Raw genomic sequence first — 121896 nt, forward strand, 5'->3', positions numbered from 1 at the left:
CTAGTGCCAGTGTTCTACACACATTCTGAATAAAGTTCCTGTATGCTGCAGCCATGATGACAATTCATAAATCCTAGATTCTAATGCCAGAAGTGACGGCTTTCATCATCTTATCTCTTACATAGCCCAGGCCAATAGGCTTCAGCCAATATTATTTACTGATATGTCCTTGAAGCAAGGTTCCCCTTTCCAGTTGGGCTTCAGCTGGCTGGAAAAGCTTGTGGAAGGATTTTTGAAGCCTTTCCACTGCTGTCAGAGGAGTTGAATTGATTTTCTGTTCAGTTCTAAGAAAAAGATATCTGGCTAAATCCCTTTCCAGGTCGCTGAATGTCTCTGTTCCCACTCCCGCCTCACTTCTGCGGAGGCTCCAGCTGGATCCACAGAACTGTATATGTTAGTTTAGAAATATGAACCAGTTCCCTTAATCCCTGCTGCCCACAGGAGTTCTCAGAGGGTCTGAAGTTAGTTTAAGATGCCAGCAGGACATCTGAAGATGTGGCTTTAAGAAGGCACTCTTGTAGGAAGGGAACCTTTTTTTTTTTAACCACTATTGCATTAAAAAGGGAAACGTGAGAGATAATATAGCTTAGCTTGCATCTTCAGTTTCTCAGGCAAGTGAATGGGAGCTTCATCCCCTATGACCCTGCCTGCATCATCAGCCTAAGCCTCCTGCAGGGGACAACCCAAAGTGTTTGGGAAAGTTGTTTTTGTGTTTATAGAATGATGTGATACAGTACTTGCAGCAACCAAAAAGTCCACGAAGCATCCAGACTGTGGTCAAGAAAAGTCTCCATGCTGAGTGTAAGTTCAGCAGACGGTACTTTCACCAGCCTTTTCACCAAGAAGAGGACTGATTCAAATGAACAAAAAGAGTAATGTTGCAATGGCTCCAAGATGCCCTACATGGAGATATTAGCCAAAAATACCACACTAGAGAAAAGCACCCACCCAAGATGGTGGTTTTCAGTGGCATGTCTCCAATGGCGTAGTGTGGAGGCTACAGAAACTTGGGGCCATCCAATAAGCTGAGTGTTGTATGACAGAGGACAAACAACAGGAAATCCTTTTTCGCACAGTACATTCTTTAAATTTGATTTCATAAGGGATTGTGATGGTCACCAACTTGGATAGTAGTCAAATTTGGGGAGGACTAGCCACAATAGCTAAGTTCTGTCTCCACTTCAGAGGCAGTAAGCTTCTCAATACCAGCTGCTAGGCCCCATGCGCCGAGGGAGCACAGTTGCACCGAGATCATGCTTGCAGACTTCCTGTAAGTGTCTGGTCACCACTGGGAGAACAAAATGCTGGACTAGGTGAGTCTTTGGTCTGATGCAATGACTCTCTTTCTGCGATTTTCGAGGTGCGACATATTTCTGGTGAAGCCTTCTTCTACTGAGCAGCAAGGGGAGAAACAACATTACTTTATTTGCCTCACCTTGTTTGAAAGTGCAAAGAGCGAAACCAGGGCAATCGACTACCGTGAAGGGAAAGTGCTGTTCACAGCTCGCCCTGGGCAGCTTGTCTCTGCGTCCGTGTGCCGCCTCATCCTCCCATCCTTGTCTGCCTCGCTCACCCTTTCAAACAGCTTTCTTTGTTCTCTCCACCTCAAAAAGTCACTCCCATTCAGAGCAAATATTTCTCTAATCCCTAATGAGATCCTCCGCAGCCCCCACTCTTTTATTGGGGAGCCATCGCAGCAAGCCAAGCAAACATTACCTCAGGGACCCTTTGAATTAGGACTGGGGTGTGAATAGGTCCCATGCATTCCCCCCAGCTCCTGCCCTTTCCTATAGCAACCCTGTGGGGAGCGAGTGTGCCACACAGACCCTCCGTTGTACGACGGACCTTGTCACCTGTCTCTGTTGGGGGGGGGGAGGAGCAAGCCATTGCTTCGCTGTCTCCCGGGGACAGAGCTAATTGCTCTGGGCAGGCAGAACAGAGGAATACCATGGAGTTCGGTCTCCCAACTTTCCCTGGGTGGTGTGGAGTTCAAGGACACAGGGCATACTTGCCTGAATTTGGTTTCCTTAACGATTTGCATTTATTTGGAAATATGCAAGTTGAGCATAGGAGGATGTGGCCAAGCATGCTATCAGCAAATAAACTGTCCCCCATCAGATCTGTGGAATGAGGCATCCCTGCAACTGCAGATGCAGAGAGTGATGTTGTGCTCAAGTCCTACTTACAGGCATCTGGTTGGTCCCTGTAAGAGCAAAATGCTGGACCAGATGGGCCTTTGGTCAGACCCAGCCGTGTTCTTCTTATGTTCTTATGCTTTCAGTTTGCCGAAGCCAAAAACTCAACTCAGCCTCCTCTCCAACTAACTTTAAAACGGCCGTCCCTTTGTTCCTTTTCACAAAAAAGGGCTAGATTACATCATCCTTAGCTAGAGTGTGGGGGAGAAAGTTATCACCCCATCCAGAACAGAACAGTTCAGGGCCTTCCAGCTGTTTTCTACAATCTCCACAATTTTCCAGCATCTCCCTTACAAAAATAAAAAAAGGTATTGTTAGATCTGGCCAAAAGCTCTGACCAATTTTAAGCATCCCCTCTGGCGCCACTAACTCCCTCCTCTCCAAACCCCAAACTCTTGATCCAGCATCACTTCAAGGCAAACCCAACAATCAGATGGCAAACCCATAACAATATAGTTAATGCTTACAATCGTTAGTGTTAATAATATTTCTAAGAGGTTCAACTAAGGGTTCCTGTGTGGGACAAAGTATATAGCTCTGGGGTCTGTGGAAGGTCTGCTTCAGAGGGCAGGAAGAAGTTGAGGTCTGATAGGAAGAAGGAGAGACTTGGAGGGAAAGGCACCCATTCCTTCCTTCTCCAGTGTGGTGTAGTGGTTAAGAGTGGTAGACTCGTAATCTGGGGAACCGGGTTCACATATCTGCTCCTCCACATGCAGCTGCTGGGTGACCTTGGGCTAGTCACACTTCTCTGAAGTCTCTCAGCCCCACTCACCTCACAGAGTGTTTGTTGTGGGGGAGGAAGGGAAAGGAGAATGTTAGCCGCTTTGAGACTCCTTCGGGTAGTGATAAAGCGGGATATCAAATCCAAACTCTTCTTCTTCTCCTGCAATAGAAGCTGGCCAATAGGTCCTTCCTTTTCACAGCTTCTCTTCTCTCACACCTGCCTCTGCTTCCTGTCTGCCCCCCTGCCCCCAGGGGGCTCTGAGTCTCTCAACCTGACTGCAGCAATCTAGGGATGTCTCAACCCAACTCAACCCAGGCCCTAATTCCCCTGATTAAGCCCAATTTGGCTTTGGATGTTGCCAAATCTGCTGCACAGCCCTACTGATTTCTGTGTACTTCTTTTCCCTTCTTTGGGTGCAACTGTGGGCCAAAATAAATCTTAATTGCATGGCTAGAAATGCCATTTGAGGTGGGGGTGGTGTTTTTAAAAAAATGATATTAAGGATGCTTTTCATTAGGAGCAGAGCACACAGGGAAGGGAGGTTTAACTCTTCCCTACAGTCCCTATGACACAACAGGGGCATTTTTCTAATGCTAGGTGCCATAAGGGGAGTGGTTTTTATTAGGATCATTGCTGGGAAAGGAAGAGTTAAACCTCCACACATTGTAGCCCTGATGAAAACTTCTGAAAGCTTTGTTTTGTTTGTTAACCATGCAATTAAAGTAACATCTAGTTTGGCTCTCAAGAGATGGAAGAGATCCTATTGGTTATAGGGACTTGATGTGGATAGCTTTTTCATTGACAGGTCCTGACCCCATATGCATCTGAAGGAGCTTCTAATTGCTGCAACGTCACTGGAGGATAGCCATATGCCGCTGTCGCGTTTCCTGAGATTCTGTTTCTCAGAAAGCAACAAAATTCAGTAAGCTAATGTTACAGTGTACCCTGGCACAAACGTTATAAAAGGGGGGTATGCTACAGCTCTAGGGTCCTGAAATATGGAGCTCACTGTGGTTTCGAAAAACACATTCCTTGCAATACAAGTTATTTGGCAACTACACAGAAACAGAAAAGCTTTCACTGGAAGGACTTGCCAAAAGGTCTCTGAAACCTAAGGGCTTCTCCAGACAATGTATTTGTTAAGGATTCATCTTGATTCTCTAACGTGGTAGGATTGTAGCGGGTCTTTATTGAGCATTTATTCTGATTTGTTTGTGTGGAGGTTGTACGACGAGGAGTCTGCATTTATCCTGGTTTGCTTGTGGTATGTTTATATGTCTTTCTGTTCAGCACTGGATCATTCCACATTTTTCAAGGCATTTCTCCATCACTTTCCTAACTGCAAAAAGGCAGTGTCTTTCTCTTTTTTTAAGGATTTGTTGCACCAAGGCGACTGAGTGCTTTAATCTACTTTAATTGTGCCAAACCTTTCCCAGTATGCACTTGAGTCCCTCCTACAAAATACTGATAGTCTGGAGGCACCCTGAGTACAGGCATTGTAGAGACCCAGGCAGGATTCCAAATGCCTTTTGGACGGCATTGCAAATTGTGAATTGAAGAAGCTTTTAGGCAAGCAGATTTCTGAGGAAAGGGTAAATGGGATGATTATACCCGATGCCTGCGCTAATCAGCATGCAGGTAATGAAGTGGATAAGCACAAGCTTCTCAAACTGAAATTATTGCTATTAAAATTTATATCCTCCCCTTCCTCTCAAAAAAGTAGATGCAAAGAGCAATATTGTATCAAGGAGCACAAAGACCATGTTAGAAGTTGATCACTGAATTATTCTGGTACAAGGAAAATCGCATAAGAACATTTATAAGACAAATGGTACTGTAACCCAGGATTAATTGTGACTGCAGTGAATTCTGGTTATATCTTTGGAAGCATATGAGGGCATGGGGTATTAATCTTTAGCCTTGTGTGCCAAAATAAGTACAGAAAGTATTTGAATAGTGGACTCTTTCTGCAATTTATAATTCTCTGCTGAGATTTCTGCCTCATTTCTTTGGCATTTGTTAGGCCTGATGAAAGCTGCTTCTCAGTTTGGGAAGGCTTCTTGATGTTAACATCTCTAACTGAGGATTCCCCTTCCAAGACAAACCGTGTCTCTCAAATATTAACTTAGTCATGACATAGCCATCCAAACTGTGGTTCTTCAGCATGTCAAAGGCCTGCTAGAGGGGTTTCCTTCCTAAGCTAGCAGGAGATCACTGTCTGCGGATGTGGGCTATAGAGATACGTAAATGTTAGCATGGCAGCAAGACACAGAATGGGAACGAGAAGGTAGATCTTGTCATGACAGAGGGTCCACCATGGGCCCTTAAATTGAGAAAGAACTTCACACAAATCTCTATAGAGGTGGGATCTACACACATATAAAAACACAGTGAAAATGCTTTTTTAAAAAATGTTTTGAAAAATACATTGAATTTTGCATAGCTCACTGTCGCCATCCAATATCATATTTGTATATTGCACTTTGCAACACATTTAAAACATCTTATTTGCAGCTGTGTAGATGAGTCCAGGGTGACTGGTAGTGTTGGGTTTCTTAAAGCTGTTCTTGGTAGATTCCAGTAATGGCTGGCAAGGTGGCCCAAGTGGGGCAGCATTGCTCTCCTAGCTTCCCAACACAGTGGGTCACTGACACTTACCAGGAAGGGAGGGGAGAGCAGCACTCTATGGTGCAGCAGGAGCCTCAGCTTGGCTCTGCCGCCATGCATGGCACTGCACCAAGTTCCCTGTGCCTCACCCTTCCCTCCTGGTAAGCACAACGCCATCTCATCTAGTAGATTCTCAGAAAACAAAATGCAGATAGAAGAACTTCCAGTGGCCAGCAATACACTTGTTGGAAACTGGTCTTCAGTCAGTGCCCCTTGTCACTCCCCCATGTTGAATAATTATGCAAAATAACCACATTGCCTAACTTATTCAAGTCAAGGAACTTACATTACTGTGGTGCAAAAACTTAGTGCATAATGTGTTCCACTTCTCAGGTGCCCAATTTATTCAATTATGGATAGAACAGAGAGTGTGCTTGTTTGTATTGCTCCCATGTCCACTCCCAACAGATTTAGCTCTAAAACAATCTCATCCAACAATATGCTTGCCAGGTAAAGTTTGACTGCTCCAGTTTAGACAATTCGTCCATTTTGCCAGGAATGGATTTTTGTCTGTAACAGGACTCTGAACTCAGTTCTGGTACTAAAACTAATTCCTGAGCTAAGCATTAATTCTAAAAGTATGTGTTCTTTCTATCTGTTTCACACCTGTCTCCACTTGGTAGAACTTGGAATTCTAGTTTTAACACACACACACACACACACACACACACACACACACACAATGTAGGTGCCACAAGCTTAAAGTTTGCCTGTGACTGTTTTAAGATTTGCTTTCATAGTAACACAGATTAGTTACACCCGTTGAACTATCTTGCTGATCTGTATTCTCAACTGGAGTTCTTGAAAAGTCATTAAAGGACAGCTATTGCTGAACTTCTCTAAAAAAAGGTGTGTGCCTGAAGTGGCTGTGAATATGAAACTTGAAGGTTAAAGTCAGGGATAAGGAACCTGTTGCTGGACATCAACTCCCATCAGATGTAGCCAGCATGGCCAGTGGTTAGGGATGACAGGAGTTGGAAATACAATAGCAACTGGAGAACCACAGCCAGGTTTCCCATCTTGTCATGGACTGGGTGGATGCAGAGGAGTGTGGGGAGGCACCAGCTGGGGAACCCCAAAGGGAAGAAGGCTCAGAGCCAGGAGACTGGTGGTAGGATGATGATGAGTGGAGGGAGGGGGGAGAGGGAGCAGACTGGGAGGAGGTGTCATAATCTAAAGAGGTAACTGGGTTTAGTGAGCAGGAAGAGGCTGTGGCAGAGAGCAGTTCAGAATCAAAGGCAGAAGCAGAGGCAGGACAGAAGAGGGACCAAGAGGTAGAGATGAGGCAAGCTGCTGAAGAAGCCAGGGGGTCTCCCCATCCTGCTGTGACTAACTTATCCCCACCCCGCCCCCGGACTCCCAGAACTCACAGAGGTATGAAGAGGGCAGAGCAGAGACAGACGTCTCAGATTGCTTGGGAAGGACCCAGGGGAGGAGGGGCCTTAGAGTGCTGTGGGAAGGCTGTGGGACCTTCAGTCCTCACACCTGCCTCACTGGGGAAAGATCTGCTGGGGGAAGTTGTTGTGCTCACCAGGCCTGAGCTGTTTTGTTTCTTTGAATTAAGAGTTAACTTCTCTGACACCTTGTGAGTTATTGCTGACCTGCAACACCCACCCTGACACATCTCCGGTTTAAGGATGGATCTTAAACCTGATCTTTTGCAATCAACGTAGGATCTGCTGTCATAATTAGGCTAGCTGAGAACTACCTGCCCGTTTGAGACCAGAAATATGAAGGCAGGAATGTCATCCTTCACTCTCAGTTGTCATCGATACATGAACTTGTTTGACCTATAAGAGGCAGATCCCATACCAAAAACTGCATTCTTTCCCATCAATCCAAGAGGAGCCAGGGGCCAGAGATTTCTCTGCCCAGCAACCAGCCGTATAATTTGCAGTTAGGCTCTAAGCCAAGATGGCTGACTCTGCATGTCTACCAGGCAGCAGTTTACAATGCCCATTTTCACTGAATAACTTGGAAAACATGCTCCTAATCTCCTTTATAGTCAGGGTAAAAGGGGGAAAGGAAGTGAGAATATAATTCGGAGAGTGACTGTTCTGCCTATCCATGTCACTAAGCATGGGCCATAGTAGGACTTCTTTCATCACCAAACTCACTGGTGTTTGGTTAGAGGCAGCTAAGTTCTTCACTTGCTTTCATCCTTCCACTGCCCCAATATGCAGCCTGAGAGCACTCAGACCTGGAATGAGGCTCTGGTAAACTTCCCTGTTTTTAACACCCGTTAGCTCAGGTGTCAACTCTGAAGTCCCCTAGAAACCTTGTGCAGCTGCAAACAGAAGGGGGGGTAGCGAAGACAATATTTTTCAATTCCCCACTCCCTTGTTTACAGCAGCATTCTGTGAACAGAGTTCAGCTCACAGATCTCTGTATTCGACCCTTAGAAAATAGCAAACTTTCCACTGTTTGTTTTCTAAATCTTTGAACAGTACACCAAATTCAGGGCTAAAACTATAGTCCTCCCTTCCTTTCCATTGTGCCCAGAGGAAGGACACGAGTATTATTTGGGAATTGGTATCTTAAGCGTTCCCTGCAATGTATCTATTTTGATGTTAATAAATACTATTTAAAATTCTTTTTCGTGTGTTGCTATTGAGGAAAAGATAGAAGAATACACTGTGTTGTTAAATTAAATGAAACTCCCTGTAGGAGAACAATAAGGGCACCTTTGTTAAAAGGCCCCCTTTCCCTGTGGCTACCTGCGCCAAGGTGAGTTCCAAGCAACACACCTCTTGAAGAAGAAGACAGCCTGTTATTGTGTGGTGGTTTGAAACCCAGTCATTTCAAATACCGTAGCTTCCTGACCATTATTACCTGTATCTGTGAAGCAAAGCAACCCCATCTCTCCCTTAAGACCAGTTCCCTTTTTTTGTTAACATCCAGAGATTTCTGTTTTTGCCAAGAGGTCCATCGTTACAAGTGTCTTGGGAACAGAGAGATCACTTAGTCCTCCTCCAGGGATTTTATTCTCCAATCTCTGCCCTCAGTTCACTCCCACCATTGGCCAAAGTGGGGAATTTCCAAACAACTTCCACCCCAGAAGGATGAGTCCTGCGATCTGTCAGCCAAGTCTCATTTTAACCTTTTTGGCCTTGATGAGATCCAGGCCTTAATTTGAAGTGCTTTATATCCAGTAATTCAAGAGCACTGGGTATTCTAGTAGAAATAATGAATCTGTCTGTCCTTTTTCCCTATAGGCCTTTCCCTTTCCAGCTTAGTTTCTCTTTTAAATTACTGAAAATATCTTTTCTGGTTGCTTTTTCTTTCAACTTACTAGCAAAGCCAAGAAGGCAACTGACCCAAGATGCCAAAGTGATCCAGTACTAGTCCGTACCCTCCAACATTTCTCTGATAAAAACAGGGGTGTCCCATTCCATAATGATAATTTTTCTATTTATACCCCACACATCTTATTGGGTTGCCCCAGCACTCTGGGAAGCTTCCAACATATATAAAAACATAATAAAATATTAAACTTTTTTTTTGAAAAAAACTTCCCTATACAGAATTGTATTCAGGTGGCTCTGGGGTTGGATAACTCCATACCCTCCAACATTTCTCCAATGAAAATAAGGACATCCTAAGGAAAAGCGGGACATTCCGGGATCAAATCAGAAACCGGGACGGCTTCTCCAAATCAGGGACGTCCCGGGAAAATAGGGACACTTGGAGGGTCTGCTAGTCAAAAGCAGGCCATGATAAAATTATTGTGAGGTCCTTTTTTGGACATGAAATCCATACAATCCTATTTTACTCAGAAGCAGAAAGTTCTCTGTTTACCATGGCAGGTTTGAAGTATATGATTGGATGGAAGCAGGCAAAGAGGGTCGGCCTATATGTTGGTCTGTGAGACTACAAACTGAACAATATGGTTTGTGGATCAGAGAAATGCAGGGCCCCAGAATGTGCCTTTGCAGCAGGCCCCCCCCCCTTCTTTAATCCAGCCTGGCTGGTGTCCTGACCCTAACCCCCTCTCCTGAGAAGTGGTTCTCCATTCCCCTCTGTCCTTTTGCAGATCTGAGTGGTCTTGGAATTCACTCAGAATGACAGAGAAGAGGAAATGAATTCCCAGACCCCTCAGACTACACAAAGCCTTAGAAGCTAATGAGGAAACTTTATTAAAAAATAATAATGTTGATAAAAAGAAACACTTGGAGCCTGTTCAAACTGTGTGCGTGACGCAGCCGCAGGAGACCCTTTCAAAAGCAAATGAGAATAAGCCTCATCTGAAGTCCGCCTCACAACGCCTCAGGCAGCAGGTCACATTAACCACGACTGCTAGTGTTGAGAGCCAGGTCCAAATCATTTCTCAACAAAGCCAGCCGCAAGCTTCTCATCCCCATAGCCTGTAAAGTGCGCGCACACACACACACCCCACTGCCAACAGCCTTCTTTCTCATCAGGACTGGTTCTTCCCTAGATGAAAACGAAAGTTTCACAGCATTTGGCCATGTTTCTTCCCAGCAATCCTCTTCAAGGAAATTCCCTGATGCTATAATTAGGGTTTCCCCTTATCCTCTTGCACCATCCTGCATAGATAGGGAGGGAATCTCATAAATCTTATTTCAGTCACAGTTTACAAAAGCAGATACTCTTCCCTAGAGTCACACTGATGAGTGCATGGCTGGTTCAAAGGGATTCGAGTCTGTGCCACTCTTTAAACCTCCCATGGCCCTCCAGGTGTTATTGGAATACAGCTGCCAGTATGACCATAGGCTATGATGGCTGAGGCTGACTGGAGCTGGGGGTCCAACAGTACCTGGAGGGCTATAGGTACCCCATCCCTGCCATCTCATGTCCTCATCATGCCATACTCCCTGTACCTTTTGTCCTGACCCACAGTTCCTTCATCTGCACTCTTGTATACGCTGCATGTGAGAGCAAAATTGAGTATGTTTTCTCTGGACTTTCTACCCATCTCACCTGCCTAGTTTTAAATGTAGCAGGCAAGTGGCCTTCTCGTTGTCATATCACCTCACTCAAGAATTTTCTGAGATTCTCTGCTCCACACGTGAATGCTTGCTGGCATTCCCTTTGTGTACAGAGATAATGAAATCTTATTCGGCAATAAATCTGTTAAGTCTTTAAAGGTACCGCAGGACTCCTTGCTGTTTTTGCTTCAAGAAACTAACACGACTGCCTCTCTGGAAATGGATACGGCCCTGTTATTAAAGAAAGACCGTGTGCCTCATGCAATGGGAACTACGTACACACCCCTAAGGTAATAAGAACTGTGACTACATTTGATCTTCTGGCATCCTGCCAAAAGTAAGAAAAATAAAACAAAATTCCAGCTGAGTTCCCTGGTATTGAGAGTTTATTGATCTTCTAATGAAATGCCTGTCACCATGATGCAGGGAGGAAAGATCTGTATATCGTAGAGACCCCAAACAAGTGCAATACATCTCTATGTACTTTACACATAGAAATGCGCTGCATCCATGCCCCTGTGAGGTCTTTGTCAACAAAGACTGCAGCCTGAGTCCCAATCATCTCCCTGAGTGTTGCCCTTTATTTTATATTCCATATACATGAATTGCTCCCTATATTGTCTGGGTGCCTCTGTGAATATGCAGAGCAAAACGTCTGGCTTCTCTGTCTGGCTGCTTTGTTTACCATGTCTAGTCCCACTAACACTATGCTGTCTTACCTTCACGAAGCAAATGTGTCATTCCACACACACACACCAGGGTAAAATGCACCTGCAATCAATCTGTGCTGCCACTTTGGTCCATTGCAAAGTCTAGGGGAAGACATTTGCACTAATGCATGTTCAACCACGCTTTAGGTTTCTAGACGTCATACTAGAACAATTATGTAACTGCCCCCTCCCTCCCCGCTTGACTTTTTCAAAATGAAAAGGGCTGACCTACTTCATGGGCTTGGAGAATCTTTTGGGAACTTTCAGTTTGTTGGTTTCTGCCTTGTGGGAGTTCCACAGTATCCCTATATATTATGTCACATATGTGAAAAGAGCATAAATCCCAGGAGTGGAAAACAAACAGCCCCAGGGTGCACCAGGAAGCGGGACTGCTGTAGCTAGGGATGGGCCAATTTGGCCATTTTTGTTTAACTCGGTTTCTTATTTTCCTATCTTAAATGCAGTTCTCCATATTTCCACTTCAATTTGCAATTAAGAAAAGTCCACCTGAAAATTCATCAGCATATTATTCTGAATTTCTCTGAATAGACACACTATTGCATCCAATTTTGCCCAATACACACATTTTTGCAAAGCAGTTTCTCCTTATATAATTCATTTTTGTATGCCATTTCACTGTTTTTATGCATACTTCGCTGTATACATTTTTCTACACATTTCTTGAATGGAGAAGTGAATTGCAAAATTCAGAGAAAGGTGACTTCTGAAGGATGGTTGTGTTTTGGTTTGCATCTTGTTTCTGAAAAGGCATATTAGGTAGATTCGTCTTTTAATGAGAACTGAATTTCTCAATGACTAGGGGGGAAAACAGTGCAAGCAAGCAAATGAATTGGAGCCCAATGCCTCAGGCTCTGACAGTATGATAATATTCCATGCCACAACTGAATCACATAAAGGAGAATAGCACCATTTCTCGCATATATGTAAAGCAGGATAGAGAACCCCACCCACCAAAAGTCAACTCCCTCCATATGTACTGCCACACATTTGTTTAATTGTTCCCCAAAGCTGCTAAAACTAGCATGGGAGAAGAATTTCAGATTATTCTGAGGCTTTCTCAACTGAGGCTCGTTTTAAGTATCACTTGAATCTAGTGCTGGGTTAAAAGAGATGAGCGATCTTGTGCCGACTCTCTACCTTATACTTTCTGAATTGTTCAATTTCCCCTGTCTGTGTCAGCCTGAGGTACAGCAGCAACTGCTCTTCCACCACCCATTCCCTCAAGTCAAGATGCATAAAACTGGCCAAGTTCTATGGGCAAAGTTCCACAAATACCTCTCTCCCTCCTAAAACTGTAACAAACTTAACCATTTGCTGTCCTTTCATGGCACCTGAAATCAGTCGCCTGAGATCAAGCTGCCTCACTCTGTTGAACAGTAGGGCCGTCCATGGTGCCTGTGCAGAGGCCACACGCCGGCAGGATGGCAGCTTCCGAGTGTCCTGCTAATCCCACCAAGATTCTGTTGCAACATGAAAAGGTACCATTGTTCCACTTCTCCTGCTCGGCAGGCAACTAGTGCTCTAAATTTTGACACAGCTAGGGACGTGGCTATTGAGCCTCTTGTCATGTAAATGGTGGCATTGTTCTCTACTGTCATCTCGGCCAGACAGAACAGGGAACTCTCCCCTGAGGTAATCACCCAAAGGCGTGGTGAGTACCCACACTAACTGAGAAAGGCATTGTGCCATATACCTGTCACAATGGTTCGTTCCCTCTGGAAAGGATGAAAACCCTCTATTCTTCAGTCTTCCTACAGTAATGTTTTTCGCCCAAGCTTTCCAATTCTTGCTACTTCCACTGACAGAAGTTCTAGTGAACATATAAGTGACCAGCGCTGAAACTCTACAAGGTGCAAATTTGCATTTTATTCATAATAAGGTATAGAGCACAGAAAAGGGTTCTCTGTCCTCCCCAAATATTACACTATGAAACTATATCAGATGGAGAGTTTTATTATAGGTTTTGTATTGTTGTCTTTCAATCATAGCAGAAACTGGGGTTAGAATCATTGATAGCTATTTTTTTTTCATAAAATGTATATGCCACTTGACTGTAAAAAATAAAATAAAATAAATCATTTGTAAAGAAAAGGTTAAAACAAGTATTTAAAACCTCAAAAATATTTAAAATCGACAATAAACTAAAACCCAGATTAAAACACATGTCAACATTCCAAATGTCTACTAAAATGTTTTTAGTAGGTGCCAACAAAAACGTACAGTGAAAGCATCTTTCTGGTGTCAATAGGCAGGGAGTTCCAAAGAACAAAAATATCATTTTCTTATATATGGTTTTAGTATATTGTAAATCACTTCAAAATGCCACATGGGATACAATTCATTAATGAAATAAGAAGAGTAAAAAGAACGTCACTCCTCCTCTGGGCTTGCACTTTGGAAACTTTAGTAAGGTTTTTAATGTCTTTTCCCCCTGACTATTTAAAAAGCTGAATTACCATGTCACCAACATCGTAAATGTTATATCAATCCCTGGCAAGCAACTTCATAACTTCAGGAAACCCCAGTTATTTTATTTCCTGCTTCTGCCCTCCACTATTAGGTCTGTCTCAGCTGGGTTCTCCCCTTCCCCAGCCCTAGAATCCACATCTACTTTGTTTAGTTTTATTAAAAATGTCATGTGGGTGATTCGCCCTCAGTGTGTCTGCACACTTCTACAGAAAGAATCTTGTGGGTGGCCTAGATATCGTGCAACTAGCCCCGGGTCTGGGGTAGCACGACTTCATCACCAAAAATATCAATAAATAACAGGTTCTGCATCATCGTCTGGAATGGTTCTGACTCTGCCATTAATACAGGGCATGACGAAAAGTCGGCTGAGCCTATCCCTGCATCACCGCTGCTGGACGCAGACCAGCATCTGATTCGCCGGAGGGTTCAGATGATGGTGGAACCACTATGCTTAGTCAATGGTGTGCTGAGAACCAGACCCAGCTGCAATTTGTTCAGGGATATATATCAGCCTGAGTCACATCCTGGGTTGAACCTATCAGCTTCTTGGCATCTTCTCTGGTCCAATCAGCCCATCGGCAGAGAAAGGCAAGAGATTGCGTCTACGCTGCACTCATATTTGACAGGGGCAGGAAGGATATCCGAGGAATGTGGTGCTGCTTACGGTGTTTCCACAGCCCTCACTCTCTTCTTTCTCTGCATTTCTCCGTTTGTCATGTGTTCCGATTATTGGTATTCGATAGCCACAATGACATCACCCACCCCACCTTCTTTTACGCCTGTTTGCTCTCCACCTTCCGCCGGCTGCAGTCTTTACACGCAACCAAGCAAGCTGCCAACTCAGGCTCTGCTGTTTGTTCCGATCTTCCTCTGAGTGGAGCAGCTCATGTCAGGTGGGGCTAACCTCTCCCTCTCCTGACTGGAGTGCAGGAAAAACAGCTGTGCATTCAACTTTCTTACAGTTAAGGAGCATTATGAATCTATTTTACAATTAGTAAATTGTTTGTTTGTTTGTTTGTTTGTTTGTTTGTTTAAAAGAACACTAAATAGACAAGCAAGAAGGCTGTGAGGCCTGGGTAGTGCTCCCCTTCAGAAAACTACAGTGGTACCTCGGGTTACATATGCTTCAGGTTACAGACGCTTCAGGTTACAGACTCCGCTAACCCAGAAATAGTACCTCGGGTTAAGAACTTTGCTTCGGGATGAGAACAGAAATCATGCACTGGCGGCGCGGCAGCAGCGGGAGGCCCCATTAGCTAAAGTGGTGCTTCAGGTTAAGAACAGTTTCAGGTTAAGTACGGACCTCCAGAACGAATTAAGTTCTTAACCCGAGGTACCACTGTACTGTGATATTTACCAGTGTTGTGACATGAGTTACATAAGCCCAATAAGGAAACCCAGAGAGATCTTTCACATGACACAAAATGAAATGGGTATATTTCATGCTGCGCATACTAAGTAATCACATGGCAAAGCATGGCGGAGGGAGAGGAGTTGAAAAGAACGCTGAACCAGCCTGAGCATGCATATGTTTGATACCTAAAGTCCTGTGCACATCACCAGGTGGGAACAGCACAATTCTTACTCATTTGTTGTTTGCTTACCTGAAGCGTTTTTGCCCTACTCTTCACCCAAAGAAAGCTCCCTGGATACCTTACAAGACTGTTTCTGTATATCAGGGGTGGGCAAACTGTGACCCAAAGACACATGCTTCCCTTCATCTAATTCCATGCAGGGGAGGATCCCAGAGGTGCCTCCAGACCGGGGATAATGCTAGAATTAGCTGACTCTCTCTTGCCGTTGGCTTTGGCTCCCTTTACTGCCTCCCAGCTTACCATTCCCAAGAGGCAGCAGGCACCACCACATATATAGGTTTTTCACAGTACCTAATCCCGTGGTGTTCCCTTTTCCAGAGAGGCCCACCTGGCACCAACATTCTTGTTTTCTTATTCTTATTTCCTCAGCCTTTCTTTTTCTCTAGCTTTACTTCCTGCCCTAATTCGCATTATAATTATTATAAACAAACTCAAAAGTTACACAAAGCACAGTGTTCAATCATTCTCAGATACACTCCTCTCGACAAGTCACAGGTTTCTATATTCAACAAAATATTTCCATTTTTCAGCAACCATTATTGCTATGTATTATAGCAGTTACCTTCTCCAGCCCTGCGAGTGCTAGGCATTTCAGGAGCTACTGTATACCCTTACTGTTGGGAGTTGTGGGCTCTTCCACTTCCAGTCATACAGTTTTTGCCACTTTCTAATGTATTTTAAAGTATAAATATTTTTTGATGCCGTGTTTATGTTTTATCTTGTTTCGTAAGCTGCTCCGGAAGCTCTGCTGATGGATGGTAAAAGAGTCTCTTAACATAAATAAAGTAAACACTTGCTGCAACTTGCTACTTATAGAAACCAATGTGCTGAGAGAGGGAGAGAGAGATTTTCTGAGCAGACTTGCCACATGGTATATGGTTCCTACAGATCTTTGTACAGTTTGAATTAGACCTCCCTTCCCCCCAAAAGAAGTTCTTGCTTTGCAAAAAGTCCTTTGGCCCTCATTTTTGCCCTGTGTTAATACACATTCCTGTTGCCTCCCTCTTGAGTGGGAGTCCCTTTTCAGTCTTTTTATTTGTATTAATCTCTTCTGCTCATAAGCGACATTTATAGCATGAACATGTCACTGTTTAAGTTCTTTCCACAATCCTAGTTATTACACAGCTGGACATTTCAATGATAAAAAGCATTTCCTGCAGATAATTCAAACCAACTGTCACATAGCTTCATTAAGCTTTGCACTTTTCAGTTTGAGAACTGGAAGAGAATTACTGCCCTCTGAACATGAAATGGCAGCTCATTTTAATTATTTAGAGAACTTTTCTAGAAAACTCTAATTTTTGGGTTCTCCTAGTTGTTACATGCCCGGATTGTCACAGCAAGACAAGGAAATAATCTCTTTGGAAGGAAACATGAAAAATTACTACATTGCTAAATCTGGAGAAAGAAGGTGGCCCTCAAGAGGAACACTCCATTCTAATGCAAAACTGAAAGCAAGGAAGAAGTGGGGGGAGGGGAACAAGCATGACATGATCCAAAGTGCAGGACTAGTGTCACTCCAGCTAAATATGTAGACAGTACCTGCCTATCAATGCCCTTATGCTAACTCCACAATTTCCTACATCTGGGAACTTCATTTGCAATGGGTGCCATGTGACTTGCTTAGGTGTGTACTATGTACTTTAAAAGGGATGCGGGTGGTGCTGTGGGTTAAACCACAGAGCCTAGGACTTGCCGAGCCTAGGACTGCAAACCTAGCAGTTTGAAAGCATGTCAAAGTGCAAGTAGATAAATAGGTACTGCTCCGGCGGGAAGGTAAACGGCATTTCCGTGCGCTGCTCTGGTTCGCCAGAAGCGGCTTAGTCATGCTGGCCACATGACCCGGAAGCTGTACGCCGGCTCCATCAGCCAATAAAGCGAGATGAGCACCGCAACCCGAGTCGGTCACGACTGGACCTAATGGTCAGGGGTCCCTTTACCTTTTGTACTTTAAAGAAAAGAAATCAAAATAAGACTGAGCTGTGGTCTATGGCAGGTGTCCAGTGATACTAACCTTTGGTGCCAGCCCTGCCTCTGCCTTGTACACATGGCTGTCTGTCCACACCCATTTTACACCAGTGTTGCCTTTCTTTGTGTGAGCTCACCCTTTCTCACAATCAGGCTATTAATTGTGAGGAGGCTTCTCTATACCTTTGTGCACACCATAAATTTAAAACACCCTCCCTAAATAATCCTGGGAACAGTAGTTTGTTAAGGGTGCTGGGCACTGTAGCTCTGTGAGGGATAAACTACAGTTCCCAGGATTCTTTGGGTGGCAGCTTTAAATGTATGGTGTGTACGTGTATGCAGCCTAAATGGTGAGCAGGCAGAGGAGCTGAACAAGAAATAGTTCTGTTAAAGAACTATGCACAACAGGTCTTCTCTCCTTTAGCTACTTCCCCACTCTGCTTCTAGCCTTGCCTCCTGCTTGGGCCTAATCTTCTAAACTAGATATGTGAGGTGCCCAACTAGGGGAGCTGACTGGCTGCCTCTCTCATGGCGCCTCCATCTCCTATGCCTCCATCAATCATGGGCCCACCTCCTGCATTTTATTACTTTTGCAAGGTGATGTGTCCTCCCCAACTCCCTGACCTGATCAACCATACGGGAGAACAAAATAAAACAACAACAACAACAACAACAATTATTATTATTTATTATTATTTATACCCCGCCCATCTGGCTGAGTTTTCCCAGCCACTCTGGCCGACTCCCAATCAAGTGTTAAAAACAATACAGCGTTAAATATTTAAAACTTCCCTAAACAGGGCTGCCTTCAGATGTCTTTTAAAGATAGGAAAACTGCTTATTTCCTTCACATCTGAAGGGAGGGAGTTCCACAGGGTGGGCGCCACTACGAAGAAGGCCCTCTGTCTGGTTCCCTGTAACCTCACTTCTCGCATCGAGGGAACCGCCAGAAGGCCCTCGGCGCTGGATCTCAGTGTCCAGGCTGAACGATGGGGGTGGAGACGCTCCTTCAGGTATACAAGGGGAAATGTACAAAAAATGTCTTTTGAATCTGGGAGAGACCAAGGGCTTTTATCTACACTTCCTCTTGTCCTGCTGCTTTCCCCACCCCCACCCCGGAAAACCACTCGTTAGCACTCACTCAGAGCAAACAGCTATCTGTGTTTTCCCTGGATTACCATTTGTTCCCATTTATCTCCAAAGAGCGGGTTTTCCCTTTGAATGGAGTGGGGCAAGGGAAACCACTCAGATCTGGGTCAGGTGGAATACAGCTCAGCCCCATGCAAGGGGAAGTGTGGATGAGCCCTAAATTGCTTCCCAAGACTCTCCCTTCTCTATGTGCACTTTTGGTGCTGGTGGTGGGACAGTATAGTGAATTAAGATGGGGAAAGTTTGCCTTTCTTCAAGCCAGTACGCTTGGAGTATAAGAAAGGCTAGTCCCATGCAATTTGCTAGCATGGAACATCATGCCAGTGGTGCTAGGATAGCACTGAGATAGCAGTGTGTGTGTGTGTGTGTGTGTGTGTGTGTGTGTGTAAATTCACAGCGTAGGATGAATTTTGTCTAGCACTGCAACTAAACAAATTTCCAATGAGAATGATGCAAGAATATATGCAGCTCACAGACTTAACATATAGAATAAGAGAACAAGAAGAATATACGTTTAGAGAAGATTGAAAAATGTTTATTGAATATGGGGGGGGGGAGGGAATTGTGTACACTTGAAAATGTTGGCAGCATTGCGATAAATTCCACAGTGTAAATAAGTTTTGATGGATGTAATACTGGAATACTGAATGGTTTAGTTTATGTAAAATATGCAGGAATTTATGATATGCAAAATGAACCATGGAAAGAGGCAAAGGGAAGCAAGCAGGATGCATGTTGCATAATTATCCAGGCTTGCAATCAATGGAGGTTGCCTGGTCAGCCTTGTGTTATCTGTTGGTTTATTTTCCATTTTTAACTAGCCTCCCCCAGGTCACATTAAAATTTACAAAGCAAAATTGTAGATAACTTAGCATCTCAAAGCAGTTCCGTATTCATTCATTCGCTCGCCACTCCTTCACACGCTCTGCTTGTGGTTGGCCCTCTGCTTCCTGTTGCCAGAGCGACCACAGTGTGTTCCGAGGAGAAGCAGGAAACAGCTGGTTGGATCAGCCCTGGTTAGAACATTTGGAGGCAGGCGGGGGGCAGGGCATGGAAGGCAGTCTTTTGGCAGCCAGATCAACGGTAAAATCGGTAGCAGCAGGGGGTGTCCGGGAGGCTGCAGGGGTCCAGCGAGGGATGCATGCAGTTGACAGGCTGCCAATGTGTTATTTAAGCCATAACTAATCTGTACTAAGTGATCCTGAGTATGCTTTCATCCTTAAGAACATAAGAAGGTCCTTACTGAATCCAAACCAAGGCGCATCTAATCCAGCATTGTTTTCAAGAAACCCAGCAACTGACAGGTACTACCTGGTGACCAGAATTTGTCCAGTGGAACAGCAGTGAGCCAGGTGGTACCTTCCGTGAATGCCTTCAATTTATAAAGTAACAAGGATAGCTATATCTTTACTAAACTTTACTGGTGTGTATCACTTGCAACATGATATATCAGATATAGTAACCTTTATTCTTCTGTTAACATGGATAAATATGTTGCTTTTTATATTCTGGCTGACTTGGATGGATCCTCAGGGCTGCAGTTTGGCCTGGATGGCTTTTGTGTTCGCTTCCAACCCTTCAGTTCCCTGCTTTATCATCTTACTTTTGCGTGCAATTATCCACTGGAGTATTAGAAATAACCTCTGTTTCTTTCCACCTCTCCCTTTCCTCTCATTGTTTGGCCTTCATCTGGCTTCGAGATTATAAACTTGGGTCTGTTTTAATTTATTTCATACAGTCTTGGTCCTTCATAAAGAAATGATTAAAGTGTCCTGATCATTTTCTCCCACCCTGCAAGAGGCATGTCAGGCAGAAATTCAACAGCTAGAGCCTTAGCCCATCTGATCATTTTCATGCACAGAAAAGCTACCTCTTGTGCCATTCCCTCTGTGACAACCCTGTGTTCTGAGACCCCACCACATAAGTGTCTTGCAATGACGCCCACAGGAAAACAAAGCTTGGGCTCCCTCTCAAGCCCATTATGCCTGGAATGTGATAAGAGAAAATATGTCTGGCCATACTGAGAAGGCCACTGGAATTTTAAATGTCCCCACATCCAGGGAATGCGGTCACAATATGCCTGTCCCATGTGACTACTGGCCTCTACCATGTGTCCTCTAGGCGTGCCTAATTGCAGAGAGGGCAAGACAGAAAGGCTCTTGGGCACCGTGGGTCTCTCAGCCCCTTTTACCATGGTGTCATGCCACAGGCTCATTTAATTCACTTGATAGCAAGCCCCAATAACTTCTGTCCAATGCACTTCTGTGAAAGTATGTGCTTGTTGGGGCCATGCACCATGCACCAATTATTATTTTTTTTAAAAAAGATATTTATTAAAGTTTCAAACAATAAAACAAACGCACCATGCACCAATTAAACTTCCTTCTTCACTCGTGGCAGCAGCTAGAGTTAAACTGGCTCCAGCAGAGGCAGACAGTCAGAGAGACCTCCCCCAGTGAATCACCTCACCGTAAGAGTTGAATCTGACAATGACAACAGTTCCAAGACAGTGGATGTCATTTATCCATCTGTAAGCCCATCCTGGGGGAATCCTCCATTAACACCACATGTATGAAACTCTAGCATGTGACCCCACATCTGGAATGCTTTAGGCAATGAGAATGCTTCCAGCTGTGTTAGCCTTATTCTGCTTTAGAAGGACTGGATGAAGCGAAGTTTCTCTGACTGAAATGAAGCAGGGGTTTCCTTCGAGGGGTTTCCACATAGGGTGGTAACCGATATATTTTGTCTCATGAGTGGCTAGGACATTGAATGTGTATGGTGAAATACGGGGGCCTGCTGTGCCCCCGTATTTATTTAGGAGACATATGGCATAGTCAGTGGCCAATTTTCTTCATGTGAGAACATGGCAGCCTCAACTGAGATGCTGTCTGGGGGAAGCAAGTTAATGTGATTTTGGCAACACGAGCAAAAATGACAGCCTCTGGTTCTTTCTTTATTATTAGCCCCCAATGAGAGGGTGAAATCAATGTACAGAGAAATGAAGAAAACAGAAAAATATGAAACCTGCTTTTTACCTGAGGGGACATCCCTACCATACATTTAAAGCACTATTATATCATTTTAACAGTCACAGCTTCCTGCAAAGAATCATGGGAAATGTAGTTTGTTAAGGATGCTGAGAATTGCTATTAGACGTCTATTCCCCTCATAAAGCTATAATTACCAGAGTGGTTTAACAATCAATCTCTCCTCCTAGGAAACTCTGGGGATTGTGGCTGTATAAGGGGAATAGGGGTGTCCTAACAGCTCTCAGCACCCTTAACAACTACAGTCCCCAAAATTCGGGAGTGGGGGGAGAGAACCATGATTTTTAAGGTGGTATAGTTTTGCTTTAAAGGTATAGTGCAGAAGGGGCCTCAATTGGTGTTCATAACTAAACTCCAGAAAATTGCTCTCCTTAAAGGTGTGCTAAAATGGGATAAATAAAAAATATGATGTCCAGTTTCAGTAAAGGTAATCCTTCAGTGTACCCCATCTCCAGGCTTCCCCAATCTGGTGCCCTCCACATGCTTTGCATTACCATTTTGCATCAGCTCCTGTCAGAATAACTAAATTTAAATACAATTTCTCCAGTTTTTTTTACTGGCTTCACCCATATGTGTCCCTCTGTGATACTCAGATGTAAAATGGTTTTGTGTACCTGCCCCCAAATTGCTCATTAAAATAACAACAATTATACTTTTTAACAATAAATACCGACCACTCTCAAAGAGTCCCCTGCTGTGTTCCATAACTCCCCCCAAAAATTCTACCTTTGCTCAAGATAGAAAAATGTGTCCCTTTTAACAAAAAACCAAAAAACTGGCCATGGCCACTTTCACCTGCAGCTCCCAGAAGGTTGGGTTTGAGTTAATGCAGCCATCAGCCCTGAAAGGTTTAGGTACTCCTCTTGAAATCTACTTGGGTTCTAGAGGGAAATGTAGGCATTTTGAGACAGTGTGGAATTCAGTTCCTTGAGAGAACTGAATCAGAGTTGCCACTAAGGAAGAGTTATTACTACTTGAAATGCACTGGGCAGTAAATTGTCTTCTGTGTACCTGTGAGGTCTTCTGTTTTCATTCTTTTAGGATGAAGCATTCACATAGTTTCAGTTCACAAAAACGGTGTGTTGCAACTATCAGTGGTTTGGCAATGGGAGGCCTTAAGTTTGTATATATTTTACTAAATTAGCACATGCTAATGAGGAGTGGCTGCCCTCTAGAGGATGCCATGTAAAATCCCCATCAAAATGTGTCTATGGAGCTTCCTGGTGAACCTAGGAAACTCAGAAAATAATGGTCTAACTACACAATACACATCAATGCAGTGCTTTTTTTCCTTTAAAAAATGTTTTCCTACTCATGTCGAAATACTGCCCTTCAATGAGGCCAAACTTAGATTCACAAAATGTTTAGGCCGGGGTATTCGTACCCCTGCGTCGCGCCCCCCCACCCGAAAAAAGCACTGCATCAATGTATCTAACAATACCCTGACAAGCCATATTGGGAGGGGGTAAATTGGAGTTGAGAAGCAGGTGTGGAGAAGATATCCCTAACATTTTACCCACTCCAAGTTGCTTTTCCACTCCAAGTTGCCTCCAAAGTTGTTTTCCACATTACAGGATTCCAAATGATGGGGTGGCATTATTGATGTTGTTTGACTCTGGCTCACATCAGCCTCATCTGGCACAGACAGCAACCCAGGATAATAGGAATTCCACTCAAACAATATCTGGGCAGGGGGGCAAAGGTTAGCCAGCCCTGAAAACAGGGAACTGCTTGTTGGCAACCTGGATGTAGGAGCTCTTAACATTTCATCCTAATTCAGCCTTTCTCAACCTGTGGGTCCCCAGATGTTGTTGATCTACAACTCCCATCACCCCTAGCTAGCAAGGCCAGAGCTCAGGGATGATGAGAGTTGTAGTCCAACAACATCTGGGGACCCACAGGTTGAGAACCGCTGTTAATTCATGGATTCCTGAATGATGAAGAGCATTTGCCAGGTTTTTGATTCTAAACTGCCTTTCTGACTTGGAAAACACTTTGGGTTGTTTGGGAAGGGATGGAATGTGCTCCTATGCACATTTACTCAGGAGTAAAGTTCAACAGAACTCAGTGGGATTTATGTTTGAGTAAATATACAGTAATGAATATTTGGGGGCTAGATTAGATGGGGTTTTGCCCCACCACCCCAACGTTACGACTCTGGTTGTAGAAAGTTATGAAAGAGATCAAACCAGGAGGACAAGCTTTACATGGCAGAGATCTTGATGTAGGGAGAATGGGTCTTTAGATAACTAAAGAGATCACCAAGTATAGATTATGTGTTGCTACAGAAACTAAATAGCCAGAGATCTTTCTTTTTTGTTACCACTGTTGTGTAAGTATTTTGTTTCTCTTTTGCCTGCCTTGTTTATTTGCCTTCCCTTTTTACTCTTTATCTGTTTTCCCCATTCCTTTTTTTCTTTTTATTCTCCCAACTTCCACCATTCACTCAGTATAGCCTTTTCATAAACTGGTAACTAGAGTGCAGTTCAACGCAAGCCTACTCAAAAATCACCCCAGTTGATTTCAATGGAAGTTATGCTCTGAGTAAACATGCACAGGATTGCAGCTTTAGCTTCCTCATGTTACAGCTTCTTCTCCTGAGAACTCACTCTTTGTGATTCAGAGCACAAGTGGTGTGGCCAGAAAGCACGTTTACACCGGCCCAGACAGCATGACTCAGCTCCGCCTCACCCCTTGTGGAACCATTGTTACAGCAAAAGGAAGATGCAGCTTGTGACACTACAGCTTTTGGAAATAGCAGGGTGTCTGGCCAAACCACACAGGGGAGCGTACAGTGATCCAAGAAATGCCACAACCAACACAGTAGACTTCCTTCACCTGTCATGCTCATACATTCGAAAAACAAACATTTCAGAAAAGCAGTAGGCAGAGAGATGCTATAAACATAAAAACAAAAGAGATTCGATTTCTGCAGCAAACTCCCCAATTAGACAATTGCAAATAAACAAGCAGGAGCTGGAGCAAAATGTTGCAGTAGAACTGAGCATTATGTAAAGTTCTGGAGAGAAGGAAAAGACTTCATGTTTACTTTTCTCCTTTCTGAAACATCCCTTCCTGGTGCACAGAAAGGAGTTTATAACCTCATAACATGTGTCCGTCCCCCAACCCTAATCTACTTAGGGTTTGAGCAGGCCAACTGCCACTCCACTCCTGTCCTCCATCAGTGGCAGAACCTGGGGTCTCAAATTTCAGCAGTGCCCTGTGCAACACCAAAATTTGGTGCCCCGCGCCTCTCACACTCCATTCTAAAGGATAGTTGTGGCATCCCCTGAGGTGCTCCTGAGGCTCCGCACCCAGTGTGACCAAACTGGTTGTGCTCCCCTAAATTCACCTCAGCCTCCATACTCCTTTGGGGAGTGGCTGTTTTTCAACCAACATAATTCTGCATCTCAATGAATCTCAACCGCCCTCAACCATAAGCTCAATTCACCAAGCCCTATTCAGGCATGGTTTTTTTTTAAAAAAAGAATTCATTAAATGGGTGAGGACTAGCTTTGCCCTCGTCTCTGTTGTGGAGAGTGATCTTATGACACTGGGAGTGACATGGAGGCCCCTCACATAGCTCTTAAACATGCAGAGAGCCTCCCTGAGCACAGGCTGCTTCCCTGCTCATGGATGGTGGGAAATTAGTCTGTGTCCATCCCCACAGCCCGACCCACCCATTCATTGCACTCTTAAAGAGAGCATCTGAAAGGGCCTACAAGCTGTCTACCTGACTTTTGGTTTCTGTAGACACCTTTTCCTTTCTATCTCTCTCTAGGATAAACAGCCATCAGCATGATCTAAGCTCCCATTGTCCAAATGGTGGTCCTTTGTATGTACTATTACATAGGGAGTGGCGTGCTGCTTCTTGCATCATTTTTAAAAAGCAGCTCTACCCAGTGTGGTGGAAGCGCCACACTTTGAAGTAACTCCAAACTGTTTCTAAAACAAGAAAATGAAAGAAAGTGGCCTTTGCTCCACCACATAATATGAGTACAATGGTGAAACCAGTGCTCGAACACTGGTATTGGGGATCTGTGGTTTGTTCCAAGTAATGGTTTGATGGGTGATTAAGAGCAGGGCCAGGCCACCTCTGAGGTGGGCTGAGGCAGCTGCCTCAGCCAGCAGCACCTCCGCAGGCAACTGCCGCCCCACCACCACCACCTCCGCAACCAGTGGAGAAGCATCGCCAGCTTGCAATGGTATCTCGCCAGAACCCACAGATGGTGGCGCTTCACAGGTGCCACCACACAACCCAGGTAAGGAAGGCTTCCATGGAACTATGACAGCTTGGAGCAGCACCTTCTCGTTTCACCTTAGGTGGAAAAACGGGATGTGCCACCCCTGATTAAGAGGATATCGCAACAAATTGTGGTCCAAACCCAAATCCTCTACCATCCCTAGATCAAGCCCAGCCTACGCAAGTCGGCCTATCCCAATCTGGGGCTCTATGACTGAGACATCTGCCTGTACCTAACTTGAAGCATGTTCCTTGAACAACACAGAAAGGAGCCAGAAGTGTCATCACTGACTTCATTTGAATGCATCACAGTGCTCCAGAACTATGGCTTACGCTTGATTCACATCTGTGACAAAATCATCCGGCGTTGTGTTGTTTTTGGCAAAGTGAAGGCTGGAGCAGTCAGCAGGCAGGGAACATAGTGCACTTGAGAAATCTGAGACTGCAGTTACATCCTCTTTCCACTCAAGCCGCACGAGCACTCATGAGTTAAATGTGTCTTCCATGACCTTCCAGAGCTTCTCTCTCCAAATATGATTACCACACAGCTCAGGGTTTTTTCTTTTTCTACAAATGAGTTTTGTTTTTTACTGCCATAGCCTCAGTGGCAGAGCATATGCCCGCGCTGCCCAGGGCGGGCTCGCTCCCGAGAGAGGTGGGGCGCAGAGGGTGCCCTCCCCCATGCCATAGTTCAGGGTAGGAGAGGGGTGAGGAAGCTGCTGCTCACTCTTCTCTTGCTCTCCGCAGCTGGGTCAGACATGACCCGGCAATGGAGCTGCAGCGGCCAGGTGCGCCTCTCCACGGCTGAGGAGGGCTGCTCTCTGCCGCTGGGTCAGAAGAGCTGCTTCTGCCGGGCGCGAGGTGTGTTGCCCACTCACCTGCCATTTTGTCACCCTCCTCTGTCATGACATCCAGGGCGCACTGCACCCACCGCACCCCCCCTTCCTATGCCTCTGCATAGCCTCTAACATTTCTATATCCCTGAATTTATCCATGCTTGCTTGGAAGGACCTTTTTGCTTAATTAGGCTTATTCCAAAATTAGGAAGCCCTATTCCAAAATTAGGAAGCCTTAACTCATACCCACCTGAAGTCTGAGAATAGGTACATTTTCCCACCTCTTATGAACATCCCTTCTGCCAAAGGAAAAGGAAAACCAAAAACATGTGTATTTGTACTTTTCATTAACTGAACCAAAGTTCACGGAATAATAGCCGAATGAGCAAGCTGACTTCATTAATTTTGGTGGCATGCCCAAAGACAATTTCAAAATATACATCTATCTAGGCTCCCAAAGCAGTTTTTGCTTTCCTTAGACATATTGTATTTATACAATTTAAATGCAATAATACATTGCCAGACTACTACCATGTTTCAGAATACAGTACACACTACCATGATTGAGAAATCCAGTAAAGTAATGTAAGGGAGATTGTATCGTGACTGCCAAAGACAGTAAACTAACTGGTAAGCTCTAGTGTTGGGTATGCATTGAGCATGCATCAGCAACCAGAACTAACCAGGAGAAACAGATACTATTATACTATGTAACTGAAGGGATGGAGGACACAGAGGAATGTGAGGGTTGAAGAGTACCAAACCACTATCCCTGTGTTGAACATCAACATAAGCTTCAATCCCAAGAGCTCACATGGTAAGCATAGGGAGGTCACTTGCGTATAACACCAACAACTGGGAAACACTGGACCGCGAGCGCACCTTTACCAAAGGTGTCATGGGTTTTGAAGTCACTCGAACTCAGGATGAAAGGGGGAAACATGCAAAGAGGAAGGCATGCTTGGCAAACCCTCATCATGATCAACTTCTGCCTGGAAACCTATGTCCCCACTGTGGAAGGACAGTCACCTACAGACTCACTGTTAAGACCGTGCTCATGGAAGACAATCTTACTCAGCTACGAGTGATTGCCAAAGAAGAAGAAGAAGCCAAAATGTAGAAAGTGCATCACCAACAAAGAGGCAGGTGAGGATGCAATTTGCATGCAATTTGCATATGTTGATTCATAGGCATAGATGCAAACTTAGAAATAACCACTATGATTTAAATAGAAATACAATGCACCTCGCTGTAGCTATGGCCAGGAGATCTATTTGCCTGCTCAAACTGCTGCCCAGGTGCCCAGGTGTTGATGAGCAACTTCAAGGCTCCTGCTTTCTATTCTTATGACTCTTTATCATTAAACCAGACTTGGATTCCTGTGCACTGTAAAATAGGACTCAAGCCACCCTAGCTAAGGAGGACTTATGAGACACTTCCTCCTAAACCACAACATCCCACCCATCCCAAAAAACCTCATAGGCCAGCTTCAGAAACCTCCTCTGGCACAGTGCAAAGAACACCCACTGGAGGTTTAGAGCAAGGTGGCCTTTTGCAGAACCACCTTCTGCCCGTGCCTATTAAAATTATTCTCAGCTGCCAGTTTGGCTGGATGGGTAGGTAAAGTGTTGAGCATGGCCTAGCAGCTGTAAGCGCAAGGACAGCTGGAATATTTAACAGACCTAGAGGCTGTCTGCAAAAGCTGCACATAACCAATTTGGGTTGTAGCTCAGTCTATAGCAACCAGACATGTGGGAGAGGAAGGAGGCTGTCTGGAGACATGGTGTGCTTGTAAGCAGAGACTGGACATGAGTAGTTTCCAGGGCAGCAAGATCAACCTCCAGCCCCACAGAGGATGGAGATTCACAGTTGCTCAGCATTTGACACAGCAGTTGTGTTACTTGCATGCTACAGCTGAGACAACAGAAAACTCGTTTCTGGGAATCTTAGTTTTGGGGCAGCCTCTGAACTGCCCCCCAATTTTCACTGTCTGAAGATAGGAGGTAGGGAATTTCCAGTGCAACTTTTTCCCAGCCCAATTTAGTACTACTCCATCCAGTCCACATTGCCCAGCCCATTGCTTATTTCATCCCACCAGTATAAACTGACAACATAATTTCATTTGGCATAAACTGAGCTGGAATTGATCAGTTCTCCAGTGAACAATGCATACAGACATGCATATACTGGTGCAAGTTGTGCATTAAAATGCATATATTTGCAAGAATAGCACATACAAATGCATTATGGTTGGAAAAATTGCTTTGTAAAAATGTGTCGATTGCGCAAAATTGCACACAAACCTATCTGCATTAGGATAAATTTACATTTAAATGCTGGTGAATTTTCATGAGGACTTTTGGTTTTTTAAAAAATCACAAACTGATGTGGTAGTGTGGAGAGAACTGAATTTAACATTGGAAAAAATGAGAAACAGATTAACAGATCTTCCTGTCCCTATCTTTAATGTAGGCATCCTGTACTATGGACCTGTTCTAGGTGTTAGAAAAAAAGTACGCCAGAGAAACTGGATTGATGTACTCTAGGAATGTTTGGGAGTTTCCTAATTAAAGCATGTGAACTATTACAACGCCCTCCAGTCCGCCTGCCACCACTTCTGGAGCTGAATCTGGAGGTTGTGCCAGTCTTTCCTTCGCCAGCTTGATGTCCTCCAGATGTTCTGCAGCCTGGTCCCAGTCTTTCCTAGCCTGCATGCTGTCTTGTATGCCACAAACTGTCCGAAGCAAAATTCTTGGTATGCAGTCAACACCTATCCTTTGGGCACCTCCTTCAGCAGCCAAAGCGCCATAGGACAACTCATACAATTCCCCATGCAACAGTCCCCAAAGACCCATAGCTCACCTCTTTTACAGTGTGTTGCATGCAAGGAGTGTTGGGAAGGATATGAAGTGGTCTACGGGTCAACCCAGGGTGGATCAACCTGATGCCCTCTAGATTGGAGCTACGGGGCAGATGGAAGGGGCTGTCATTTGGCTATTGTGAGTGCATCTCCTTTGCAGCCATCTGCTCACAGGAGAACTGGAAGCAATAACAGCTGCCTCGGTAGTTAGGTTCTGAAAACTTTTAGGAAAGCTTTGGATGGAATTATTATTTTCCAGTGAATGTTACTTTCTCTCTAGTGAGTCAATAGTGAGTATCTGGGATTTATGACTTTTCTGCATCTACTCACGCAAGTCTGTAGGAGCAATTGGTTTAGGTCATCATCTGACCTCATTGGAAAGTAGACACCCCCACTGTCTCAAACTACATTTGCTGGTTCATCAGAGTCCTATTTCAAGTGCTAGACCAGAAACCACAAGACAGTCAGTGCTTACTAGTCTCAAGTGCAGGACAGATCCTGTCGGAAGTGACACCTGAACCTTGCCCAGGAATTGTCAATCCTGTATTAACAGGAAATCTGAAGCAAAGCATAACAAATGAAGTATTGGGGTTAGATTTATGGGTCAACTAAATAAATGTAATTCAGAAATGTGACTTGTTCAGGCTCTGAACCAAGGGGATGCCACAGTACATTATATTGATTAGACTTGGACTGTGTCCCCTGTGACCTAGTTTTTGAAGCCTAGGGATGGAAATATGAGAACTGCTGACTTCCTCCACCCAAGAAATATGTGTATGGCAGCATTATTGGGGGTGGGTCCTTCTTGTTGGAATATCCACGGTTTTAGTAGGAAGCCAATTTCTCCACCCATTTTTTTACGGTATTGTTATTGAATATTTTTGGTCCCTAGAACAGAGAGCCCAATATCTAACTAGTCCTACAGACCACTATTCCCCAAACATCTGCAACCAAGGAAATCATTTCTGAGGCACAATTCTCCTTCCATATCAACTACCTGGCCAGATGCAAAGTGTGAGCAGATGCCAGCATGAATTAATCATGTTTCTCTCTATGGGCTTTAGTTACACATTTCCTCCTTTATCCTGGAGCCAGCAATGCAGCTGTCTCCTCCCTGCAGATGAGTGCACTTGGCTCTTTCCTCAAACTTATGTCTCTTCTTTGCCTCACTGAGTCTTGCGTACAGCTGATCTAACTGTTTAGATGCTGAAGATGACCGATAAGAAGCTTGCCTTCCCCTTACCACCCTTCTATGGTCATGATGCACTCTAAAGATTGCAGAATCTTTGAAATGTCAGGCAGTGCCCCCTCTGGTGCGCTTAGTCTATTCTGTTACACTGGGTTTCTCTTCAGACACTTCCTTGCTTCATTTTCCTTGTTTAGTTTGGCTCTGGGCATCTTTAGAACTAAACATTACAGGGAATAAGGAGAGAGCAGATTATTCCAGAAAGCAATGAAGTAAGTCTAACTTACATCTGTACTGGAGAAGTACCGTGAGTTCAGTTTGGTCAATATATTCCCTTGGATGGATTCTCTGAGCCACTTCACCCAGGAGCCTTCTGGCTTTGTAGTAAGAATAACTGCATCACGTTGATTCTTTTATCTCCAATCTCTTTGCAAAGTACAAGCATCTATCAGCAGAGCCGTAGCTATACGATCTTGCATCCCTGGCAGAACCATCGAGGTTGCAAGCCCTAGCCACGAAAAATAGGGAAAAACAGGGCCCCCACATATCATACAAAGACCCCCTACAGTGGTACCTTGGGTTAAGAACTTAATTCATTCTGGAGGTCCGTTCTTAACCTGAAAATGTTCTTAACCTGAGGTACCACTTTAGCTAATAGGGCCTCCCACTGCTGCTATGCCGCCACCACACAATTTCTGTTCTCACCCTGAAGTAAAGTTCTTAACCTGAGGTTCTATTTTTGGGTTAGCAGAGTCTGTAACCTGAAGCGTCTGTAACCTGAAGTGTCTGTAACCCGAGGTACCACTGTATTTAAAACCTTTTTTATGAGGCAATAGTCAATATGTTTATTTATAGACATATTTATGGACATATTTTTAGCCGGTTTTGCGCCCCACCCCCTGCCTGCGCCCCTGATGGGGGCCTTCCTCGCCACCCCCTAGCTACGGCCCTATCTGTCAGTCAACTACTACAGCACACCAAGAAAGAATATACAGGCCATATAGCATAATTGAATAACACTTCAGGTCCAACCACATGTTACACGCAAGCACTCATAATATGCATTTGAAAGCTGCTGGGGTGGGTGAACAGCAGTCTGGAATGCAGAAAGAGCAAGTAGAAAGGGTTAAGCAGTTTCAGCCTGTCTGTACCTTCTCGGCTACCAGTCACCTTTTCAGAAGTGGATTTCTTCTTCAAAAAGGAGCCATGGCACACTTACCCTCGTTTGATATATTATTGAACTGAGCCCTTGTTCGCCCCTGTCTCAAATTAGCAGCATATTGGTGTTGTGAGTTAGGACTGTTCTGATTACTCTGAACGGTTTTGCAAAAAACAAACACACAAAAACACACAAGTTCTTCTGATAGGGGCCAGGGATTTCACAAGATTATACTAATGTTCCTGGATAGCTTTTCCAGTTTTTGGAACGCAGTTTCCATCTAACAGGAATTGACAGGGCTAGGGCTGGAAACGCACAGCTCTATGTACAAGGGCTACAGGGCGGGATAGTTTTCTAGAAAATAACAAGATCCTGGATACTGGACTAGCTCTGTCCAGTCAGGCTGGCCATTGGTTGATCTTACCAGGAAGGAGTCTTGGAGTCAGACTTGAAGTCTGCCTGGGCAGTGACAATGTTCACTAGCTCAGGAGCAGCTTGTTCTCTCACCCATCTCCAGTCTCACTTTTTATGGCTGCCTTTGGCTCAGCTATGACACAATCAAGAGTCCAAGGAAGGTGACACTATCCAGCTAATGCAGGGGGTAACCTCAGGCCTGGGTGCCAAACATGGTTGGTTGAGCTCCTCTGCCTGACTCCCAGGACTTTCCACAGGCCGTGCCTCATCCCTTGTCCATACCCCTCACTGTGCTTCCTTCACACCTTCCTCTAAATTTTGCTTTTTGGCATGGCTAGAATGTGTCCTTGCACGGTAATAATGCCCTTGCTTGCCCAGTTGGACATAGATATAATAATAATTATTAATAATAATTTTTTATTGATACCCCGCTCTTCCCGGTTCAGAAAACCGGGCTCAGGGTGGCTAACAACAGATTTAAGACACTTAATTGATACAACAAAAACAGCATAAAATACAGTATAAAACATGAACAACAATAAATTGTATAGAAACTATACATAAATATGTATAGAAACCTCTGGTTTCTTTATGGCTGGGCTGTAACCTACTGTACAGTCACATCCGTTGGGCCACCCCGTCAATGGCATGCACAATTATCTTTCAAAAAGCAAACAAGAGACTTGAAGATTCCTTTAACTAAGTGTGCAGGCAGAGAGTCCTGAGCAGCTGCAGCACTGATGTATTCACAGCAACATGTTACTAAGCACACAGTGAAGCCATTTCGTTTTCTTTTGGCTTTCCCCCCACAGCTGCAATGAGTTGCCTGGAGGACATGATTTCACACATTGCACTCAGAGACCCATGTCTGATAAAGTGAGGTCAAAGCCTGGTCCTTAAAACTGTTATCCTCAGTGGGGTCTGGAAGGATCGTCACCAACTTCCCCCTTGCGTGTGTCAGAGATCTTTAGAATCTGAGTGAGCCGTTGAGCCTGACATCATTCTCCATGTGCAACTTGGCAGAAAGGCCCAGGGTGAGGCCGGGAGACGCTTTTGGGCTGAGGATAAACAGCCCTTGGAGAGTCTATAGGCTTCTGCATCATTTATCTGCTGGACGGGCTCGCTAGTCTGCTCTGGGAAAATCTCATATTTACACTGTTCTGTTCAATCGGGTCAATCCAAGCACTCTGCGCTAAGCATCCCTTCAATTATGTGACTAAGAAAGTTATATCTTTCAGCACTTTGGAATAAGCCCCTCACTGCTTCAGATAAAATATATTCAGTAATTTGACATGGGGATTCTTATGCTTTAATTGCTTAATTACTCGTTGGAGTAGCTGCATTTTAGGAACTGTCCAGCTGTCAGTGAACAGGGTCCTTTTCTGGTTACCAGAACGGTAACTTGCTGGCATGCTTGGCACCCACAATTGTTAGTTGTGCCAGCTTCATGCTGACTGCAGCTAGTTCCAACAAACAAGCAAGATCAGCAGGTGAGAATAGCAACCATCACAGAAAGCCTGCCATGGTAGAACCAATTCCTCTGATAACTTCGTTCATGAATGATCCCTGTGTCACCTCCAGTTTTGTTGCAACCATCAGTGGCCAAACGCGGTGTAAGGAAGCATCCTTACACTGCCTCTTGCCTCTTAGCTTCATCAAAAATCACGTACTGACAGGCTTCATTGCATTCCCAATGCAATGGCGAAGTGGATATTCAATTGCGTAACCATGCATCCAGGTAGAGTGTCACCCTGTGAAGAGCAGAGTGTCAGGAGTGTGTGCAGGAGCCAGGCCCTGTGACTGGTAGGGCTTTGCAGGACTGGGGCTTTCCTAAGTTTGTTCTGAAGAGGCAAGAGGCACAGGTGAGGCCAACTCATAGCACCTGGTGGCAATAGCCGGGAAGGGATATAAGGTCAGCATTTCCCTTTGGCTCTTTGCCACAGCAACACGCTTCCTGTCTTGTTGTGTTTGGGTTCTTGACTGCTTGCTTCCTGACCCTCGGACCCTTGACTCCTGGCTCTCTGACCCTCAGACCCTTGACTTCCTGATTCCCATTCCTGCTCCCACCCCACTGTCTTGCCCCTGGTCCTGACATCCTCTGCCAGGACTTCGACCGCCCGTAGGCCGGACTGTGACACAGAGTAAAAGAAATGTACTCAGTTTGTTGCCGACTGACCATAAGAACAAAAGAAGAGCTTTCTGCATCAGGCCAATGGTCCATCTTGTCCAGCATCCTGTTCTCACAGTGGCCAACCAGATCCCTGTGGGAAACCCGCAAGCAGGACTCGAGCACAAGAGCTTCCTCCCCTCCTGTGATTTCCAGCAACTGGTTTTCAGAAGCATTACTGCCTCCAACTGTGGAGACAGAGCATAGCTATCATGGCAAGTAGCTGCTGATAGCCCTTCCCTCCATGAATTGGTTGAATCCTCTTTTAAAGCAATCCAAGTCTGTGGCCATCACTACCTCCAGTGGGAGAGAGTTCCATAATTTAACTATGCACTGCATGAAGAAGTACAGTGGTACCTCGGGTTACATACACTTCAGGTTACAGACTCTGCTAACCCAGAAATAGTACCTCGGGTTAAGAACTTTACCTCAGGATGAGAACAGAAATTGTGCTGCGGCGGCAGCAGGAGGCCCCATTAGCTAAAGTGGTGCTTCAGGTTAAGAACAGTTTCAGGTTAAGAACGGACCTCCAGAACAAATTAAGTTCTTAACCCGAGGTACCACTGTACTTTATTTTATCTCTCCTGACTCTTCCAGCATTCCACTGCACTGGATATCCACAAGTTTCTAGTGTGGAAGAAAAAGGTTTCCCTACTCTCTTTCTCTATGCTATATGTAATTTTATAAAACTTCTATCATGTCACCTCTTACTCACCATTTCTCTAAACTAAAACGTTTTCAAACACCGCAATCTTTCTTCATAGAGGAGTCACAGAGGGGGAAACCAAGCATTTTGGCTGGTGTAATAATCAGTTGACAGTTTAACCACAATCTGGTGGTTGGTGTATAATCAGATAGCGGTTTAACCACAATCTGGTAAGCCTGCATGCCACTGTCAGATCTTAAAGAAAACAACAAATAGAGCAGCATTATTTGGGGCCACCATTTACAACATGGGTAGGCAAACTAAGGCCTGGGGGCCGGATCCGGCCCAATCGCCTTCTAAATCTGGCCCATGGATGGTCCAGGAATCAGTGTGTTTTTACATGAGTAGAATGCGTGTTTTCATTTAAAATGCATCTCTGGGTTATTTGTGGGACATAGGAATTAATTAATTCATTATTATTTTTTCAAATTATAGTCCGGCCCCCCACAAGGTCTGAGGGACAGTGGACCGGCCCCCTGCTGAAAAAGTTTGCTGACCCCTGATTTGCAATATTATATAGTGATATTGAAGGGGCTGAGAAACTTATTTAACTGAGAAATTTTGGCATATTGGATGACATTTTAAGATGGAGGATATTTTTTAAACATTACACTTCCACAACGAACAAATTCTGCTATGCTATAACCAGCACTATCTTATTCAGTATATGCCTTCAAACACCACGATCAATATTTATATCCTGATTTCTGTAGGTGCTGTAGTAACACAGCAGTGAAGATCGAAGAGAATAAAGCAAAAGAAAACAGGCCCAATTTTAGAGAATAAAGGTAAATCTCACATGCAGTTGAAAACTACAGAAGGGAAGCAATTAAAATAAAAGTTGCCCAGGTTCCACACAGCACTGTCTAAACGCTACTTGGAATTTTACAACCAAAAAAAAAAAAAAAAGGAATGGCAATTGATCCCATTCAGAAGATGGTGCTTGAGTGCCCCCTATCTTGTTATGCCATTCTAGATGGATTCAGCAAGGGAAAGTACAAACTGTTGAATCACTAACTTCTCGTAACATGGAATCAAAGTTCAAAAATGAATCAGGAAGAAAAGTCTTAGTGGTTCATACCCATGAAAACCACCTACACCCCTCCTTTTGAAATCTCACTTTTCCCTGGAAATGTTAATTGACCAAGCAAATTTCTCAGTTTTTCCATAATGTTGCGGTTTTTATGGAAGTAGGAAGGAATCTGCATCATTCTCTTGCTATAATCTGAATAACTGCTCCACCGATCTATCTTGGTATTTCCAGACTTGCATTCATTTGGTTCGGAAATTCCATTAAAAAAAATATATCCCCCATCAATGGAACAGAAATCACATACTGAATTCACACCAACAAATTTCTTCTGTCAGCAATCCGACATGTAATTAACATACAACAGAAATTCCCATGTCAAACTGCATACAGAAACAAAGGTGTCTTCCTGAGGTTTATGCACACTTATCCACATTTAGCTTTCCTCTGCTCTTTCCAGGCATGGTCCACACTTTAAACTTCTGTGTCTAAGCACTTTTTTCCTTCTTCTTCTTGAGCTTTCCATGTGAAAACCTGCTCTTTAAAGCTGAATTGGAACAAATGGCAATCCTCTGAAAACCCTGACTGACGTTTGCTCTTCTTGAGCACTAAAGAGTGGGTTTTCATGTATCAATAAGGTAAACTTACCACCTTGCTCCCAGAGCTACATGTGCTGTTGGGGAATAGGGAACATGTAGCTCTCCAGATGCTGCATGTATCCACCACTTATTCCCTTTTAAGTGAATACATTGGTGGATACGTGCAGCATCTGGAGAGCCATGTGTTCCCTATTCCCCAACAGCACAAGTTCAGTAAAACCCAGTGTTACTTACTTCTGAGTAGAAATGCAGTGGATAGCAGCCTAAACAATGTGTTTCTAGCGTAATTATTCCCCTCCCAGAGCTATTCGACTGCAGCAAAATATGTTTTTGTTTGAGAAACATCCATCTTTCCCAATCCTGACCCAGAAATGAAATCCATTCAGCTGCCTTTAGCTGCATGTTTCTACAACAATCTTTCCTTATTTCCAGGCAATATGTCCATAGCAGCCTTTGACGTAGTGATGTTCCCAAACAAAAGGCTGGGGATTGACTGAATTGGTCAATGACTTCCAGCTAGATGTGTCTCCCCACAAAGTTGCCCTGTGGACAGTCTGAACCCCCCAAGAGAGTCTGAGCAGCTAGAATGAATGAAGAGAATAAGAACCACAGCACAGTGGTTTGGTCTTTGTTAGACAGAATCATAGTCAGCCCACAAGCCACATCCTTGCATTTCAGCCTTAGCGATTCTGGTTGGATCGTCCTGTCTTCTGCCAGAGATGGAGAAGGAGGACAATACAACTCTGACATCAGACATAGCACAGTCAACGCAAAGAGATAGTTAACCTTATGAAATAAAAGATCACAAATCAAGCCTAAATCTTTCTGTTGCTTGTGTTCCTGTTAAGCCATGTGCAAATCATGCCCATTTTGCCACATTTGTTAAGCCCATGGTGGCAAGTTTCCATAATGTGCATTCCTCTCAAATGACTTTGGAAAAGTGATAGTGTAGGACATTTGCTATGCAATAAAGCAATCCTCAATCTATTAATAATTTTATCCATTTTACACTGACTGCTCAGAGAGCACTGCTTCCCAAATACTGTACAGGAAGTAAAGACTTTTCTGCTTGGCAGTAGCCAGGGCTCTGCTGATGTTTTGTGGCCTTTTGTGGGCACTATGATCTAGGAATATTATGGATACTTCAAAGAACCAACCAATATGATAATGTTTTATTCCAAGTGACTGTGTATATCTAACGCAGGTGGAAAGGCTGGACACAGCATGAGTAATCCCCCTTTAAACAAATAAAATGGTGCAAAAACCATAGATAGGAAAAGGGAGAATCAAGACTAGGTTTGGTATTTGTTAGATGGTGTATGTTAGAAGTAGTGGAGGAAGCAGCCAAGGGAATTTTGGAGTCTCATTTACTTGAGCGGACGTAGAGAGTCTGAGGCCTGGGAATTATTCCCTCTCCCAGAGCTACAATTCTCAGTGATTCAATAATCAATCCCTGTTCACAGGGAACTCTTAAAACTGTAGTTCTGTGAGCAGAATAGAGATCTTCTAACGACCCTCAGAACCCTTAGCAAACTACAGTTCCCATTATATTTTGAGGGGAAGCCATGACAGTTAAAGTGGTATAAGAGTGCTTTAAATGTAAGCTGCTGGTGTGCCTTGAGAGGGTTTGGATTTCCCTCAGTAAATAACCAGGGATTTAATGGCACTACTCTAGCATTAATATTCTGTATTCCTCTCAGCATTTATCCCACTCATAAAATAACCTATTGGCCATGATTATATATGTATTACTGTACGGCAAGCCCACCTTACTGTTAGCTACTGGATCAAATTGTCCTGCTTATAATTTAAATTGAAAGAAGAATGTATCATTTTCCCCTCCAGGTCTTGGTATACTTGCCTCACTGCTATTAAACTCCAGGGCAGCCCAAGCTCTTTCGACTTTCAGAGACACAAGGGAGGAGGTTAGAAGGGCAAGCTGTCTTTGGGGAGCAGTTTTCACCACATCTGCCCTTCTCAGCCAACCCAGATCCAACTCAAAATGTACCTCTGGCAAATTGCCCTCAGGCCACACAAAAAAATTCCTTTGGGGCTACTCCTAATTGGTGGTTTCCTCCCTGCTTAACTGGATTGCTTCATCTTGTTCCTTCACTCCTGGTTTACGGGCTTCTTTTTTATGGGCCCTTGAGGATGTCGGGCTTGCCCCACATCTCTCATTTATTTAGAGGGAGGGAAGACACTCCACAATGCAGGTCCTGGTGTTTTCTCTCTCCCTCTTTCTCCACCTTAATTGGTACCCAGAGCATTGGAGCAACATAAACTCAATTATAAAAAGGAATCCAGGAGGAAACTGCAGACCGAATAGGAGGGATTATGCGTCTGAATACTAGCTGGTAGGGCAGGGATGAGGAATCTATGGCCCTACAGATGTTGATGACCATGCTCAATGGGCAGGGATGATGAGAGTTGCAGCTCAACAGCCTCTGGAGAACCACCAGTTTCCCATCCCTTTGACAGTTGAAGGGCAAACAATGGAGACAAGCCCCGCTTGTTAGCATCCCTGAAATAGCTGGCTGGTCACTCTTAGAAACAGGATGCTGGACTAGGTGATCTATCTCTTAGCTAATGTTCTCATTTTAAAGCTGAAAATTAAATCATGGTGGCTGGAAGTGGTAGCAAAGTTGCAAGTATTCTACTATGCCTTTTACAATATTAAAAATGATAAGAATGGAATGTCACATTTTTGCCACTATTTATTTGTGCAGCAGTTGCAGATTTGTGCTTCATGTGTGCAGAAGAAGTAATATACTTTAGGTAATGGTTTTGGGTAAAGCAGGCCACAATTTTATTTGGTTATACATGAGGGAAATGGCATGGCAGAAGTGTAAAGGTTGGGTCAGCATTCCAGGCAGCCTTTGTTATTGGAATGGAATTAAGTCTGATGATTGGGAAGCACCCAAAACACCCATGGGTATCGGATTTTGCCAAAAAGGTGTCTGGGCTACAGCTCTGCATGAGTTCCACCACCTTGCTGAAAGAGGTACATCTGATGGAGCAGTGCTCAAGTGGTACAAGAGCCTTAATTGAAGAACCCTTTGGGTTGTGAATCAGTCAGAACTCACCTGGTGCCTTTTTGGATACTGTCTGGAATGATGGAGGTAGGAATCCTCAAGTCCAGAAAAGGGGGGAGGAGAGAAGGGGCCAGTGATTCTGCCCACTGTGACTTCCTTTGCTATCATTTTGTCTGTGATATGAAGCATACCCCTTACTGATATTGGATTGGGAGCATCAATGGTGCAATGCTGACCCATGGCTAGAATCTGGAAACCATGGGTGAAGCCTTCCCAGAGACAAACTGCTGTTTGACAGTGGATGTGAGCATCAGGGAAAGATCAATGGGTCCTTAGGATGTGGGCCAAGCCCAGGGAGCTCACACCATCCTGAACTGAGTCGTTTCTTGGTGGCAAAGGCAGAAGAGGGGCTGTCTTTTTTGTTACCTGGGCGTTGAGACTGCCCATAGTTATGATTTGACTGGGGTGTGGTCCCATGTGTGAGTCACAGTCATGACCATACTAGCAGCTAACCCTATGACACTTGCCCTGGTTGTACTCCCAGCGAACCATCTTGGGAGGGTTATGAAGTAGGGCCTTTCCATTTGGGGCAACCATGCTTTTATCCAACCTGCCTGGGCTGAACAATTCAAGCCAATGCCTGTCATTAATGAGATCCCAACATTCCAGTTCCAGAACCCTCGAGGTAAAATGTATGTTTCTTATGACTACTCCAGCAGGAGGACCCGGTCCTGATCTCACAGCTCGTGGGAGCACGTGGGGCAAAATAGCCCAAGTTTCTGTGCAGCTGAGACTTTTAAGCCCACAGCTGCTCAATTCCTTGCAAAATCCCGTGAGAGTTTCCATCCTCCCATAGGATTTGGCAAGGGTGCTGCAAGAAGCAGGAAGGCTGAAATTCCACCCACCACTATCCCGGTGCTGTCAGACGATGGTGCCCCTACTCACAGGACACCTTGAGTAGTGACTTCTCACTTGTTGAATTCTATTGAATCAGTAAAAGGAGGTGATTTCAAACACCCTATTTCCTGCTAGGCTATAAATCAGCCTGCTAGAATACCAAGATCATTGCTTATCCAAGAGCAAAATGCCAAAGAGCAAAAAAATAAAAATAAAAATCATTCCCTCACTATAATTTTTTTCCCTTCTACTTGACATCAACATTTGTTGGGTGTGGATAGGCAATGGCATCAAAACAGCACACAAAAACTTGGGGAAAACAATTGCGGAGGAGAGAAATGTAGATATTTGTGGCCATGGAAACAGAATCATCTCTGAGCTTTTTCTGGGAAGGTCCTCAAACCTCACACCCTTCCAGGAGGTGAGATGCAACCAAATAATTCCCTCAGCCATGAGGCAAGCATGTAGGCACAAGGCTGGCGGGAGCTGATAGAGATTCCTGGTTAACCAGAATTTGTTTGAAGCACTGGCTGAACTCTGTGGTCTTAGTTGCTGTCTCAGTCCCTGGAAGCAATTTGTGGTGAGAAGGGAGATGGAGCCTCAAACAAAGGTAAGAAATGTTTCCACACGGCTTCTGTTTTTCTAGGAACGTGGCCACGCTGCCATCAGCTGCTTCTTTTTTAAAACCTTGATTGGTCTCCATCAATTTGAACTAGGGATTCCTGAGGATTTTGTTCAGTTCTCATTTTTAAAGTGAATGTAGTATTTCTGCAGCATCCACACAACATCATCAGCATTTAAATTCTAGCCTGTATCTCCGCCCCACATTTAATCCAGATTTACGTTTCTCAGGGGAAATCCAAGAACGTAAACAATCTCGTTGCCAATTACCCATTGGCAATATCTGAATGGCCCGTTTTCAAATTCTTTTGCTTTTAGTTTTTTAAACATTCTGTATTGATTTTTCAAACTTAAACAGAAATATTGTTACCATATAATTCTGTTTTAAGTTTGAAAAATCACACCTATTTACAATACTTAGCCACCATTTGATAGCACCCTATGTCTGGCTAAAGCAATATGGTCATTCCGCCCCCCCCCCGCCCCCCCGATTCTTCTTAGATTCTCACATACCGGTAGGATCTCTTTCATGGTGTCAGCATTTGTGCAGTGGAATTCTGCACTAACTGCAGTTTCCAGACCAAGCCTGAGGGAAGCCCCACCTAGAGTGCATTGCAGTCACTGGTGGAGGAAGGTGTCATCCCTGGGGGGGGGGGGAGTTTGACATCTCCGCACCGCCCCCCTAGGATGCTCGCCCCGCCCCCCAGGTGCCAGAGCAGCTAGCTCCGCCTCTGGTTGCAGTAATCCAGTTGAAGTTGCAGTTGAAGTTTAAGCTGAAGCTGAAGTTGAAGTTACCAATGCCTGGACTACTAGGATCAAACTATCCTAGTACAAGAACAGCCACATTTGTCATACCAGCTGAAGCTGGGAAAAAGCACCAAGGCCACCTGAGACGCAGGTGTATCCAGGATCAGACTGTATACTTTCTCCTTCAGCGGAAGCAAAACCCCATCCAAAGATTTAAATTAATCCCCCCCAAAAAATTTATGTTAGATGTTTTAATGTCTTTTTATATGTCCTGTAAGCTGCCCAGAGTGGCTGGGAAAACCCAGCCAGATGGACGGGGTAATGATAATAATAATAATAATAATTATAATTATAATGATTCTCCAATGTCACAAACACACAAACCCCTCACCCACAGAGACACTGATCCTCTCCTGATTCAGCTGTTATGGAGAAACAGAGATCCAGCTTGGCCTTAAGTTAGGCTTGCCATACATCAGGAAAATTCCTGACATGTCCTGGTGTTCGGGTGTAAAAATGGCGTCGGAGGGAATTTTGCCAAATCAGCAAAATGTCAGGGAAAACCTGGATGTATGGCAATGTGAAGGGAAGAGCAGCAGAAACAGTTCCAAAAGCTTAAAATCACTATTTTGGGGGGAGGGTTCCCCCCCCAAAAAAGCTCAAGAACTTTGCATGTTTCAGGAATTTTACTTTTTGAAATATGGCAACCCCACCTAAGTAGAAACATCACAAACAAAATGAAGATGCAAACTGAACCTTCTACTACACGGTTTGCATTTGGTAAAGTGTGCATGGAACTATAAAGCTACATATTTGCAAAACTATGGAGAGAGAGAAGTGAATATTTTCGTGCTGTGCATGTTTCTGTGTGTATGCATACCCCTTTTGTGCTGTGTGTGTATGTATATATATGCATAATTACATTGTGCATGTGTGTGTTTCTGTTTCTAATAGGCTTTTTGTTTAACCAGAGGAGAGGAAGAGGAAATCCGCATGTAATGAATCTGTTTATTTTATAGAGCTCCCCTAGAGAAGGACAGTGGAGCAAGAGTTATGCAAAGCTCTGGTGGTGGCGAGGCAGCTGCTGGGAAGGGCATATCTGGTTTTCATTTCCATTAGTAAGTGGAAGTGGCTACATAAGGCAAGACCTTGTAAATTCCCTGCTGGGAGAGTAGCCCACTTGTGTGGACCTGTCAGACTTCATCTTGGCCATTAGTTCTGAGCAAACGAGTCTTCTTGCTCTGAGTAATCGTAGCTTCATACTCCTGCATGGTTTGGACCTGTTCCTGGTCACTGCAGCTCATGCCTTTACATCTGTTCAAAGTAGTTTTAATGTTACTACATAACAAAAATAGTGCAGGAACCACCATTAAGTGATGTTGAGCTCGGTTGGGGACTGAAGCCAAAACCATTAAAAATCTTCTAATTCTGCGTTGGGCTTGATGAATGATAGTGCTGTACTATCCCTGGCAAACCACAGATATGCCTATACTAGGGCAAAGTTTGCACAAAATGCATATACTATCGAAAATAACACACAAAATGCATTGCATTATTCATTTTCACAGCTTTTTATGGACCTTGATCGTAGCTAAAAAGGAGCAGTGATTTGGTGCCCCTGGTAGTTATTTTACTAGCACTGTGCTTCATTCCCCCTCCCCCGCAAAAAAAAAAAAAATCCCCTACAAGATTACAGAAATTATTTCCCCTCAAATTAGTGGAAGAAACAAAGGCTGTCTCCTGAAACATAAAAGCCAAGAATGCATTGGCATAAAATTTGAAAATAGGACGTGGTGCTCAAAGCAGGTAGCCTTGTCCCAAATTCTGGAGGAGAATTCTGTGTCCTTTTTCTCACAAGACAAATGAGGACCTCACAGGTTCTGCTGAGCCAGCATGTTCTCAAATACACTCACATGTCAAAGCTGCTAGTCTCAAAGGAAGTTTGATGAGGGGAAATCCATACAAAGTTCTCAAATGCAAGGAGCAGATTCTGGCTGGGAACCTCTTTCCTGGTGTTTAGGAAGAAAGTATTCAACTGAAACAGGAACTTGTGTTTTAAAACATGATGAACAGCACAATCCATTGCATGTATATTCAGTAAGTACGATTAAGTTAAATGGGGCTTATTACTAGGTAAGTGTGCACAGGATTGCAGTCTAAGAGATTTCACAAGGCTCTACAGTTCCTTGAAAAGAATCCAGGAAAGTATATATTAGGTTTTTTGTATATATGTGCTAAATAGTTCAGAGTCTACAGAGGAGGGTGTTAACTTCCTTTCATGGAAACAATTTCAAGTAACACTAGAGACAAATAATAGATTTTAAACGGTCCAACAGGATATTTAATTGTATAGAATATAAATGCCAGGCTGCCTGTGCCATCCCACATCATAGGAATCTTTGCACTTTCCAATGAGCTGGAGCAAAGCATAGGCTTCTCCTATCAGAGATGAGGAGATCAACAGCCAAGTTTTTTTAAGTCTCAACGTCACTAATTTTAAAAGTTGCCACTCTGTCTGGCTCTCCCTTCCTTGATCTCCCAATAATCAACCCCATTCTGTTTTGCTTTGCTTTTTAAAAAATAATAATAATTTTAAATTTTAGTGTAAGGGTTCTGCCAAAATTTTGTAAAGGATTCCAGCACTATAAAAACTTTGAGAACCACTGCATTGGTCCGTGGGTAAACTTAGGCCATTAGTCAGCCCCTTATCTGCTGTACAGAGGTGATAATATTTTATCTAGCAGAGTTGTTGCAAAGATTATATAAATTGATGGTCCAAGTCTACAGAAACAGATCCTTACAAACTATCAATAGCAAAAAATATTGAGAACATTAAGTAGGACTTTACAAACTGTATTTCATCAATCCATATTGTAGCTTATCGTGCCATTTTACGAATGGGGAACTAAGGCTGAGAGAAAGTGAGGTTAAGTCAGACCTTTTGTCATTTGTTCCTACAGCTCCTTTGCCATGGAATACATATTTTCTGCAGCTCCTTCCCCGTCCTAGGCCTACTCTTGCCAATGCTTTTTGGTGCTAGGAATGCCTGCAGAAAAAAAATGCTTTCTGAAAGAGTTTTCCTTTCCTAAAACCATTTCATCTCTGTTGTTAATGATACGGATGCTAGAAGGGCACTCAAGAGAAAAGGCCACTGCTAAAACACCACTTTCAAACTCTCCAAGCATTTCCTTACAACCACTTCACTTCTAGCTTTTGTTTAGCATCTCAGTGACATGAGCACAAAAAACTGAGTGGCCAACAAGAGTCTAAGTCTCAGACATATGTTCTTGCCCCCATTTCACAAGCCATGCACGAACACAGACCAAGCTCATCATCATAATAAACTATGACGGCTGTGCATCTCTCCACCTACGTAAGCTTCAGCATCATGCTGATAGAGCCGCCCAGAGGTTGTTTATCTAACCTGTCCTCTTTTAAGAAAACTTTCCCAAGCTTGTTACTCTCTACTATGGCCAATTAACTTGGGGAAAAAGCAGAAGAAATAAACAGTTATCAGACTCTTGCATTTGAGGGCCCCTGCGGACGTACTTTTTATCGAGCATTCATCATGGTCTGTGCTCACGTAATCAGGGCAGTTACATGCAATCACAATTCCAACACCGTTGGCACCTGCAAAAGTTTTCGGTTGGTCATAATACTTTGTTTGCATGTCCTGCAGGAAAACTCTGTCACTTTTCATACCACTAATGTCCCAAGGGGTGGGGAGTGTTGTCCCACTTCTGCTGTGCACAAGAGTAGCCCTCCAGATGGCAATAATATGGTTACACTGGGGACTTCAGGGGATAAGCTCAGGGTCTCAGAACCTGGAGCAGACAGTCCTTTAGATGCCCTGATCCAAAATCATTTATAATCTTTAAAAGTTAATGATCAGCACTTTGAACTATGCCCAGAAATGAACCAGAAGTCACTGTGGCTCTTTTAAAACAAAAAAAAAAAATTCCTTCCAGTAGCACCTTAAAGACCAACTAAGTTAGTTCTTGGTATGAGCTTTCGTGTGCATGCACACTTCTTCAGATACACACTCTTTGTGGCTCTTTTAATGAGACTTGCAAGCTTCCAAGGTCTAGTTCATATCAGCATTCTGACTGCCACAGTATGAGCCTGCTGAAATTTCCAGACACACCTCAGAAGTAGCTGCACATAGAGCACATTGCAGTCATCCAGTCTTGATGTAACTAAGACGTGTGTAGCCCCAACCAGACTGGACCACTCCAGCAATAGACGTACCAGCCTAAGCTGGGCAAAGTCACTCTTAGGCACCACCTGAGCATCAAAGAACGAGGAGGCAGGATCCAGGAATACCTCACAAGTGCAAACCTGAGTCTTCAAGGAAGTGTTACCCCATCCAAGATGGGTTGGTTTCCTCTTTCCATATCAGCAGTCCTGTCATTTGGGCACTTTCAGACAACCTGTTTATTGAACATTCATCCTAGTTTGTTTCTGAGGTTAGGCAGCATTGCACCAAGAAAGGGTCGGTACTACTGTAAAATAGTAATAGTCTAGCAGCCCCCATTGTCTTCTCTGGGTTAAATTTCAATTTATTAACATCCATCCAGTACATTACTACTTTCAGACAATGGCTCAGAACATTTACATGAACCAGATACCCTATGCCAGAGAAAGCAGGAAGAGTGGAAATGAGAAATGAGTTAGACAGGTGTAAAATGAGTTAATTTGTGGTGGAGCAGTCCCCCGAGACTTAGAACCAGCAATAACCTTTGCTAGGGGTCTCCAAGATCTGGGTTAAAAAATGACTATCCTTCGCTAAGATAGTCAATATTTCAAACATATTCTCATGAAACATTGCTGGGAGATTAAACCCACCTGACTAAAAGGCATATGATTTCTTGAGAGGAGAAGAACAAGAGTGCTGTATTTCACAGCAGTTCCCACCTCTCACAGGCCACAGGTCTCTGAGTAATGAAAATGTCTCCATCGCTGTATCAACAAACATTCATTGGGAAATGTGTAATGCAGAGCAAAGGGTACACACATTGATTAGAAATGAAGTAAACTGGCTTGGATGACATAACTGTCAACATGAACCTTCACCTAAAATTTCTAATCCAACCAATTTGAATCTTTGTTTAAATCTCACATCCACCCATTAAGATTTTATAAAATCAAAAACATCAATATTTTTCTTCCAATTTTCTCTTTACTCAGTGCTTTATCCTTCCAGAGGTCACCCAAAAGTCACCTGCTCTGGCCAATTTAGAAGGATCAGAATAACATTGGGGAATTAATATCGGATCTTTTCCAAGCTGGCAACTATCAGTAACTGCCTGAAAACTTGAATCAAACTCTGTAAAGTGTGCAAAGGGAAGGCTTGGAGAAAACATCAGTAAAAAGATGTACAATCGGTGAAGACACCCAAAACAGTGAAGCTAAAATTGTACATTGATTTCAGAAACTGGTGAGAGATCCATTTGGCCTGTTTTTGTTATTCTACCCAGCATGTTTGCCTGAGTGGTGCCAGCTGATTTTCTTTTTTCAAAGAAACTAATAAATAAAATACTGTTGCTTCTCCCAGGCTTGAAAGGAAGGAAGGAAGAATTTTTTTTTTGTTAAATAATTTTTATTAACTGACCAATCAAATCAAATCAAATCACATAAATTCCAAATTACAAAGCCGAATTTTAAATTTTTGTTGGGGGTACCCATATTTCAAATTCCGAAGGGGATCCAATCATCTTCTTGCTGCTGCTTTAATGTCCACAAATCTGTCCAAATAATGTTCACAATTCTATCCAATCCTTTCTTGTTTTCCACATCTCTTCTTGTTATTTTCATATATTTTTCCTTTCTCTTTGTGACCTCTGATAGTCTCCACAAGCGGGTTGAAACAAATTGTAATCCTGTGTGGGGTTTTTCATTCGTCCAAGAGTCATATTCAGACGGCTACCGTATTTATTCACTTCCATAAAGAAAAACACTTTTACCGTCTACTCGTTAATCTTCACAGGTCTGTCACTCCCTTTCTCAGTCCTCTGAGGAGGTTCTGCCAGGAATCCAGTATGAAAACAAATCCATAGCTTCCTCCTCCCGGTCATCAATCTTTCGACAGAATCTGCCAACATGGCGACTCTTTTTATTGCTGCGTCATTCCAAAAGCCCTTGTTCTTTTCTCGATCTCCATAAGGCAAACTTTTGCTTAGTAATTCATTTCCACACAGTTTTTAATCATCCTGCTTAGGTCAGTTATGCGACGGTTCTTTCTTGGGGAGGGGTTATTGGTTAATCACATGGAAGAAGAAATTGATAGTTCATTAGCAAGACACGATGGCGAAAGGAGAAAAGGGAGAACGCAGATTCTATTGGGCTTGTCCATAAGCCACACACAAAGCACAAAGAATTGGATAGAAGAATAAAGCCATCCAGCTGAAGCAGTCATAAGAAGGCCTAAAGAAGATCATCATGATGGTACTCACTGAAAAGTGGGGGGACGGGGACCCAGAGAGGGTCAGATTGGTCTTCCGGGCTACAACGGTGGAAGCTGGGATAAAGGAAAGTCATACCCTGAGCAATCCTAGTCCAGGGAGGAAGCTTGTTGGAGGAACTGCAGAGCTTCCCTATGCCTCTTTTGTGAAGCATGACTGAGAGAAGGCTGATTTCTTACCCAGCTCCTTAAGGAAATGGTACTTCTTACCAGTGCTTGAATCTGCAAGCAATCCAGTCCCTATCTGTGGGGAAATGGCTTTCTGAGCTCACTTTCCCCAGGGAGGTTTCCCAAACTGCCTCCAACTTTGGTCTAAGAATTAGTTCCCAAGGTAACGTATCACCTATATTTCCTCAGGTGAAGACCTGTCCTCAGGTTTCAGGCCCATTTCCCCTCTTTTGCCCACTCACAACAAGAATTCAATATCTGTAAATACCTGTTTTTAACTGTCATTTACTGATACTTTTAATGTTGGGTTTTTGTAAACCACTTATTCTGACATTTATTACAAGCCATATATAATTGTTAAATAAGCAGATAAAAATAAGAAAATTTCCCAATGCTTAGTGGCAATCTTCATTTGAATGTCATTTTTTTTCCTCCTTCCAAATATTCTGTTTTCATAGAGGAAGGACAGTTGAGAAACCAAGTTTTGTTGGCTGAAGGGATAGTGGTGAAGAATACTGTAGTGCTGAGGGGCTGCAAATGCCGGTCGGTCGTTCTGGGCTTGCATATGAATGTAGGCATAGGGCTATGTCCTCCTGAGGAAAATGTGCTGCTACACAGTGAGAAGGAAATGAGATTTGTAGTAAGGCAAAAACTGTTGGAGGGAAGGGGGAGATGGTGGGAGGTTTCAGAGAGTTAAGGAATGTCTCGAAATAAAGGCAAGTACTAGCACAGTTGCTTTCTATTTAGGAGCAAATATCAGATATATTTAACTGCAGGATACTCTTGTTAGCTATCTGGCGTACCAAGTACACAAATAATTGCAATGCCAAAAATCATAATTGCAAATATAGCTGCCAAAAAGCAAAAGAACTGAAAACTGAACCATTCCTGCCACCGCCCCACCCCACCCAAGTGGCCAGCGCAATAGCATTAATTCTGCACCAGTAAATGAGGTAAGCACAAAAGGAATAAGCAGAGGAAAGTGCAAAATAAGGAAGGTATACCTAATATATAGTGGTACCTCGGGCTACATACACTTCAGGTTACATACGCTTCAGGTTACAGTCTCCGCTAACCCAGAAATAGTACCTCGGGTTAAGAACTTTGCTTCAGGATGAGAACTGAAATCGTGCTCTGGCGGCGCGGCGGCAGCAGGAGGCCCCATTAGCTAAAGTGGTGCTTCAGGTTAAGAACAGTTTCAGGTTAAGAACGGACCTCCGGAACAAATTAAGTACTTAACCCGAGGTACCACTGTATTCACAATCCATAAATTAATAGTTTGTGGGAAATGTGAATAAAGGAAACAACGTAACAACGGTTATTTTATTTTATATTTGTGAACTTCATGTAAAGTGTCCAATTATTTTGGTTTAAGTTGCTGTTTGTTTTAACACCTCTTTCACAATGCAAAGGAAAGGACATGTGCTAGCCCCCGAGGGAAGGAACTGTTTAATTTTGGATTTCTTTGCTTTCAAATGTTTGCTTTCTTAACCTTATTCTTTAAATCTTCACTTACTTTTCCTTTATTGAACAAACGTTGTAGTAGAATAAATCATTTTAGACTAGAATGTTGTTGCAAAATACATTTCAATTAATTTCCCCACTGGATTTGACTTGTTTACACTTAGCCTGAAGGAAATCTAATAAAATTATGACTTGGTTGTTTTACTATGAAAAATAGCCATGTCCACTGGGAAAACCAAGAAACCTTGGCGATATAAACATGTTGTTTTCAAGTCCACTTTTTCATCTTGAGGGCAGTTCCCCCTTTTCCCTATTCAGTGTGCCATCATCCTCTGTTATTCATATTTTCCCACCGTTATGCCTTTTTGTGGGCTTTAAGGCCTTATCCTAAATCAAAGTGGCAGCAAAGATTCCCATTGTATATTCTAAATGCATCATTTCCAAGAGAATGTTCTAATGGTCCATCGGGGCAAAACTACATATGCTGATTCCACCATGTGCCTTTAAATGCTGGCTGTTGCTTCACCTTTGCGAAGCAAGATCAGGAAGGAACAATTTCAAGCAAGAGGCAGGAAGCAGGAGGAGGGAACTCCCCTCTCCCAGCACTTTCCTCATCCAACTTTAGCCTCATTGCACAAGCTGCTTTTTCCCAGCAAGGGTTCAAGATCCACGCTTACAAAGGAAATATACCCGGGTGGGTGAGCCTACTCCCATTCTGATAACATAATCTGATGACAATGAAATGTCATCAAGAACTCTACCTCCAAATCAGAATTCAAGGGTAATCTCCCAGATTGCATGCTGCTGAGTTTCCCCATGACCACAGAGAAGCAATCATTTTTTATGGGCATCACCAACCAACCACCTCGCACACATGCACACACCTCCTCTGGCACACACAGAGGACTTGGGGAAGCGAGAGGAGGCCTCCCACATTGCACTGGGCTTGGAGGAGGCAGAAGCAGCCGGGATGTCTCTGTTTCTGCCTGCTCCACCCCTTAAAAGGGCACAAGACATCAGCCCCCAAGCTCCCTAGCATGCAGAGGATTCATGGAGGTCTCATATTGTGGTGGGCTGTGCAACAGATGTCAGCTCTTTCAGACGTCTTCTGAAAACTGTATAGTTTAGACAGGGCTTCACAACAGGAATTTATCGTTTACGCAAACAGTATTTCCTGATTTTTTGAATTATGTTTTAATGGATGCCTTTTTTTATTATATTTTGTGTGATGTGTCCTGCCTTTATATGCTGTTATCAAAGTGTGGATTATAAATATTCCAGTAAGTAAAGAGACAGGTGGAAACACCTCCAAAGCTCAGCAGGAATTGAGAGATCCCCACCTATCCCCCAAGTTCACGCCAGAGAACTCAAAAGGGAGCTATTCTGCCTGTCCTAAAGGTGTGCATGAGACCTGCAAATTCTCTGCAATTTGCAAAATCGTGAAGGAAGTGGGGATCTGCGTGCTGCTCAGTATTCTTGTCAGGGCAGGTGCAGTTGATAGAAGCAGTTGCCACTGGCAATCAGATTTGTCAAAGCAGGGAATAGAGTTTGTGCCAGAAAGTTGGTTTAGGATTATAGCCTATTTCTTCCAGTTTCATTTTGTGAGAGGCTGTAGATCTAACTATAATGTGGGTGGTTTTTTTGCCCCAAGGTATCTCCCAGTGCCACAAAGAATTAATAGTTATGACTTCAAAAATGTAGACTATAATAATCCAGCAGCCAACTTGCTGCTGAAATTTCCTGAAGTTTCTTAAATCTGGGAGGACTGTTTAATAAAAATAGCACTGAGTCTGACCTGTAGTGCCCCCTCTGGAAAGGAGAAGAAAATGTCCTGTGGGGAGCAAACCTGAATAGGGCATTACTGTGTGGGAACTGGATGACCTAATAGGTTTTTCCATCTCCTTTCTCTAGTTCTTTAATTGGGAATTGTCTAAAACGCTACCAGCCCACCAATGAAATAGATCTGCAGTTTGGATGGAGGTACCCTGCAAGGCAGACACATGCCATTCATTAGCATTGGCAGGCCACGGACAGGGAGGGGAATGGGAGCCTGAACATTTCCTCTGTGACTGGAAGCAGGCAGGCATAACATGAAGTGACGAACAAGGAAAAGAGTAAGTCAGATGGAGAGAAAGCCCCTTTTCTTGAATATTCAAATCACAGTAATAATGGCTCCACTTTCCTTCTTCCAAAACAGGAGCCTGCCTACTCTATAAAGGGGCAGGGGGCGTATTGCAAGCAAGTGCTGCCTGTTTCCTTCAAGACACAGCCCCTATTTCCAAAGTTTCAGTTTAAGTTTGGCTTATAAAGCTAAAAATTGACCATCGTATATCAAGTGTCACATGAACCATGGTCAACGCTCACGTTGAAATATCGTATTCTGCAATGGTCCAAGGGCCTCACTGTCCTTCTTACATTTGAAACCATTCTTTTGTGTGGATGTATCAAATGTTATTCTATTTTTAATGAGAGGGTGTCTTCCCTTTTTCTCTCTCCATCTCTCATATTCTCTTTTACTTTAAATTTGTTATTTAAAAATCAATCATAAAAATTCCCTTATGTCAAACTTTGCATGTCCAAAGTGTAAAAGTGAGTGTAGTCATTTTTGAAATACACTTTTTGGGGGGCGGTTACAAAAACTCTTTGGCAGCACATAATCGCAGCAGCGAACCCACAAGAGCGGTCAGCAAAAAGAGAGCAAAAAATCAAAGCAAATGAGGCACAAGAGGCCTTGGTGGATACAAAAACTATTTTGGCATCACAGTGGGGGAGCTACTATGGGAGCAATCAAGAAAAAATGTACTTTTTAAAAAAAAATTTAAAAATTGGGGTGCTCTTGAGGGTCTACAAAAAAACTTTTGACATCATAGCATCACATCAAGGGAAACAAAGGATTTGCTAAAAATAATTTTTAAAAAATTAATTATTTTGAGAAATTACACATTTTGGACAGGTCCTGGGGAAGCACCACAAAACCTATGAGGGGGTCATATGCAGCCCATGGAACATGGGTTGGCTACGCCTTCTGTAGAGAGATGAACACTCTTTTCTTGCAACACACAAGTAATTTCTAGCATTATTTTTCTCCCCTTTCTCCTTCAACGAAAAACTTTCAGACTAAATCTTATTATCTTTCCAAATACAGAAGAGCAGGGAAGAATCAAAGCTATGGTTGGCCTGCAAAAAATATTAAGGCTTTCTGTCCAAGCTGGCACACAGTTTGTAGCCTTGGGATTGAATTAGCTACACTTAACAATCACGACAGAAAATGCTGTCTGATCAGATAAGGAAAGAAAACATGAGAAACAAATGTTCAGGCTGTTCTTTGATTCCAATTTGCTTTGAGAACAGTTAATTTGCATTAAATCAGGTGGCATTACATAAGGTATGGATCTAGATTAATTAATGCATCTTTAGGAGGGAAATGTTATTTATGTATAAAAGAAAAGAAATTACATTTTTGCATAGACTAGCCTGACAGGTCGCCACTTGCCTGGTCACCTCTGGAAAGTATGAATTGCCACTAGATGCCATTAAATCAAGAAGATTGGTGCTACTTTTTGGATTAGATCACAGGCCAATTTAGTTCATTGTCCTTTCTCCAAAGTGCCCAGCAAAAAATACTTCAGAGGAAACATTACATTGCTCGAGTATTTGTAATATATGGACCTACCTTTGGTCCAAAGTCCTTCAAGCTGGCTCACTAACAAGAGTTTAAACAATCTAGATTATTTCATTTCAGTGGATTGGTCATACTTAATGACAGAATAACTGCAGCTAAATAAAAACATTTAGCAACGTAGGTAATTTAGATAGTAGGTGATTGTGAGGAGCTGGAAGGAAAGGAATGCACTGACATTTTGGTTGTGGACAGAAAGCTGAAAACTGTCCAACAGTCAGATGGCATTTTCTGGTGTGTACATTTATCCCACATTTCCGTTTCATAAACTGGTTTCTGTATTGTTTTAAAAACCTGTTTAACTGGGGCAAAGGGAACATGCGTTCAAATGGAGCATGAAGCCTTTTCTCAAACAGGCTTTTAGCTATGTCAAAAACTGCGTTTTGTCTTCCTGTCTCTGCCAGTCCACTGAGATTAAGATGCATTTGCCTTCGGTTCAAATATTTAATTTCATGATTTTTTGAGATGAAGGCTAGACCCTGAAGAATAGCCATTTTAATACTTCACACAGATAACATTTTTTAAGTACAGCGGTACCTTGGGTTACAAACACTTCAGGTTACAAACTCCACTAACCCGGAAGTAGTACCTCGGGTTGAGAACTTTGCCCCAGGATGAGAACAGAAATCGTGCGCCAACAGCGCGCCGGCAGCAGTAAGCCCCATTAGCAAAAGTGCGCCTCAGGTTAAGAACGGTTTCGGGTTAAGAACGGACCTCTGGAACGAATTGAGTCTGTAACCCGAGGTACCACTGTAATACAAAAGAGAAAACAGAAGCAATGATCTATTAGGACCCAGATGCACTTCTAGTAGATGCATGGGGCAGTGTGTGTGTGTGTGTGTGTGTGTGTGTGTGTGTGTCCAGTGCTGATCTGCTTGTCTCCTATGAGCTGATGCTCCTCCTGTTGGAAAAGGTGGAGAGGTCCACTTTTCAGGACTAGTGTCATACAGCTGAGGTAGGGGTTGGGGGAAAAGAAGGAAGTCACAGCATGGCATGGATGGGCTAAGTAGGGTGGATCCTGCAGCTGTGCTGAGGTCAGGTGCTCTTCACAGCCTCCTGTCTTCCACCCACAGCTGCCATGACAGCTACAGCTGCATGCCTCACCAACTCCGCAGCAGGAAGGGGTCAAACTTGTCTGCACCGTCCAGAGCAATCTCACTGCAGTTGGTGAGCAGCAGCAGCAAACCTGCTTCACTGCAGGCCCCTTTCTCAACAAGGATGGCAGCAGTGGAAGATGCCACTACTGCCACTGCAGCAGCCACAGCAGTGGCAGTTCCCTGTGCTACAGAGTAGCAACATCTACACTTCGGAACTTCCTGCCTATTGACATCAGGTCAGCACCTTCTCTGTATTCCTTTTGGCGCCTGCTTGGAACATTTTTGTTTAGGCAAGGTGGTGCTGTGGTCTAAACCACTGAGCCTCTTGGGCTTGCCGATCAGAAGGTCGGCGGTTTGAATCCCCGCGACAGGGTGAGCTCCCGTTGCTCGGTCCCTGCTCCTGCCAACCTAGCAGTTCGAAAGCATGCCAAAAGTGCAAGTAGATATATAGGTACTGCTCCGGTGGGAAGGTAAACGGCGTCTCCGTGCACTGCTCTGGTTTCGCCAGAAGCGGCTTAGTCATGCTGGCCACATGACCCGGAAAAACTGTCTGCAGACAAACACCAGCTCCCTCGGCCTTTAAAAGCAAGATGAACTCCACAACCCCAGAGTCGTCTGCGACTGGACTTAACTGTCAGGGGTCCTTTACCTTTACCTTTTATAGATACATGTATTAATCTCTTTTTAGTTTACTGCTGATTTTGTTTTAAAATGTTCTTCATTATTTGTTTTTAACTGTTTTCCTGACAATTTAATATTTCTTGTAAACTGCTTGGAGGTTTTGTTACAATCAAGTGGTGTATACATTTTGCTAAATAAACATGTATGTTCCAAGTAACAGCCTGTAAAAGGTTAGTGGTTGACAGTTCAATGAACTGTGTATTTGTATATGAATTTATGACAGTTCAGGGAACTCTGTATGAGTTCAATGGGACTTACTTCCTGCACTTAAGAGAAATTACACCGCAGCCTAAAAGGGTAAATGCCACAAGGTTGTTGCGGTAACGTCCGTGCAACATGAAACAAGTTCACTTGAGATACTTCATTCACAAATAGCAATGCAAATAACTTTGCACTCGTATTTTTCTACAAGGTTAGCTATTTCAGAGTGTCATTTCTTATGTGATTCATTAATTTATGAATCACTTCCCATAAAACCCCTGGATGATTTACAATAAAATCATCTGCAATAAAAACATTTTTAAAAATACAATAAAGAAAAAGGCTGGGATAAAAATCTTCTTTAAAGTCTTGTTGGAAGAGGAAGGTCTTCAGTGAGCACCAAAAAGATAAAAGAGACAGCATCTGTCTGATGTGCAGCAAGAGGGAGTCCCAAAGGGCAGGTGCCACCACACTGAAGGCCTGATTTGTACATCATTGAGCTCTTGTTGTGGCAATACCTATAAGAAGCTACAGCTCGTTGGATATACAATGGCTGAAACAATATTTTAGGTATTCTGTTCCCAGATTGCCCAGGGCTTTGCACACCACTACCAATCCCCTGAAAGCAGCTAAGTAGCTAACCAGCACCACTCAAATTCTTTTAGCAGAGCCTGGCATTATACCCCAGTAAAACTAGTGATTAAGCAAAGGGAAGGCGCCTCATCCTCCCTATACTTCAGGGTACTGAAAAAGATTTGTACAATATTATTATTAATTACCCACTCTTCATCCTACAGTGCCAGGATGGGTTGTTGTTGTTGATGATGATGGGTTGTTGTTGTTGATGATGATGATGATGATGGGTTGTTGTTGTTGTTGCTGCTGCTGCTGCTGTTATTTTACCTACTCTTCATCCTATAGTGCCAGGATGGGTTAGTAGTAGTAGTAGTAGTAATTGCCCACTCTTCATCCTACAGTGCCAGGATGGGTTGCTGTTGTTGTTTGTTATGTAGTGTAGTTTCACCCTGGGCCAACAGGGGGATACTGTATATAGTTTTCACTCAGGTCTGTAGATAGTTTTCACTCAGGTCCGCGGCAGTTATTTTAGGCGGGAACTCTGGGCTGTTGTGGTTACAATGTGACAGCCGGCTGCCTATAAATACAGGCCGGCTGAGCTGTTCACTGTCAGTTCTATTCCAGCTTACCATAATGAAGAGCTACTTGAAGAGATCGCTGTGCCGGCTGCTATGTCAACTCACGACTTAACACTGGCGACGAGGATGGGATGGATGGACATCAGAGCACAGCCAGATGCGGCCAGCCTCTGAACTGAGCTGAATCACTGAGCTGAATCACAGAGCGAAATCACTGAGCGAAATCACTGGGCAGAACCAGTTCAGAGCTGACTGTTCTGGCTAGAGCACTGTGTTCCATCCATCGCCCTTCACGCCGGCATCGGAATCATGGCTTCACTTGTGCCTCTACCGCCGTTTGCGCCAGCCTCTGAATCATGGGACTCCTACCTCGCTCGGTTCGACTGCTACCTCCAAGCCAACGAACTGACAGCAGTATCACAGGATCGGAAGCGGGGCCTATTCCTCAGCCTCTGTGGGCCTGAGGTGTTTGAGACGGCCCGAGCGTTGGTTGCGCCTGAAGCAGTCCAGGCATCACCATGGGACACGATCCAAGAGAAGCTCCGCAACCACTACGCACCAAAGCCGTCCAAGATTGCTGCCCGCCATGCGTTCTACCACAGGAACCAGGCAGAGGGGGAGTCAATCAACAACTACACCACCGCCCTGCGACAGGCTGCAATGCACTGTGAGTTCCGAGACTTAGACGATGCCCTGATGGATCGAATCGTCTGCGGGGTCCGGGACATCCATCTGCAACGGCGTCTCCTAGCCAAGCCAGACCTCACGCTACAGAAAGCCATTGAGGAGGCTGTGGCCTCAGAAGCTGCTGAACGCTCCGCTCAGGAGATCCGCAAGTCCAGCAGCCTGCGTCTTGCTAGGGAGCCCGTTCCGGTGCATCATGAAGAGGCCAGCAGTGAGGAGGCATCCTCCAGTGAAGACGATGATGTGCACCAGACAAAGCGGGAGCGCAGGAAGTTCCAACAGAAGTCCAAGGGCCAACCGGAATGTGCTGGCTGCGGAGGCAACCATTCCCGTGCCAAGTGTCGATTCAGAGACGCCATCTGTAGGAGGTGTTCCAGAAGGGGCCACATCGCTAAGGTCTGCCGATCGGCTCCGTCTGACACCCCCCCTTCATCGACTCGCAAGTCCAAGTCTTCACTCCAGTCTGCCAAGGAAAGTTGTTTCGCTCTCACCAACTGCCGCTGCCCGTCTGGAACCACGATTGGCCAAACCGACTCGCCTACGAGACGCAAGCTGAACGTCACGGTGCTCATTGAAGGAGCTCCATGTGACATGGAGATCGACACCGGGTCTGCCCTGTCCATCGTGTCATGGAGCACCATCAAAAGACTGGTACCCAGAGTGTCCAAAAGGCAACTCGACTCTCACCGCGTACACCTGAGAGACTACCAGGGAAACGACGTTCCCGTGGTAGGCGTTGGCCGGTTCCGGATCGCCTTCAAGGATTTTTCGGGCCTGCTCCGGTTGGTGGTGGTCGAAGGTCAGCGGCCAAGCCTCCTAGGGCTAGACTGGTTTGATGCCCTCGGCCTGGAAGTCACCGGCATCAACTGCATCTCTAACGCAGAGACTGAGGGTCTGGTCAAAGACTTTGCCGAGGTTTTTGACGGCACCTTGGGCCAATATACAGGTACGCCCATCTCCTTTAGCCTGGATCCACAAGTCGCCCCCATCAAGCTAAAGCCACGCCGGGTTCCCTTTGCTCTCAAGGCTAAGGTGGACGAACAACTGGACAAACTGATCGCCCAAGGAGTTTTGGAGCCGGTTGACCACGCAAAGTGGGAAACCCCCATCGTCACGCCTGTCAAGCCAGATGGGTCGGTGAGAATCTGCGCTGACTACAAGTGCACGATCAACAAGGCACTTCAGCAGCACGCTTATCCGGTTCCTGTTGTCCAACACCTGCTGCATTCCCTGGGTGAGGGTAAGGTCTTCGCTAAGCTGGACCTTGCCCAAGCCTATCAACAACTGCCAGTCGATGATGCCACTGCTGAAGCTCAGACGATCGTCACCCACCGGGGGGCATTCCGTTGCCGCCGGTTGCAGTTCGGGGTGAGTGTGGCTCCTGGCATCTTCCAAGGCCTTATGGAGCGTCTCCTGCAAGGGCTTCCGGGCGTGGTACCATATTTTGATGACGTCTTGGTGTCTGCAGACTCACACCAGCAGCTGTTCGAGCGCCTCCGTGCCGTGCTGACCAGGTTCCAGGAGGCCGGGCTCAAGGTAAAAAGGGAGAAGTGCCAGATCGCCGTTCCACAGGTAGAGTTCCTGGGCTATCTTATCGATGCCTCCGGTCTTCATCCAACCACATCCAAGATCCGCGCTATCCAGCAGGCCCCCACTCCAAAGAACAAAACGGAGTTGCAGGCGTTCCTGGGGCTGCTGAACTTTTATAACATGTTCCTGCCCCACAAAGCCACAGTGGCTGAGCCTCTTCACCGACTCCTTAGCACTAAGACGCCTTGGGCCTGGGGTCATCGGGAGACGGCGGCCTTCAACGCGGTCAAGGCTCTCCTTTCTTCGGACAGTGTGCTGGTACAGTACAGTGAATCCAGGCCGCTGGTCCTTGCCTGCGACGCCTCACCTTTTGGCATCGGGGCTGTCCTTAGTCACCGTTTTCCAGATGGAAGAGAAGCACCGCTCGCCTACTTTTCCAGGACACTATCTCCGACGGAACGGAATTACAGCCAGCTCGACAAGGAGGCATTGGCACTTGTGGCTGGAGTGAAGAGGTTTCATGAATACCTCTATGGCAGGACTTTTGACCTCATCACTGACCACAAGCCACTCCTGGGCCTCCTCGCCGGTGATCGTCCAACTCCACCGGTCCTCTCACCACGCATGCTGCGATGGACTGTTTTCCTGGCTGCCTACCACTACCGGCTCATCCACCGCCCGGGGAAATCGATGGGCCATGCCGACGCCCTCAGCCGTTGCCCTCTTCCAGCATTTGTGGAAGACCCGGCTCCAGCTTCATCGCTCCTTCTGATTGAGGATCTTCCGGCAGCGCCTGTGTCGGCTGCCACTGTGGCCTCCGCATCTGCCCAGGATCACACCATCAGCCGGGTGCTCAACTGGGTGTGGAGGGGGTGGCCACAAGGGCCCTTTGCATCGGAGTTCCAGCCCTTCGCAACCAGACAACATGAACTCTCAGCTCATCGCGGCTGTCTGCTGTGGGGAGACCGCGTCGTGATTCCCCAGGGACTCCGTCAGCGCGTCCTGGAGGCTCTGCACGTTGGCCACCCGGGAATTGTCAAAATGAAGGCGTTGGCTCGGTGTTACGTCTGGTGGCCTAATATGGACGATGCCATCACTGCCTGGGTGTCCGCCTGTCAAGCGTGCCAGGAGTCGAGGCCTGCACCACCGGCAGCTAAGGGATACACGTGGGAGACGCCAAAGACACCCTGGTCGAGGGTGCACATCGATCTGGCTGGCCCCTTTCACGGCCGGACCTTTATGGTAGTGGTGGACGCCTATTCCAAATGGCTGGAGGTCGCCCTGATGCCCTCCACCACTACCGAAGCTGTCATCCGGGTGCTGCGAGGCCTGTTTGCAACGCATGGGTGTCCTGATGTCCTTGTCTCTGACAACGGACCGCAGTTCACATCAGGCACGTTTGAGCGGTATCTTTTGGGACTGGGCATCCGCCATGCCCTAACGGCACCCTTTCATCCATCCAGCAACGGGCAAGCGGAAAGAATGGTGCGCTCGACAAAAGAGGCACTGGCGCGCCTGGACCGGGGAGACTGGCATGAGCGGGTCGCCGAATACTTGTTCGCGCAACACATCACCCCTCATGCGGCCACAGGGAGGAGTCCTGCGGAACTGCTTATGGGCCGCCGCCTCAGGTCACCGCTCGACCGGCTACACCCAGACTTTGCCGTGGCTGAACCCCCAGGCTGTGCCAACGCACCACGGTCATTTGTCCCAGGAAACCAGGTCTTTGCCCGGAACTATGTGGGGGACATCCCTTGGGTGCCAGCCACAGTAGTGGGAGTCACTGGACCTCGCTCGTACCAGGTGGCACTCGAAGACGGGCGCTTGTGGCGACGGCACATAGACCAACTTAGGCGCAGGGTTGGGGACTTGGACACTACCGAGGTGCCCCCAACTGCGCTTGCGGCTCCAGAAGAGACACGTACAGATGGCGAGGCCCCACCTACACCTCCCTCGCAAACTGCCAGCGTGGAGCCGAACCAAGCCGTCTCAGAACAGACTCAGACCACTCCACTTGCGGAGGCTCCACTCACAGCAGCGGATCCAGGGGAGTTGGTTCCAACGCCACCTAGGGTCGCACCACAGCCTCAGCGAGAACTGTGTGGCCCTCCGGACTTGGCTACCAGTCCCCGGCGGTCTGGCAGAGTTTCCAAGCGCCCAACTCATTTAAAGGACTATGTTGTTGGACAGGTATCACTGTTGGTCTAAGTATGGGAAATGTAACCGATATGCTTTTGTGCCTAATTGAACCATTACGCGTAGTGCTGTATATAAGGAAACCATTACGATTGTAACTAACGCCTTATCTCGGTGGGGAGGGGTGTTATGTAGTGTAGTTTCACCCTGGGCCAACAGGGGGATACTGTATATAGTTTTCACTCAGGTCTGTAGATAGTTTTCACTCAGGTCCGCGGCAGTTATTTTAGGCGGGAACTCTGGGCTGTTGTGGTTACAATGTGACAGCCGGCTGCCTATAAATACAGGCCGGCTGAGCTGTTCACTGTCAGTTCTATTCCAGCTTACCATAATAAAGAGCTACTTGAAGAGATCGATGTGCCGGCTGCTATGTCAACTCACGACTTAACATTGTTGTTTACCCACTCTTCATTCTAAAGTGCCAGAGTGGGTTATGATGATGATGATGATTAATTACCCACTCTTCATCCTACAGTGCCAGGGCAGATTAAAGCATTGTTGTTGTTTAGTTGTTTAGTCATGTCCGACTCTTCGTGACCCTATGTACCAGAGCACGCCAGGCACTCCTGTCTTCCACTGCCTCCCACAGTTTGGTCAAACTCATGCTGGTAGCTTCAAGAACACTGTCCAACCATCTCGTCCTCTGCTGTCCCCTTCTCCTTGTGCCCTCCATCTTTCCCAACATCAGGGTCTTTTCCAGGGAGTCTTCTCTTCTCATGAGGTGGCCAAAGTACTGGAGCCTCAGCTTCACAATCTGTCCTTCCAGTGAGCACTCAGGGCTGATTTCCTTAAGAATGGATAGGTTTGATCTTCTTGCAGTCCATGGGACTCTTGAGTCTCCTCCAGCACCATAATTCAAAAGCATCAATTCTTCGGCAATCAGCCTTCTTTATGGTCCAGCTCTCAAAGGGGCTTGAATAACTCAGAGAAGCTATGAGCTATGCCTTGCAGGGCCACCCAAGACGGACAGGTCATAGTGGAGAGTTTTGACCAACCGTGATCCTCCTGGAGGAGGAACCGGCAAGCCACTCCAGTATCCCTGCCGAGAAAACTCCATGGACAAAGACAACAGGCATATTAAAGCATTAGAACCCAGTATTAAAAACAGCTTATATAGCTCAGTGTATAAAATGACCTTTTTAAAAATAATCGAAAGAAAAATGTGCTTTGGTAACCTAAATTTCAGCTGACAATGTTGGGATTTTTCATTTATTACTAAAAGGAAAAAGGAAAAACGAAGTTTCAAATCTGTCATAACAACCAATAACTAGCGTGTACCAGACGTGGCCCAAGCACATCCCATCCTCGCGCCCCGCCCCCGTCCGGCCCCCCAATCCGAGTTTTGGATACCAAAATGGCGGCACTTCATCGCCTTTTGCTTTTTCCCGCCACAAGAGGCGGGGCGGGCGAAGAAGTAAGCGGCCTCCTCCTCCCCCCCCCCATGCGCGCGCCAGCCAATGAGACCTGGAAGCGGAAGCCGTCGGAGGGCTGCCAAGATGGCTGCGTCCATGTCGCTGCTCTCCGGCTGCAGGCGGCTGGTGTCTGGCTTCTTGTGGGGAGGCTGGGCTCGCGCCCCGTCTCGCGGATTGAGGCAGGGTGAGTGCCAACGGCTCCTGCTCGCTCTCCTCCGGCTGCAGCGGGGAGGGGAGCCGAGGGGCTGAGGTAGGGAGACGGCGAGAGAGGCGCCTTCCCGTCAGCTGGATGGCCGGAGCCGGCTCGTTTTCCGGTAACCGCCGAGGAGGGGAAGAGTGAACAACTTGCGCCGCGGTGTCCCGTCGTCCCCCCCCCCCCCATCCCTCTCGCTCAGGTCGGGGCTACGAGGCCGGCTGGGAGTATAATAACACGACAATAATAAAGGACAGTTACTTGGTTAGTCATCCTTTCGGAGGAGGTGGCCAAGGTCCCTTGCCAGGTAGCAGGCGCTAAGGCTTGAAGGGGCAGCTTCTTCGGGCAAGCCTCCTTTGAACGTGGAAGGGGCAGAGTGAGGATCTACCTGTACCGTGCCGCTCTGTGCATGTTTGCTTGGAAGTAAGCCCCCCCCCCCGTTTAAGTTCATACAATTGTAGAGTTGGAGGAGGGACCACAAGGGTCATCTAGTCCAGCCCCCTGCAATGCATGAATCTTGCGCAACCTGGGGCTCGAACCCACAACCCTGAGATTAGGTTTCTCATGATCTGGGTCTTACTCCCAGGTGGGTGCATTGGATGGCAGCTTTAGTCAAGCATCCTGTTTTTAGTTTATCAACTCTGAATCCTTTCAGAGTCCCCAAATTCTAGTTTGCTGTTCAGAATTATTGTGTCCTGCACCCCTCATCTTTATCACAAGCAGCAGTGACTCCAGGTAGATCATTTGTTAGTCTAGTGTTCCCCTTTTTGTATCATTTTCTGCTCTTTGCTTTGGGGGGTTGGAAACACCATTATTCATCACTTCAGGTTTCATTTCAGGCTTATTCACCAGTTATGCCAAATACAGGTACAAACTGTCCACACATCTACAGGTATTTGTGTGAAAAAATGTACACTTGTTGATTTCTATAGTTCAACTATTGTGTATGCAAGACTGTATGCTTCTTGTATACAGATTGCACATTTGTTGATTGTAGTGTGTATAGTATAATCCTCTCTGCCTAGGATGAGACAGAGGCAAGGGAGTCCCATTCTCCGCTGCTATGGGGCAGTTGCTGATGGTGCAATCAGAACTCTGTCTCTAGTTGGGGCAACAGCTAAACAGAAGCAAAATAACCCTTCTCCAGCACATGGTATCTCTCAGGAACTTGTTGGTCGCAGCAGGAACTATTACTATGTTGCACTGAGCAACACTGAATTCTTGTGTTCAAGAGTGCCAAGAGTCCTGTAAAAGAATAAAAGGCATATGAGAATTCTGTCATGTCTGTTAATGCTGGTTACCTGGTAGTAAGGCTTTCTAGCCTTGAATGAGAAATTTAGAGCCAGAGACATGGTGGATTTGAGGGTGGGCTCCAGCATTTATTTTTATGGTGGGTCTATAAATGTAATGTAATACAGAACTGTCTATTTAGTTAAAAGTGTACACCTTTTCTAAAAAGAAAATAAACAAAACAAGTGAGATAAAAGCAGCCTTGACCCTTACTTTTTGGCAATTAGCCTGGAAAAGTTGAAAGAATAATGAACTTGTTTTTCCCCCTGGTTAATAAGCAACCACACCTGCCAGATGATCTGGGAATCTCACAAGCAAGACTTAAAGGCAATAGCTCTCCCACCACCAGAATTATTTGTCCCAGCTTCTGGTATTCAGTTGATTATTGCCTCTAAACCTGGAGGTTCTGTTTTAATATTGTGGCTATACTTAAAACTTGCATGACAAGCGACAAGATTCCAAAAGGCCCTGAACAACCCAGCACTGTGAGGATGCAGTGGTTATGGAAAAGAGCTGTTGCATTGCTGACATCACATCTACCATGCAGGCTCAAATATGAGCACTCAGTTAGTGTTCAGTCAGATTCCCAGTGAATCTCTTCCTGCTTGCACTATAGATACCTTCCTATTTGATTCAGTGTCCTCAACTCCCCAGAACCTTAACAAGTTGACATGGATCTGCTCAGCAGAAAATGGCACTTAGGTGTGATTGTGTCAGCTCCTGGCCCAAGTCACATCCACTTTCCACAGAGTGACCAAAGCATTGACAGGAAAGTCAGTTACGCCAACAGAAAATACAGAAGCATCCTTGAGAATTATGTTTATTTCATTAGCCTTTTGGAGTGGGTCACCAACTCCCTCATCCCTGCAGAGGGGAGTAGCTACTGTGAGTGAACCTTGACAGGAAGTAGTCCAAGCAAGACCAGGAAAGTTAGAATAAAAAGGTTAGGAAAAGCTAGGATATCTAGCAGTCAAGAGCACACAAACCATATCCAAAAAAGGCTCCAACTCTAGTATTAGGTTGCTTTTAGCTTCCTTGTCAGGGAGTATTTAGGGAGTTATGCAGTAGAAGGTCCTCTGAAAGGAAGAGGTATGGCCCTCTGATATTCGAGAGAGCACAAATACTAATGCTATCTCTGTGGCCCAAAGCCTTACAGAGGGACAACAGGGCTAGGCTGCTTTTTGCCATAAGCAGTTCTGAAATGGTTCCCGGTGAGAAGTTATAATGCATATGAAAATGTTATTTCAATAATCTGTAAAACAAGGCAGAATTATTGCACCATCCTTAAGAGTTAATAAGGTTTTCTGTAGTTTTTGGGAGCAGTATTAGAGAGATGATTTTATGATGGCAGACAGTAAAAACAAATACTTAATGTCATCAGTCTCTACCTGCACTAAGTGAAATACCTTTATCTCAGTTTTAGTGAAATGCTTATTTGCTGTCAGTGTCATAGCAGTTTTTTAACAGCATTCCTCTCAGTGTTTCATAGGCACAATTTCTGTACTGAACAAGAATGCATATAATTGTATTTGAATGAATCTGACATCCTGTCTTTTTTTCCTGTACCTGCAGTTGTAGAAACTACTGAAGGAAACACCACTATTGTAAGTACAATAACTGACTTATTTTCTAAGTCTCAGATCCTTGTCTTTGTAACGCAGCAACTGTGTTTGTACAGAAAAATGCAATTGAATAATTTCCATCATGTAACCTATGTAAGTTTAGGCCTCTTTACTTGAATACAGTGATTCTCCTGAAGAGAGTGAACAGGTGACCTTTTCATCTCCTGAACCCTATTCAAAATTTTCTAGTGCCCATTGCACCAGTGAAAGAAATTTGTGAGAAATTAGAGGTGTATGCAGAGGTTAGGAATGCCTGCAGTTATGCATACTCAAAAGAGCCCAAAGTTACCATAACAGTACGTGGAAGCTGCTGCTTCAGCTTTTTGACTTCATGGTGCAGGAAGAAGTCATGCTGCAGTGGCTCCCACACCATGAAGTAATATGAGAAGAGTTTAAGAAATCTCTCCATTCATTGATATTTTTGAAACTTTTCTTTTTATTCTGAATGGAAATTAAGCACGCACAATATAGTGTCTATATGTGCCCATATAAGTCTTACTGTGCTTTAATTTATTGGAATTTCCTTTTAATTTTTTCCCCAAAGGGACAAGTAGCACCCGACTTGAACATCAACCAAATGTACTGTGAATAAAAGCCAAAAAATAGGAGTTTAGTTTAATAAGCACAGTGGCATAGAATTTTTAATTCTGAAAGCTATTGTTGTTGTTGTTTAGTCGTTTAGTCGTGTCTGACCCCATGGACCAGAGCACACCAGGCACCTCTGTCCTCCACTACCTCCCGCAGTTTGGTCAAACTCAAATATGGTATTCACTAGGCTGAGCCTTACTGCTTAATAAACACTGTCTTGGAAGAGTGAACAAGTGTGTTAGAAGGCCTACCATAGTGACTATTAGTAGGAGAAATATTAATAACAAAAGCAAAAGCCTTATCCCCAGCGTTGCTCAGGAATTGTAACAAACAAACAAATTAGTGTAGCTTTGAAAGTTTTAGTCCATTATCTAAAACCATTATCTAAAATTAGTCCATTTCATAGAATCATTCTATGATTCTATGATCTTGATTCAAAATGGCATTCAGTTGTATCCAAACATAGGTGAAAACCTGCTTCTTGATTTCAGGAACCTTAATGCAAAATTTGGTTACGATACCTTCAGAGGTGTACAAATGCATAGCAAACAAATAGACAACTTTCCAAAATATGTAGTAGATTATCAAGTTGTATTTTACTTCTCCCCAAAAACGTGCCCAAAGCTCACAAAATGAATTACATACTAGTGCTGTGGCCTCTCTTCCTAGTCCCCTCTTCTATTTCATTTCTTCATCTGGTCTCACCCCAGATCTCCTTCCAAAAGTTAAATACCAGGTTATCCCTACAGTGATTATGTTGCCCAAAGTATGTTATCTCTACAGATTATTTTTACTCCTCTGGCAGTATTTATTATCTGGTTGGAATTTGAATGGTCCACCAGATGTTTGTCATGATTAGGCCCCAAGAAAGCAATGGAATAGAGCTTGGTTTGGTTCCATTGTGTTCAAGGGACTAAGTCAGAACAAATGTTTGCTGAATTGTGGCTTTTATTATTAAATATAAAGATACTAATAGGAGAATACAGTCTTCTAGCATTAGCATACCACAGCCTTGAGAGTTCTTTAGGCATCAGGAAAACCTCCTTTTATTTTCCCAGACACTTACAGATTTTTAAATCTCAGTCTGCTGCTTTTCATTAGTGTTTTGATTTTTTTTATGCTGATTTGTACTTTAGGTTTTTATTGATTCTTTTCTACAAATCATAGAATCTTTTTCTGGTGAAGGGCAATGTATAAAATTCTTCACAAGTGGAGGAATGCTAGTTGAACTTGGAAATTTTAGGTTAATCCTAGCCCATGAGAATTCCTCAAACAAGTGAAAGTGGGAGGAATAATTTATGAAACTCTGCCTGTGATAATACAGCCAAGAAAAACCTAATCATTAGCTTTCCAGAATATCTTTGTAAGTTACAAGCAGAAATTAGACAGCCTTAAGTATCTTGTATACTTTGAGGTTTTGGGTGGGAGACATTTCCCTACATTCTCTGTCAGTAAACAGAAGGAATGAATTTCCCCACTTGAGGGAAAATTTTCTCTTGATTTTATAAGTGTGATCTGAATATGCTTTCTGGAACATTTTGCTTTTCTCTTTAGCATCATAAATGTCTGGTTGGGGAAATAAATAAAGCCAAAATCTTGGGGGAGAAAGGTGCATGTACCTCTAGCCAGCACTTAGTGAAGCTCTGTGAAGATACTCATGGTGGGGGCATGAACATTAGCTTTGATCTTTGGGCCTTTCCAGAATAACTCATGTTACATTTTGAGTGGTGTAATAAAACATTTTGCTATCTGAATTGTTAGGCTGTTTTTGAGCCAGGTGATGTTAATATACATCTTTAATATACTTCTTGTGTACTACTAACCATGTTAAATCAATTTGGTGTACTTGTGACCCAGCTATATTCATTTCAAAATAATAAGTTACAGTAAAAGGATACAGGTTTTAACATCTCCCAAAAAGAATTATTCTGTTCCTTCACCATAAATGATTTCAAGATGGCCATCCTTCTATAGAAGAGTGAATTTGTTTGAGTATTGTTGATTCCCAAACTATGTACTTTTTTTTGCTTTAAACATAGATATAAACAAGCTTTAGATTTATCATTACAAAAAAGGACAGTTAACACGAGGAAATATTCCAAAAGGTGCTGTTGAAGACTTGCTCTGGTGTCACAGGTTTCAAGCTTTACAGTTCTAATTCAGAGAGACTCTAGAAAGAGTTGCAAATGGAAAATATTGAGATGTAAAGCTCAACTGTCAGGCTACTTTCTAAAAGCCAATTTTTAAAGCGTCTTCTGATATTTCTTTTGCCATAGATTGATGCAGTTCTCTGAATCGTTTCACATAATATACATGCTGCTCTTCAAATCTATGTAGATTTCTGTTGCGTGAATAATGATCTTATAGGAAAAAACATTTAGTCGTGTTCCTTCCCTGACTGAAGGAGGAACGTCTCTTCTCCCCCCCCCCCCCCGCCCCAAATCACAACTATGTGAAACAAATAGCATATACCATTTAGTTCTTTTACTGGTTGAGAATACTACCATAAATAGTGAATATGAATAATGGCTTTATATAATAGCATGTAAACATCAATAGTAAAGCCTGAACATTTACAAAATTGGCCATTTGGAATATGTATAGCCTGCCCAAGTTTGTAGCTGTCAGGCCTACTGCATCTAAATTGAATTTTCTTCAGGATAGTTTTAAATTGATGAGTTCTGACTGCAGCTGTATATTTAAAAAAGAACTCCCTGGTTCTGGCTGTATCAAATGAGAGAGGTCTGGGGTTGGTTTGTTTTTAAAAACTTGTCGTGGTCTGCTTAAAGAAAAGGAATACATGAGCTGCTTGGCAGGAAATGCTTCTTGTCAGATAGGCTAAGTTGTTAAATACTTCCCCAAGGGAAATGCTATCAATTTCATCAGTTTGAGCAATTTAAAGCTAAATTCAGACTACACTTTAGAAAAGTGTGCTGTGGAGAGCCACCCCAGTTTTTATAAACATTCCTGCAGTTTTGACCAATGGAAGAAGTGTCTCTGTCCTGCAGCCAATTTTTTAAAAGAGTCTACTCCAGGCTTATGCAACTTAAGAGCCCGTGTTTGCTAATATCCTCAAAGCGGCAATTTCAAAAGTATGTCTTATTATTCATGGCCAGGGAGGTGCAGTTTGTGTCTTTTAGAGGGAGCCATGCCCATTTATTAATTTATTGCTACACAGTAAATTGGAATCTTCCTTGTAAGTAGTTGACTAATATTCTTGAGTTTGTTGACATTTGCAAAAGTGCTGTAATCTCGTGTGTGTGCGCGTGCTTAAACTGCGCTCTCTGCTGCGTTTGTCATCAAGTCCATTCTTTTGTCGTATTCTGGATTGCCAGTAGCTAATACCAGTTAACCCTTTCCTTAAATTTCCTTAAGGGTTTTTTTTGGGGGGTGCACTTGTTGGAAATTAAGCAGCACAATATATATTGGAAGTCTGAAATCTAAATCTTCCCCTCCATCTGCCCTCTCTTTCCTAGATTGAAGGTAAAATGCTGGAAGTTGAGGAAGCCCCGACTCCTCCAAATCCTTCTGGTCAATGTCCTATCTGTCGCTGGAACCTAAAGCACAAGTATTCTTACGAGGTGAGTACAGCTTCAGGACCTGTAGTGTATTTTCAAGGCTAAAAATTGCATGTAGCTACCAGATACTACTATATGTTACTCTCTCAACTCTCCTGTTTCTTAGCAGAATAATTACTCTTCAGAGTGCTTCAGAGACTACAGGCTCCTGAGGGACTTTTCCTGGACCCTTTGGAGGCCCACTATGACATATTTCTTGAGGCAATTTGAGGGTGAAATTGCTTGGCTCAGTAGCAGTCTTGATGCCATAGTTAGTGTAGAACTGTGAGATGTCCAACACCACATCTAGCCAAGTTTTATGAGATCAGTTTCAGTTGATGTGGCCTGAGAGTGTTGACAAGGTGCTTAGAGCTGTTTGTCCAACCACATGTTCTCTCAATCCCTGGTTGTTCATGTTTAATACAATCTATGTGGCAAGGCATGACTGGGTGGATCAAAGTGTGGTGAATGCGATGTTACACAGTGGTGGTGCCTGCTGGCTTGAAAGAGGTGGTGGAACACTTGCTCATTTATTTATTTTTTAACACCCTGGACTCACTCATTTAGGATAGTTACTGACCAGTTGCTTTTCTGGGGAAGATGGGTGAGAGGGTCACGGCAGAGCAACTGCGGACATTCTGGATGAAACATTATCTAGACTAGGGTGGTCCATCGGGTATCTCTAGGCCTTTTTTTGGCGGCCCACAGCAACACTTAACCTTCCTCCCCCCAAGCCTTTGCACTGCTTTCTGAAAGCTGGATAAGTTATGCACTGTGGTTTGGGGAGGAGATGGGAAGGCTCTAGGACCCTGCCAGAGCCTCGCACCTCCTTCCCAAAGCCTGTGCCTCGCTTTGCCAGCTTTGGCAAGGCAATGAGAGGGCTTGGGGAGACATCAAATTTTGGCTTCGCTCGCTCACCCCCCAAGCAGTGTGTGGCCACAACAGGTACTTTGTCAAAATATTCTTGTGGCCCACTTGGTATGAAAAGTTGGGCTGCCCTGATCTAGACCAATTTAATTTTTGGTTCAGTCCTGAGTTTGGCATCAAACCGGCCTTGGTTACGCTGATAGATGACCTTTATTGGGAGAGGGGCAAGGGAAGTGTGACCTTGCTAATTCTGCTTCATATTCCAGTGGCTTTTGGTACCATCGACCCTGTTCAGTCTGCTGTCCATAACATAGATAAAACTGGTATTCCACGTCCTTCCATGCCATTCACATACCAGTGGAACACTTGTTTCCCTGATTTGCAGCTATGCACAGTTAAGTAGCTGTCATTGCTATGTTTGCACATCACCTTTCCACCAGTACTTTAACCAATACTGGCTTAGAGTATAATAGACACAATACAGAAGGAGAGAAAAATAAGCAAATGAAAGTACCATTGAATATGAGCAACAATGTTTGCACTCGCAAAAGTTGCTTTTCCAAAGGTTATTCCAAGTCTGGAATAGACAAGGGGCAGGCAATACGATGCTGGAAATGGAAAGGAAGAGAACCAGACAAGAGCACACCATTAAAGATAAGGAAGCCATAGCTGCAGAATAAGCTAATGTCAATTGGATTAATAGACTAGAGACAGAAATGCATCTGGAGGAAAATAAATGGTTTGTGAGATGGCTGGCTCACTAATAAAGAGGGGAAAACAAGAAAAATAAGGAATTGAAAAGGAGCGATAAACAATTTAGTGGTGATAGCCTTGTTGAATGAGCTTTCAAGAAAGCAGGTAAGGAAACAGTAGAGACATGGAGTTAATTAGCAGGTCTGGAATACAGGCATCCCAAGGGGTTTTGCTAAGATACTGCTCCACTAAGTCATTTTTAGAAACTCTCAAAGGGCTGAGGAGGCTTGTGTGAAAATAATGGAAAATGACAGGCTAAAATCAAAAGTTTAGGAAGTGATCATGACATTTGCTGCATGGAAAGTGTTAAGGCCAGGCACTATATGACCTTAAACACATGGCTTAATGTCACATGTATTTTGTTTTAAGCTGCAAATAGTAGTTGTATGGAGTTATGTCAGCACTGGGGCTGTTGGGGGTGGGGAAAATTTACCCTCTTCTTCCCCTGTCATAGGCCCAACAAAAATAGCTTCTCTGAAGCTGCTATTTGCTTTTGAGAAGCTCAGATCAAGTGTATTATCTCGAAGAACATAATGTTAAATGAACAGATAATTCAAAACAATTGTAAAGCAAAGTACACAAACATCACTGCAGAGCAGCTGATCTGATATTGTAGGCCATAGTTAGTTCCAAAAAATTCTTTGCCTCCTACTGCACTTACAGGTTAATAAGACAAAAATAAGGGAGAAGTGTCTGTCCTAAGAGAACCCATTATTTTTTATGTCTGTGCATTTTGATAATACAAGGCATTCCCTTAAAACAAGAGACATCTGGCAGGCCTGCTTTTTACCCAGTACTGTCAAGCCATTTTTTGGCATCCACTGTTATTAAGAACAGTATACAGTTCTTAACTCATCCTCACAACAATCCTGTAAGGCACTTTTAGGCTGCGATAATGAATTGGCCAAGGTTGTCTGGTGAGCTTCATCTCATGTCCAGACACATAACTCCTGTCTATTTTGTCAAATCGGCCTGCCTTACATGGAAAAATATTATGGAAGGTGATCTTCTTGTCTTCAATAATTAATATAGGCTTGAACAATAGAAGATGGGTGTGTCGTCGCTAAGGTTGACTGAGAGGATCCCAAAGTAACCATCAGTGTGCTGAGTTGACAACTAGGGTATATTAGGAAGCATTGTTGATTGACCTTCAACAACTGCTAAACCCCCGTTGCTGGCCAAATATTTTTTCAGAAGTTTTCTAATACAGTACTCTATTTGTACTGATTAAGGCAGCAGCTACTCTGAAGATTTAGTATTGGAACCAGGCTTTCATGTTGAGTGTGCTGCTTTATGGAAGTGAGTCGTGAGCAACTTACAACTATCGGGAGCGGCAGCTCAATGCCTTCCACATGCGCTACAGCAGGGGGATATGGGGTGCCACATGGCAGGACAGAATTCCAGACAAAGATGTGCTCGCCCAAGCCCACATGTTCATATTCCCATCTCGGCAACATATACGTTGGCTTGGTCATGTCCACAGAATGGAAGATGGCAGGATCCACAAAGACGTGTCTCAACAAGGAGCTGGCTTCAGGCACTAAGCGCATTGGCAGACCAACACAAAGATGTCTGCAAATGTGACTTAAAGGCTGGCAACACCAACCTTGCCATGTGGGAATCCCTTTCAGGTGACTGCAGTGCCTAGAGAAAGGCAGTCAAATTGTGTATCCATAGCAGTGAGCAGAGGAGGAATGACCAGTGGGAGGAGTACAGAGAGAAGAAATGCCATGGCAATAGCACAGCTGGACGCCTTCATCTCCTCCAGCTGCAACAAAACATGTCTCTCCCACATTGGTCTCTACAGCCACAGCAGGCTCTGCAACCTTCCAACAGCTTGACCTCACTCCCAAAGGCGCACTCCTCCGTTGTCTCCTAAGACAGACAGATGCCAACAACAGTATAGGATCTCTTGTAGCTGAATTTTCAGTAGATTCCATCTTAGCATGGAATACCAGCTCTTGACCATGTTAATTAATGCTGCTGAATCCTCAAAGATTATGGCTTTAAACATAATTCTTTTGTAAAATCCTAACTGGTTATGCATAGATAAGTTTTTGTGTTTGCATCTGTCGTGTGTGTTCCTCCTGATAGTTTCCCATTCAGGGGCTAGATTGTATTTGGACCAAACTTCACAGGGTGACAAATAGTATTTCCTCTACTTTCTGGGCTAAGGCATAAAGACTTGCTGCTTCTGCAGACATAGGCCATGATTCAGTAATATGTTTTTTGTTCAAAGTATTATCCTTTCCACTGAGGAGTCTCTTTGGATTACTCCCTTTTAATAAATCAGCCAGCCATGTCAAGGTTGATGTTCCATCCAGAAGTTCTTGGGTGGGGAAAGTGCTCTGCCTGAGCTGAACAGGGATAAGCCCACTGTAGTAGTGTTGCTTCCAAGGAGTTGCAAACTCTCATCCTGATGCTGCAAACCGTAGGAGAAGAGATTGCTCTTGTGCTGTGGTCCTGTTTGCATGTTTCCCACAGGCATCTGGTTGGCCACTATGAAAACAGGATGATGTACACCACCTTGAGCTCCTTGGAAGAAAAAGGTGGTATATAAATGTAATGTAAAAAGGGGGGCTCTTCCTGTGTTCTCATGTTGGCAAGCAGCTGGTCCCCAAGCCATACCTTCATAGAGATCTGCAGAGATGTGACCTCCTAGTCTCACTCTTGAGTGCACAGCCAGACTCTTCTCCAATTCATAGCATGTGTGGAGCAGGGTTAGTTTTAAGCTGATGGTGTGATTTTGACATTTCAGAACCCAGCTGGTGCTATTCTCCTGTTGAAAGGTGAAATAGATAGATTTGCAGGCTTAGAGGCAACATTACAAAATATGACCGTCTATGTTTTAACATACCTCCAGATATTCAAATTTTGCATTTCTATGCAGTTTTTTTCTCATTGTCTATTTGACATGACAGGCAATTTATATATCTGGTGTTGTAATGTGAATGCAATGACTTGGGATTGCAGACTAAATTTGGGGTGAAAATTTAGAGTTCATTCCAGGCATAACTGTTTTGACAAGCTGCTAATGACCTCTGATGAATCTCTCTTTTGCCATAAATTCACTGGGTGGCCTTTAATGAAGCCACTCTTTCAGCTTCCACTGGATAGTGATACTAATCACCTTTATAGGGTGATTGTAAGGGTTACAGTAAAAAGACTTTGAAGGGCTATATTGATGTTAAATTTTTGCTGCTTTTAGGTTTGTTACTTATTTCACTCTTACATGATTGGAAATAAAAACAGATTTTTTTCCACTGGGAAATTGGGAGGTTTAGAACGTGGAAACCTTAGACAGCAAAAACCCCTTAAATTGATAGCTTGAATTACCAGAGGAGAACTTGGAGGCAGCAGATCTTTTGCAACCCAAGGGGATGGGATAGTATGTGTTCTAAGATAAGAGTGTGTTGGCTGTATAAACAGACCCTGGCTCAGATTCTGATGGTGTTCAGTCAGATTATTAACACTTGTCAGTTCTCCAGGTAGCCTCAGGTATTGGTTCCGTCCACTGTTCCAGTGAACCTCTAAATCCAGAAAATGTGTTGTTCACTTTGGAGTTTGTTTACCTAGTGGGAGAAATCAAATACCCTATGGAGGTGAAGGCAAAACATGTTTCCTCTTTTCTCCCTTGGAACATGATTAGTCTGATCATGCAGTAAATGTCATCTCACTTTGGCAGCACAAAGCAGAGACAGAACTGCAGTATTTGCTTATTAGCCTTGAATTAATTCAATCCAAGTTGTTTTCATCAGATCCTACAGATTACAGGGGTGGGAATCTGGGTTCAGCCTCTCCCAGGAGCTGTCCAGTGATTAAAGCAAATCTGTGGTTGCAGTCTTGGCTGCCCACTAGCACAAAATGTTAATTTCATGGAACATGACGGCAGTGTGCAAATCTGCCAGAATTCTCTTTCTCTCCTTTAACCCTTTTACATTCTTGTTTGTTTCTCCTGTGCCCTAAAACCTGACTGTATCTTTCTGCATTGTCCCTGTTGCTTAGATAAATCCATGTGATGATGCTAGTGAGATAGTCCCTGTTGCACTTGGGACTTTTCTGAAGTTGCTGTGACCTTTTGCTAACAAGCAGCCCTCTTAAGCCAAATGGCTTAGGGTACAATTTTCATGGCTGGAAATGGGTGGGACCTAATTGATTTGTTTTGAAATGACATTTTGCAAGTGAGAAGCAGATTAGTTGCTGCCTCTATTTGGTCAAACAGAAACTGGAAACGAGCCCATTCTGTTGATGACAACTGAGATAAAGAAACAGCACCTTTTTCTGCTCCCTATTTTTAAAATGCCACATGAGCAGTGTTGCATTTTAGAAAGGCACAGGAACATTAAGGAACCTGAACATAATAGGCATAGGACTTACTAAAATCTTCTCATATTTCATGTAAATTATGCTAGCTGCTCTGAGCAGCATGAAATTTGCCACTGACTTCTGCTGCTCCCAAACAGTTTGTTTAACTGAACTGAGGCCTGTGCCTCTGAGGCACCCTGTGCTGAACTCTTCTTTCAGTTCCCTCCATGGAAGTGAGTTCACTTTACATGCAGTCATTGGGGTGTAGCACTGTCAGCACCGCCTCTCAAAACAAACTGGTAACTATACAGTCACTAGTTCAGTTGGTCTCTTATGATGTTTGCTGATGGGACCTTGCAGATTACAATCCATCTCTGGCAGGACTTCCTGCAGACTTGCTTCCTGCAGACTTGCTGCTGAAACTTTCAGGTAAAGGCCAAAGTAACTAGCAGATTTTCAAACTACTAGTTACAGTGGTACCTCGGGTTACATACACTTCAGGTTACATACGCTTCAGGTTACGGACTCTGCTAACCCAGAAATAGTACCTCAGGTTAAGAACTTTGCTTCAGAATAAGAACAGAAATCGTGCTCTGGCAGTGCGGCAGCAGCAGGAGGCCCCATTAACTAAAGTGGTGCTTCAGGGTAAGAACAGTTTCAGGTTAAGAACGGACCTCCGGAACGAATTAAGTACTTAACCCAAGGTACCACTGTACTTTGTTTTGAAGAAAGCTACTTGATTGATAAAGTGAGCAGTGCAACAAGTTGCTAAGCACTTCTATAGAGATTTTTTTTTTAAAGTAGGGGGTAAGTATGACTATCTATATCTATCTATCTATCTATCTATCTATCTATCATCTATCTATCTATCTATCTATCTATCTATCTATCATCTATCTATTTCCCACCTTTTCTTCATGGTGGCATACATGGTTCTCCCCTTCCTCATCTTTTCTTCACAGCAGTCCTTTGAGGTAGTTTAGGCTGAGCGGTGGTGACTGGCCTAAAATCACCTAGTGAGCTTAGTGGGGATTTGTACTCTGGTTTCCCAGATCCTAATCCCAACACTCCATCACACTTGCAGTTCACTGTTTTAACATTTTGATGATTGCCACCCTGGGCTCTTTTCAGAAGAAGGTCAGGATACTAGTTTAATAAATAAAATTAAATATTGAATGAGGGCAGGTGGTTATGGGCTCTCTGAATAGCCTGATAGCAGTGCTACAAAAGTCATTTTGGCAAGTGTTCTGAAACTTCTGTTGATGTGCTTTTTAAGCTTGCACATCTTATCTTATGTCTGGAAATCTGCAGGCACTGATCTACTAAAGATTGAGAAGCCAGAGGGCATGCTGAGGAGAGCAGCAGCATAACTATACCCCATAGTGATCCCATTTACCTGACACAGAGTTTCTGCCTTCATATTCTTTTTTTAAGTACTTTGCTCTACATATAGTTGGCACAGGACCCAGGTACATGACCCTTTCTCATAGGTCTGCTTTAGAGGCTCTTCATTAGACTCTGCTACTGCCAAGATGCTGTGACTGGTGAGGACCACAGATGGAGCCTTTACAGCGATGCTGCCCCAACTTCACCATTCTCTCCCCTGGAAGGCTCATCTGGTGCCAAGTTTCTCTCATCAGTTCCCAAAGGAACCTATTTCCCCAGGCCTTTTGTCAATGAGATTGAATTCTGCTCTTTGTCCGTTATGTGTTTATCTCATTGTTTAGTGCTATGGATTTTAAATCTTGCAAGTTGTTCTGATGATTCTCTGGATTTGAAGAATGGGGTACAAATGTTAATTTTAAAAAATTAAAAGAGAGAAATTGGGTTTTATAAAATTTGTGGAGTTTTCAGCCACTTGCTGCACCACCTGGCTTAACAGAATTTGGTTGGCATATGTCTGCCTTGAGAGGCAATGAAAGTATATGCCTTTGCGGGTGAAGTCAAACTGTTGGAGAGTCACAGTGCCTGCTGTGGCTGTAGAGAGAGGAGAGACATGTTTTGTTGCAGCTGGGGAAGATGAAGGTGTCTGGTGATGCAGATATACCATGGCGTTTTCTCTCTCTGCGCACCTCTAAGTGGTCATTTCTCCTCTGGTCACTGCTATGGAAATACAATTTGACTCCCTGTCTCCAGGCACTGCAGTCATCTGCAAGGAATTCCCACACGGCAGGGTGGGTGTTGCCAGCCTTCATGTCACGTTGCCAGCTTTTATGTCACATTTGCAGACATCTTTGTAATGCAGAGTTGGTGTGCCAATGGGCCTGGTGCCAGAAGCCAGCTCCCTGTAGAGCATGTTCTTGGGGATGCTTCCACCTTCCATTCTGTGGACATGACCAAGCCAATGTAGATTATCTGCGAACATGCTGGGAATGTGGGCTTGGGAGGACTTTGTTTGTCCTGCCATGTGATGCCCAAAATCTTCCTGACACTGTGCATGTGGGAGGCATTGAGGCGTCATGTCTGGTGGGTGTAAGTTGCTCACGTCCCACTACCATAAAGCAATGTGCTCCACATGCAAGCCTGGTAGACCTTCATCTTGGTATTGGTCATTAGCATCACATTCTCCCATGCCCTTTTGGAGAGGCAAGACATTGCTGTAGCCACCTTGCCAATATGCTTGTCCAGGTCAGCATCGATGGAGAGGTTGCTGGTTATGGTGGAGCCGAAATAGACAAAATTGTCTACCACCTTAAGCAAGTAGTCACCAGTGCTGATGCGTGGAGTACTGGCAATGTCCTGGCCCAAGATGTTAGTCTTCATCAGGGTGGTGCTAAGGCTGAACTCCGTGTTGGTTTGGGCAAAATGGTTGATGAGACTCTGTAGAGCTTCCTCAGCGTGCCCTGTCAAAGCTGTGTCATCTACAAACAACATCTCTCCAACAGGACATAGTTCCATTAATGCAAGGAGTTCCATCTCCACAGTGGAACTTTCCTTTTTCCTCTCCCCACTACACCCCTCATGCCCTAAATCTGCTGCAGAGCATGGGGGGACCCAGAGCAGATTAAAGGGGTGCAGGGAGCGGAAATTCAGTTGTGCAGCCAAACTTCTTTGCACTAACAGAAGTCCTTGTTTGGATAGCACCCTTATTTTTATTTTTGTATTTAAAACCATTGTATTAAATATTTTTTCATAAGGAGATGCTTATTGAATTAAACTTGGCAAATACACCAACTAGGTCCAAATGAATACACCAGATCACAAATCTTTTAAAACAACCTTCATTTACATAGCTCAGAGTTACTATTGCTGCTAGGTAGTTCTCCAACTCCAGTTAAATTGATTTATTTTTTTAATTCTTGTAAACCAGACAGTGTGTAAGACAAAGGGGGGGGGAGAATGGTTATCATTTTGCAAAAAACACAAGATTTGGAATTCGCATTACAAGCTAATACAGTTCAAAAATAATACATGTAAGAGCGTGTGCTGTAATCCTAGATCTTTGAAAGCTTCATCCTGGTCCCCAAATGCCAGGTCATTTGAGGTGGCCCAGGGCTGTTTCATCCATTACACTGTTGCAAAACTTTGTAACAAGGAGTCAATCCAATGATATTAAACAGCTTACTTGGGCAAAGTGACTGCTCATGTGGGTGGTGTGCATATTATTTGAGCTGACTGTTGGCTTTTCAAGCAGCTTCCACTCCCATCCCAGTTCCCTAACAAGTAAACTTGTTTACAGTGTTTATTTTATTTAAAAATATTTATTTCCCACCCTTCATTGCTGAGGCAGTTTTGGTGCAGGGCACATTAAAATTCAATCAACAACATAAAATGAAACATAGCAATGATAAAAAGAATACCTTCTCTTAGAGAGAGAAAAACAAAATCCATCGAAGTGCTAATGTTTAGCAAATGCCTAAGGAAACAGATGGGCCTTCAAGGGGTGCAGAAAACCTCAAGAATTGGTGCCAACTGTGTATTGGAATTCCCTTCCCTCCACAGTCAGTGGTAGCTCCTCATATGTGTAGCTACCTCCCTACTGAGGTGCATCTGGCCCTGTTTCTCTATATATTTTAGGTGACTAATTAAGAAGCATATTTATCAGCTGGCATTTGGGGGAGGAGAGACTCAATCACTGCTGCTATTAGTAACTTTTTTAAGAGTGATTTGTTGTTTGTTTTTAAGGATTTTGTTATTTTATGCATTTCTATCTATTTGCCTGTAGTAGACTTCCCTTTGGCTTGAATAAATAAATAAAATTATTGTGTGCAGCATGGGAAGAATTCATAGGGAAACAGCTCCCATGCTGATGTAGTTATGTGCAAGTTAGCCTTTTAAGTTACCTAAATCCTGCTCTTTCATCTCAACTCAACGTAGCTTTTAAAATAATGTTCCTCTTAGCAAAATTTCTATCTATTGTTCCAGTTCCACTAAAGAAATACTGTATGTTATTCATTTTGCCACAAGATATTGGTTGAAAGCTCTGGAATGTCCTCTGAGGTAGGGTTGCAATATTGCTCCGTGGATATATTTCCAAAAAAGGTGCAAAACATTTTTCTTCTGGAGGGTATTGTGATGTTTTGGATTCTTCATTTTATAGAGGCACAAATAACACTAAGCAGGCAGGTTTAACTTTTACAAATAAGAAATAAAAAATGCCTTATTTCAGGATGGAAACCAATTTGGAACTGACATGGGCATGCTCAGGCTCAGATTATTTTATGATTCCTCTTTTGCAGTGTTACTTGCACTACTGAAATGACACTGTCTTTCCCTTTTTCTATCCTCTGCATTCCATGGCAAGTTAGAGTAGATAGAGCAAAGTGCCTTGGAAACGCCTGATAGTGTTGTAGGAGCTGTTTGTGCAGAAACATCAAAGACGGCTAATCTCTCTTGCTTTTCGGAAGCTTTGGCTCAAACATCACTTTGCAGGTATTATGTCATTCATGCTCTGGTGTTGATTGGGTTTTTCCCTTCTCTTTGCTTCTAAAGGATGTTTTATTGCTCAGTCAATTCATAACCTCTGAGGGAAGGATGCTGCCCAGGAGAGTCACAGGCCTCTGTACGGAAGAGCACAGAAAGGTTGAAGTGTGTGTGAAAATGGCTCATCGAGCAGGTAACTCGTTTTGTTTGGGAGCTAACTTCAGTTTTTGAGGCTTCCTTGCATTGGATTGCATTACATGCAAAAACTGGGCTGCCAAAGATAACTGGGACTCAGCGACCCTATAATGATCAGAAGGATTTGCCCATCCTGAGTTCCTTGCTTCTTAAGAATGCTTCCCAGACTACTACTTTGCAGTGCCACAGAGTGTCAGTCCAACTATGATTTTCTGAGTAGTTAATGGCTACCTGTTACTGGTTAATTAAAGCCTTCTTTTGATGCATTTGACAACTCACAATGAGTTAGGCTAGCTAGGCAGTGGTGTAACATTGTAGAGCCCATTGAATGTTTGGATTTTAAATCTTGTTAGTGCTCCAGGTATTTCAGCAAAACAGCAGCAGAGCTGCCAGGAGCCTCCCCACTGCCCCTCTTCTCCTTATGTTCTTTGACCTTAATACTAGGCAGGCTCCCATATGCTGTGTGTGAAATAAACCATTCAGGAGGACACAGAGGAAACAGACTCCTGTTTTCTATATTGGAATGTTGCCCAGTATGGCTAGAGATTTACCATCGGCAGCATTTTGATACATACAGGGAGTCTAGAAACCAGTTAGGTTGCAGTTATTTTGCAGTATGTCAAACAGATCTCTTTTTTGAGGAAAAAGAAAAACACTGCTACAGTGAGATGTTGAGGCTTTTAGTTTTGGACTAAGAGAAACTTGAAAATTTTGGTCAGTTTTGGTGACGTACTTTGGTGAATAGATGGAATCTGAGTAAGGTTTCTATTAATAAATATGTTAGTGACTTTTTTGCTATGGCAACGCAAAGCAACTTACAATATTTTAAGCAAAAACAAACACATACATACATTAAAACTAGCATTTTAAAAATATAATTCTATTTAAATAATAATAATAATTTGGGGACTAGTATGTAACCTAGAATAGCCTATGGCATCCCACTCTGGGGTGGGTGTGTATGTACTTTAGCTGTGATCTTATGCATACATTTTCTACTCAAACTGACATCTCAATCTCTCCCCCTCCCCGACCCCAATTTTCAGGTTTGCTGCCAAATCATAAACCTAAACTTCCCGAAGGTTTTGTTCCAAAAAACAAGAAACCAAAGCTCAACAGGTCAGTTTTCCACTGAAAACAGGGGTGGTGGTGTTGTTTTCAGGATTAGAATGCATGGAGTGAAGGCCACAAACTTATTCATGAGCCAGACTTTATAATGTAACAGCTCTCAAAATGGGGAGCAGGCCTTTCTAGCCCTGGGGAGGAGAGAGGTGCAAGCAGCCTCTTTATGCTATGTTGGTGATAATGTGGCTGGATTTGTTGAATGAAGAGAGTGGAATTGCCAATTGCTGACTGGTGCAGGCCTGGTTGCCAAGTGCTTGAGGTGAACTGGAGCAGAGAAATAAGATATTGAGGGCTTAAGACATGGGCAGGGGATAAGTTTGAGAAATGCTGCAGACAGGTTGATATTTCCATTCTTCATTTTTTTCACAAGAACGAACCTGCGTATATTGACCTTGTAAAACGTGTGTGTGTGTGAGAGAGAGAGAAAGAGAGAGAGAGAGAGAGAGAGAGAGAGAGAAGGTGCCTTCTTTATCTTTCCTCCCTCTCCCATTAATTCTCTTGCCTACTGTCAACTTTGAAGGAGCTGAGTGCCATTTAAGAAAAATGGAGCTGGGGAAAACAGTCGCTGCCGTCTTCTGTGCTGGTGTGAGCTTTGAAATAGACAGGCTGTCTAGGTATTGGCAGTGGGTGGTGGACGGGACAGGAAGGAGGAGCTCATTAGATTTGTTGCCCTCTTTGTCCTGTGCCTGTTCCTCTTTTGTCTACAGTTTGTAGTTCACCCGCGGTTTGCCCTTCCTCTGTTGCTCTCTTCCTTCTCCATCCTGCCCTCCCTCCTTGCCAAGCAGCCCCTTGCCCCTTAATGGGGGAACTTAAACCCCCTGTTGCCTCTTTTGCTTTGCTCTGTGTTAAGAGGTGCTAATCCCCTATTTATGACCTCGCCTTCTGTTTCCATGGGGATGTCAAAGCAGTTTATGAAGTTCATATTAGCAAGCTGTGGGGTTACTAAAGGCCACAGGCACGTTGCTTGAGAAATCAGAGGCTCCAGGCTTTCAGCACAAGATGCCTCTTGCAGTGTGGGCCTAGCCCTTGGTAGTCCATTTCTCTTAAGATGTTGTGCCATAGGCCAGTGTTTCTCTCTGAAGATCATGTTCTGTGCAAATATTGGGGAAGAGTTGTAAGTGTGGCACATGCCTGAGGTTTGAAAAGGAAGACTCCTGCTGCTCCACAGCTTTGCTTTCAGAATATCAAATCTGGATCTTGCAAGTTTCACACATTGATTTATTAACTCCAGGGTGACTCACTGCAGCTGTGAAATAATGCCTACTAGATGAAGGCAGGAAGTGATGAATTCTAGTCCCCTGCCCCCCTCCAAATTTGAATAGGCAAAAGGAGTAGTCGCTCTGTCTGGCATCACATCTACAACAACGTTAGTTTTGGTATCCCTGCTTCATCTCCTGTCCTTGCTTTCCTTTGCTTTTCCCACCACCCAGAAGGAATCTGGGAGAGATGGGGGTGAGTGGGGAGCTCAAGGAGAAAGCCAGAAATGGATCTGGCAACAGAGCCAGGCAGCCAGGGAGGAACAAGGGCTGATCTTTAAATGTGGAGAAGGCATTATTAGGGTGGGATAGTTAAGGAAAGTAGGTACTAATATTTAAGGGGGCTGCTTGGAGTTCTGCTTTTTAGGAATGCTACTCCAGTTCATCAGGGTATTGTCTCTGTCGGCTGGAGGTAGAAAATTCTGCATTTTTGGAGTCTTGCCATGTCTCAACCGCTACAGCAGTGTTGAGGGGTTTGGCTCTGTGCCTACCCCCACCTGTGCCTCCCACGTTGATCTCTGGAACAGCCAGTGATGCAAAGGACAGGAGACTTTTTAACCACTTCCTTTCTACAGCCCTAGGGGGGTTAGGTCATGACACTCTGTCCAAACTGCCATGTCCCATTTTCTTTAGAGCAGCTTCAAAAGAAGCAATTGTGTTTAAGGTACAGGCCCCAAGCTTGAAAGTTGCCATGTTCAGCTCTGCCGCAGTCTTGTTTAAGTACCTCCAACTTCAGTGCTTCTTGCTTCCACCTGTAAGACTTACATAATTTGCAGTGTCACAAATCACAGTGTTTAAAGGGGGAAGTGACAGGATCTTCGGTAGGAAATAGAGAGACATTTTCCTGCTGTGAAGAAAGATCAATATTTTGGGGACTTTCGTTTCTCTACTCATCTTGGTCATCTCATCTGTCATTCCTGCCTTTGGGCTACTAAGACTTGAAGTGCCATCTTTGAGCAGTTGGACAGACCACTGAACGTCTTTACTATAGGAGAAAAAATGTTTTTTGCTTTGGAAACACCAGATCTCTTAGCTCAAGGCTTCCTTTAGCATAGCTTGTTCAGACTTTTCAGTTTGCTTCCCTTCTCAAAGCAAAAGACAAAGGAAACAAAAGATGGATACATCTGTTCCCTCCACAGGTGGCTTTGCCTCACACATTGAGCCTGTTTTGTCCATGGTGATCAAAGTAGCTCCTTGAAAATGCAGCAGGCTCCTCATGCTTGCTTCAGTTAGCAAGCAGGTCCTTCATCTTCATCTGAAATACCACCATAGAGTTCTGAATATTTCTCCAAGGAAGAATTGGAAAAGTGACAGAAAAGCTGTGCAGTGGCTCTGACTTGACTGATGGAGTCCCACTGGTTACAGCTTGACTAGATTGCCTTCACACAAACACAAGAAAATGACCTTGGATACTTTTCCAAAAGAATGGTCTTATTGTGGTTACATTAACACACTTTTAATATACAGGAATATACTTCCCAAAATAAAGTTAATTAAAGTTGAAAGGGGGTGAAGTAAGCAAATCCCTGATTAGTGTGTGTGTGTCCCCCACCCAATCATTCCTTTCAACAACGATTGAATGATCTCACCATACATTAAAACAAATTGACCCAGAAAGCTGTTTCCTTAATAAAATCGCCGTCCTGTGTCTGCTAGGCAGAATTTCTGCAGGGTCCTTATTTGCAATATGAACAAATTGTTCAGTAGGAAGATGTATTCCTGCTCCCTTTTCTTTATATGTACTGAGAGGAGAAGGCATAAAAAACTTAATCAGAAATAACAGTTCATGAGAAATGGTTGTCTAAAAACGTTATAGACTATATATTGAACATGTTCAGATCTTGTGAGAGCAGCTTGCAGTGCTACCTGAAAAATATCAGAACTGAGAAACTTCTCCACTAGAGTTTGTGTGTCTCAGCTCTTTTCTTTCATTCACACAAGCATTCAGAATTTTGCATTTTACCACCTCATGATAGGACAGGAAGAGGTTTTTTCTTTTTTAATTTTCTCAGAATGGAAAGTCAGGCATACAGAGCGTGTGACTTCATGGGAAATTCTGCTTTACATGTAATGGTTAAATGGTTACTTTAACCTGAAGGCCACTTTCCATGCCCATTTCCCCCTCAAAATTCTTTTCATTGTTCCCCCTAAGCAAAGAGATAAGTAACCCATTGAGCTGTCTTTGTCTGGCCTGGTGCCCTGACTGTACAAAGGCTTGGAGTTCTCTCTCATGGGACAGTGGGAAGAAGCTGGCTGATATCAGATGGCACTGACCAACCAACTGGGTTTGGGGGTAAATGATCTGCTTGAAAACAAGAAAAGTGATTCTGAAATGGAAAGGACCAAATGACGAAACGTTCAGGCTGTATCTATAATGCAAGCTATTATCGTTCAAGCACCAGCCCCCAAACCTGAACTCCCAGACCACACACATCTTGCAGCCAGATGCTCACAGAGAATTACCATCTACATGAAACCTCAGACTGAGGTCATTTAAAGTTTTGTAGTGAGATACTATAAGTTTGTTTTATATCACGCCTTACTTCCAAGGAGCTCAACATAGAGCTCTGCTTCTCACTTTCATGGGGTTTGACAGTCTCCCTCACCATTCACAATGCTGAGTGTTTAACCAGGCTCTGGAGAGTGAGATGAGTCCAAGGTTTCCTCCAGGGAAGGTTGATGAATTCCATCCCCTCCCCATTCCAAAGTTGTGGCAGAAGCCTGAGATTGTTTTTGCTCTGTACTTGGCAGGTGCAAGTACACAGCAGTAACAAGCCTCTGCCTACCATCCTCGGCTCCAGGCTGGAGAGGACGGTGCGTCGGTTTGCGCTATGGGCTCAGAGCATTCTCCCTGTTACACACTTTCAGGAATGGAGGTAGAGCAAGCCAACATGCCTCTGCTTCCAGCTCAGAGCTATAGATGGGAGGCAGAGGGGCGGGGTTTCCCTCTGATCCTGTCAAGTGCTCATCATCCCTTGCTGGTGCTCTGGTGGCAAAAATGGATGAACCTAAAGTGTTGAGATTCAGGACCGACAAAAAGAAGGACTTCTTTGCACAACAAATCATTAACTACAGAATCTGCAGGGACGCGGGTGGCGCTGTGGGTAAAACCTCAGCACCTAGGACTTGCCAATCGCATGGTCGGCGGTTCGAATCCCCGTGGCGGGGTGCGCTCCCGTTGCTCGGTCCCAGCGCCTGCCAACCTAGCAGTTCGAAAGCACTCCCAGGTGCAAGTAGATAAATAGGGACCGCTTTCTAGCGGGAAGGTAACGGCATTTCCGTGTGCGGCTCTGGCTCGCCAGAGCAGTGATGTCACGCTGGCCACGTGACCCGGAAGTGTCTCCGGACAGCGCTGGCCCCCGGCCTCTTGAGTGAGATGGGCGCACAACCCCAGAGTCTGGCAAGACTGGCCCATACGGGCAGGGGTACCTTTACCTTTACCTTTTACAGAATCTGCTACCTCAAGTTATAGTGATTGCCATCCACTTGAGCAACTTTAAAATGAATTAGGCAGATTCATGAAGGATAAAACTGACAATGGCTAGTCATGATGGCTCTGTACTACCTCCAGCATTGGTAATAGTATGCCTTTGAATACGTTTCTGGGAACATGAGTGGGGAGAGTGCTGTTGTGTTCATGTACTGCTTGTGAGCTTGCAGTGGGCGACCAGATACCTATGGCAACAGGATGCTGGACTGCCCTTCTCCTTTCATTGTTTGCCCCATAATGGGAATGGCTAAGGTGAATAGCAAACTTTTAAAAAGATGTGATTTCTGTGTAGAACCTCCCATAGTTCCATAAACCAAATGTTAATATGTGCATTTGCACATTCCAAGGATTTCTATAAGTTTCTAGGTTAATGATTCCCAAACCTTTTTCTCCATAGGCCATTTGAAAATTGCTGAGAATCTTGACAGGCCACTTAGGGATTTTTTTTGCCTGTTGTAGCAATTTTAATGCACTATGATAGGTGCTTTATGATTTTAAATTGTATTTTTACAGACAGGCTGTGGGTCACCTGAATGAAGCTCAGACTGCCAGTGGTTCACAAACCAGAGTTTGGGAACCCCTGTTCTAGGCCACTGAAACTGTTTTTGTTGTGTTCATCTACGTTGGTGCAGACCAACTATATTGTTAATGCCATTATAATGTTTCAAGCCTTGTTGAGCCATTCATAAAAATTGGCATGGGGGGGGGGGGGGGAGAAACACTTTTGTACCAGAATCAATTTGGCAAGCATTAGCAAGCTTTCACATATTTATGCTCTTGAGTTTAGACATAGTATCTGATCAGTTGTAGTTGTATTGTGATGGGCTTATAACTGAGACATGGTGACTGGTCCAAGAATAGCCTGTTAGCTCCATAGGCAAATGAAGGTTTGAACCCTGGTCTTCCAGATCTTAGTCCAACATTCTAACAATTGTTGCTTAGCTATTTTACTTGCATGAAGTTAAATTCATAATTGCTGTAGATGGTAAAAGTAATACCCATTGTATCGGTGGATGTACTAAGACCATATTTGTATCTTGTGCTATTCTTCTCTGAAAACAATAGAAAGTAATTGCAGCATGCTTTTTGAAGGTCAATGGATGCTGGACAATTTAGGATCAACAGGATCACAATCTTGACTACTGTGATTGATATTTATTTATTTATTTATGCATGCATACATACATACATACCCACCCCGCCCATCTATCTGAGTTTCCCCAGCCACTCTGGGCAGTTCCCAACAGAATATTAAAAACACGATCAAACATTTAAAATTTCCCTAAGCAGAGTTGCCTTCAGATGTCTTCTAAAAGTCAGATACAGTGGTACCTCTAGTTACGAACTTAATTTGTTCCGGAGGTCCGTTCTTAACCTGAAACTGTTCTTAACTAGAGGCGTGCTTTCGCTAATGGGGCCTCTTGCTGCCGCTGCACCGCCGGCACACAATTTCCATTCTCATCCTGGGGCAAAGTTCTCAACTTGAGGTAACTCTTCCAGGTTAGCGGAGTTTGTAACCTGAAGCGTTTGTAACTCGAGGTACCACTGTAGTTGTTTATTACCTTGACATCTGATGGGAGGGCGTTCCACAGGGTAGGCGCCACTACCAAGAAGGCCCTCTGCCTGGTTCCCTGTAACCTCACCTTTCCCTGTTGCAGGAAAAGCCTCACCTTGGGATTTTGTCCAAAATAAACGCCCACAAGTATTAACCTGGATTTCTCTGGTGTTGCTTGGTTTAATTTTTTTGAAAAGAAGAGATAAAGGAACTGTAGTATCTCTCTTATTGCCAAGTGTACCACTGATGACTGTATTTGGAAATTAGGGACATGTGGAAACCCTATTCCTCTGCAGAAAATTAGTTTCACCAAAGTGAAATGGGGTTAGGCAAAGAGGGAATGTTTGGCGTAGCAGAGACTGCCTCCAGCCTGAGGGAAATGCTTGTTTTTCTCCCATGCCAAATCATCAACGTTAAAAGGAGTAAATAAACAGGGGCATTTTTTAGTTTTGGACAAAGCATGTTTGAAGTAGTAAAAGTAAAGTGTGTTCCGTGAAGGGCATATGTCCAAAAGTCTGTTTCAGCTAACAGTGAAAAGCCCCCAGTCGGCTTGCTGTTCACAAAAGAAGCCACAGGCCTGGACCAGAGAGTTGGATTAACCTGCTTAAGAAAAACAATAAAAGCTTTAAAATTTGGCCTTTGCTAAATCCCTTTTCCTTCCCAGAATTGGAGTGTGTGCCTCCCAAGGCTCTAATTGAAAATGGAGGGATGTCTTAAGCTATTGACTTCAACATAACTACCTCTCATTGCTTGTGTACCTCCAGATTTCCTCTTCCAGTGAGATCATTTATTATCAAAGGAGCCTCCTTTCCTCCATTAAATGCCTATAAAAGTTGTTTGGCAGGTTACATTGGTATCCTCCTCAACCGTTACAGTGAACAGGCAGTGTCTCCCCTGGATTTTATTCATAATCCAGTGGAGAGCCAGTGTTGTGTAGTGGTTAGTGTATTGGGTTTATGACCATGGGAGATCAGGATTCAAATCCCCACTCAGCCATGAAGCTCACTGGGTGACCTTGGGCCAGTCACTCACTCTCAGCATAATCTACCTACGGGGTTGTTGCAGCAATAAAATGGGAGAGAGAGCTGTGTATGCCACTTTGAGTGCCTTTGGGGGAAATAAATTGATGTTTGGCCTTCAGGTAAAACAAATTTACCCTCTTTCAATGAAATACCAGTAAAGCATTTCCAGAATGAACTAGAGTTTTTAAATTTCAGTTGTCCTTCCTAGATTGACCCCACAGACCCAGCTTACTCCTTTTCTGCCCAGAATTAAACACAAAGGCTGGTTTGAGTTAATGCGTTGGGCTAATAAAAAAAAAAATTAATTGGTGCTCCTTTTGCATAAAATACTTCTGCTAATTCCTTGCTGCTGATCTTTTTGACTTGTACCTGAAGTGGCTTCTGCACTAATGGACCTGTAATGCTAGCTACTGCCGTGTGCCGAGGATAGAGGGTTATTGCTGAGCTTCACTTTGGAAGCTGTTTTGTTTCTGAAGCTTGACCGTGTTGAATGCAGAATGCAGTCTGTTTTTTCACTTGGTTTGAAAAGCTCTTTGGGATCCTTTGTTGTGGAAAATGCTGGATTAATGTGAGAGGTTTTCGTATGTTCCATAACTGCTTGGTGTTGTTGAGATTTCATTACCATTTTACAGGCCCCCAATGCTTGCTCGGCACTTCACTGATCAAATAAATTACACTAGGATCTGCCCAGAGCACTTAACATCTAAATTTGCATGGTGCAACGAAGACAGGATGACCAAACCACAGGGATGGAGGGGGCATACTGGGGTCATAAGACCATGATTACTGCTCACCAGAGAGTTGTGTGCTCAGCAGTGTTGCATTTTTTTCAGAGAAGCAGAAGATCAGTTCCAGTTTTGGACTGAGCCAAGGTCTAGTGGTGCAGATTACACTGTGGTCATGTTTTTAGTGCTTTAGTGCTCTTGCAAGACTACATAAGAACCTAGCCTGCTTCCTCTCCTCCCCCCATCCCAACTGCTTGCACTGAAGAACAGTAGTTCACCACCACCATGCTGATAGACCAGCACCCCCACACCATTTACAGCTTGGCTTTCCCTGCTGTTTTGATGCATTTGGCTGATCTATTGATTTAGGAAGTATTCTGTATTTTATCAATGCAATTTTATTGTTGGCTGTCATGCTGTTTACCACCTTTTTAAAAAGGTTGGTGGTATAGAATGTTTTGCAAATAAATAAATGACAATTGTGTTAATGTAGATTGAAAACCAAAATACTAATTGCTTATGGTAAAAATGATCTCAACCACCATGTATTTGCAGCCTGAGAATGTGGGAAAGCTGCTTGAATGTATTTGGCTTGCCAATCAAGACTAATAAAAGCTAGCCAGAGGGTGGGTGCTGGGAGTGGTAAATGCCTCCTGAGTTGGTGTGTCAAACTGTTTTAAATGGTTGGGCAGGGGTTGCTCCCTGCTTAAGAGGTCCTTTCTGCACCCTGAAGTGTTGGACAACTCACCCAATTGCTAACATCCCCTTTTGTGGCAGGGTTTTGGAGACGGTAGTGGTGGCTCAGCTTCACACATGCTTGGAGGACACATTTTCTAGACCCATTTCAGTCAGGATTGGATTCACAGCTGGAATTAGTGCCAAGACTTTCTTGGTAGCCCTAACTGTTCACCTTTGTTGGGGAAGAGACAAGTAGAGTGCAACCCTGTTCATTCTCTTTGATCTCTCAGCAGCCTTTGATACAATTGACCTCTTGAAACAGCTCTGAGGGTTGGGCATTGGAGGCTCAGTATTACAGTGGTAATGTTCCAGGACAATTTCCAATAGCAATGGGGGACTTCTGTTCTGGGGTCCAGAAGTTGTAAAGACAATCTGTTCTGGATAGGGTTACACTCCCCTTGAAAGAGTAAGTGGGGTACTCCTTGATCTACCTTTATACTTGGAGGCCAGGTGGCTACAATGACTAGGAGTGCCTGCATTCAGCTATATGGCTGACGTGCCAACTGTGTCCATTCCTGAGCAGAGAAAGCATGGCTGCAATAATCCACCCTTTGTTAACCTCCAGGTTTGGCTATTGCAATATACTTTATGTGGGACTGCCCTTGAAAATGGAGGCTGAAATTGGTGCAGAATGCTGCTTCCAGTGTGTTCCACTGCCAACCAGACTCACTTAACATAAGTTTTCGAGCTACACCTCTTTGTTTTGCAGATTCTGTTTCCAACACTAGCAAATCAAACGGAATCCTACAAGAGCCTCACTATAGTCTCTTATAGGCATGTGTGAAAATATGTTCTCCTGCCAAATTCTTATTCCCAAGGAGAAAGAAAACTTAACCTAGTTTCTTAGGAAAATAGACTTAATTCCTTTGGAGACTCTCTAATGAATCTGGCCTATTATGTAGTTGTCTTGTGCCTGCAGCTTATGACTCTGTAGAGCTTGGGGTCTTCCCAAAAAGATGAAACGGGAGGAATACATTTGAAACTGGCCTTTGATGCAGTCAAAAAAACCTGACATCCAGCTATAGCCAGTCAGAATTGGAACCTGCCAGAGGCTTAAGTCAGTATCTGTGTCTGATCTATTTTAAATATTGAAATGGAGAAGAGGGTGAATGATCTTGATTCAGAAACACTGTACATGCCCCAAGCCAGTCTTGTGTAACAACAGCTAGTAGGGAAGGGGAACAGGAGCTGCATTTATCCTGTCATAGGCTACAGTGGTGCCTCGCAAGACGAAATTAATCCGTTCCGCGAGTCTCTTCGTCTTGCGGTTTTTTCGTCTTGCAAAGCAAGGCTATTAGCGGCTTAGCGGCTATTAACGGCTTAGCGGCTATTAACGGCTTAGCGGCTATTAACAGCTTAGCGGCTATTAACGGCCTCGCGGCTTTAAGAAAAAGGAAACAAACTCGCAAGAACTTGCAAGATGTTTCGTCTTGTGAAGCAAGCCCATAGGGAAATTCGTCTTGCGGAACGACTCAAAAAACGGAAAACCCTTTCGTCTAGCGAGTTTTTCGTCTTGCGAGGCATTCGTCTTGTGGGGCACCACTGTACACTGGTCCTTGCCAAAGTCCTTGCTGCTGAGTCAAGCAGCTCTGGGGTATGTGCAGCTTCAGTTGCACCCGCTGTCACAACTAAGAGATGCAGCCCACTTGCTCCAAGATGTTCAGTTTCTTTTTGTCAAAAACCTATTAGAATAAGACACCAAGATTATTGCACTATGCTTCACAGTGCCCCAGCATTCACTCTTGTACAAATGAAACTGAGAACCCCTGGATGTCAGACCTTTTCTCAATTGTGAGTCACTCATGACCTCTTTTCTGCTTCTCTTCACAGGTACCTTACCCGATACTCTATCAAATCTGTGCGGCCCATTTGGAACAAGGGACACAAGTGGTGCAAGGTTCCCATGCCTATATCGCACCCTATACTCCGTGATAATGTTACTTATGGGTCAAAACCTCTTCGTTTTAACCACTAGGATGGTATAGAGCTAGCGTTGACAGCAAATTACAATAGTTGTGGCTCAGTATATGTCAATCCATTACAGGTATTTTTATGTCTGGTGCTCTGGAAAGAGCCAAATGAACATTTTTCCTCTGGAGGCATACAGGAATTTTCAGAAAAGTGGGAATTTAATGGCTAAGTAGAATTGTCATTTAACTGAAAGATAATGCAATAGATGTTGCTTCAGGATAACAAAACTTTTATCTTCCTTTATTTAAATCCCAATTAAACCCTTGAGTCGACTCCTAGTGCTGTGTACTGTTTCAGTTCTTTGGGTAACTTCTACCTCTTGCACGTGTACAATAGAGAAAGAATTTGTAACTCGCTGCTCAAGTGGATTTCCCCCCTTCCGTAGTGATGTCCTTAATTGACATCAATAGCTGGTGTCTGTTACTGCTCATGATGCTGATGAGAGGAAGACAATTAAAGCAGAATAAAAATCCCATTGTCCTGTCCCCCCCCCCCCACAAAATCCTACAGGAGTGCATGTGTAAACTTAGGAAGAATATTTACCGCAAAGTAGTTCCCCACAGATGCAATAAATACACATTCAGCTTCAATCTTCTGATCATATAGGTCCACTTTAGCCTTGAGAGAAAAACTTACGATTTTGAGGACACAAATGAGATTAATATTTGTGAAACCAAAAGGAGATTCTGAGAACATTACAGCCTGCAACCAGTATAGACAAAATCAAACAACTTTGCTCAGTTGTGATTATTATTATTTATTTGTATGCCACCTTTCATCTGTAGCCTATGATTTGCATACTTTTTGTCCTGTAAAATTTTGAATATTTCAAGGTGATGGGGTAGACTGGGGGAGTATTGCTATAGCCAGGTTGCTGGGAAACATGCACGAGGGAGCTTTAAATGGTGATGATGGGGGGAAGCCTGGATAGAAGTGAGGCAACTAGTATCACACAACTGTAGTCACTTCCTCTACAGGCTACTTTAGTTTCTATGCTGGGGAAATGCTCTGGGTCAAAAAAAAATATGCTTAATTCTTTCTGCTGCTCAGCTCTAATGCTTGTTTTATTGCAGCCACTATTTTGAGGCACTGGCCAGCAATCTATTAGATCTACCAGCTCGCAGTAATCCCTCCCTACCTGAACCTATTAACCAAAGTCATCAGACACAGCAACATTCCTAAAGGAGCCTCTGGAGAGAATGGTATTTTTGTAATGGCTTTTTTATGCTGCAAATGAAACCTTCTAGAGAGGACCTGTGCATTCTAAACTTCATTTTCACACACAATTACATCTCAGAAATACATGCAACTTATGGAATCTGTGAATATGTGCAGTCAGCCCAATATAATGTATAATTAAAGCAAAAATAATGTCCATAAGGTATCAAGTTCTGAAGTACTGTACATGAAGCATGATTGTACTACAGCCTGATTTTGTTGGTGCAATTGGAAAAGTGATGTGTGTTTAGAAAGTGTGCATAATTAAAGGAAATGTTGGAGTCCAGAGCAAATAGTCAAACCAGAAATCACTCGTATGTCCTACTAGACTTGTAGACTATGCATAACCATCTGTAACACTTTATACCACAAAACAATTTCATTTTCTGTGTTTACATAGTTTATGTGCCTGGATAGCAAACCGACAATTAGGATTCCTGATTTCCTAATCCTAGGAGGTCTCTTATTTCTAGTTCCTTTGTAAAGTAATGGAGGCAGAATATGAGCCCTGCAGGGAATGAGTACATATGGCAAGTGCATAAGGTAATTTATCAAGAGGTGTTTACTGATGATTTAGTTTACTTATATGCTGCTTTTCCACAATGAGCTGTGCCCAAAGCCGCTCACACCAAACATTCAAAAAAATCAAAACATTGAAAATACAAACATACAAATTACAGAGCATGTTAGTAAATTCAAATGACAAAAATCAAAATTCAACAAATGCAGAATAAATCAGTATTACCAAAACAAACAAACAAACCCTGCCAAATCAATGTTTAAGTACATAAATACAAAGTAAAACAAAAGTGAACCAACAATTATGCTTCTGGTACTGGTCTTGCTGCACTCTAAGGAGACTGACTTATAATTTAGAGGGAAGGAGTAAATGACATACAGCTGGCTTACAGGCTAGATGGCACACAGCTGATCTACTTAATATTTTAAAATATGGTCTCACTAACACATTAGACTGATTCCATGCTGATCTATTAAAGCAAAAATACATACCCAGTTTCAAATACAAAATTAGTACAAGGCATCTCTTCCATTTTCAGCCTCGTGCTGTTATTCATAGCATGAAGGGCAGGTCCAGGTTCTTCTCTGCGTTGCCAAAGTAGATGTAGCCATGTTGTTTAGTATTGGGGACATGGTAGAATGTGAGTCCAGGCCAGAGCAAACTTCGTAGTACTACCACTCTGCCTCCCCTCTCAAACTGGATGCTCCAGGACCCTGCATAAGAATAGGATGCTGGATTTCATCCTAATTGACAAAGACAGCTTTTCTGTGATAAGCCAAACTAGGATCATATGTGTTCAGTGAACACTGGCACTAGAACAAGCTTGACTTAGCTGTAGTACAGACTACTGTATTCTTGGCTCAGTTAATCACACAAGTAAACAGACCAATGTAACTGTGTATTACCCCCTCATGTAGCTGCTACCTTTGTATGTGAAGCGTGTTAACTCCAGCATGAGGTCCCAGGTCCACAAAATAACAAGCAAATAATGCTAGTAAGATCCAGTTATCATATGATAACCTTTTTCTCATTAAGTCCTGAGGCTGAAGACATAAGCAAGGTCTGCTAATGAGCGACATTCAGCTTCTCTATTATATCAGCATAGGTAAGTAACCTCTCTAGATGACTTATTTTGCAATTCTAGGATTCTGTGCTCTGCCTTTTCATTCTAAGACTTGCCGTGATTCTCTCTTAGTAAGACATAGTTGGATATAACCTAGAGTCTTTCCCAGCCTTACCTGGGGATGTCTGATTGAAGGCAGGACCGTCTGCATGCAGAACAGGTTACCAATGAGCTAAGGCCCTTCCCATAATATCAGGAAGGTGTACAGTAATCAGCTATATTTATTCCAAAGAGAAGCTCCAAAAGGACAAGCATTGCACGTTACAGCCTATTTGATTTCTAGTGGCAAAAGCCTTCAGTGCCAACCACCAGCAGCATGAGGTGCACATTGGCTTAATAATAATTTATTTGTACAATGCCCATCTGACTGGGTTGCCCCAGCCACTCTGGACAGCTTCCAGCATGTATAAAAACATAGTAAAAATAAATAAATTAATAAATGAAAGTTTCTACATGCAAAGTTGCTGATACTCAAAACTATGTGCAGCTCCAGTCAGATTGATAATACCAAATTGTTTAGGAAATGGGAGCCAATAGCTGTTCATTTTCCCCCAGCTCCATTGATAGGTGTGAGCCCCAGCTATTGCATGAGGCATTTTAGGGGCAGTGACTAAGCAGCTCTTCATCCAGTTTTTGGGGTTTTTTTGGTGTGTGTGTGTGTGTGTGTGCTCCACCTGAAGCAAGACTACATGTGGGCTAGCTATCCTATTTGTCAATAGCCAACATTAGTCATACACTGCATAGATCAACTGAAATCAAGGCACCTACTATGTTTTGATTTGGGACTTGAGAGACTATTATCCTGAGGCTAAAATGCAACTGCGGGACACATTCTCCGATTGCCTATATCAGGAAGGAAATTTGGCCGATGGACAAGCTAAGGGAAAGAAAGCAAGAGGAAAGTGAATGACAGAGAAATTTAACAGAGCTTCCAGCTCGGAAGTAGTTTATATAAGAGTTAATTTTCCTTGGGAGTCTTAATTTGCCTCCACCTTTGGAGGAAGTGTGCACTGGGGCAGTAAAGGGATTAGCTTCAATATTAATTATGCTTTGGTGCTGCTGAGAAGGTTAAGAGACAATGTGAAAATGAACTTTCTACTATAATCAGCTGCTCAATGGCTTGCTGAGTATTTCAGTTCCTGAAATGACAGCCTGAGAAGCAAGAGTATTAAAGCAGATTTGGTTCCATGAGGCTAGAAGATGTTTGGGGGAGACAGTAACCTAAAACCATCAAAATACTGCAATGAAAGGAAAAAGACTCACAGATGATAATCCTCACTTGATGACAGAGCTAATTCAGAAAAGCTGCTTGTCAGCTTTGGCAAATGCTTGATGCTACATGTAGTTCATATAGCAAAAGAAATGTTCAGGAAGCAAGAAGACTGAAAGGTGTGTTAACTACATACATTATCCCAACTTAGCTTTAAGATAAATATCAGACACTCGGAAGAGCAGCAATGGGCTCTCCTTTCTTTTCTGAAGGCCAATTTGATGCATCTTCTCCAGTACAACCCCAGCCAGCAAGCCATATTTTCCTATATTGATTTCCTTGACACACTTTCCTTGGGACATCCTCTTTGGGACTGCCATTAAAGGCCATTCAGAAATTGCAGCTGTTGCACAAAGCAGCTGCCCTGCGTAAAAGAGCACTGCTTTTCCCCTTGTTACCTGCCAATCAAACTTCAGACCCACCACAATGTCCCATTTCTCCTGTTTTGAGCAGCCGAATTGAGACTCTGACTATCCCAAATGAGTCACTCTCTGCGCACACCACCATTTTAGTTGTAATCAACACACTGCTTCACACAATTGAGATGGAGGTGAAATTGGGAACATTTGTGCTACGTTCTCAATTCTATAAAATTTCTTCCATGAAGAGATCAGGCTGTGAATTAAGGTGCAATTTATTCATGGAACCTCTTACCTATTTTGTTACACAAAATTACATAGCAAAACACAAAGTTGGGGTGCTAAAAACACTAAATGCCTCAATTCAATTCAACTCCTGGAAGACAATGATTTTTTGAGTTCTTGTCTGTTTGTAATTCTGCAAGGCAGGATTATTGTTTTTAATACAGAATTGTATTAACCATTCATCTGAGTCCCTGCTGGGTCCCTGCTTCGCCAGCCTGGTCAGCTTCTGCACAAGGATCATTGAGCCAGCTCTGTCTGTGCCTGCTATTTGAGGCCAAGATACGCTCCAGCAAATGGAGACAGAAGCTGGAGCTGGCTCCAATTGCCCTTTGCTGTGAAAAAGAAAAAGGAGCCCTTTCCTATGAGGATCTCTAGTAATGGAGCAGGGGAGAAAATGGACAGACCGTAATGATGGGGAGTAGGGGAGGAAGTATAGCAGCTGCTATGCATCCTCTAGCCTGCTAGTTATTATATTTTACTTTTTATTCACAAGAGGACTTTAGTAAAAAAAAAAAAAAGCAGGCAGGTAAAAAACAACCCTGCAGTGTAGCACAGTAAATGACTAGGGGTTTAGTAGCATGGCTGTTCTAACAGAATACAGTGGTGCCCTGCAAGACGAATGCCTCGCAAGACGGAAAACCCGCTAGACGAAAGGGTTTTCCATTTGCGATGCGCTTCGCAAGACGAATTTCCCTATGGGCTTGCTTCGCAAGACGAAAACGTCATGCGAGTTTCACCATTTCTCCCCCCCCCCCGCTTTCCCCCCCTTTTTCAAAGGCGCTAAGCCACTAATAGCCTTTTAGCAGCTTAGCCGCTAATCCTTTAATAGCCGCTAAGCCGCTAAATCGCTAATAGCGCTAATCCTCTTAGCCGCTAATGGGGTTGCTTCGCAAGACGAAAAAACCGCTAGACGAAGAGAATCGCGGAACGGATTCTTTTCGTCTTGCGAGGCACCACTGTACTTGGGAGATCTATCTGATGGCCTTTTTTAGGGCAGAAGGTGCAGGATATAAATTATCCTATAAGAAAATTAAGTATTAAATTCAGATTCAAAATTATGATCCGTTACATACAGTAGAATCTCAAGTAGCTTTTATGGTATTATGTACAATAGAAACTCATACCCTAGGATGTAACAGAATTGTCAACTAATGCTACATAATGTTCTCATAATGAGTTAACAAAAAAATTAAGCATGACTGAGAGCATAATGCTATGCATGTTTTTGCAGGATTAAGCCCCGCTGCATTCAGTGAGGTTTACTCCCTAGTATGTTTAGGATTGGGCTTAACAGGAGGAAGCCTTGCTGAACACAGTGGGGCTTACTTCCAAATAAACACTTGTAAGATTGCACTGCATTTCCAATGAAACCAAAGGAACAAGTGAGTTGCAACTTTCAAAAAGACTTAATCACAATTTAGCTGGATTATAACCAAAATTAATGCTTTCTTTATTTCCTGTAGCCGCACAACTTTTATTTTAAATAAGCACATAAATGTTATCTATGGTTGAAGGGGATACTTTTCTTGCCTCTGTTGTCAATATCCCAGTCAGCAACTTTGGTGGGCAGAGCTCAGCACGTAGCAGCAAGCACAAGACACCAGCTGAGGCAGTGAACAAGGAGGTGTGGCTCCAACAGTATTTCAGCAGCAGTGAAGATGGCATTCACTAAGGATCAGAGATCCGGCATATGGCACGTTCATGAGAAAAGCTTTGCACAGTTACTGTGTTATTTTTTCAAATAACTATAAACCCCATAATTTGCTTTTTAAGCTGCACCCGCCAGAACTAGCTTAAGCCAAATACTGTCTGGACTGAAAAAAATTGCCTGTCAGGTCTGTGTGGGAGGAAAGAGCCTGGGAAAAATATCCTTTGGATGAAGATCTGGAGCTTCCCATTCCCCCTCTGGAGCAGGCTGCAACCTTCACCCTGCCAAATACGGGTGGGAATGCTGAGGAGGAGCTTAACCATTTTGCAAACAAGACACTGCTCCGAAAGCTTGTCTGCTCAACCAGCCACTGACTCCTCGATGGCCCTCTGTCAACTGCCAGGACCCTAGTGCCTGTGTTTTAAACGTCAACCTCCCTCCCCTCGGCTTCTGCTTTCTCTCCAGCCTGCCACTGTATCCACTCTCATCCCCCATGTCTGTCTGGGCTCTGACCTGGGCCCTCTGTGATATGCAGGCAATGGAGACGCTTGATCTACTAACTGTAAAATGAGAGGCCCTTAAAACAACAGAGCTGATCCACTTCAAATCTACTCTTCCATAACACTCCTGTTTTGGATGTATTTCAAAGAACAGGGGTGGGGATGGGAAGAAGCAGTTTTCAATGTTGGTAAAAGCTGCCTGTTCCAAAAGGTCGCATTAGGGAAACAAAAACAGTGACACCTCTATTATATCTAGGTGATACTATTCACAAAGCATCGTATGGCTATGGCTGTGTTCGCATACATCCTTTTCTGCTCCTTGTTCTCCTGCTAAAACAACTGCAACAGAATTAACTACGTCACTTCTCTCGCATCCATATATACAGTTGCACTTTGATTTTTAACTATTCCCATTTCCCCCAACATGTTCTTGCCAACATTAAATATTAGGCAAGCATTTTGACTTGCCAGGTGGAATGATCCCCTCTTTGCTCCCCCTGTGCAGTTCCAACCCACTCTTTTGTCCCCACAAGAAGGGGATCGGTCGCTTTCCCTTCTGAGGGTACCTCCAGACTATCACTGTTTTGTGGCAGGGATTCAGAGGTATACCAGAACTTTAGGTTTGAACAGTTAAGAGTTAATTAAAGTTATTTACCCTAGCACAACTAATCCACTTAAAAAAACCCTAATGAGACTTTTTGTGGTTTGAAAAGTGATGGGGGGGGATGCACTGAGAAGTTTGGGATAAACAGATGACTAACAGGATGGAGAAGAATCCCTGGCATCTCCAGGCACAGCTGAGAATGTCCCTCACCTGAAACCATAGAGACCAGCTATGAGTCAGTGTAGACCAGGGTTTACCAAACTTGGGTCCCCAGCTGTTTTTGGACTACAACACCCATCATCCCTAGCTAGCAGGACCAGTAGTCGGGGATGATGGGAACTGTAGACCAAAAACAGCTGTAGATCCAAGTTTGGAAACCCTGATGTAGATAATACTGTGGAAAATAGACCAGTGGTCTAACTCAGTGTAAGATGGCGTCTTATGTTCCTCACACCCATGGGCTGAAGGCAGCCTTCCAGTCCTCTTTAATCAGCCATCCAGCAGTTGCTTGCCTACTCCAAGCCCCATCCCTCTGCATGTGCTTGTGCCTGTTCTTGAACTGTGGTGATACATCTTGCTTCCTGGATGAAGGAGGGAGGGGTACCTATACAAGCCATTCACACGTGGCCCTCAGGCTGAAAATGGATTCCCACCCGATTTAGGCAAATCAGTTACCCCAACTGTGGACATTGCAGAAAACTGGTTAGTTTAAAATTAGAAGTTGCAGCTTCTGTTCCCTTCTGGCATGCAAGAGGAGAAGGGAGCACACAGCTCAAGGCTTGCCGCAGCTCATGGGAGTTATAAGAAACCATGGTTTCCTGTTACATCTGAATCAGACATATGATAGATTTTGTTGAGATGAGTGTGGATAGAATTGTACAAATTCAGTATTCATTAAGAAAGGAATATTTTTAAAAAAACAAAAAACAGCAATTCTGGTAGGAGGTAGGAGGAAGTGCACATGTATGGGAAACATATAAAGATTAGTTCCAGAACTACAGGGATCAAAACTGAAATGAGATGAAATGTGACAAGAGTGCTGGGGCAGAAGCACCTTAATTGGCCACACTCCAAAGAAGCTGGGGCAGGAGGCAAACCTGAACAAGGGCAATTAGTCCTCCAACTAATAATTCAACACACACAGCAGGGAGAAGGATGTGGATTGAGAACCTTTTCCCACAACAAGGGGAAAGCGATGCCCTAGGTCAACGTGGGTAGGCTTTTGATGGGAATTTCATTACAGCTTATCCGGTTTGTATCATGTACATAAACTTGACCCCAACCTCTCCTTTCTCACCATCAGAAATAAAAAAGGAGGGACAGGGTGGTGGTATGGCAGCCCCGTCCAGAAAGCATAGACCTGTGCTCATAAGATGGCTGCTTCTTTTATTTCCTTTACATCATGCCAGAGTACATGATTAATTTTTATTATTTATTTCAGATTTATAGAATGACTTACTTCAAAGCATTTACTTTCATCCTGTTAAGTAGATTATTATTTTTCCTACTTTGTGGATAAAAACTGAACGCAAGGCTACCCAATGAGTCCATGGCTGAACTTTGATTTGAAACAAGGTCTTCCATGTCTATATCTAAAAATTACCCTGTGAGTCACACTGAAGCTCCCTTTTGCATTACTGTTCTCCATGTACTCATCTCTTATCTCTCATCTCAGCTTTCCAATCTAGTAACAGTGATCTCTGTCAGGTACTATTGCAATAGAATAATACATTGCTGAATACAATGCCAAAACAACTTGCAAATATGCTAGATATAAACTGAAATTTTCATGCTGACCTCAAAGACATGTTCTGTTGGTACAATAAATGTTTTGCCTGTTGCCATAGGTCATTGCATACAGTACAAATAAGAGGGACATGTCTGAAACAGACATACAATGTGCAAATTAAGCTACCAATTCATAAATAGCATACAAAGCAGGAAAAAAATAACAAATAAAAAAATCCTCATGACAGCTTCCAAAGGCTTCTCTTACTTAGTTGTTCAAATTAGTGAATCTCCTTTACAATCCACTGGCAGTTTATTGTCTGCACTTATTTTTGTTGCTGCAGTTTCCAATAATGCAACTTGATAACATCTGTATTTGGATTCAAAACCACTATATCCTGTACTGACCATGGCATGCATTGGGACACATGGTAGGATAACAATTTAATTCTGGGATAGGCATCATGCTCTGACAGTGACAGTGAAAAATTCTTCCAACATTTGTACAAATTGTGCAGGGTCAGACTGGCAGACTCTGCATCAGGTAATTAAAAAAGAGTTATTCAGCATGCAAGAAGAGCACTGGCAGTTCTGAGGATGACCATCACTGAGATCTCAACATCTGGCTCAACTATAAGAGTTCTTCATCACAAATATTAAGAACAGCCAAGGAGAAACTACTTTCTAAAAGTCAATCAGTGGGTATTCGGAAATATTCAGACCATCCACTACTAAATGGGGCACACAGGTAGCTAGTGGGGAGCTATGAAACAGTGAATCCCTAATGTCAACTTTAAAAAGGATTAGCTATGAAAACACGGGGGGGGGGGAGGCTTTGTATCCTTATTTCTCAGCTTGCATGAAAATTTCACTGTCATGCTTTGAAGTTGTTTTTGCATACAGTTTATTCATAAAGAAGACCTATACATTTACCTTTCCTCCCCTCATTTACAAAGGGAAGCTGGGATATGTCTCCTTTCCCAAAGCAACGTCCACCAGATAGTTGCAGATAGAGCTTTATGAAGTCTGACTATGCTAAATTTTCTTCTGGTTTCCTAAAAACGGCCTCTTGTGGTAGGGTTTTACTTTCATTAAGGCTCATCAGTCCCTAGAACAAGATTTAGACCATATCTGATTTATGTATTAAATATAACCTGGTTCTGTCTCAAGGCTTCAGCAGCTATTAATGCAGAATCAAGAGCCCTATAACAAAACTGAAAGAAAAGATATGAAGCAGAAACTAAGTCACATATTGAAGGGAGAAAATATTTTTCCCCCTTTCAAAAAGTAAAATTAAAAGCCTATAATTACATGCCCTGGAATGACACGACAGACTCTCGGCTCCCCTGTCCTTGTTTGCTCTGGGACGGTAAAACCACCTCAGAAACAATGAACAGTCTCCTTCACGAAGAGTAGCCAAGATTTCTTGATAAACCAGACCCCTGAAGTACTTGACAATTTGAACCCAAAAACCCAGTATGACAGTTTATTACATACAGAAGCAAAGCTCAAGAGATATAGGCATAGTTCCAATAATTTGGGCAAATTGTGGGTGGTCAGAAAGTCAAAAGCAGCAATTCTAACTGGCTCTTGTTCATGTTACAATTGTCTCATAAGGATCAGTTCCAAAGAAAAGGTCACACCTTGAAGGAACACCCTATGATCAGTGTAGGAGTAGCAACACCAGACTCCAAAAGTGTCAATACAGACACACATTCTTGGCACGAACAGGCCTAGTGTGTGGCCTTTGATAGGGAAAATCATGGGAGACCCTGAGCTGAACACACATAAGATGCTGGTACTAAGGGAAAGCAATATAGCCTCCTGAAAGTTGTGCGAACTCTAGCAGGGCTGATAGTCTCCTCTCCATATCCACAGTTCAAGAGGTCAGCATATACCACACACAGTCTGGTTTCTCTGTCTTCACTTCACTAAAGAGTCCAAACTTTTCTCATATTACTTGATTAGGGTTTCTGTTCTTCCTACTGAGGCTGACCCCACAGTGTCTCCTACTGGAAGGTGACTGGTACAGCAGCCCAATGCTAAAATAGTATTAACGCACAAGCAAATTACCTGCTAACTTGGCCATTTGACCAGATCAACTTATCCACACAGTCTGGGGAGTCATTTATCCTCCAGAAGGTTAAGCATATACTTCAGCAACTCATTTCACTGCATGGCTGCTTCCTGGATTGTTCTACCACAGGCATAGGCAACCTTCGGCCCTCCAGATGTTTTGGACTACAATTCCCATCACCTCTGACCACTGGTCCTGTTAGCTAGGGATCATGGGAGTTGTAGGCCAAAACATCTGGGGGGCCGAATGTTGCCTATGCCTGTTCTACTATGTTGCATAAGCTCCAAAGGATGCACTGCTGTTATCTTTTGAACCCACAAGTTCTCAAAGCTGCCCTTCCCCACTGAAGAAAAGAGAAGCACCACCAGACTCCCCCCTTCTCTGTGCCTTCTTGGTAACATCATTTTCTCTCCGACACCATTACTTCCCCCTCATCCATTATAAACTTCTTAGTTTGGATTTCAGAAAAGGAGCTTGAAAGGTCTTGTCCCCATGTGGCTCTTGGCAGGCTGCGAGGTAAAGTGCTCTCGGGCTCAGAGTTTTCACAAGGCTGTGGAGGTGCTGCTTAGTGTTAAGCTATGAAAGAGGAGGGCTCAGGTCACATCTGTGAAACGTTAGCAGGGAGAGGAGGCTGGGGGAAAGTAGGTGGCCAGCACGGCACAGCACTTTGTTGGGTTTTGCAAGGCCACTTGGGAGATAGGCAGCCATTTGTCTTCAAACCACCTCCACCACACACCGATAACAGGCTGCCTTGCAGTCTGCTTGCTGGCGAGGAGCTGTTAAAAAAAAAATCAAAAACCCTACAGACTCAGGCTTCTTGAATAGCTGGAGACAGAGCTTGATAGGGGATTAATCATTTCAGGGGGAGCGGGGGGACTGTGAAAGGGAATAAATTAGTTGTGCTAATGCCTGGATATAAAACAGGTTCATGTCTCTTAGCTTCAATCCTCCCAGCACCTGGGGCTTTTGCATCTATTAAAGCACTAACATAAAACCTGGAGGATTTTCTCCAAGCACTTGCACAAAGAGGCCCCATCGCCCAATACTAAAGCCCCATTAAATGCTGTACCGATAAAGTTCAACCCTACAAAGGAAACCAGTGTTGGATAATTCTGATACAGATAGTTCTCAGAAGCAGTGAGGGAAGTATAATATAGTATAATAAGACCTAATAGTGACTCCTGGTAATCGGACACAATGAGCACCATCGTCAGTTATTTTGGCAAGAGAGTTGGAAGAAGTTGGGGCTCTGGCTCGTGATATACATTTCGTAGCTGTGGTATATTATAGTCATAATATGAGCTATATTTCTGTTCTGTTCATCTTACATATCCATAAATGTGTGAGGGCCAATTCAAGAATCACACAACTCAACATAATTTCTATAAATGAAAGATTGAGAGCTCAAGACTAAAATCAGATCTCTGTTCTAGAATCAGACAAAGAGAGCGGCCCGGGAGCACAAGGCAACAGTGCACAGCCTGCCCGCCACTCCCAAACCTTTTCGGGGCTTCAGGGGAAAGGGGAGGCTGCCAGCAACTGGGGAGCGCAGGGCAACGGTGCACGCCACACTCGGGCGATTCGGCTCCAGGGACCACACATTCACTCCATAAGACACACAGACATTTCCCCTTACTTTTTAGGAAGAAAAAAGTGCATCTTATGGAGCGAAAAATATGGTATAGCACACAAAACTAGAGCAACTGCTTAGGCTCAAATGAAGTGATCTGCTGTATCTGAAAAATAATAAGATTTATAGCAAGCCTGTTTGTTAAAACCTCTTCTAATATTTCAGAGTTCATAGCTCTACAGTCATACCTCAGGTTGAAGTAGCTTCAGGATAAGTATTTTCCGGTTGCGCGCTGCGGCGACCCGGAAATAACAGAGCGTGTTACTTCCGGGTTTCGTCACTCGCGCAAGCACAGACGGCCAAAACGACATCACACGCATGTGCGGAAGCGGCGAATTGCGACCCGCAGACGCCTCTGGATGTGTTTGCTTCTGGATGTGAACAGGGCTCCAGAACGGATCCTGTTCGCATCCAGAGGTACCACTGTATTGTGAGGCATGCCTTACACATTTTCACAGACATATGAGTGCCTATCCCATTGTCACTTGCTTCAAAGTCCTCTCTTTTGCAGCTGCTTCTGTACTTTCCTGTCACTTCTGTAGAGTGAACATGAGCAGAATTTTTTGTATTTTCACTGGCATTATGATATTGGGGTGATATTTTCATGCATTTATGTGGAATTTATTCAGACATTTCTGTATTTGGATGCCACCTTGTGTTACAAATTTATAAAACTCTGTATTTAGCAGGATGAATAACTGCTGTTCTGAATGCAGTCATGCTGATCACAGCACAAATATTCTCCCTCTCTCACTCCAGCTTCCCATTCTCAAATTCTGTACAATTCTTCATCAAATTCATATTGGAAGCCATATCAAATTTATAGCATTTACTGACAAGCCAAGCTGCTTCAAGTGCAATTTAGAAGTATGATGCAGATTTAGAAACAGAAATACAAGACCTCTCACGAGAGCAAGACTGTGACCAGGTAACCTGTCTGCATGCTCAGTCTACTGAATGCAGATGAGCAACTTCAAAGACCCTGCTGTCTCCTCTTAAAGCTCTTTATCTTTATTCAGGACATGTACTTTACAGCCCTACAAACAGAGGACTACACTCTGTAAAGTAGGACAAATGGCCACCCTACTGATAGGAAGGAACCATGCCACATGCTACTCTGCTCATGAAGTAAAGGTAACAGATTAATGACTTTGAAAAGCAAATTGGCTGTGAGAAGTTCACTAATACTGGCCATAAAGGGGGGGGCATTAAATACAAAAACTAACTTGTGTAATTTTTTGTTGTTCCCTTTTGACTTCTTGTTTGAAATAATGGATGAGCACAAACACCGTTAGCCCTAACTACAGTAACAAAATCAGCAAAGATTTTTATGTGAAGGATAGAAAAATTCATGATAAAAAAGGTCCTAAGCTACCAACCAAATTCTAGCCTGAGCACCACAGCCTCTAAAACACCCTTTTCTACACAAACTCTGTTGGAAGTATTTAATGAGAAGCTAGAGGTGAAGGAGATGCATTGGATACACAACATGGAATAGTTTAATTCAACATACTGAGCAGTGTGGAATGGGCTCTGGAGAAGGGATTAAGAGGATGAGAACTCAAGAACAGCATATAGGAAGCAAAAGAAATGTGTGAAAGTGGGAGAGGTAATAAGGTTTGTGTTGATGAGGGGTTAGGAAACTTCAGAAGGGCTGACATGTTCAATTTGCAGATAATAAAGGGTCATATTTGTACAAAAGAGCAATCTTTATTCAGTTCTGGTAGTTCTGTTATGTTTATTTGGAAGCAAAAAGTATTTTAAGGAGGGAGCTGTAAAACAGCATAAATTAGAAAACAGTAAGAGCTACATTAATTGTTTTCATTGGGCTAAGATATTCACATTTAATAATGAGTGTATTCATCCATTTCCTAAACTGTTACATTTTCTCCTGCCAAGGTAAAAGATTTATCAAAGAAAAGTTTGAACTTAGACTGCCCAGGATACAAGGTTAGAGTTAACAAGACCCCATTTAGATAAGAGGCAATATTGGGTGGAAATGGTCTTGCAAAATACTTCAAACCACATAAAAATGTTCCTATCTCTAAGTAGCCTTATCTTGCCCACCAGGACACTGGCTGCTGCAAGCCCCTTTTAATGACGAGAAAACACAGAAAATTCAAGCAGAACAGGGTGCTGACACAAGACACAGACAAAGCTACCCAGTGAAAGGATGCAACAGCTCATTTTGTTTTTATGTGTTTTATCCTGCCACTGGAAAGGTTGGTATATCTGAAGAACCAGACCATGCACAAATTATATGTATCATGTTTTGTTATGAGAAATAATGTAGCATGTTAGTTTTGGGGCAACCTTTGCTATTTGGTGTGCCTAATCTGATTTTATTTGGGTTTAGCAACTCTGCTTATGGGGTTCATGCTTTTGTGTGTGTGTGCTTTATTGCTGTATTTAGATTGTTCTCCACTTTGAAAATTATTGTATTGAAAGGAAGGCCATACATCTTTTTTTTATGCACACACACCAACAAGAGTGGAAACTGTGACCTCAGCTAGGTCATGAAAAAGCTACATGGCCTTAGGTAAACTGCCATCATGCTCAGAGTCCTTCCTGCAGTCTACAATATGGAAATTGTAGACCTACAAACCTGCAGTGGGTTGAAATAAGAGTTCTCTAAAGCACTCAGAAGCTCCATATAAATGCTTATTGTTATTATTACACAGTGAAAAAGCAGATAGCACTTCTTAAGTGGATATGAAAGCTTCACAGCACTATTTTCATTTTGCATTTGGAATGTCACATCTTCCCTACCTTTAGGAATATCATGTTCAAGTGAATCCAGGAAGTCAATGGCAGGGTCCAGGTCAGCTTTCTCCAGGAGAGTTTTGTTCTTCAAATTTACAGGCTCCGTGAAATGGAAATAGGAGCTTAATTTTTTAGCCTCCACCAAAGACAGACCTGTTGGGTTAATAAGAACTTTGCCATCTTTCAATTTACTACAAGCTTACTATCTAATAGACTTATAAAGCATCTATGTGTTGATGACACTAAATGAACCCACAGAAGTAGATAGAGACCTCTAGAAATAGGTAGTCTTGCAGCACCATGGAAAATCAGTTACTTTTATGCAGCCCACTTTGAACCAGCAGTTGCTCAAGGGAAATATATTGGTAGCAGCTGCAATCTAAACTGAGCCCTGAAATCAAATGAAGAATTCTTCAAACTAGCACCATAACCAAAAGCACTACAGGATCATGAGACAGGTAGCTCCAAAAGCAAAGCCTATGTTGTCAAATGTACAAGGCTTGTCATACATCTACTATGATTAAGGTCCTCCACATGAGGGACAGGATGCTTTACACTGTCATGCATAGTAACATTTCCTCACATGACTAGCAAGACTCAAGAGCATGAGTGCAAAAAATGAACTGAAAAAAGATTTATCAAAGAAAAGTAGTTTTTCCTACTTTAGTGCTATCATTGCCCCAAGAAACAATTAATAGTTCTGGTTGTGCATCCATGGGCATAGCCAGGATTTGGGGGCGGAGTCAGGACTTGGTTAGGGAGGGCAGAACTGAAGTGGTCAGTTAGTTAAGTATTTCTATTGTTTTAGAGTGTGTGCATCCCCTTATTTCCCCTCAGCTCACTGTAATTATTATTATTATTATTATTATTATTATTACTACTACTACTACTACTACTACTATTATATACACAGCCCTCCCCAGCCAAGGCCGGGCTCAGGGCGGCTAACAAGCAATAATAAAAACAAATTGAATGAATACAACTTAAAAACAAGCACCAGAGACCCTTGCCACCAAGTCAAACATGGAAGAAATAACTGTTTGTGGCTACTTTTGTGTTCAAAGACGCAGTTATGACTTACACAGACTTACCTTCAAAGTTTCTGTTTTCATGCACAGGTCCCAGTGGTGACTTTATATAGGCACCCCGTGGAACAATACCCACTGCTTTATCTATCTGATCTATTGCAGATACAAGACGGACTTCTTCCTTGATCAAGTTCTTTAGTAAAAAGCAAACATTAAGAAAAGCCACCTTAGTTTTACATACTAGAATGAGAACTGGAACAGAATCATGCACCTACAAACTTAAAATATATATTGCCTTCATCTGTCATAGGAGAAGCATATGCCAATACATTTATTTTCATTACATGGCATTGGGGCTTAAGACAGATGCTGTTTAAACACACACACAATAAGTCAGCTGTGTCAAAACAGGAACCACAGCCTGCAGTTAGGTTACGGCAAGATTAGGAAAAGAGGGACCAGCTGTAAGGAGTACAGGAAAGTGAGATTAAGGTTCAACTGAGAAGGTACTCAGCACATGTATGTGTTCCACATGAGACACACACAGAGAGAAATGGGAAATAAGTATATACAGTGGTGCCTCGCAAGACGAAATTAATTCGTTCCGCAATTTTTTTCGTCTTGCGAAGCACGGTGTCGGAAAAGTTTTGGAAAAGCTTCAAAAATCACCAAAGTCTTTAAAAACCTCAAAAAAGGCTACCACACCGTGTTCTATGAGTTGCTCCTCGAAGTAAAGTCGCAACTGTATTAACGGTGTTAAGAAAAAGGAAACAAACTTGCAAGACGTTTCCGTCTTGCGAAGCAAGCCCATAGGGAAAATCGTCTTGCGAAGCAGCTCAAAAAACAAAAAACCCTTTCGTCTAGCGAGTTTTTTGTCTTGCGAGGCATTCGTCTTGCGAGGTACCACTGTAGAGACTTGCTGGAATATTCAACTCATACAGGATACATCTGGGGTGTAGGCCAAAGTCAAATGTGGAGGAAAAGGGAAGGCTAGATTACTAGCAGGGTGGTGGAGTGGGGTACATTACTTTTTATGGAACCTCAATGTTTTACAAGAACTGTATAAAAAAGGATAGAGGGAGAAGAATCGTGGCATGAATCTCTTGACAAACTCTAGTGAATATGTAGCTGGATTGCTGGCGTGGATAAAGGATAGCAGGTCACCACTGGTACCTCTAACTTCTACTACCTTTCCATTCCAACCTTGGAACATAGGAATTAGCTCTTTTGTATCCTTTCTTTAGGGACGCGGGTGGCGCTGTGGGTTAAACCACAGAGCCTAGGATTGTCGATCAGAAGGCTGGCGGTTCGAATCCCCATGATGGGGTGAGCTCCCATTGCTTTGTCCCTGCTCCTGCCAACCTAGCAGTTCGAAAGCATGTCAAAGTGCAAGTAGATAAATAGGTACCACTCCAGCGGGAAGGTAAACGGTGTTTCCGTGTGCTGCTCTGGTTCGCCAGAAGCAGCTTAGTCATGCTGGCCACATGACCTGGAAGCTGTACGCCGGCTCCCTTGGCCAATAAAGTGAGATGAGCGCCGCAACCCCAGAGTCGGCCACGACTGGACCTAATGGTCAGGGGTCCCTTTACCTTTATCTTTTCTTTATATGCCTGTGTGATATCTGTATGAAGCTGAGTGCAGGTGTGTTTGTGTGTGTGTTTATAAAAAGCTTCTGTTAAGCCTTTTAACTTAGTATTTTGCCTGCACCAAGTCCAGTGAGCTCCAAGGACCAGATATGTTAAATGGATAAGAAAGGTTTGTAAGAAATTCCAGTTCAAATCTCTGGTACCCAATTTAAAAAAAATTCCAAATAATAAATTCCTACACTAGTAAAAAAAAAATGAAGCAACACAAAAATGTTAGTAGTCCTATGTCATAATTTTATCATATTGCTCTGCATTCCTAGAAAACTAGGAAAAATGTTTTACTTCAAAAAAGCACAAGTGCAAATTGTGACAAAATATCTTGTGAGCATTAGGTGACGGGATCCCAGGGGTGCTGCAATGTACTCACTGTTGCTTCCTCTTCATATGGTCTCTCACCTTCTTCTTTCTTCTCATAGTGTTCATATTCATAGGATGGGTCCCCTTGGAAACGTCCCTTTAGCACTGAAGTCAGTGCAGTAAATTCCTCATTAGGAGGTGGCAGAAGGCTCCATTCCACACAATTCAAGCTGTTATTCACACATACATAATAAAAGGGTAAAGCATATTTTTATTGGCAAAAAACCTCATGTTTTCAGACATTTGGAGGTCTACTGAAAGATCTCACAGAAACAAGCAAGAGAACAGGTGGCAAGCAGGCAGAATCCACAAATGGCATGCAGAGATAAAAACCAACTGCCCCCTCATGGCACCACAATGTGTGAAGGAGGAGTGGGGAAGCCACTTCAGATAGTCAGGTAGGAGGAAAGGCAGAATGGCTACTAAATCAGAGAGCCAAACGAAAACAGATAGCAGCAAACTCATAAAGGATCAGGTCAGAATTCCTACCAAGCTAGGGTGCTATATAAAGCAGGGACACGCAAGAGACGGTAGATGAACCTCTCCCATATATATATATATATATATATAATATTTATTACTTTTCCAATAATTTAAACACTACAAAAAACAAAACAAAAAAGAACAATACAATACAATACAGAGACACTACATAACACTAACACATTAAACTAACAAAACAAAACAAAAACAGTTTAAAACACATCAAACAATTTCAATATCTTATCTTTCATTCACTTATTTCCATGACCTCCTCACACCTCCCTTTTTTGTATTCCACCATATATATATAGCTTCTTTGTATTGTGGCTCCATGCCTCAAAGTGGCCACTGCCAATAAGAAAATGGCTTTAAAAAGTGACTAAGACTACAATCCAGTACAAACATACCTGGAAGTATGACACACTGAACTCAATAAGACTAGTTTCTAAATAGGAATGTACTGTTGAGGGACTGCGCTGTGAAGTTCATGGGTCACCTCTTGCCTATGCCATTAACTCACTAGATGGCCTTAGGCAAGTCACTCTTTCAGCCTCAGTCGCCCCATCTGCAATATGTGCAAAGTGTTCTGAACACTCAGAAGTGCTCCACAAGTGTTAACTTTCATTTAGAGTTTAACTTGCCCTCTCTACCTATGTTGCCATTTAAAATTAACCTCACTCCCTCTATCACACATATTTTTAATAAGGCATCAGGAGGATGTTGCTTCTAGACTTTACTGTCCCCTCGTGACCTCAATTCTGTTCCATTGACTTGAACTTAATGTTTTGACTGGATTTTAAAAAGTAGCTGTGATTAACTAAGGCTCACCATTAGAATCACAGAATTGTAGAGTTGGACCACGAGGATCATCTAGCCAAACTCTTGCAATGTGGGGAATCTTTCACCCAGTGTGGGGCTTAAAACCAATGACTGTGAGATTAGGGTTTCTAGCGTGGTGCTGCGCTGCTGGGAAAAGCTTGACCTGCTGAAAAGTCTGACAGCTGACACTTTGGGGGCATCTCGCAACCCTTCTCAGAAAACAGCGCACCTGTGCAAACCTCTACCTGGGAAGCTGCTATTAAAGGCACAGGAGTAAAGAGGAGACAGGGACGGACAACCTGCTGGAGCCATGTCTCCCCCCCCCTCCCTCCCCGCTATTTCACCTGCCCTATTTCACCGCAGTCCATCTTCTGCGAGCCCAGCTGCCCACCTGTAGAGGCGGCTTCTGGCCCCCGCCCTGTCGGGCCCCACGCCCTCGGCGATGTAGTAGGCTCCTCGGGTGCCCTGGATGCGGCCCCACAGGCGGACTTGCTCGAAGCGGTAGTCCCGGCGCACCAGCAGCAGCGAGTTCCGCAGGGCCGCTCGCTTCTCCGGGCTCAGGCACACGCCGCTGCTCGCCACCAGGTCCAGCGCGTAGGGCAGCGTCTCAGCATCCATGGCCGCCGGGCTTGGGCGGCGGTGGGGACCAGAGAGCGCAGGCCCCGACGCTTGCGTCCCGTTGCCGGGCAACCGTTTCCAAGGCGCCGCGTTGGACGTGAGGTCAGAGGTCGGCCTCGGCCCCCTCTCGGCGTTCGAAGGCAGCTTGTCATCTTGCCCCGCCCCGCCCCCCTCACAACCTTTCATAGCCAACGAGCCCAATGCCCTAGAAACGGGGCCTGCAGTGAAAGCTGAAGCTGTTGCTACGCGTCCCCGCTTCGACTTGGCGCCCTCCCCTTTAACAGTAGGGCGGTGGACAAAAGTTCAACAGGCGCAGCTTTTCCGATCTCGCCGCGGCGACGCCGGGATGCCAGAAAGCTTTGCTTGAGGAATTGCTGCCTGGTTAAAAAGCAACGACAATGTCTAGGGGCACCCAGAATAATAACGGGTGAAGAAGCACCGTCCCATGCACACTTGCTCCAGAGGAAGCCCTGCATGGGACTTCTGAACAAATATGATGCATTGGATTCTGTCTTTTTTCACTGACAAGGGTTGCAGTGGTGAACAAACAAATGTTCTTCACTTTGGGGAACATATGAAATGTACGAGGTTTTCCATGGAATCAGCAATTGATTTTTTTCCCCTTTTTGGAAAACGATAACCCACTCATTCAGTACAAACAAACCAAAATACTGTATTTGAAAAAATGGTGATATGACTGAACTCTGTTTTGTATGGCTGTGCAAAATATGTGTAACTTAATAGCTGAATGCACATTGTCTAAAATGTACATGGTTATTTATTTGTTTTATTCATATCCTACCTTTTCTCCAATTAGCTCAAGGTGGCATACATGGTTCTCCCCCTCCTCATATAATCCCCACAACAACCTTTTGAGGTTAGGTTGAGAGTCAGTGGCTCACCCATGGTCACCAAGTGAGCTTCATGGCCAAGTGAGCTCTAGTATCCCCAATCTTAGTCTGACACTTTAACCACTACACCACACTACAGAAGTTGCTTACCTAATTATTATTTTTATTATTTTATTTTATTTATTACAGTGGTACATCAGGTTAAGAACTTAATTCGTTCTGGAGGTCTGTTCTTAACCTGAAACTGTTCTTGAGACACCACTTTAGCTAATGGGGCCTCCTGCTGCCACTGCACCGCCGCCATGCGATTTCGGTTCTCATCCTGAAGCAAAGTTCTTAACCCAAGGTACTATTTCTGGGTTAGCGGAGTCTGTAACCTGAAGCGTCTGTAACCCGAGTTACCACTGTATTTATTAAATTAGTTGCTTTATCTTGCCTAAGGCAACCCAAACAACCAACAAACCTACCAACAGACAAACCCAAGAAGAAAGAGAAATACATTAAAAACAACTCACCTACTTCTAAAAGACCACAGATAGTTAAAGACCAAAGACCTGGTTATAGAGGAAAGCTTTTGCCTAGTGTCTAAAGATATATAATGATGACACCAGGCAAGTCTCCTTAGGGAGAGCATTCTACAAGTAGGGAGCTACTGCAAAAAAGACCCATTCTAATGTTGCCACCCTCCAAACCTCTTGTGGTGAGGGCACAGGAAGAAGGGCCTCACATGATGAGGAGAAGGTCCGAGTTGGTTCATATGGGGAGAGGTGGTCCTTGAAGGGTTGTGGTCCTGGGCTGTTTTAATGTTGTATCGGTCAAATCCAGTACCTTGAATTGGGCCCAGAAACTGGTTGAAAGCCAATGCAGTCAGACCAGACTTCCCTTATTTTAAAAAAGATTATTTATTAGTATTTTTATTTATTAGCTTTACTATTCTGATTTCATTGAAAAGGCTTGCAGACGTTTATTTACATGTAGCTGAATTCTACAGAAGCACACAGAGAAGACACAGAGGCACAGAGCTGGAAGGGATCTCAAGGGCCAGTGAAATGAAGCTACTGAGAGAGGCATGAGCAGTGCAGGGTTCATGTTGAAGTTTATCCAAGAGACTCACCCCAGGAAATGGCTTTGTAAAATGCAGCCATGTGTTGCTTTCCTACGCCCTCTGTATTGCCACAGAACCTTTGGTGTGTCAGCCTCTGAGGGTGCCAGTTAGAATAAATGGTGACTGTAAATTTTATTGCATGAACACCTATCCAGTTTGAACTGGCCTAGGACCCCAGATTATATGAGCAAGGTCAACTAATCAATCTCAGGTGTTAATGAATTTTCCACTGTTGAGCACAAACCGGATTCAAAGCAGATGTCAGAGTTGAAAGCTCATTATTCCATAACTGATTTTACAAGCTACTCAGTCTCCACTTCCCACCCATCGTGGCTGAGCTTTCTTTTTTCAAAAAACAACAAAATCTGTTGCTTAATACAAATTCTTCTACGTTCAATAAAGCTTGGTAGTAAGTGTTCTCTGCTGGCTTTGTCCTGACCCCCAATTACCAAACACTGATAAAAATCAGAAAGTAAGTGGCTGGTATTATTTAACAAACGGAAGGTCAGAAGCACTGTCTTTCATCAAGGTCAGAGGTTACCATCACTGTCATTAAACAATATGAAAGTGATCTCTCCTGTGGGATTGCTAGATCTTTACCAGGATTAGACTCCAGTATCTCAAGAAACATGGTCTTGGAGAAACTTATTGCCTCCCTGATTTGGTCCTTGTTGCTGCTTCTCTTCTCGTCTGTTTTTACACTTTGGCTCTCAGTAGGCTGAGAAAGATATGAATGAGCCAACTACTGTAGGACCATGACAAATTGCAATGGGACATTCAGGTCCACTTCCCATCTTAATAGTACTATGGAAAGCCTGCCCAAGATTAGCAACAATGCTTTATTAATGCTGTGTGCTTAGCCCAGTATCTAGTTGTTCTGTGTTAAACTGCTTTGAGAGTACTTTTGTTGAAAGATAGTCTAGAAATATTATGAATTAATGAGAAACTGGACCAAATCAAGGATTCATCTGGTAAACTGTGAACATGAGAAGCAAATAGCCATAGAAAGCAATATTCAGAAGTGACGGGCTTGGTTTATATCATGGTTTGTCTGTATAAAATGGTTTTATGGGACAGCTAGCTTACGTATGCTATTAGTATTGTCTATTTTAAGATGTCACACTGATAATCATCTGAACGATGATTGGGAGCACATCACAAAATATCATGTCTCATTCCTCTCCTCTGCTTTTGCCTGCTGATTCTCCAGTTCTTTTCATGGTTTGACCATAATTTGCCATGACATCCAAATCAGGCAAACTGATCAAGCTAACGAGACTGCCTCCAAATAGGTTCATTGAAACAGGTTTGTAAACTATTGTTTGGAGACAATCCCAGTAGCACTAACTATAGTTTATCCAATTCACATGTCAGAAAACCAAGAAAGGTAGAGAGGAATATGAGTGCAAGAGAACAGGAGAGTCTGCAGTACATTCCAGATTTTACAAAAATGTGAAAGATCACATCTACATTTTATGCATTACATTTATACAGTTATATCCCATCTTTCTTTTGCAGTGGAACTGAAGGAGAAATACACGGAGCTCTCAAGCTATCTCATAGCCAATCACTGACCAGCTCCAGACTTGATCAGCTTCAGCAAAATTGCTGCATTACATGTCTTCCCACCATGGCTTGGAATAAATATATTGAGCCATTTTGTACAACTTTGCTCATTCTGCAGCATAATTGCTCTTCATTGCAGTGTGTGTATAGAGTTCCTGCTCTAGAACAGACTGATTTATTCAGCAGGGACTTGTTACTGAATACAAAGTCAAGGAAAAAGATGCCACAGAATATGAGAAGAAAAACTTCTTGGAGTTACTTGCCATTTCCCTTCCCTCAGTACTGAAGGAGTGTGTTTCAAGCATATACTTGTGTTTTTTATTTGTAGCACTTTGTTCTTTGGCTATCTGACAATGTGCTAGGAACACACTGTTTGTTTTATTACCAACTCTAAGATTTACTTCAAAGAGGAGGAACCAAGCACATTCTCTAGGAATACACTCTCACTGTACAGTTGCTAGTGTACAGTATAAAACAGAGCTCAGCCTATGGGGGAACTGTGCTATTCCTCCCCACTGCTACACCCATGCCCTCCCCAACCCTAAAGCTTTTCCTCAATAACACCTCCTACCTCACCCCATAAACCACTGGGGAATTTTCCTCACACCTCTTAGTAATGAATTTGAAAAGGGAGTACAATAAAAAAAAAATTATGTGCATAGCTCTGTATAAAACAAACACAAAATGTTTTGCAGACTAACTCAATCCAAACATTTGTTACCAAGGGACAGAGGGCATCTTTTATCCATGTTCATTTCTTCTCATTTATTTGCTCTCTGGTCTTCCCAGTATACCTCTGGCTTCTCTGTGTTATTCCAGGTTTCTGCCCCACTTTTTTCAGACTCCATAATCAGGCTTCCCATCCGTACGTCACCATTTTGCATCATGGCTTGATTACGATAACTGCTTTCCTTTTCAAATAAAGGGGCATTGTGCTCCCAATACATAAGTACAATCCCTAAAAGTACTCAATCCCCTCATGATGGTTCTACCAATTTCATTCAGTTTAAGCTACTAATTAGATTCCTAATTATTTTTCATTACATTTTAAAAGGACATTTAAGCTCTTAGATTTTCCATGCTGTTTAAAAGTCTTTTCTTTTATATCAGTTTACTTGAAGTCAGTGCTCCACTTATTTTTTTTCCATTTCATTTGTGATACCAGTCAGAGTTACATCTTTCAGTGCTAAGCTATGCCAACCTTTTTTGCTAAGGAAAAAAAGTCAGACATAAGTCTTACGCTTCCTAACATGTATTTAATTAATTCAAATAGTGTTGATTATGTGTTGGAAGCCACCCAGAGTGGCTGAGGCAATTAGTAGTAGTAGTAGTAGTAGTAGTAGTGAGTGTGAAGTAAGGAATGATGTCACATCCACACCATACATTTAAAGCATATAGCTTCCCCCCAAAATCCTGGAAGCTGTAGTTTCCTCCTCACAGAGCTACAATTCCAAGCACTTTTAACAAACTACAGTTCACGTGGTTCTCTGGGGAAAGCTATGTGCTTTAAATGAATGGGAATGAACTGGACACCCCCATGGTCATTAAGTTAATAATACCCAAAAGTGCATGGCTGCCCGCACAATAGTTCTTTGCTATAGTCTCCACGTGGCTAAACAGAAAGGTGTTGCCCTTTACTGAAATACATTAGCTAAATTCCCCACGTCATCCATCCAGTAAAATAAATAAGTGAATGAATGAATGAATGAATGAGGATAGAACAGGCTTCCTCAACCTTGGCCCTCCAGATGCTTTTGGCCTACAACTCCCATGTTCCCTAGCTAGCAGGACCAGTGGTCAGGGTTGATGGGAATTGTAGTCTCAAAACATCTGGAGGGCCAAGGTTGAGGAAGCCTGGGATAGAAGCAGGAGTTTAATGCTTTTCAATTGCAATTTGAAAGGGCAATACCATACCATTTAGAGAGAGTCTTTAAAAACCAATGTACAAGTCAGCAAATTACCCTTGTTTTCACACAGTGGCCAGTTAGAAGGAAATAATGCATTCCCATGGTCAATTCTCCATTATTAGTTTTTTAGTAAGTCCTCCACTTAACATATTTTACTTCTTGTGCTCATAGTTTGCATGTAGGTGGCAATTCCTTTATTATAAAATATGCTTTAGAAAGCTATTATCACATTATCCATACCCGTAAGACAGGATTTTATTGGCCCACCACACCATCATTGCAGTTGGAAGAGCTAGAAAACTCCAGGTTTTGCCACACTCTGCTGTTGACCCAGGAAGATCCTGATGGGTCAGGGCAAAGCCCCTGCCCCACCCAGTCCACCATCCTAAGTGTTTTGCCTCCTCCAGTTGCAGCCCTTTGGTTCTGCCTGGAGGAGGAGTAATATTTTTCAAATCAAAAGTTGGCAACCAGTTTCTCCATGTAGCAATTACTCTGCAAATCGCATTGCTACTTTTGTTATATACACACACCTGCAATTTACATGAGGTTTATGTTCCAGAGATTGCACCTAAAGCCAAAGTTGTTGTTGTTGTTTAGTCGTTGAGTCATGTCCGACTCTTCGTGACCCCATGGACCAGAGCACTCCAGGCACTCCTGTCTTCCACTGCCTCCCGCAGCTTGGTCAAACTCAAGCCAAAATTATGTATACTCAAAATACACTGGGTTCAGTGGCAGGTGGGATTGCCAAAGTCTTTTTTCCCCAGATGCCTGCCCGCTTTTTAAAAAATTTGCCAAGCTCATAAAGCTGAATGTGCACAATTTAAATGTGTGTAAATTGTGGGCTTGTTGTACACACACAAACAACACACACACACACACACACACACACAGTGAACAAACCCCCAGGAAGCACATATTGCCATGTTTCTTCAGTTTCCATGAAAAGAAGAGATGGTTAATTCTAAATGCTGCAGTGCCCTAGATGCATTCAACATCTGGAACCCCTGTAGTAGCATTTCAGCAAACAAACCCCAACAGGCCAGAGGGTCATGATCAGAACAGCTGTGCTGAGGAGTTGTATAGAATGTTTTCACTGCCTTCTTTTGGCATGATATAGGAAGGCAGTGTGCCCAAAGAGTGTGATTATCATGCCCAGGTCCAGGAGAAGACAGGCAATAGGCGCCAAAGAACTGCCTTAATTAAAGTATGTGGTTACATGTAGTTTTCTCAATCTTTTTACTTTATTCAGCTCTTTCCAGGGAACTTCATTCCCAGATCATCTGTTGCCTCTAAGGAAAATATAAAGTTACTGTGCAAAAAATGCTGATATGCTGCTCACAATGTCCTGAAATGAATACAGGGGTTGGCAGAATGCTGGGCTGCCAACTTGAATAAAATACGGGGGGGGGGAGGTAAGCCCCATCCCGTGAAATCGATCACATGACACAGCGCACGCACACCATTTGAATGGCAACGCCCATCAACTTGGGGGGGGGGGCTCAAATATTTTATTGGCCCCTAGGGGTTGTTTCCTATGGCAACCAACCTACATTCAGTCAGTAGTGACTGGCCAGATCCAGCTGGTTGTGGTCTGCCTTGTGGCAGTTCAGCTGGACAGTGCTTTCCAGAAGATGGTACTGAGGAGTTTCTGCTCAAACCAATAGCCCAAGTTTCTATTTTATCCCTGTGATGTTCAGCATCTACATGAAATTGCTGAGCAAAGTGCTAGAGGGGTTTGGTCTATGTTGTCATCAATATGCAGATGACACACAACTTTATTTCTCTTCACCAGAGCCTGGTGAGGGTTTGGAGAGACTGGACTAGTGCCTGGCCACAGCAATGGACGCTTTCCTCAAAAAAATATGGCATCCCTGTCACAGAAGCACAGCTTTGATGGGAGACATGTCCTGTCTTCCATCAAATGAGCAACAATTTCACATTTATTGCACAAAAGGTATTTAGAAAGGCCTATAGAATAAAATTGGTGAGGAGGAAGGGGTATTCCTTCTGGTTTTCAAAAAGTAGGAAAGGGAGCATTGGCTTCAGAGAAAGCTTTGACCTGTTCCTGAAATCCAATCCACACTCCCCCTTCCCCAATCTTGTGGTTCAATCTTGTGATCACATCAGAAGAAACTTGAGTCTCCTGGATGGCAGAGAGTTGTAGAGACTGGGATTAAATGATTTAATTTGCTAATAGTACTGGCACCCAAAATTCTTCAGTACCTTTTATGTACAGACTGGGTATGCACTTTCAAAAACAAAGAACCTGAACATATTATTGTTTATATATCAGACCAACCTTGTGTTCAGTGCCTTTTTACTCAGAAGTAAGTCCCACTAAATTGAATGGCACTTTCTAAATAGCAGGTACATTTGAAACAACAGCCTTAGAAACCACATAACGCTGCTTCATATTAGGTTGCTAAATTCAGCTTTAGAAGCAGTTTCTCTTATGTTAATGGCATAGCACTCTTGATTTTATGTGCTGCATCTGTGTCCCATCCTTCCCAAAAGCGGTCAAAGCAGCATTGTTTTATCAGAGGGTCATTAGACTGAGAAGCAATCTTGCCCACGTGAACCTCAAATGTTTGTTCACTTTATTGGAAGTGTGTCCCATTGAATTCAGTAGGATTTCCTTCCAAGTAAACATGCATGAAATCGAGCTGTACACCCATATAAACATACATCTAATTCAGAACAGGAACTGTCTCTTTTAATTGCAGATATGAGCTCCTTAAGGGGGTTGCATGAGAAATATTTGAAATAGTTAATGGAATTATACCCCCAGCTTAGCAACAGCAAAACACAGTAGAGCATATGTAGCTTACAGTATATTAAAGAGTGAAGTAAAAAAGCTACCCTGTTGTGTTTTATATTGTGTTGGGAAAACGTTTTTGCTGAATGTTCTTTTTCATTGGCTATATTTTTTGTTTCTCTCTTGATTCAAAAGATGGCA

At 43.5% G+C, this 121896-nt stretch overlaps 2 protein-coding genes and 1 long non-coding RNA gene across 9 annotated transcripts; 1 reads left to right on the top strand and 2 right to left on the bottom strand.

Annotated features, from left to right (window-relative positions):
• Positions 1 to 42936: 42936 nt before the first annotated feature.
• On the bottom strand, positions 42937 to 62874 carry LOC114594527 (uncharacterized). The gene is made up of 4 exons (XR_003706008.2): positions 62773 to 62874; positions 44933 to 45040; positions 43908 to 44003; positions 42937 to 43308 (listed from the first exon to the last, which is right to left on the bottom strand). It is a non-coding gene; the product is annotated as an uncharacterized LOC114594527 (long non-coding RNA).
• Positions 62735 to 93113, top strand: MRPS18A (mitochondrial ribosomal protein S18A). Of its 4 annotated transcripts, XM_077925670.1 has the most exons (7): positions 62735 to 62904; positions 63753 to 63805; positions 65776 to 65807; positions 69890 to 69994; positions 80828 to 80951; positions 82000 to 82072; positions 92695 to 93113. In XM_077925670.1, exons 1-7 carry the CDS (start codon positions 62750 to 62752, stop codon positions 92837 to 92839), a joined length of 687 nt encoding a protein of 228 aa, XP_077781796.1. In that variant the 5' UTR covers positions 62735 to 62749; the 3' UTR covers positions 92840 to 93113. The 4 variants fall into 4 exon arrangements, with proteins under 4 accessions (XP_077781796.1, XP_028580172.2, XP_028580174.2 ...); XM_028724339.2 differs by lacking the exon at positions 63753 to 63805 and having other exon boundaries at positions 62771 to 62904; XM_028724341.2 differs by lacking the exon at positions 63753 to 63805 and having other exon boundaries at positions 62901 to 63034.
• On the bottom strand, positions 93048 to 114152 carry RSPH9 (radial spoke head component 9). Of its 4 annotated transcripts, none has more exons than XR_003706006.2 (6): positions 113285 to 114152; positions 111602 to 111761; positions 109652 to 109781; positions 108567 to 108713; positions 96465 to 96573; positions 95144 to 95316 (listed from the first exon to the last, which is right to left on the bottom strand). XR_003706006.2 is itself a non-coding variant. In XM_028724336.2 (5 exons), exons 1-5 carry the CDS (start codon positions 113695 to 113697, stop codon positions 95126 to 95128), a joined length of 1011 nt encoding a protein of 336 aa, XP_028580169.2. In that variant the 5' UTR covers positions 113698 to 114141; the 3' UTR covers positions 93048 to 95125. The 4 variants fall into 4 exon arrangements, 2 of the variants coding, with proteins under 2 accessions (XP_028580169.2, XP_028580171.2); XR_003706007.2 differs by having other exon boundaries at positions 95165 to 95286; XM_028724336.2 differs by lacking the exon at positions 96465 to 96573 and having other exon boundaries at positions 93048 to 95286; positions 113285 to 114141.
• Between the last annotated feature and the right edge of the window lie 7744 nt (positions 114153 to 121896).

The sequence above is a fragment of the Podarcis muralis genome, chromosome 3, assembly GCF_964188315.1.
Source record: "Podarcis muralis chromosome 3, rPodMur119.hap1.1, whole genome shotgun sequence".
NCBI lineage: Eukaryota > Metazoa > Chordata > Lepidosauria > Squamata > Lacertidae > Podarcis > Podarcis muralis.

What these genes read in the sequence shown, in the direction of transcription:
- MRPS18A (XM_077925670.1), top strand. Translation starts at nt 62,750, where the DNA reads ATGCGCGCGCCAGCCAATGAGACCTGGAAGCGGAAGCCGTCGGAGGGC. An exon ending in AGCACAAGTATTCTTACGAG is followed by an intron (nt 69,995 to 80,827) that starts GTGAGTACAGCT and finishes TTGCTTCTAAAG; the next exon opens with GATGTTTTATTGCTCAGTCA. An exon ending in GAAAATGGCTCATCGAGCAG is followed by an intron (nt 80,952 to 81,999) that starts GTAACTCGTTTT and finishes CCCAATTTTCAG; the next exon opens with GTTTGCTGCCAAATCATAAA.
- RSPH9 (XM_028724336.2), bottom strand. Translation starts at nt 113,697, where the DNA reads ATGAAAGGTTGTGAGGGGGGCGGGGCGGGGCAAGATGACAAGCTGCCT. An exon ending in TGAAAACAGAAACTTTGAAG is followed by an intron (nt 108,714 to 109,651) that starts GTAAGTCTGTGT and finishes TTAACCCAACAG; the next exon opens with GTCTGTCTTTGGTGGAGGCT. An exon ending in TGAACATGATATTCCTAAAG is followed by an intron (nt 95,287 to 108,566) that starts GTAGGGAAGATG and finishes ATTCTTATGCAG; the next exon opens with GGTCCTGGAGCATCCAGTTT.